The 143,336-nt window shown below is 40.4% G+C and overlaps 7 protein-coding genes and 2 long non-coding RNA genes across 12 annotated transcripts; 2 read left to right on the top strand and 7 right to left on the bottom strand.

Annotated features, from left to right (window-relative positions):
• Positions 1-1,245: 1,245 nt before the first annotated feature.
• LOC127535018 (uncharacterized) lies at positions 1,246-10,301 on the bottom strand. The gene is made up of 6 exons (XM_051951708.1): positions 10,038-10,301; positions 8,625-8,707; positions 8,344-8,508; positions 7,394-7,617; positions 6,942-7,118; positions 1,246-4,289 (listed from the first exon to the last, which is right to left on the bottom strand). The coding sequence occupies exons 1-6, from the start codon at positions 10,166-10,168 to the stop codon at positions 4,107-4,109; spliced, it is 963 nt and encodes a 320-aa protein (XP_051807668.1). The 5' UTR covers positions 10,169-10,301; the 3' UTR covers positions 1,246-4,106.
• A 6,638-nt stretch (positions 10,302-16,939) lies between these two features.
• Positions 16,940-21,687, top strand: LOC127535022 (uncharacterized). Of its 2 annotated transcripts, XR_007943658.1 has the most exons (3): positions 18,468-18,654; positions 19,976-20,093; positions 20,833-21,687. It is a non-coding gene; the product is annotated as an uncharacterized LOC127535022 (long non-coding RNA). The 2 variants fall into 2 exon arrangements; XR_007943657.1 differs by having other exon boundaries at positions 16,940-18,654; positions 19,976-21,687.
• Positions 21,688-32,638: 10,951 nt separating this feature from the next.
• On the bottom strand, positions 32,639-39,070 carry LOC127535008 (cytochrome P450 2F2-like). The gene is made up of 11 exons (XM_051951687.1): positions 38,884-39,070; positions 37,965-38,127; positions 37,349-37,501; positions 37,080-37,240; positions 35,896-35,964; positions 35,658-35,762; positions 35,098-35,233; positions 34,440-34,525; positions 34,094-34,195; positions 33,192-33,333; positions 32,639-33,106 (listed from the first exon to the last, which is right to left on the bottom strand). The coding sequence occupies exons 1-11, from the start codon at positions 39,043-39,045 to the stop codon at positions 32,919-32,921; spliced, it is 1,467 nt and encodes a 488-aa protein (XP_051807647.1). The 5' UTR covers positions 39,046-39,070; the 3' UTR covers positions 32,639-32,918.
• Positions 39,071-54,591: 15,521 nt separating this feature from the next.
• LOC127535014 (cytochrome P450 2F2-like) lies at positions 54,592-63,098 on the bottom strand. Its single transcript, XM_051951699.1, has 11 exons — positions 62,900-63,098; positions 60,854-61,016; positions 60,459-60,611; positions 58,396-58,556; positions 57,662-57,730; positions 57,389-57,493; positions 57,043-57,178; positions 56,602-56,687; positions 55,148-55,246; positions 54,918-55,059; positions 54,592-54,813 (listed from the first exon to the last, which is right to left on the bottom strand). The coding sequence occupies exons 1-11, from the start codon at positions 63,059-63,061 to the stop codon at positions 54,632-54,634; spliced, it is 1,458 nt and encodes a 485-aa protein (XP_051807659.1). The 5' UTR covers positions 63,062-63,098; the 3' UTR covers positions 54,592-54,631.
• A 5,441-nt stretch (positions 63,099-68,539) lies between these two features.
• On the bottom strand, positions 68,540-81,695 carry LOC127535114 (cytochrome P450 2F2-like). The gene is made up of 10 exons (XM_051952159.1): positions 81,678-81,695; positions 73,200-73,353; positions 72,487-72,647; positions 71,404-71,472; positions 71,136-71,240; positions 70,788-70,923; positions 70,355-70,440; positions 69,105-69,206; positions 68,878-69,019; positions 68,540-68,773 (listed from the first exon to the last, which is right to left on the bottom strand). Exons 1-10 carry the CDS (start codon positions 81,693-81,695, stop codon positions 68,592-68,594), a joined length of 1,155 nt encoding a protein of 384 aa, XP_051808119.1. The 3' UTR covers positions 68,540-68,591.
• Positions 81,696-84,717: 3,022 nt separating this feature from the next.
• On the bottom strand, positions 84,718-101,268 carry LOC127535016 (cytochrome P450 2F2-like). 2 transcript variants are annotated; one of them, XM_051951701.1, is made up of 11 exons: positions 101,065-101,268; positions 99,018-99,180; positions 98,622-98,774; positions 97,920-98,080; positions 97,190-97,258; positions 96,917-97,021; positions 96,570-96,705; positions 96,128-96,213; positions 85,473-85,574; positions 85,234-85,375; positions 84,718-85,132 (listed from the first exon to the last, which is right to left on the bottom strand). In XM_051951701.1, exons 1-11 carry the CDS (start codon positions 101,224-101,226, stop codon positions 84,945-84,947), a joined length of 1,467 nt encoding a protein of 488 aa, XP_051807661.1. In that variant the 5' UTR covers positions 101,227-101,268; the 3' UTR covers positions 84,718-84,944. The 2 variants fall into 2 exon arrangements, with proteins under 2 accessions (XP_051807661.1, XP_051807660.1); XM_051951700.1 differs by lacking the exons at positions 84,718-85,132; positions 85,234-85,375; positions 85,473-85,574 and adding exons at positions 94,506-94,727; positions 94,832-94,973; positions 95,062-95,160 and having other exon boundaries at positions 101,065-101,266.
• LOC127535020 (uncharacterized) lies at positions 84,879-137,090 on the top strand. The gene is made up of 2 exons (XR_007943655.1): positions 84,879-85,024; positions 136,984-137,090. It is a non-coding gene; the product is annotated as an uncharacterized LOC127535020 (long non-coding RNA).
• On the bottom strand, positions 106,953-141,859 carry LOC110972380 (cytochrome P450 2F2-like). 2 transcript variants are annotated; one of them, XM_051951691.1, is made up of 11 exons: positions 141,653-141,855; positions 140,582-140,744; positions 139,614-139,766; positions 139,345-139,505; positions 138,940-139,008; positions 138,734-138,838; positions 138,388-138,523; positions 137,832-137,917; positions 137,432-137,533; positions 137,193-137,334; positions 135,853-137,091 (listed from the first exon to the last, which is right to left on the bottom strand). In XM_051951691.1, the coding sequence occupies exons 1-11, from the start codon at positions 141,812-141,814 to the stop codon at positions 136,904-136,906; spliced, it is 1,467 nt and encodes a 488-aa protein (XP_051807651.1). In that variant the 5' UTR covers positions 141,815-141,855; the 3' UTR covers positions 135,853-136,903. The 2 variants fall into 2 exon arrangements, with proteins under 2 accessions (XP_051807652.1, XP_051807651.1); XM_051951692.1 differs by lacking the exons at positions 135,853-137,091; positions 137,193-137,334; positions 137,432-137,533; ... (2 more) ...; positions 138,734-138,838; positions 138,940-139,008 and adding exons at positions 106,953-107,186; positions 107,294-107,435; positions 107,521-107,622; positions 109,450-109,554; positions 109,718-109,786 and having other exon boundaries at positions 141,653-141,859.
• On the bottom strand, positions 126,078-133,770 carry LOC110972381 (cytochrome P450 2F2-like). The gene is made up of 11 exons (XM_051951689.1): positions 133,312-133,770; positions 130,484-130,646; positions 129,862-130,014; positions 129,594-129,754; positions 129,119-129,187; positions 128,868-128,972; positions 128,530-128,665; positions 127,879-127,964; positions 127,533-127,634; positions 126,633-126,774; positions 126,078-126,548 (listed from the first exon to the last, which is right to left on the bottom strand). Exons 1-11 carry the CDS (start codon positions 133,471-133,473, stop codon positions 126,361-126,363), a joined length of 1,467 nt encoding a protein of 488 aa, XP_051807649.1. The 5' UTR covers positions 133,474-133,770; the 3' UTR covers positions 126,078-126,360.
• Positions 141,860-143,336: the final 1,477 nt, after the last annotated feature.

The following is a 143,336-nucleotide window of genomic DNA, read 5'->3' as shown; positions in this document are numbered from 1 at the left end:
GCGGCTTGTGGCCCTCGCTTCCTTGTGGCGCGGCCTGGTCCCCCCTTCGGGGTGGGGCGCCGCATGTGGCTGACCTGTGTTGGGGCTACGGTGCCTGCCGGGGCGCTGCTCTGATCTGCAGCTCCCGGGGGGTTCTTGTGCCGGCTGGGCCAGTTGGTTCGTGTGGGCCCTCCCCGGTCCCTTGCCTCTTGGCTCTGGGGGCCCTCTGCGTCAGTACCGGTGGTCTTGCTACCTGCCTCCCCCACTGCTTTGTCCTCTTGGGCCAGATCCACACCAGAATGCCTCTGATTGTGCACCTCACATTTTTCACACCTCACTGTAAATAGCAACCTTTAGGCACATATAGGGACACAACATTTAGGGCCCCGAGGGCAGGTGGGGGTGGGAACGATGGGCACTGTGGTGGGGCGGGTGGCAGGGCTATACGGCCCTGTCTCCCCCTCATCACCCTCTTGCCTGCCTCCCCTGCTCTCCAATCTTTTTTTTTAATGCACCACACACACTCACCTTGGGGCTAGGTCTGGGTTGGCTAACGCCCCCCAGCCTTCCCACTTTTAATGCACCACATGACACCCAGGGTTACACTACCACGGTGCTGGGATAATGTTTCCCGTTAGGGATCGGGAGACATATTAATAGGAGAATAACGGGTGGGTTTCACCGTTATGGCCTCTCTGGTGGGATCTGGCCCCCATATGGCTTTACGGCTATGGGGCGGCGGGGTGCACCATCATCCGTGTCGCTGTGGCTGGGGGTCCCCGGGGCCGGGGGTCCGGGGCCTGTGGGGGTTCTCCTGCGTGTCCTGCTGGTCCCGGCTGGTGCGGTGACCCTTGTTGGGCTGCGGGATCTGGACTGGCTGTCCTGGTGGGTGCTGTGGCTTTGGCGCGGGCTGGTTGTGTGTGGTGCCTCTATCCTGGTGGGGGGGTTGGTTCGTGTCGCGGGATGTGGGGGCCTTGGGTGTGCTGTGCTCGCCCGGGGGCTGGTGCGGGTGGGTATGCGGGGTGCCCCCCCCATTGGCGTTGCCGGGCCCCACTGCTCTGTCCATTTTTGCCCTCTGGACTCGCATTGGGTCCCGGCTCCGGTTCCCTCCGGCCGGCCTCCGGTGGCGGCCTGCCCCGGTGTTGGGCTGGTTGCCGTCCCTTCGGCGGGGCGCTCTGCCCCTGTGTCTGGCTTCCCGGCTGCTTGGGGCCGTCGGCCCCCCTTGGGGGTGGGGGTGGGTGGGGTGTGGGTGGGTGGGGTGGTGGGGTGTGGGGGTTTGGTGGGGGCTGGGGCGGGCGGGGTTGGGGTTTGGGTGGCGGGTGGGTCCGCTTGCCCCGGGCTGCCTGGGCCGGTTCCGGCGTGCTGGGGGTGTTGGTAGCTTCGCCCTCTTGTCTTCGGGGTCCGTGTGGTACATGGTGGCCCCGGTTGCTCTCTGGGGGCGCTGCCCCGTGGCTCCTCGGCCTGTGGGGGGGTGCCCTGTCGGCTTAGCACTGCACTGCTGTGATGGCTGTTCTGGGCTTCGGGGTCTTTCACACTTGCATGTGCATGTTTGCTCAGGTCCCACCAGCTCCTGTCGAGTTCCGCTGTTGAGCAGTGATGGGACCCGCCGGAATGTGCTGAGACTCTCTCCAGAGTCTAATCTCAAACTAAACCCTCTCTCCTTTTCTCTAGTATCTTCCTCTAGTATCATCTGGCCTATTCCACTCTATACTAACATGACACCCACAACTATGGTGTTTAGTACTGTCTGGCTAATTATTCTTTCATTTATTTATTTATTTATTGTTTGTTTGGTTTTCTGTTCTCTTGTGTATGTGTTTGCTTTTTTGTCTTATTGATGGGTAATTATTAGTTGGGAATAGCACAACACCTGATATTCTTCAGATGTAATAGCATTGCTTGCTAGACCCTGTCCCTGTCCATCCCCTCTCGTCCTGTCCACCCCTTTGTTTCCCCTCACATCACCACTGAGGTGTAGCACTGCCCTCCCTGGCTCTTAAACAGGGTAATGTAATAAAAAGTGTCAGCTTAGCTTTCAGGGAGGGCTGGTGATGGTCACACGCATGCACCAAATAATAAGATATTTGGCTGCAAGACTAAAATATGCATTAATCTCATAAAGTGTTGACACCCCTTTCATGGAGTTAAACAATGAGAATAAATGCAGACAAAAAAAAAGAAAAAAAAAGAAAGAGAAGCAGTAAAAATAGTTGTAAATTTAACCACTTTTATACCATAGATAGCCTATTCTTTTTTCTCCTCCCTGACTCTCCTCTTTTGGGACCAAAAGACTTAAATACATGGAGAGCAATTGTGAACACATCTTCTGCCCAGAAATGAAAGAGGACTGGGTTTATTCCAAGAATAAACTAATTAGCAGTAATGTAACAGAGGCAACCACATTTAAATTATTAAATAGCTTAACATATTGATATATTGCCACGTTTTACCTTGTCATCATTTAGCTAACAAGTCTAACATTGTTTGCATCCAACAAGGTCACACAACTTACACGGTTTGTTTGGAAAGAATTGTGTAAAGTTTTTTGTTTCTTGCTGGCTCTGGCTGGTTTGCTAAACATTACTCCAGACGTACGTTCAGCACTGCTCAGCACAGCAGCACTTCTCCTGTGGAACACCTGCGTTAGCATGCGCTCATGGTGCATTCAAAGACGGCTCGGGAAAACACGTAACTGGATTCTAATAACGGGTTTAGCTGTTGTAACGGCTGAAAAAAGTGCGGGGGACATGTCCCACGCGTACCCCGCGTCCGTTATGCCCATGTATTGGTGTAATAAAGGATAACCTGCCGATGCGTCTATCAAAGCGCCATACAGGCCAATATTTCTTCTATTTGACCAATGTCCACTTGCACGTGGTGGCCTCGTTATATTGGCTAGCGTTAGCATGGTGTTGCCCACGTACTTAAAATTACGACTGGAGGAAATATGTTCAAGCGACTCAGAACGCTGACTCCTGTGAACGCACCTTTAGTATATTTGCCATAAACAAAACAACACTTACCGGAGACACAAAAAATGAAAACGGCTATGGTGAAACGTTTTTAAAACAAAGACACTGATATACTGCTGCTGCTTCTTCTTCTTCTTCTTCGCGGACTTTCACGTACACACCGGAACCATACAGCCAATTCCTGGATCTTGAGCATGAACGTGACACAAGGGTAAGTGGAAATCATTCTGACTTCCGTGGGCCTGTATCCCACAAGTTTACTCTGTTTACGGAATCTCTCTTAAACCTAGCAACAGTACTTTTAAAGGTGTTTACAGATTAACCGAGAGACATTGTCCTACATCCCGTTCCAAAGTGGACAAAGGATACACCCAGACAGCACGCAGTTATTGAAACTATATTGAATCAATGTTATTTTTTCAACTATAAGTCATTGAATCAACGTTGAAATCTGATGTTGATTCAACATCATGTTGCACCATTTTTTAATATTGAAACAACATTGAAATTCTGACCACAGACCAATGGTATTTCAATGGTATTTCAACCATCAGGAACATTGAAACAACGTTGCCAAGACAGCAAGCAGTTATTGAAACTATATTGAATCAATGTTATTTTTTCAACTATAAGTCATTGAATCAATGTTGAAATCTGATGTTGATTCAACATCATGTTGCACCATTTTTTAATATTGAAACAACATTGAAATTCTGACCACAGACCAATGGTATTTCAATGGTATTTCAACCATCAGGAACATTGAAACAACGTTGACATTTCTACTCAACTATAAATCAATGTGGTTTCAATTTAAATTTAAATGGTAAAAGCGCTGCCTTATCTATAGCCAGGATGTGGAAAAGGTGATGAAAACATTTTACGGTAGAGTAAAGTGATTACAGCAGATGACTTTAAAATACAAAAGAACTTTTATTACAATTTATGCTAATTACATTTTTTAACAAAACAAACAAACGAACGAAAAAGGAACAACTTCAGGAGTGTGTGTGTGTGTGTGTGTGTGTGTGTGTGTGTGTGTGTGTGTGCGCCTGCGTGCGTGCGTGCGTGTGTGCGTGCGTGCGTTGTCTTGTGTGATGTGTGTGATGTCCCACCTTCCCTCCACCAACTTATTCAAGAATTCCAGAAATATTTCTACAGCAACCAATGAGAAGAACAAGAAGAACAAAAGAGAAGAACAGTCTCAAGAGGTCGGTTGCATAGGCAATTTAGAGCGTCCAGTCCCCCCTGCCCTATCTGGTGCATAGCGCAGCCACTTCTGCACCACCTGTGCAAACTCAAACTGTGTGGCTGTTCCTCCCTCCAGAATAAGAGCATCTAAACAGAAAAGAGAAAGAAAATGCAAAGTTAGCCCCTGAAAAAGGAAAGGCGTATGCTATGGCCATTTTGCCATTTTATTTTGATCATTTATGTCTGTGTGTCCACCGGACACTGATTGAGTGAGCACCTATGCATGATGTGCCAGGTGGTTTGACAGGCTAGAGCACAAACGGTTTTTGACCGCAACGCCGGCAAAAAAATTGTTGAAGTTTTGTGTTTTGCTAGTGGATTTAAGGGGCATTTTCTGTGGACACGTGGTAAGCAAATAAAGAAATGGGTAACCATACAGCTACAGAGTTCCAGTAATCCAGTAATGCAAGTCACTGCGATCACGTCAGCCGTCTCTCGAATGTGCACATCAGAGATATGAACACACTGATGAACAATTAACATACCCACCTGTCTGCAGTTACCTGAGTGGATAAAGGCAAGCGCAAAGTGGTACAAAAAATACTGTAAGCTATTTATGTCTGCAGAGGGATACATGAGTTTGTGTTTTCTCCTTTTGCAGACTGTTTCCTTATACAAACACTTATCTGGCGATAGGTGAAAGTTGGTATGAAACATTTTCATTCGATCTATGTAGGCATAGGCCATAGGGATGTACAAAGGACATGCTTGAATTCATGCATGCTCACAGATTCATACATCTGAGATTCCTCTAGTGACCATGAAGATCAAGAGGATCAGGTGTTTCTTGATGATGATGCTCCACATCCTTTCACACAAATAGAGCTAAATGATCTAGTTCGTGATCTAAGCTTTTGGCTTCCCGACTGAAGGAAAAGAACCTTCTTGCAGACAGTACTCGCATAACATTTTACAGAAACAGACACCAGGAATACCTCTGTTTTTTCTCTGAGGAGAATGATTTGGTGCATTGTTCAGACATTGCGGGTCTCCTGCACAAGCTAGCATACAAAGTATGACCCCACAGATTGGAGACTGTTCATTGTACACATCACATAAGTGATCCCTCAAACGTCCGTCCATCCATCCTCTATGCACCGCTTTATCCTCATTAGGGTCACTGGAGTCTATCCCAGCTGACTTGAACGAAGGCAGGGGACACCCTGGACAGGTCGCCAGTCTGTCACAGGGCTACATATACAGACACACAATCACACTCACGGACAATTTAGAGTGATCAATTAACCTCAGCATATTTTTGGACTGTGGGAGGAAGCCGGAGTACCCGGAGAAAACCCACACATGCACAGAGAGAACATGCAAACTCCATGCAGAAAGATCCCAGGCCCACCCCGGGATTCGAACCAGGGATCTTCTCGCTGCAAGGCGAAAGTGCTAACCACTTACTCCGCTGTGCAGTCCTCCCTCAAATGTGTATTTTGTAATAATAAAGCATTCTTAGATAAGAAGTATTGGCATAACTCAGCCGTTAACTACACAGAGGTGTATTTGATTTGGGCAAAAAATTAGATTTTCAACCAATCTGTATAGCTTCAAAACCTGACCTGATAGAGTAAAACGAATGTCATTTTCGGATTAAGCGCTACTTAATCCTCCTAAATCAGTTAAAAAACTCTAGACAATTTTTCAAAAAATTTTTTTTGTTACCCAGTGTTATAAGTAATTTTCCCCGAGCAACCATAACCTGATTGGCTATTTAGCTGCAGGTCAGGGGAACTTTGCCGAGCGCCCCGTGGGAGAATGACATACTGTAGTTCGGCGGAAATTCGGTTGTCGGTTGGTGTTAATGTTGTTTAAATGATTTAAAATACATGTAGGCACACACATACTATTAAGTAAAACTGAAGCTGATTAAAAAAAATAATTTAAAAAAATCCCCTCCACAGCTGGTGGGGCGGAGCCCCAGCCCCCCCTATGGGCCAGCCGCCACTGAAGATGTTGGAGCGGCTGGCTTGACCACGCAAAAACGAGAGACGGCTGACGTGACCGCAGTTGCAAATCTGCACGGCGCATTTGTCACATAAGCCCGTCAGTAGCATATCATTGGGCTAAAGTGTAAGTTTTGTTTCTTGAGATTCATTTAATTAATATTCCTATTTTCAAATATGCTCGAGTTAACAGTAGGCCCCAGGCATTGCATATTTGCATATTTTTGTTTTTAAAAGTGGGGGGGATGGAGACCACAGCACTTTGAGAAAATGTCGAAGAACGGCGGCAAAATGCCACAAGTTGGGCTTGAACTCACAACCACCGCACCAAAGGCGGAGGCTCAAGCTGTAGAGCTATCGGTACATGCGGCTAGAGGGATCTGTGGGCCGCTATAGTACTAATTCTCCCGGGCCGAAATTTTGCCCCTGCACGCCTCTGGTCGGAGCTTCCACTTGGCACGGGCGCAAATTTAGCATCTGCGCGTTTTGTTTTTTTTTTTGTTTTGTTTTTTTTTAACCTCACGAAGGTGTGCTGCATGTCTGTGCAACTCTCGGCCGAGTGCGGATGGTGCGTTCAGGAGCATCGAAATTTTCTATACTACTGAAAATAACTGGGTTTACAACGGCTTACATGTGAAGAATTTGAATGTGTTGGAGACAAAATGACCCCTGACAAAAAGTGGGGGGGACACATCCCCACCGCCCCCCCCTAAACTGACGCCTATGCATATTTGTTAGAGAACTGTTGCTGCTGATAGGCTAAATCAATTGAATAATCTACAGTACTCACCAAACATGCACTTGGAGAGAGCCAGCTCTCTGAAAGGGCGCTTCTGTTTGGATGGATCTTTGTTTTTTTCCCAGCCCAATTAATTTCTGAAGCTAGCTCATTTGTGAGAGTCCATGCCAGCATCCTCCGGATTTTGAGCTCCACAGTGGTCCCTCCAATTTTGGCAAGGAGTGCAGTCTATCAGAACAAAAGGTATGTATTACACAAACAAGAAGTGTAAAAAACAAGTGTCATTTTAGTGAATGTGATTGTGTTGGCATTGCGAGCAATTACTTTTTTTCTTTAATGTGGAATCAATACGTTTGAGAGTAAATACAAATTCAGATAGGCCTAATTATCAATATAAAAATACTGTCATTATTGAACATATGTATATGTATTTTATTACTTTCATTGTTTTAGTTGTGGATCACTTGAGTTTTCCATTACATAAAATCTGTATATAAACCTACCATTGCTCCCTGGTTGTCCTCTGTTTGCAGAGCGGCCTCTGCTTGGTCTAGTGCCTCTAAATTGCACAATGGCAAGTCGAAGGACACCCCCGGCTGAGGTCCCACCGGTGCTACAGCCTGGCCACACCCGCAGGACTGGCAGAATTCTCTGAACTCCTGCCGCAGGTCCCTGACTTCTTTGGTCAACTCACTTACAGCAGTTAGGAGTCTCTGCATCGCCACATCTATTGAAAAACATATGCACTGTAAGTGTGCACCCCATTGAATTTAGACATTTCAGTAATATGTGGAAAGAATGAAATTATTTTTTAAACTTTTTTCGTCTGCCTGTATTACAATTTAGTGGTTTGGAATCCCATTCATTTTAACTTTCTTATAAACAATCTAACAACAATTTAACTATTTGAATGTGTAATGCAAGGTGAAAGAGAGAAATGCCAGTCATGTTTAGATGTAGAAAAAATGTAAAAGATCTGTGTCAGTATTCTCAGTTCTGCAAATCTGCCTTTTCTGCCAACATGACCACACGATACCCAGCTCACATAACAAATTTTGTTCCACAGTGGTAGTGTAGTTGAGAGGAAATGCCCTCCAAGGACAGTATTTCACATTAACAATTCTGTTATCTAAGTTCAGTGGTGACATGAGTTGTGGTCCCACATGTTTGATCCCAAGTATGTCCTTAAACTTTCCTATAAACTAAAATATTTAGTTTATGTGCAATTTGTCAATTGAACTATTGAAGGTTGGTGGCTTATTCTTAGTTAAAAGCACAGAGGAAAGATGAAATAACATTGTTGCACTTGCCTTTTAAGGCCTGCCGCGCATTGTCCCTTGAATCAGTAACTAATATGAAGATAGAAAGCAGACCATTTGACAGGGTTTTTAGCAGGTTTGAATTTTAAAGTTTCCAAAATTGCCATATTTAAATGTTTCTTTTTAAAATATACCTGCAGGAGATGACTCCTGTGGGAGTTGTATTCCAGTTGGCGGGGCCAGCAAACTTTGGCTTTGGAACTCTTCCATGAAGGTGCCAGAGACAGAACTCTTCTGAAAGAGGTCCTCAGAGAGACATCCAAATTGGAGGGTCTCGTATGTTTTTGGGGAAGATGAGGCTAGATTTGATTGGATGGTTGGAGGTGAGAAGATGATATGAGGTGATAATCAGATTCTTAATGCTCTGCCAAATCATGCATTATACACACGTGCACACACACACTCACACATTTACCTGGATACAGAATTCTGGGGGCTTGTGGGAGTCTTTCCTGGGTGTCACAGCTGTCAGAGTCTGAATTAAATCTGGGATTTGGCCTGTAAGTCCACAAATGAGAAATCATTTTGATTATGTACACATACACACACTCACACACATATGCACATATGTATGTGTACATATATATATATATATATATATATATACCGGGCTTTGCAAAAGTTCTGTTACACGGTTTCATGATCTTTAGAGACGTTTACATGTCGGAGTGAAAAATTCCATTAAATAAACTGAAAGTTCTACCTTATAGGCAGGTGTCCTTAATACAATTTTTTTCTCCGGTGAAGTTGTATCTAGATGGAAGTCAAAAGAATTTAAATATCTGCTCTCCTTCATGCTGGACACAACAAGTCTGACAGAGCCAAGCAGCTGAACATCAGCCGGATGACCGTCCACAGAGTCGAGGAGAGGCTCAAGAATGGTGAAGATCTTTCAGTGATCTTTCAAGAATGGTGAAGACCTGAAAGATCTTCACCATTCTTTAGCCTCTCCGCGACTCTGTGGACGGTCATCCGGCTGATGTTCAGCACAAAGGAGAGCAGATATCTCAACTCTTTTGACTTCCATCTTGATACAACTTCACCGGAGAAAAAAGTTTGTATTAAGGACACCTGCCTATAAGGTAGAACTTTCAGTTTATTTAATGGAATTTTTCACTCCGACATGTAAACGTCTCTAAAGATCATGAAACCGAGTGTAACAGAACTTTTGCAAAGCCCGTATATATGTGTGTGTGTGTGTGTGTGTGTGTGTGTGTGTGTGTGTGTGTGTGTGTGTGTGTGTGTGTGTGTAGAAAGAGAGAGGAAATTCCTGGACAAACAAAAAAACCTGACCCTTTAAATTTTTTTTTTTTTTAGGACTACAAGTACAAGTCAAGCTCCTCCTCGACCACTTCTACCAGGGTTTGGGCAACCATCAGGCATGCAGGTAAGTGGTTGTTAGTAAACCAATTGTTTTCCAAATGGGCTATATGTTGCCTCAAACACACTTCTAATCTGGCTACACCCATGACTGATATATGTACGTTTGTTTGGCATTTTCTTTGCGATTTTAGTTAAAATTAATCAGCATGTTCCACATTTAGCATGTTTTGTGGAATCATTCAGTTTAGAAAATCAAGGGGCTGTTTGTTTACAGAAGGGGTAATCAAGCTTAACCTGAACTGTACATTTACATTTATGCCACAGAGGTTGAGCATTTGCAAACCCCTCGACAAAAATGAGGAAATTATACATTTGATTGTTAGGCATGGGAACCGAAGGCTTTGGCCCAAACATCAACAAAAATTATTCAATTAACACCTTTCTGTGGACAAAAGTGTCTGCTAGTACATCAACAAACAATATTAACTTTAACAGACAGTATCACCTTCTTGCTCTTTTCAGCTGAGGAGTACACTCCTCTTCAGACTGAATGTCTGTCGTGTCACAGTCTCCGCTGAGATACCTGGACAGCCATTTGCTTGCCTCAGCATGGTCACCTACATTACAGTACAACATCCAGGCACAGTTAATGTCAAGAACAAAAAATTACATTCATATACTGTGTAGGCCCTGTAGTATTTTAATATTATTGACAATAATGTTTATAATGTAATATAATGTAATCAATATTTTTCATATCATTCATACATGGACCTGTGTGCAGACGTCTGAGGCAAACCCATCATGGCTGCTGAGGACCTTCAAAGGCTTATGGATCTGCCATCCAGGCCTTGGCTGCTCCCTGTTTCGGATGACTGAATACATCTTATTGGTGTCCTTGGGGTTCAGTGGGGGCCAGAAGACTTTATCCCCATCAATCCAAGTGCTTGGAACAATTTCAACAGCACCACTACTAAATTTAACTATGTACCATTCTTTGTTTTTGTTTGTCCTCTCACTCATCTTGAGGCACACTATTGAACACACAAGCAAAAAAAAGGGAACCGATTTCATGAATTATCAGACAGATCAAATGAAATTTTTGGAAACTTCATGTCTTTATTAATTGGTATGGACAATTGGGACAGCAATAAATTTTGTTTTGTCAGGGTAAAGTATGTACTTTTTGACAATATGCTGAAGCTTTGCCACACTTACTGCCATGTTCAGCCCCGATACTGTAAACACCCCAATCCTCTCAGAGGGAAACGGATACTGGCCGAAGGACTCTTTCTTGGAGAACTTTCGAAAGATGACAAAGGTCTCTTGAGTCTCTGGGATCCTGACAATGTTTTCAATAAGTACAATGTCCTCAAGAATGAGAAAACAGTTATCCCCAGACTTGGATGATAAAGTGAACTTTTCTGTTTGGAGCTTGCGGTATTGCTCTCCATGTCTAGTGCAAGATGTCAGTGGTCCGTCATGGTGAGGATGTAGGAATTTGTGTCCTGTCTTGACAGAGATTGTGGTCTGCACAGGTTTTTCTGAAAGCCTTTTAATCACTTGTTGTAGAGGCAAGTGAGGCTTGCGCAACAGGCGCTTCAGCTGACCCAAGTAATTCTCGTATGGAAAGGCTGATATGTTGTCCAATGGACCAAAGAGATGATATTCTGCTGCCAAGTGTGTCAGCTGATGTACATTATATGTTATTTCATTTCTGCCATACAACTGCCCATAGTGCCTCACAAATGAAATTAACAGTTCTTGAGCAAAATCAATTATCTGGTTAGATGACTGTGGAGACAACAGTAGATGCATGGCCACCGAAAACAACATAAAATTGTTGTACATTGCAAAGGGAATTATGTCTCTCAGTACTACTGGGCCAGCATAAAGCATGAAGTACCGCAGCTCTGTTGCCTTCCACCGATCTATTTCCGACAATTGCCTGGGTTTGCGAGAAAATTCAGCAGGTGTATAAGGTTTTAGTCTCATCAACTTTAGGGAAATATCTTCAATTGTTTTACTGAGCAGCCTAGTTGCTAGTGACCTGCCTTTAATCCAAATGTACAGCAACTTCCTAGTTACCCCCAGACAGCATAAATGCATGTAGTCTAATGGGAACATTGTCACCATCTTCACCAGACCAGCAAGTGGGGGCAGTGTTTGATTCAAGTGGTGGTCTTCATCAATCAGAGAATTAAAGTCTGTGTCCGTTCTCAATTTGACTTTTGTGTCTGGATAAGTCATTTTGTTGTGCCATTCACCAACTTGAAAACACTTGTCGCATCCAGAGTAACCATTGTGGCTTTTAGTATTTTTTATGAAAGCCCGAGCTGGGGCATCACACACAAATCAGCACACTTCAACCAGTATCTGCTTCCCATTGTGAACAATTCCATTTTTTAGAATGTCAGCAAGATCCTTAACAAATGGGCCCAGGAATTCAAAGACACTTTTTGACTTGCTAAAGCCACAGAAGAGGCCGACGAGGAATGGGGATCTACTCAAATATAGGTCAGTTGTTGCTAGGATAGGCCAGAACTGAGCTTTGCTGCTTTTGAATAGTGGCAGACCATCAATGTTAAACTGGAGCTTAATTTTGGACAAATTGTCAGGCAGCTTCACAGACTTCAGTCTTGACATCAATCCTGTGGCTAGGCCAACATGATAATATTCTCCCCCCTCTATTTTTATTGTTTGTATTTCACCTTGTGTCTTTAAAATTGTGCGAGCATCTTTTGGCAACTCGGGATGAAATGCACGCAAAATGCTCAAGAGAGCAGTCATTGCCACTAATGATACTGAAAATGTTGAGGCCCAGAATCTCAGGCTTGTGATTAAGACTTCTATTGTTGGGGATCATCATCCACACGATCCACATCTACATCATGTTGATGATGATCATGGTGATGAGTAAAATGATCAGTGTCATGATCATCATCACGGTCAAGATGATCATCATCACAATCCAGACGATCATCCTCATGATCAAGATGATCATCTTCTTGATAGTGATGATCATCATCACCATGATGATCATCTTGATCAAGATGATGCTTGGAATTTGATGTACACTCAGGCGCAGCATCCAATGATGCATGGCTCTCACCCACTGTTGATCTCACAGCTCCTATAGTTGGCTGGCCCTTTGCTACTGGTGAAATTTTCACCTCAATGTTGGCTTTTTCAAAGTCATTTAGTATCTTTGATTCACAAGCCTTTACCATAGACAAAACTCTATGTCTCTTTGTCCACCGTGATTCCATTTTGCTTTTCGTTACCTTTTTTTTGCTTTCTCTTTGTAAGGGAGCTGATGAAGCATCCTCCTCACTACTGTAAAGCTGCATGAACTGACAGACTGATACAGGAAGTTATTTTGGTTTTGTTATGTTTATTTGATATCCCTCTAACTTCTCCCTCTGAGTTCTGTTTCCAGGGGGCGTGTTCATGAAGTGCACACTTGGAGATGCACCCAGGGGTGGCGCACCTGGATTTGATCAGTGATTAGATCATACCAGGCAGTCGAGATAGAGAGGGGGGGAGTTGTTAGAGTGTTTGATTTTGTTTAGATTTTTGTTTAGTTAATTCTTTGGTTTATTATGGGTTTCATTTTCCTGTATAGTTCTGTGTATGTTGTGTGTAGTCTTGAGTGTATTAGCCAGGTAAATCTGGTGGGGGAGATGAGTTTGGTGTGAGGAGATGGTGATAATGGTATGATCTGGAATGATTAGGTGGCAGGTGTGAGGAGTGTGCGTGTGAGAGGGGTCAGGCTGTGTGCTCTGCTGAACAAGAATGCTGCCACATGTTCTTCCTGCACCGTTTGTTGCCTCTTCAGAATCTTTTATTGTAAGTTTTTGGATTAATTAAAAACCCAGAAAAAATATCAGAGCTCTGGAAAAAAAAACTCCTGTCTGCTGTGGCTCTTTTTACCGTCACACTCCACCCCTCCATACCACTTGGCATTTCCACCCGGCTTGTGAGGTACCCAACATCTGAAACCTTACACTCTTGAAGTGAAGTTTGTTTTCTATTTTGGTCTGTAAGAGAAAGGAAAAGCATACATTAGTGTTGCTAAACATTTATTGCCAGAATGTGTACCTGCCCCCACCCCAAAACAAACAAACAAACAAACAAAAAACAATTTATCAATTTATCTTGGTGGAGGGTTGGGGGGTGGGGGTTGTCTGCTTTTTCCAGATTTGCTCTCTTTTCACTCTTTCCACCTCCTTACCAACAGCCTTCAACATCATCTGCCATCTCTTATCTACCTGAGCTCACCCATGTCAATATGCTCTGTCTGTCTGAATGCTGGATAATTTATTTAATTTAAAAAAATCATAAATTCTTTCATGATTCTTTTGAAATTCCAGTCACGACATTCACACCCATATTCCAGAGGAATTGCAACTTTCTATGTTAATGTTGGGCTATATAAGCCTATTCATAAATAAATCAAATTCACACACACCATTGTTGTAGAATTTTTGTTTCATTCGTTAAGAAATGAAGATGTTAACAATAAATCAGGTCCTCCCTCGGTGGAGATCATTGAAATACACGATATCTCCCTTTGGCCGCTACCACAGGGAGCGTCGTTGTGTTGCCATGGTGACGTGTGCTTCTGTTGGGCGGAGTGAAAAGGGCATCTCATCTTATTTACACCCTCCCCTTAAATTAAAGTGCCCTCCACAGCTGCGAGTGTGACTTCATTTGGAGTGACTGCCAGGGCCCCCCTGCTCTCTGTCTGCCCCAACTGACAACCCAGTACCTGCTCTCCCTCTCTCTCTCTCTCCCTCTCTCTCTCTCTCTCTCTCTCCTCCGCTGTGACTGTGTGGAGGCAGCCTCGCGGTTGCCCGGATCCCTCCTTGCTCTGGATTCTTCTGTGTGTTCCTCCGGATTACCGACTCTGTTCCCTGCCTGCTCAATCGAACCCTCCTGCTGCTCTGCCCAGTCTGTGTCTGGCTTCTCCTTACCGGCAACCAAGCCGCCGCTCCGCTCGCCAAGTGTCCGCCCCCCTCCTGCCGTCACACCCCGCCTTCCCAAGGCGGCTGCATACCGTCGTTCCCCGGCTCCACTGCCTACCTCTCCGGCCAAGAACCGCCTGCCCCTCCTGGACCCAATCCCCGCTCCCTCATCTTCCCTCTGTTTTCCCCATTAAATCTGTTATATCCTGCCTCTGCCTTGCTGTGTGTTCTCTGCTTGGGTTCCACGAAACGATCCTTAAGTGACACCATTACATCGGGCAGTGACAGTGGCTACTCCACACACACAAACACACAGGCGCACACAAATAGCTAGCAAGATCAGGCGAAGATTTCGGACGGAGCCCAGATATGGTAGCGGACATGGAACAAGCTAAGATCATCGGAGCACCACAACTAATGTTGGATTTAAGGCAGCCATGCCAGCAGCCAGGTCCCGCTCCCATTCGGGACCGGCCCGCGGGACCCAGCAAGCCGCTTGCCCACTCCCAATGGGCGGAGGGAGTAACCGGCAGCTGCCGGCGGACTGTTATAGGCACAGAATCTCCGTACTCCTTACAGTTTGCCTCGCATTGCACAGTTTACAAATCAAATCGAAACTGGATCACAGATTTGTTACAATAACCTCGGCCTATGCATAGAAATTCCCAGATTTTTGACAATAGATGGAAGACTGTCTGCTTACCTGGTGCTTTGGCTTCAGTGTCCAGGCGATGATCTCCCGGTCAACAATACATCATCTATTTTTCGATCATATTTCCCGGGCAATCTTCTACACACGTGGACAAAATTGTTGGTACCCCTCAGTTAAAGAAGGAAAAACCCACAATTCTCACTGAAATCACTTGAAACTCACAAAAGTAACAATAAATAAAAATTTATTGAAAATTAAATAATCAAAAACAGCCATTACTTTTGAATTGTTGATTAACATAATTATTTAAAAAAACAAACTAATGAAACAGGCCTGGACAAAAATGATGGTACCTCTATAAAAGATTGAAAACTATTTGACCAGAGTGACATGATTAACTCAGGTGTGTCATTTAATTGACATCACAGGTGTTTCCAAACTCATAATCAGTCAGTCTGCCTATTTAAAGGGAGGCAAGTAGTCACCCTGCTGTTTGGTGAAAAGGTGTGTACCACACTGAACATGGACAACAGAAAGCGAAGGAGAGAATTGTCCCAGGACATCCGAAAAAAAATTATAGACAAACATCTTAAAGGTAAAGGCTATAAGACCATCTCTAAACAGCTTGAAGTTCCTGTGACAACAGTGGCTCATATTATTCAGAAGTTCAAGACCCACGGGACAGTAGCCAACCTCCCTGGACGTGGCCGCAAGAGGAAAATTGATGACAAATTGAAGAGACGGATCGTTGGAATTGTATCCAAAGAGCCCAGAGCAACCTCCAAAGAAATTAAAGGTGAACTCCAAGGCCAAGGTACATCAGTGTCAGATCACACCATTCGTCGGTGTTTGAGCCAAAGTGGACTTCATGGGAGACGACCAAGGAGGACACCACTGCTGAAAAAAACTCATAAAAAAGCGAGACTGGAATTTGCAAAAATGCATGTTGACAAGCCACAAAGCTTCTGGGAGAATGTCCTTTGGACAGATGAGACCAAACAGGAGCTTTTTGGTAAGGCACATCAACTCTATGTTCATAGACTCAAAAACCAAGCATACGAAGAAAAGAACACTGTCCCTACAGTGAAACATGGAGGAGGCTCAGTAATGTTTCGGGGCTGCTTTGCTGCATCTGGCACAGGGTGTCTTGAAAGTGTCCAAGGTACGATGAAATCTGAAGACTATCAAGGCATTCTGGAGAGAAATGTGCTGCCTAGTGTCAGAAAGCTTGGTCTCAGTCGCAGGTCATGGGTCTTCCAACAGGACAATGATCCAAAACACACAGCCAAAAACACCCAAGAACGGCTGAGAGAAAAGCGTTGGACTATTCTAAAGTGGCCTTCTATGAGCCCAGATCTGAATCCCATTGAACATATGTGGAAGGAGCTGAAACATGCCATTTGGAGAAGACACCCATCAAACCTGAGACAACTGGAGCTGTTTGCTCATGAGGAGTGGGCCAAAATACCTGTTGACAGCTGCAGAACGCTCATTGACAAATACAGAAATCGTTTAATTGCAGTGATTGCCTCAAAAGGTTGTGCAACAAAATATTAAGTTATGGGTACCATCATTTTTGTCCAGCCCTTTTTTATTAGTTTGTTTTTTAAAATAATTATGTTAATCAACAATTCAAAAGTGATGGCTGATTTTGATTATTTAATTTTCAATAAATTTTTATTTATTGTTACTTTTGTGAGTTTCAAATGATTTCAGTGAGAATTGTGGGTTTTTCCTTCTTTAACTGAGGGGTACCAACAATTTTGTCCACGTGTGTAGTTTCCCGGTCAGCCATAAATCGATGGTTTTTCAATCAATGTATTTTCGCGGTCAACCATTCTTCAACTGTTTATCAACATTGGTGTCATCACCAGATCAACCAGATATAGATGCTAAATCAACCACAGTAGGCGATCATAAATCAACGTTGTTTCCATGTCATAGTCATCAACATCAACTGTAATAATAATGATAATAATAATAATAATAATAATAATAATAATAAATACAGCCTACCCCAAGCTAAATATGATGGAATGCATTAGTATATTCCATACTATATAATACTACTATATAACTATACAATAAACTGAGCCACAGGAGTTGTCTGATGATGAGAATTTCTGTATCATCTGCATGGAGCACTTCAATAACTCAAAACCAAAAGAAACCAGGGCTAAGTACATGGCATGTCATCTGTGGGCCCATGAAGCAAAGAAGCATGAAGCCATTCAGTCAGTGTATGTTATCACATTTTGTTCGGTTTCATTATTACAAAATTTTAGTGTTAGACAGCACACACTCATGTTTGATTGTTAAAGGTAGTGCACAGCTGAACCTTTTGTACTGTTTTATTATCAATGCTCAGATGTTAGTGTAGTTTAAGTCCTATACTCCACAGAATCACAGCAGTTTAATTTAAATGTTTTGCATAAAAAGCTTTCAATATCTTGAGTCATTGTCATGGTCCTTATTTAATAATGTTACATTTCGCCCCAAGACTATGGGGTCAATTGTAACATTTCACTCCTTTTATTTGAGATCAAGCCATGCATTTTCTGTTCATATTGCACAGGCATTTTCTTGGCCATTTATTAGCAGGCACTTGAAGCTAGTTTGTATAGTAGTTTGAACACACCGGGTTAAAAGAGCACAAAGCTTGAGACAGAAATGCCAAAAATGTTACATCTGTCTCCGGTCTCCCCTACCATCTATATTGCAATGATGATTCAATATTTATTTATTGTTGAAAAAATGATATAAACCATTCTGACGATTCTGATGAAATATCAACATTTATTCAATGTTGTCTTGCATGCAGTCCCTTGTCAACCATAAATCAATGGTTTATCAATCAATGTATTTTCGAGGTCAACCATTCTTCAACTGTGTATCAACACTGGTGTCATCGCCAGATCAACCAGATATAGATGCTAAATCAACCACAGTAGGCGATCATAAATCAACGTTGTTTCCATGTCATAGTCATCAACATCAGGTACCATCTATATTGCAATGATGATTCAATGTTGAATTATGGTTGAAAAATTGATATCAACCATTCTGACGGTTCTGATGAAATATCAACATTTATTCAATGTCGTCTTGCTGTCTGGGCAGTTTATTTTTTAAGAAGTTCATCTTCAGCTATGAAGGTTATTAGCTAACTCGATTGAGATCTTCTACGATGTAAATGTGGCGCTCATAAAATAGTGTGACCACAGTTATGTGATAAAAATTTAAGATATTTACTAAGTTCATTATTTTGTTTAGTATGTACATGTATGTTGATAATAATTGGATCTAAATTAATTGCCGTTGTACTACTAAAGATGAAAGAATGGCACTTCTGTGTAGGCAGCAGTGAGGCGGAACCTTTGTTTGTTCTGGTTGCACCTGGGACCGGTGTGAGGAGACACACCCCGTGCTCTCTTCAGAAGCAATCTGGAGAGAAACGCGGTGCAGTGAGACTTCATTGTTCCTGCTTTATTCACCTGATACAGGTTGGTAACTGTGAAAAATCTGTAACTGTCTACCTCATAAGACCACACTTTATTAGGATGATTGTTTGTAAAGCGTTCAGTGGTGAAATGTTGTCAAAACAGTTACATATAAAGACAAAGAAAGTTAGTTAGTCTCGGCGGAGTTTTCTCCTGCTGATGTCATTGCGAGGGCCGCGAAAGTGGTCTGATATGTAGAAAAACAGTAGTAAAGTGTTCTGAAAGCTCCCGTACACTATGAATGTTTAGTATTTACATTGTTAATGAGATTACCATGATTTAAATGTATTTTGTACAACTTATTTAATGCTGTTTATAGTGAGCACTGATTGTTCATGATGTGAAAAGGGTTGTTCTGTTAAAACATTTTGTGAAATATGTTAACATAAGCATTTTCAAGTAAATACCTTTCAGTAGCCTATAATTATTACAGAGTAGAGTGTCCAGCTTCTCAAATTTGAAGTGACAGTATGTACTTATTTGAATGATGCTGAAAATAAGCAACATTATACTGTATACTCTAAAAATTAATGCACTTCAATGACTACAAGTGTTTACTGGACGAAGAAAGGTCACTGAGAGAGTGTTTGTGTCAGAATTGGTAACATGTTAGAGTGAAATTGCACTTTATGGAAAGTGTGAGAAAATGGAATGTAGTGATGGACTTTAGTGAACTGAGAACTCAGACAAATATAAAAAACTGAAATGTGAAGAACAGAAATGTGTTTATGAGCTTTGTTGATGATTCTGAGGTGTTAATAAAACACAGAAGCAATCTGGGGAGAAACGCGGTGCAGTGAGACTTAATTGTTCCTGCTTTATTCACCTGATGCAGGTTGCACACATATTTGTTGCTGTGGACTCACGCCTGAGACCCGTAACATAAACAATGCTAACATTATGGTTATAACGTGTGAAGTTGAGGGTCACGTTTAGCCTACTAAACATTACCCTAGATTGCACAGTTTATCCACCTTCTTTCAGTAGGGATGAGTATTTTAATGTATGTTGCATTCTGTAATAAACAACGTTAGCCAATGTTAGCAACAGTTAACACTATACAGGTAGTAGCTAGCCAAGACTCTCCCTTTTTGCCTGAATGAACAACCCATAGCACAAGTGTAGCTATAATACATGCACATCTCTGATTGTGTTTAATGCATTAATTATTGTTTTGTCTCTCAGTATCCAACATCATTGACAGTGAGCAGTTTCCCAGAATGACTCTTAACATCAGAATTGAAAACAAAAACAAGCTGCAAGAGATGTGTGGAAGGACAGTAAATTTAACACATATACTTCTTTTTTTCTCAATCTGTTTCAGGGCCCCTCCCTGAACCACCATTATTGTCTCTTGGTAAAGGACTGAAAAGGCTCAGACTGCAACCACTGATATCCTCAATGCTGCATGGCTTGTCTGAGCTCTCCATGGTTGACTTCAGGTTCAGACCTGTGCCAAGAGGTTCACCCCTATCATACCAGTGTCCTCCAGTTGTAGCCGTACCCACAAGTCATGTATAACACCCAGATACACCCGTATTCTCTGAACTGCCATTAGAAGGCTCAACATTCCCTGCTGTTTTTCCAAACTTTGAGCCAAATTTGCAACATGTCCTCCATCTAGAAGAACCGCTGCAAAATCTCACATTGATAAAGGTTAACTAACAGAGAGTGATAACAATAGAATACAATATGCATTTTCATAAATCAACCACTACACGTTCTGTAGTGTGTTGATAACTCATTGTCTTCATGAATGCATTTTCTGCATAGATGGAATTGTCCGGATCACCGAAAACCTACACTGATGTATCTATGCATTCTCTAAAATGAACCTCGGTGCCTTACTAAAATGAACAGGTCTACGTAGCAAAACAAACAGGGAATTTACAACGTGTTTTAGACTTGTAACAATCTCTCACTCCTGTGTTTTCTGTATTTTCGGAGTTGCAATAGCCTGACCTAAAAAGGAAAAACAACAAACAAAAGAGGTTATTGTGTAGGCAACAGCTTTTTTTTACTTGTTAAGTCATGACTGAGCAAACTGAAAGTTCAGTATGCCAAATCTCCATTAGGAAGCACACATACTTGTAAGCCTTAAACATGTGATGTGGTCATTGATCAAGCTGTAATACATTAATGACATTAATTAAAATGTATTGTTTTTTCTACCGACAACAGCAAAACCGAAAGACGTCTCAACTAGATCGTCGGCAATAAGTTCCTCATCAGAGGACGAAAGGAAGAAGAAGAAGAAGCCCAAGAAAAAGAAGAAGCAGAAAGCAAAAAAGAAAAGGTCTAAAAAGTAGATTATCTATGTGAATGAACAAATATTGTTTATAGTTCTAATTTTTAGTGGAGTTTGTGTGGCATTTTTGTTTTGGGGAATTGGGCACAATTACGTTTTTGTGAAATTTAGCAGTACTTTTGTATATAGTAGTTGAATATTATTTATATAGTGGTTTAGCTTATGTAGTACTTTCCAATAGTTAGTTTAAATAAATAGAATATTTTTTCTTATAAGTAAGAGTTATCAATAATGCATAATGTTTTTATTATTTTGCTCTGGTTTGTGAATTGGTTATTTTCAAAATAAATTTATTTAATAATGGAAACAATGTTACAGAACCCTTTGTACTTACAGACAGGTCATGGGTACTTAGAGTGTAAGTACTTGGTACCTGCATAGGTAGGGAAGGTAGTTACAGGCAAAGTACTCAATAGTTGCACAGTAAGTGAAGCCAACAAGTGTTCACTTTATGATACAGCCCGGTTCCCAGTTGTTGACCAGTAGTTACAGGTAAGTACTCAGTAGTTAGACAGTAAGTGAAGCCAACAAGTGTTCACTTTATAATACAGCCCGGTTCCCAGTTGTTGACCAGTAGTTGCAGGTAAAGTGCTGGGTTGTTGCAGTGGAAGTACTGGATAGTTACACAGTAAGGAAAGACAAGGGTGATCTTAAGGGCCGGTTAACTTTCAAAGGTGAATTGGTGTCTCTGAAAAATAAAGATATTAAATAAATATGTTTTGTACGTCTGCATGTCTTGTCATTATTATGTGAAACACATACTCATCAATACCTTACAGTATTTCAGTTTATCATTGGTCTACACACTCTGTGGGGGTCCATGGTGATTCTTAAGAGGAAGTGGCACATCAAGGTTTGTACAGTAAAGGCATATGTTCAGGAAAATGACACTGTTTTGATAAGTACATGGTAAAACACGGGAAACTACAGTATAAGACTCCAGGACTTACACTGTAAGACACCAGCGTTAGTACCCCATAAGAGTCCACACAATGTCATGGTACATTTATGAGAGTTACACCCACAGTTAAGGAAACTACGCATTAAAACACGTCAAACTACAGTATAAGACATCAGCGTTAGTACCCCATAAGAGTCCGCACAATGTCATGGTACATTTATGAGAGTTACCCCCACAGTTGAAGAAACTACACATTAAAACACGTCAAACTACCATATAAGACACGAACGTAATTGCCCCATAAGAGTCCGTGAAATGTCATGCTACATTTATGAGAGTTACCTCCACAGTTGAGGAAACTACACATTAAGACATGTCAAACTACACTGTAAGACAACAGCACTTACACTGTCAGACACAAGTGTAAGCACTCCTCAGGTTGCGCGAAATGACATGTACATGTCCGACAGTTACCTTCAAAGTTGAGGAAACTACACTGTAAAGAGACGGGAAACTACTCTGTAAAACACGGGCCGTGTTATAAAGTGCTACCAAAAATTGTATTAAGGACACCTGCCTATAAGGTAGAACTTTCAGTTTATTCAATGGAATTTTTCATTCCGACATGTAAACGTCTCTAAAGATCATGAAACCAAGTGTAACAGAACTTTTGCAAAGCCCGGTATAATGGTGAATATTCTTGTAATGACTGATGTTTTGATGGTATGGTATGTGTCCGTGGAGGACACATACACAGCTGGAAGATCATAAAGTAATATATGTATTTGTGGTGTGAAAACAAATCATATGCTTTTAAGAAAATGAAATCTGGAGTTCTCAAAACATAGTGGTGTATACCTAAGGCAATATGACTTTTTAAAATGTATTAGAAACTTAACAATACAAAATGGTGGGATATGAACAAAAACTGCCACAGAATTATAGGAATGAGTGTACAGGAGACCAGGGCAAAGTTTTACATGACCTAATGATTACCAAATACACATGTCCTCTGTAAAGTGTGACCCATTGGTGAGATATGGTAAGCTGATGTCACGATCTGATCAACTGATTCAGAAAAGTACAATGGTGTCAGAACTGTCTACTAGGCCTTAAACGAGTGGAAAAGTGACCAACTCTCACAGCATAAAAGACTGTGCACGGTTCAGTATCTTCAGTACTTCTTGTGGTGTTAATTAGTGCTAAGGACTGTTCCTGGATTTTCTGTCAACCATAAATCCTGCTGCCCTGGAATGGTGACTTCTCCTGGTGATTATTTCAAAGATCTTAGAAGTTTTTGGACATCCGAGCACGGTCAAGATTTAGACTCTGGCCCATGATTTCGGACTGAGTTCCCACATCAAGATAGTGAGATGAATGGTTTCACACACCTTATCCAGTTCATCCAGGTAACTGTCAATGAAGTCTCGAGGCTCTCCAGGGACTCTGGTCTTCTTGTGCTCATTCAACAAATGAAGTACAAGGTCAGAAGAACGCTAAAAAACACAAAAATTTGTATGACTTTAATTATTGCTTTCACTCACAAAGAAAATTTGAGTTTTTTCAGTCGTTTGTGATAAGTCTCATTTTTACCTAAGTATTCTGAACAGATGTACAATATGTAGGATATGTATGGCACATGATTTTTAATGTTACCTTAACTGCCTTAAAGGCCTTGTTGAATGGCAGTGGCAGCTTACGAATAAAGGGAAGAGAGCTGTACAGCTGAAACAACAACAAAAAAATCATTACTTTATTTGAATCCAAATATGCAGATTCTGATTACAACTATGAATTGTTTTGATAAGATGGTTTTTTGTCAGTTATTTTGTTTGAATGAGACAAGTGAAGACAAAAATTATAGCTTGAGATAAAGCTTAGCAGGTTAATGTCACCTCCAGCTCCTATTCATAGGTCATCTCTCTTTATTTCCTGTTTTTTGGTTTTGTTTTGTTTTGTTTTGTTTTTTTGGCATTTCCTGTTCTGCACTTGTGTTTACTGTTGTCTCATTGCAGGTGTCTTCAGACTCACTGGTTTTGCTGATGTGTTTTGTGACTCAGCCTGTATGACTACCAAACCTGCTATTGGGATTTGGAAACCTCTGCCTGGTTGTTGTGCCTTTGAACGATAAACCTAGACTCCAGACTCGTACATTTTAAGTCCATACCCTTTTGTAGTCCGCAATAGTACAAAATTTCCATCAGCAGAGACTCAGCTAAATCAAACCCTGTCCTTGTTGCCTTAAACGTCCAAGAATAAGACACATAGGAGACGTGACCGACCCCATGTGCTTTGACTCACCATCGCCCATGGTCCATTGCAGATCTTGGTAATCTCAGTGGTACTCTGAACAATCGTTGTGATGAACTCATCGTCATACTCATAGTGTGTACCAAAGACAACCTGGCACATGATGTTAGAGGCCACGTTATGAAACATAACTTGAGGAGTCAGAGTTTTGCCTGTAAAAGATATATTGGAAACTAATGTACAAAACAGTTGTACAAGAACACAACACATTACAGAGTCCATAACCTGTTTTCCACTGCAGGAACATTTGGCTGTATTCAGGGGAAAGGAAAAGTCCCTACTTCAGCATAGGTATTTCTGAGCAGTCCTGCAAAATGCTTTGTGGGGCTTGAATCTAAGTAGATAAACTTGGAGAAGACAATGCTGATGGGAGAACAAGTGTCATTTTTTCAGCCCTCTCATTATCCTCGTTGGACAGCAGCATTCTCCACTTAAATATTGTCAAGCAAAAAATAAAAAATGCCACAGGAGCAAAAATGGTTGTTAATCTTCAATGTCCTCTATGGTAATACAAGTAGAGTTGCACGAAGAAGCTGCTCTTTGCCATTGTTTTGGGGCAGTTAAACCTGTCAAATCCTACGCTGAAATGTAAGCAGAGTAAAAGAGTTGATCCATTGGCTGTTCCTGTCAACGTTTGTGTCAGTTGACTTCTGCCCTGATTTCCTGCACTAGAAAGTTGCCTGTTGCAACAATATTGTGTTGTGTGAACCCACCAATATTTTTATCCAGCATTTTCATGGTATATTGAATCTCGCCATGAATTCTCTCCTCCATTGATTTCTTCCCCAGACCAAAGTTCCTCATTGTCATCAGAGAAAAGCGACGGTGCTCCTTCCAGCTTGCGCCATAATCTACAGAAAACAATCCTATAACAGGTGGAGCAAAAAACAAAGTACTGATAAGTCAAGTAATGTAACTTTTTCGGAAAACATGTCTGTCAATGTGAACATTTACATTCTTGTCCAGTATCACAACATTTTTGGTTCTAGAGGTTCCTCAGGTCTTTCCCTGTCATGGTCTTTGTTTGTTTTTGTACTGTTTATTTTGAAATCACCTTTTATCATCTGTCCTATGACATAAAATGTCTATTTTACCTTTTCTCTGGGTGACATCATTAATAAGCATATCTTGAGGTCATCCAGCAAATTCAGCAGCCTTGCTCACCATAGCCTCCTTCATGGCCTTCACCCCATTGATGACTACAATCGGTTTACGGCCGAGGAACAGACTGTAGACATTTCCGTAAGACTTCCTCAGCTGTAAAGGAACATTACAGAGGGGTGTTTAAGATACATGTTTAATATTTTCTGATATTTTTAAGTGGTTTAGTGTTGTTGTTTTTTTGACCTGTTGGGGATTGTGACAAAAATAGACACAGCAGAGCAGATTTAATCATAAGGAATGAAGGAGGGGAAGAGATTTAAAAAAAAAAAAAAATTAAACTACTGTATCAAAATTAATAAATGGAAAGAGTAATGCCGAATTTTTTTATTTCATTTTATTTTGTCATATTTAATTTGTTATTTCAGTTGTGTGGAGGGAGCTCGCAAAATAAGAATTTCAATCCTCAGGACAACCTCTGTGGTTCTGCTGTGTGCATGACAATAATGTTCTTGAATCTTGAATCTTGAGTATGTGCTTCAACAGCATTTAACTCTATTGCATTTAAAGAATAAAACATGTTTTTGTTTGTTTGTTTGTTTGTTTGTTTGTTTGTTTCTTTTATAGTTATTCCCAACCCACCCATGTTCATTGAGAAGCATGTGGTTATTTTGCACCAGCCTGGTGTTACTGGTGTACAATTTAATGGAGTGGATGACCATCTGTTGTAACACTGCACTCTGAATTATATCCTGCATGTTTGTCCATGTGTCCTGCTGTTCTCAGATTGCTGCAGGAATTTAGTGGCCTTTTTATACAGTCTAAAGCAGCTGTAGATAAAAGTAAAAATTGGAATCAATCACATACAGTTGTGAACAAAAGTTTACATGCACTTGTAAAGACCATGTATATGATGACAATCTGGAGTTTCTAAAGACTGCCATGATTCCTGATTTTCTGTGATGAAATCATTGAAACACAAGTATTTTTTTTAATCACAAAAACTGCAATTTGGTTCTTTCATAGACAGTTTTAAAATGAAAGATTCCTTAAAGTATTTCACTTTATATTGAATGTGTCATATGAGCACATAGTTGTGAACAAGCTTCATATGACATAAAATTTAATAATATGAAGAGTTTATTTGCAAAAACAGATAACTCCTTTTTGATAAATTTTCAGAAAACTTTTTTTTTATTGTTTACTTGAGATAATATCAATCAAACTGAAGTTGAGTGGATTTGACTCGGTAGAAAAATACATGACAAAATAGAGAAAAATTATCATTATTATCTTAAGTAAACAATAAAAAAATGAGTTTTCTGAAAACAGAGTTACTGTTTTTGCAAATGAACTCTTCATATATAGATGCTGGATTTCAGATTTTCAGTCATTTTAAGCTGTAATCATTAAGTGTTGCGCTAGTCAGCTGCCTGTGTGCTGAGGCGGAACTTTTGTATGCTGCCGCGCACGCCAGTCGGATCCATTTAAAGGTCGGATTCATTCATTCTCGAAAATGAACTGTTTGACGAACGAGTAACCGGGAGGGTGAGCATACGGTAAACTTACTCTACCTAACTTTAAGCAACTGCGTGATGTGTTCAACCTGTGAAGAGGCAGCTGGTGAGTGACTGTTCTATTTTCAGATCTTGGGTTGCGCTGTGCCGCTGCTTTCGGACGTTGAGCGCTAGCATTTAGCCTTCAATTGCATTCTGTTTATGCTCTGTGCGGGCTGTGCGTAGTAGTTGTGTATTGATTCTGTGTCTACATGGTGTGGGGATAAAATGTGCAATGATTTGGGCTGTGCTCTGGTTGGTTACAAAACTCTCTTAGTTAATATTACTGTTGATTGGTAATTAGACATTTACTTCAGTTTAATACTTGCTGCTGTATTTATTGAGCAATGTGCAATATATTTATTGGACATCTGTGCAATTGATGATTTGTTCTGTTCAGTGGCTATGTATTATGAATTGGTTTGGTGAAGGCATTTTTTTCATATGCATTTCAGAGTAATTAGGTAAATCAATTAATACTATTTAAATGAGCAATTGAGTTTATTAGTTGCAATTAATTTGGAATTGAGATCTGCTAAAATCAATTAACTATTTATTTATTTATTCACTTACCTGCTGGTTATTTTATTCACTGTAAATTGTATATTCATACTGGTGTTCAATGTGTGTTTTTTCTAAAGGTTTTTACCTGACTGACTTGTGGCATTCAAACTAAACCAAAATAAACTGAAAAGTTGGAAAAGTTAAAGGATGTTGTCCGAGTAAAATCTGATGCTGATCACAGTGATTGAGCATACTCCTTCAAGCATGGCGCGCAGGAAAAGTTTAATGGATACGCTTGACATTAAGATCAAAACAAATGAAAGCCTTGAAATATTTTACTTTATGTGTAATAATTACAGAATACATGAACATTTACTTTTGCAAATAAAATACTCAAGAGAACCCAGAACTCCTCACAATATTCATATTTTTTGAGCTGCACCTGTAAATGCTTTATACATTTTTAAATTATCGTCCAGAATTCTCCTGTGTTTCTGTCAAGGGACATTGCTGTTTTCAAATGCATTTTTTTAATGCACTGAGCACCGCAAAGCTCAGCTCTTTCACCCACATAGTGTTGAACTCTTGCATCAAAAATGTCCTCACATTTGTTTTCTTTTCAAACACTGATTGTACATGATCAACTATGCCTGCCTATAATCCTCCTCTGGTGCTCGTGCCAGCCTTAATGAATTTCAGCCAGTATTGCTGTGTCATGCCTGTGATACAATCAGTTAAACATTAAAATTAAACATGATGCATAAATGAATTTGATCAGATTGAATTTGACTTATCTCCACAATCAAAATTACAAACTGGTCTTGACCTGTCATACTGCTTGGACACACTCCAAGTGTGCAAGAAGTCAACTCACTGCCAACAATCACATAAAAAGAACAGGATCTGTAGCGTTACTGAGCAACCCATGCTCATGTAAGTATCCACTGGTGAGATTCTTTAATAATTACAGCAGTTAAAGGAATTTTAAGAGCAACATCATTCATTGCAACATTTTTCTTACTTTCTCCAAGTCCTCCAAGGGGTTCTTTAGATTTAGTTGCAAAATGTTCCCCACTATGGGCAGGACAGGAGGTCCTGGTGGAAAATCTTTGGGCCTCCTGGGCCTCAACTGAAGGATGATGAAGCAAATGCATAGCCCCAGCAGGACAGCTGAAAGAAACATGGTAGCACGGATCGGACTGAATGAAAGAGAGAGAGTGATTACCCTGCTTTTAAAGAATACCTCTGACCTGAGCCCTGCCTCCTCTGGCTGTGCTTTTCTGTATTAAGTGAGTACATCAAGAACACAGAGGTGACCATTTGGATTAAGAGGAAAAAAGCTGTTGTCAGTGGCATATTGTCAGATAATCTGAAGTTGATGGGGCACCAGTCGACTTACAAGCTGTGTGTCTTGGGAACACTTCATTGAGATAATCTGAGTTGGACCTTAATGGGATTTGGTCTTGGGAGTCATCGGGATTCTAGAGATCACAGTGAAATCTGGTTCTCCTGCATCCTCAGAGCAGATGAATTTAAACTTTCTCAACAGAGTCACCATGAGGAAAAGCTTGATACATGCCAGACCCTCTCCGAGACACATCCGAGGACCTGTGGAATAAAAAGCACCTCGAAGTCATCCACAGCAGTTTGATTTGACTCATTCTATCTGTGCCTGCCACTCCAAGTGTGATACGGTTTTAAAACAAACTCTTCCTGGTCACTGAAGATGTTTTCAGGGTTGAATTCATGAGGATATTTCCACTGAGCCTCCTCATTCAGCACTGAGCTCAGGTTCTGGATAATCATCATCCCCTGAGGAGGAACAAAGGTCATGAAGCTGAAAGTGCACTTCACACTGCTGGTGTTGAGAATAATTGAGCACATATTTAAGAAATGCATCAGTTGGAATTTACTGTATAAGAAGGATTCTGGAAGTACAAAATGTTCCCCGGTTCAACAGGAAAATGGATCCTGGTAGAAAGTTCTTAGGCCTCCAAGATTTCAGTTGAAACATGGTAGGATGGATTGGAGTCTTGGATTAGCTATAAAAGGATATATAGTCTTAGCCCTGTCACTTTATTTCTCGGCATTAAGTTAAGACATATACCACAGATGAGATTGTTTGGAGCAAAGTCCAAGAAACACTGAAGAGAGAGTCAGTCTCCAGTGGAGGGTGACGCATGCCTTATCTGTGACTATATCAAACAACTTTCTGATTACTTACTGTAACTTCAACATTCTGTGAATAACTTTCAAGAATGTGTTTGCTATCTATGCAATTTACTTTGTGCTGTTCAGTTATGGTAAACTCAGATAACTTTATTTTTTCTTTTTTACTATCATACAAAGAAAACAGAAATAACAGACTGTACATTACATAGATGTCCTGCAGTCTGAATGTCAAATACCACTCTAACCCTGTGATACATGGTGTCCCCCACAACCGTAATTCCATCTGAAACCACATTGTTAATTACTCCAAACCGGCAGATATCACCCTCGAATGCCTTTTTTTCTATTTTGGAATGATATTGTCTTGACTAAATTTTCAATCAAAGGTTCAAAATAGATAATCATCACCTCTGAAACAGCTGCAAAAACCTTTCATTCAACAACAAGCAGAGAGGTACAAAAATATTCTCTGGTGATGCTGGAAACATTTTGATCATGTCAGGGATAATTGGTTGTTATAGTTGACAATGACTTTACTGTTTCACGATACATTAATGTGAACAACTCCTCCTCCTGCAGGTATTTAATAAATAATGGAAATAGTTCTAAACAGCTGGAAGCAACAAACTTAACCACCACCATTCTGTGTGTGACATCTCAGCTGTCTGATGTGAAGGCAAACAGACGTGCACAGTGTGATTTGCCATCAGAACCTGGCTCAGACTGATCTGCTGTTCATGCTCTTTCTGGAATCATTTATATGAGAATTTAATGAAGTTACCAGTGCTGTTGCTCTACCTGTGTAGATAATACTTCATTTGCATATTTAAGTGGAACATTTCAAAAAAATTGCATTACAGACCAACAATTATCTAAATGCAAGTAATGAACTGGGAGTTCTTTATGAGTTTGAGCATGACCCATTAGTGAAAGATTAAACCTTGTCGTGTATCTTAAACCATTGTTGACTGGTGTCCACTAAAATATAGTTTTGTATCTTGCTCTAAATAGTACATATTAAAAAATGTACACTTCAGTATGTTTTCTATCTTGTTTGGAAGAAGTAAAAGCTTTATTTTTATAAAGAAGACTTACACATTTTTTTAAGAATTCATGAATGAAACAGTGAGTGGTACATTCAGCTACAGGAAGCTTATTGGAAATACAGCAGGCATGTCATTGGGAAATGACCAAATAAGTGAATCCTTGGAAGTGAGGGAGCGGAGCGACCGAGCCGGGGGGAGGGTTTGGGAAGAAACCTTTGAAATTTAAAGGCTGAAATGGTGCATTCTGGTGAACTCTGACACCTAGAATTCTTTAGACATGAAGGCTTAAAAAAATGTCTGTATGGGACCTTCTAGGCACCCCCCAAAAACAGGCCAAAGTCATGTTAATGTGATGAAACCAAATATTTATACTGGATTCAAATTTGAATGAGCCACATGAAGTCATCACTGTGTGCTTTCCGATCGACCATGGGAGTGAGCCTCTTCTGTTGAGGAACTTGTGGGGCAATGCCACTGGGTTGTTGCAACCATAGACATAATAAAGAGTAGACGCCGCATCAACCGCTACTGCCTATTGGGGCTGACGAGCGGTGGGGCCGCCATCTTGGTCCGGTCAGCCGCTCCACTCAGCGCTGTTTGACAGCGCTTTTAATCCATCTTAACTCTGAATATTAAACTGATTTTCACGCGTTTTTTATTTTTTTGCTGCAAACGTCAGACATGTAGCTATGATACAGGACAAATGGTTGGGCGTATTTTAATATTCATAGCGGGAATAATAGATAATAATAATAATAATAATAGGTAAGAGAATATTCTGATATTAAGCTCGACTGTAGACAGGTATTTTGCAAACACTGTAAACACACACACACTAATATATGTTAGAGAAGCAGATAATGGTAGTGAAGTCAATTATTTTAATAATTTGAAGAGACAATATATGATTACGCTATATATACATATATAAACAAAATACTGACGAACACATTTCTATATAAAACTATATATATATCTATATTGTCATTTTCTGATATATCTTTTTTAATATATATGTGTGAATTATATTGATAGTCTACATATGATTTATATAATTTTCTCTGATATATTGATTATATTAATACTCCATCTATGATTTATATATATTCATTTTCTCTGATATATTTAACTTCTATCTATAGTTTTATATAGAAATGTGTTCATTAGTCAGTATTTTGTTTATATATGTATATATAGCGTAATCATATATTGTCTCTTCAAATTATTAAAATAGGCTAATTGACTTTACTGCCATTATCTGCTTCTCTAACATATATTAGTGTGTGTGTGTGTGTTTACAGTGTTTGCAAAATACCTGTCTACAGTCGAGCTTAATATCAGAATATTCTATGACTGTTAATCCCGCTATAAATATTAAAATACGCCGAACCATTTGTTCCTGTATTATAGCTACATGTATGACATTTGCAGCAAAAAATAAAAATAAAAATGCATGAAAATCAGTTTAATATTCAGAGTTAAGATGGATTAAATGCGCTGTCAAACAGCGCTGAGTGGAGCGGGTGACCGGACCAAGAGGGCGGCCGTATTTCTCGCTGCGCAGCAGCCCGAGCGGCGTCTAGTCTTTATTATGTCTATGGTTGCAAGTACACACTACTGATCCGGTATGTTTGGTCCTATTGTCGCGTTTCTTCCCTCCGCCGGGTGAAAAAAATGCTGGGCATTTGGTGGTTGGAGCGCTTTTCGTACAATTTCCTGGCATGATTTTTCGTTTTCATGTGGTTTATCAGCGCTTGGCATCCTCTGTCACTGTATTTTGTCTCATCGTCGCACACCATGCACCTCGCTTTCCCAGCTACATCTAACTTTCGATTATGCTCTCCAATCGTTGTTTCCAACTCGTGCTTTTGCCAGCGCACTGTTGACAACTACGTGCAATCCAACCCTATACCCCTTACACCCTATATTTTTTTTCTCATCGAATTTGGGCGATTCACGTTGGGTCTCAAAATTGATACCTCGATACGCGAATTTTCGCGGCTCCGCGACCAAATAACATGCCTGATACAGTAAATACATTCATTGGATGAACTTGAGCAAAAAAAAATGTTAACCAGAAACATTTGCGTTAAAGTAAAAAGGTTTATTTTGTTTTCTCAATTCATTCATGTAAACCAGCAAAGCTTGTATGGTTCACATTGACGGAAACAGTTGAACCACATATATGTTGAAAAATGGAACGTTTTCTTGTCATGATCATCTCATTTTGTGTCAATATGGTACAGTGTACTTAATGATTAATACTGAGACTGATAATAGGTCCAAATTAATTGAATGATTTGGGGATTCACAGCTATAAAGAGTCAGTTTTTCTGTCTGCACTATTTCTGCTGTGTCTTAAGGTCGCTTCATGCCGATGACCTGAGTTGGACCTTCATGCGATAAGGTCTGGGAGACAAAGTGATGCCATAGACTGGCGTGTAGTCTGGTTTTCCTGCATTGTCAGGCCAGATGAAGTTAAACTTCCTCAGCAGAGTCACCATGATGAGGAAGAGCTCCATACGAGCCAGGCCCTCTCCGAGGCACATCCGAGGACCTGAGGAACAAAAAAACAGTTTCATTTGATTCATCCCATCTGTGACTGTCACTCCAAGCGTGATAGAGTTTTTATGCTCTTGTACCTGCAGAGAAAGGCATGAAGGCCTCTGGTTTAACAAACTCTCCCTGGTCATTCAGGAAGTTTCCAGGGTTGAATTCATGAGGGTATTTCCACTGTCCCTCCTCATTGTGCAATGAGGTCAGGTTCTGAATGATCGTTGTACCCTGAGGAGGAAGTAAACCGGAAAAAAAGGTATATAAGATGCTCTAAAGTGGTTCACTAGAAGGCAACTGGAATTCACTTGTTGGTTTTTGAAGACATTTCACTGCTCATTCAGGAGGCTTTCTCAGACTGATGGGGAGTCAAAGACATATCATCACCTATAACTCATATGGCTTATGGCCGTTTAAAAACTGAAGATTCACATAAATCACAGTGTAAACTTCCAGGTGAGGAATGACTCAAGGTGTTCATGGTGGCCAAACTTTCTTGGGAGAGATGTCAAGACTGTATTAAAAGTACCTGAAAGGTGGTGTCATGGATGACCTCTTTCGATTTAATATAGATGGATTCCTTCATTCCTCTCTTGAAACACCATTTCTCTCCAGAATGTGAACATTGCTGTCCTCTAAGGAGTGGCCCTTGTCCTTGAGATGCAGATGGACTACTAACCTTCATCCTGAATAGCTGACTCTATTGTACCACAACTTTATTCACCTTTTTAGAGGCATAAGGTGTGAGAATGTTGTTCCATCTGTTCTGTTTTTTGGAATATGCATCTGGGACTCTCCTTCAGTCAGTTATAACTGAAGAAACCTCTTGGATAAAATTTGAAAAGTCTTCAAGAACCAAAAGTGCAGTTTCCTGCTCCTGAAGTTCTTATGGATTACCATGACCTGGATGACTAAGAACCTACCCAGGTAAAAGATGATCTTAACTTTGTTGTCTTTGTCACCAAAACCTATTTAACCAGTTGCGTCTTACCTTCGGAATGGAATATCCTGCAAGCTCTGTGTCTTTCGTTGTGCAGTGGAAGACACTGAGTGGAACAGTGTTGGACATCCTCTGCACTTCGTGGATCACAGCCTGTATGAAGAGAGGTTTCAACATTTGACAATGCAGGCCTTTAGAAGTTCAGCCCCAAGAGCTCAGGTCAATACAGCTGCAGTAAGGGGAATTACCTGCAATGTACAGTGATTACAATGGATTTCCAAATTCACCGATTTTCTGTATCTCCAACCTTAAGCTAACGTTGCATTATGATTTAACAGATGTGGCACTCAAGCCCAGGCGCACCTTAAATCTGTCTGAACAGGGTACAGTACAGTACCTGCACGTAAGGCATGTTATGTCTGTCGTCAAAACAGGCCCGATCCTTCCCTTCCAACACCTTGTCTATCTCTTGCTGACATCGCTCTGAAGTGGAAAAGAAAATATCTCATGTTTCTTTTCCATATTTCACAAAACAATGAGATTACAACAAAATGTCAAGGGGTCAAATGAATTGGTAAAAATCACTGCTTCCCATTCAGCGTCCTAGTATGTTGCATGGTAACATACTTGCATGGCTTTGTGAAATACCTGAATGGAATTCAGTCTCTGTTTCCCTTCAACCTATGTTTTTTATGTGGGTACTTCAAAAAGTTATGGACCTCAGTCGTTCAAATCATATTTTCAATTATAATGCCATATAGTATTCAGTTAAAGTAAACAAAGGTATTTAAAAATCAACGAGGAAGTGGAAGTAACACACAAGCTTATGTTTTTTGACAAAATGAATTTCAGAGGTTTTGATCAATGCCAGTCACGTAAGATCTGTTGCTTAAATTGGCCAGAGGATCAAATGGAGTTATTGAACCCTGTTTTGTAAGTATGGAAGTGGGTGTCTGTAATTCTTATGAACACATAAAAATTTAATAAAGACAATGGGTCAATTACAGAGTCAGTGAAATAAGGGGGGAAACCCATGATTGGGTGTGCAGTTATACCTTGTATGTGTGGGTAGTTCATGAGGTAAAGAAAACCAGTCAGCAGGGTGTTGGAGGTTGTGTCAGTGCCAGCAAAGTGAAGATCTGCTGCAAACCTGTTGAGCTGGTCCTCTGAAAATGAAGGGTCATCTGGTCTCTAAAACAAAAGAGTGTTCTTTGTAAGAGAGATGCAAGTGAGGTAAAATGTAATTATATTATACTGACAATCACACTTTTAAAAACATTTGATTCCATTTTTATTGTCAGACTTTTATTTATATGTAAAGGGTACAGGATGTAAAGTAGAAATCTGAACAGCCAATCAGAGCGTTCGACACAAGCAGAGTTGATTGATAGTTTTCTAGTTTTTTAAGAAAAGATAATTAAAGAGCAGATTTGTTATTTATTCTCATTATTCTCCAAAGATAGCTTTATGAAGAGTACAATCACATTGTGAACAGTCACCCAGGCCTCGTCTAACTGGTCGGGGTCGAGGCAGCTAAGTCCTCTCTGCCTTTCTGAGGCAAAAGGAGTCAACTCGTGACCACAATGAAAGGTGGTGTCATCTACAATAGGGATACCTTATCCATTTCATCCAGATAGCACTCAACTAAGTCTTGTGGCTCTCCAGGGACTCTGGTCTTCTTGTGCTCATTCAACAAGCCAAGTAGAAGGCTTGTCACAGTCTAAAAAACAAAAGTCATCATTCAAAGTTTATATAACCTTACCATTGTTTCTTTTCACTGAAAACATATTACACATATTAGAGTATATGTGTTGATTGTTATGATATACGCCTGTGGTTTGAGTGATTTTTACCTCGGCATTCTCAAAGCCCTTTCTGAAAGGCAGTGGCAGGTTACGGATAACAGGGAAAGTGTCATACAGCTGGAAACAAAGAGAAAGCATTAATATGTATGAATCAGAATGTTCACATTCTCTGTTCTGAGCAAATCATTTTATCCTCAGTTATTCCCTTTAAAGGACCAGAGTAACAATCTTGACACAGAAAGTACAACCAGAAATCATTCTAAAGAAGTTCAAAGAGAACCACAAGTCCACTGCAGGATTAATTTTGCAGATCATCCAATCTGCAGACTGTCAGAAACTGTAGAGCCAGTCAAAGAAGGTCTGAGTTTTGTAAGGGTGCTTTCACACCTGCTGGACCCAAAAGTTGTCACAATTTTGCTAATTTCATCTGGTTCGGTTCGCATTCACACCCGTGTTTTCGCAGTTGAACCAACTACGATGAATGTTATATCTCCCCCCAGTCGTTTGGCGGCGCTGTTCATAAAAATAAGGTGTTTTAGATGACGTAGGTGAACGCTGATTGGCGCAGCATGTGAAAAGGGAAAAATCCCGGCAGAAAACAACAGGCTGTGTTTTATTCCATGGATCGAGATTTATTTGTTAACAAAGAACTATGCTCTCCTGTTCGTTCTTGTTGCCATATATTCGTATCATTGCTTTATGCAGCAAGCACAAATACTGCTGTTGTTCCAGCATGACGCTCGCATTCGGTACGAGAACATGACACAGTCGTCTTTGGCACGGAGAAGATGCATTGCGAGACGTTATCGTTATCCCAAAATTCCCTGTGCAGGTTGCTACGGAAGCTTCCGTAGACCAAAAAGTCTGCTGCGCCATCAAGCTGGTCCGAATGGAGACAGGTTTGTGTTCTCACCAGGAGCGAACCGAACTGGAGTTCACATAGAAGCGGACCGAGACCACCTCTCGAAGGTGGTCTCGGTCCGGTTCTTTAGTCCGCACCAAAAACATCTGGTCTGCTTTCACACCAGCCCAAACGAACTTGCTGGTGTTGCGGACTCCAGTCCGCTTTAAGCGGACCAAAAGGCGTATGTGTGAAAGCACCCTAAGTTGCATTGCACAATCCACTCACACATTGAAATGATACACAGAAATTGCTTCACATGCTTTCAAACAGTACCTCCAAATATTATTTTCCCTCAGATTTATGACCTCAGAAACATGCTTCTACTCACTATCGCCCATGGTCCATTGGTTATTTTGGCAACCTCAGTGAAGCACCGAATAGTTTCTGTCATAAAGGTACCATCATATTCGAAGCGTGTACCATAAAGAACCTGGTTGATGATGTTGGAGGCGGCATGATGAAACATCACTTGAGGACTCAGAGTTTTGCCTGTAAAAGAGAAAAAGCAAGCAAACATTTGTACAGTAGCATAAAAGAGCATGAGAGAAACAACAGCGCAATACAAAAGTCAGTTGTGTGGACCCACAGATGACGTACCGATGCTCTTTTCCAGTGTTGTCATGGTGTATTGAATCTCATCATGAATTCTGTCCTCCATTGATCTCTTCCCCATGCCAAAGTTTCTCATTGTCATCAAAGCAAAGCGACGATGCTCCCTCCAGTGTGTTCCATAATCTACAAAAACTACTCCTGCAACAGGTGAAGCAGCATATAGATATATCCAATAGATCTGATTGATGTTCTCATCTGTTGCAGCCAATATATGTTGTATTTTCAGTTGGCTTCAATACCATTGTTAGGACATTCAGAATTCTTAAAAATTAGTCAGAAGCACTGATGTGTGATATGTTTTGAAAGTGTAGAAAGTTTTGAAATGTTAATGACTGGAAATCTGAGCGATTAAAGCTGTAGAGTTTGTAAATTAAGTAAAATAATTTCATGTATTTAATATCACTGATGTGATGACATGCTAATGCACATTTAGAGAGCTTACCTCCCCAAACAAAAAGAGGACTGAAGAGTAAATCATGCCAACATGTGTACTGATTGTATTGTAGAAAATAAAGTGCTTAAACATCTACACCTTGCTTAATAAGTTCCCTCCACTGTTTAAATAAAATGTGCACCAAAGGTGTGTCATATTTAACTTCACCTTTTCTCTTTGTGAGGTCATTAACAAACAGGTCTTGAGGTCGTCCTGCAAAATCAGTAGCTCTGGTCACCATAGCCTCCTTCATGGCCTTCACCCCGTGGATGAAGACAACCGGATTAGGACCGATGAACAGACTGTAGACATTTCCATATGATTTCTTCAGCTGGGAAGGAACAACATTAAGTCAGTGGTTGAAAAGCATGTATCATACCTTTAAAATGAGATTATTTTTAAAGGGGTTTATCAGTTTATTGTCCTCCAGGGGTTTATGGCAAATGATAGTAAATGGATGAAAACGGAATGTATTTAGAATGAGTATCACACAGTAATAATAAAAACACTGAGAAAATGAAGTCAAAACAATGCAGCATACCTCATTGACTTTCACACAATTATTGACAACTACAACGTGGTTTTATTATAGATACAATGTTCAGTGCTGATAAAGCTGTTTATATGACAACATCAATCTCAAAACATTATAATCTTAATTCTCTTGTATGTTAAGACTTAAACTGTCACATCATACCAAGATGTGGCACAGTAGCATTTTACTTTTACCTACACAGATGTCAATTAATGACGTGGACCATATATAGTGGTGCACTCACACATGGCAGTTTTAAAATCTCATCCTGCACATTTATCAATATATGTTGCCTCAGATCATTGCAGGCATTTAATGAGCTGACTCACTGTGACTTTTCTCAGTCAAAGTTATAAAAGCCGACTGTGCACGACCTGCCATGCTGCTCAAAGTTTGCAAGCAGTCAACTGTGTGTCAATGACATATTGCACAATCATATAAAAACAACAGGAGCCTGAGCTCATTTAAGAATGCAGTGCAAAGATTCTGTGGGCATTATAACACTTTGAGGCATTTACACAGCAACATCATTCACTGCAACATGTTTCTTACTCTCTCCAAGTCCTTCAAAGGGTTTTGAAGGCTCAGGTGCAGAATGTTCCCCAGTATAGGCAGAGGAGCAGGTCCTGGTGGAAAATTCTTGGGCCTCTTGGGCCTGAGAAGTAAGACGATGAAGAAAACGCACAGCAACAGCAGAATGACTGAGAGAGACATGGTGGGATAGATTAGAACAACCTGAAAAGAGTAAGTGGCTGCTTTTAAAGGGTGTCCCTGTCCACAGCCCTGCCTCTTCTGGATGTGTACTTTGCCTCTGTATCAAGTAAGTGACTATATCAAACACACAGACGACCTTTCGGACCAAGAGGAAGCGAATTGTTGGTGTCTGTGTTTACTGTCATGTGGACTGTAAGTGTTCCATTGAAGACGATTTCAGATTTATGTAATCACATCAGCACCATGACCATTCACACCTAAAGAAGCTTCATTTCCAATCCTTTCACCTGCCCCAGAAACACAGGCAATGCTGAAGCACAATACAGAGTGGCAGGTCATGGATTTCTCATCTGTGACCACATCAAACATATCAAACACACTGACTTGCTATAAAACCCTGCTTTAACCACACAGTAAAATGACTTTGTTCCGGCCATTTATGGTCAACCATGATAAGTTTAGTCTTCTTAATTTACTTCCTTTACCATCTTTTGAAGAAGGCACAAATAACAGATTGTACCTGCTGCAGATTCCAAAGATATTTTGAAGTTTCTGTTAGATCCAGATTTAACCCTTAGGGCCCGAGGGGGGTTTAGGTCCGTTTTTGACAAATTCTGATTTTACCTTTATATTTCACCTTAAAAGCTGTTGATCTTGCTTTGCTTGGTATCTTTTTTTTCAGCACAACCTCACCTGTGTGATTCTATAAATATTTAGACATTTTGATATAATGTATGGACACACTTGACCTAAAATAGCAGAAAAAATACAAAATCCGAGCAGAAAAAAGTTAGATTTTTTTGCTGTGGACACCATAAACATGTGTAATGAATCTTTTTCAGAACTTATAATGTAAATATAAATTGTTTGTCATAAAATAATGTACAAATTTAGCAGTTAACACAGTTATATACCACTATTTGCACTAAAATGGAGGAATTTTTTATGCGTTTTTGCACAACTATTTACAAAATCATGAGGAGTCACAATAAAATTTTACATAAATGAATTTGTACCATTCCAAAAAGCTTTTTCTGTCCACCACAATCTCTACAATGACAAAAACAATAGAAACAGTCTTTAGGACCACAGGGAGAATCCAGAGTCCTGGTGTTCTCCATTGCTAGAATATGTTTATTATGAATGTTATTATTGTTGTTGTTTTATTATTATTATTTTATTTTTATTATAATTATTGTTATATTATTTTATTATTAGTAGTAGTAGTAGTAGTAGCAGTAATATATTACATCTGAAACAAAATCTTCATTTTCTGTGCATCTTTGGTGTCTAGCAGAGAGAGTGATCTGTGGCCAAAGCCAGTGAAGGACGTGCTGCTCTCCCAAAGAGTTATAACTATCACCTGACTAAAAAAAAAATAAAAAATGATAGAAAGTTCCAAATCCGCACTTTGGCCATCTCTCCTCTGTGTATTTCTAGAACATTCCACTCTCTTACTATGAACACAGAGACTGGGGGCGTGTCTGTGTGGCCGCTCCCCGTCAGAGCGTCTCTGTCACTCAGCTTCAAGTTTCTCAGTCACCTTTGGGGAAATCCAGTTCGCGTTTTTACTCCAGAGAACGCCAGGTTTGTGAAAATCTGGTCCACATTTTCCTTCCTACACCAAGCATAACTCCAAAGGTCTGTGTTTCTCACCAGATGCTTTCAGCAGAGAGGACTCTCTGCTGAGTCCAAAGTTAAAAATTTCGCTGCGCATAAAAGACGCTGGAAATAGCTCCGGTGAAGTTCGGTAAAAAATGTAGCGTTTATTATTGATCATATCTCTGGTTTTACTTGGCCGATCAACATGATTCAAAAACTGGTAGAAAGTTCAAAATCTGTACTTTTAGCACACGTTTAAAGGGAGACTCGCCGACGCTTCATTTTCCTGCTTTGTTTTGATTACCGCGGCGCAACAAGAAAACGCTCCAGAGCGTCTTTCGGGTGGCAAGGGTTAAACAATGACAGATAAATTTTAGATGCTGGATGTGATTTTTAATTCCCTCAATTATGTTTGCTTGGCAAACTTGAGCAAATGATGCCATACAACACAACAGCTTCTATATAAATACATATATTTTTATTTTTTAAATCTTTTTTCTCTTTTTATCCATGCAAAATAACAGTTTTTTTGTTTTTTTTACTGAGACTGAAACAGCTGAGTCTTCTGTTACTTCAAAATGTTTGGTATTCCATAGAGTAAAATATCTATTGAATGTATGCTTCCATTGTTTACCCATTATTGATAACACTTGGGGGCGCTTCAAATAATATTGTGCATGTTCGTCCCATTTTTTTCAAGTTTTGTAAATTAATAAGCAAATTTCAGTATTTATTATTTTTATTTTATAATTTAGAACATTAAAACTTATTCTTAACAGAAGGCATTTTTGAGTTTTGTCTGCTTCAAGCTATGGTTGTGCTGCTTTGATAGACCTGTGGAACTTTATATTGCAACAAAAAATGCAGTGAGTAATAATGTGACAAAGCAACAAAGCCCTGAGAAACAGACTGAGCACACAAAGCTATGACTTTTCATCCACATATTGTTGAGCTCTATGCAAAAACTCTCTATCACACATTATAGCTTATCAATAATCAAAGTTTAAAAAATTCACAGTGCATGTATTGCAGTACTTCTTGGACACACTCCAAGTGTGCCAAAGGACAACTTGACACCAAAAACATATGAAGCAATCACATAAAAGGACCGGGAGCTACAATGTTGCTGAGTCACCATGATAATCAAAGCTCACAACAGTTCATGAAATTCCTCACTCACCTCATGGCCACCCCAGATTATAAAGTTCAGGTTCACCAGTCAGGTATCAGTGAAGGCAACAATGAATACATTTGCAGTCCCTGAGTGTGACTGAGAGCGCCATATCATTGCAAGGAAGTCCAAAGTAATAGAACACCACACAAGTCTTGATAACAACAAAATGGTTTTATTACAAATACAACGTCAAATGCTGATAAATTTGTTTATATGACTGCATTAATCTGATTTCAGTTCTGCCTTCACATTTCTGCATTTTACGAAGTAAATATCATTTTTTCTTTTTTGAGAACAAAGCTATATCAGCTCTACCGACTCTATGCAAAGTGACCACTGTGGAAGATTTTTGTATTTACATCGTATCCCGTCCCAACCGTCTAACCAACTATATAAAATGTTTTACTCTGAAAATGTTTGGATCTGGATACCTTCACAGACAGTTCTCTGTCTTGGTAAGGCCACCGTATACCGGAATACTAAAGATTTCTCATGAGGGCTTTGAGGAAATTTCTTCAACAGTGGGAATGTGAGTGTGCTTGTTTGTCTCTATGTGATAGACTGGCAGCCTGTCCAGCGTTTCCCATGCCTTCACCCTAAGTCAGCTGGGATAGACTCCAGCCCACCTGCGACCCTAATGAGGATCAAGTGATGGATGGACCTCATTAGGCCACCCTTATTGAAGTTTTTGCTGTGACAAAAGGTGCATCTATTACATGCTAACTTGAAGGGAGTGAATACTTATGTAACCACTTATCAGTTCCCCCCAATGCTTAAATAAAAGCTGCACCCATTTAATGACACAAAATGTCTATTCTACCTTTCCTGTGGGTGACATCATTAATAAACAGGTCTTGAGGTCGTCCAGCAAAATCAGTCGCCTTGGCCACTATAGCCTCCTTCATGGCCTTCACCCCATTGATGACGACAGCTAGATTAGGACCGATGAACAGACTGTAGACATTTCCATAAGACTTCCTCAGCTGGGAAGGAACAACAAAGTGGTTTTATTGCAAATACAAGGTTCACTGCAGATAAAGCTGTTTATAAGACTATATAAACCTGTGTAGTGTTTCTGTCTCAATTCTCCCGTTTTAAAGATGTAAATGGGACATCATATTAAAATATGATGCAAGAGCATTTCACTTTTGTCTGTTTCATCATCAAAACAAGAAAATGAGTTGCCATGACAAGTCCATCCGATGTTGAAACCTGATATCATTGGCATGAATTAATAAGGTGGATGACCGTCTGTTTTGGAGTTGCACTCTGATAAGGTGCTTTTCAAATTAGATATTTCAAAAGAACAATCACCACCTTTCTGCCATGGAGAGCTGTAGTGTGACCCTATGAGTCACGACTTGCCATACTACTTGGAAAAGCTCCAAGTGTGCAAGAAGTCAGCTTCCCACCGAACAATAGACGTCTAGATTTTTTTAGACCTAATTTCAACCATCGAGATGCCGTCTGTTTTTACACAGAATTTAGACGTTGTAGTTTAATTATTCTATAACTATTTATTTAAAAAAACAACTGTAAGGTGCATAGCTAATATCCAAATACTGAACTAAAATAATTATGATAGCCGTTGAGCGACATTCAGTATCGTATAAATATATCCGATATTTAGATGTTTAAATCTCTACCGCATTTCAACGTCTACATGTACACCGAATCTAGACAACTGAATTTAATCCATCATTCAAAGGTTGTTAATTTAAAACAATAGCTGCATGTTGCATAACTGTTGTCCAAATACAGAACTAATATAATTCTGATGGCCCTTGAGCGATATTCAGTATAGTATAAATTTAGCCGAGATTTATACATTTAAATATCTACCACATTTCAACGTCTAGATATACACCGAATCTAGACAACTGAATTAAATCCATCATTCAAAAGTAGTTAATTTAAAAAACAACTCTAAGGTACATAGCTAATCTCCAAATGCTGAACTAATATAATTCTGATAGCCGTTGAGCGATATTCAGTATAGTATAAATTTAGCCGAGATTTATACGTTTAAATATCTACCGCATTTCAACGTCTAGATACAGACAGAATCTAGACAACTGAATTAAATCCATCATTCGAAAGTTTTTTATTTAAAACAATAACTGTATGTTGCAGAACTGAACTTCAACTACTGAACTGATATAACTATGATAGCCGTTGAGCAATATACAGTCCAGTCTAAATATATCAGAGATTTAGACGTCTAAATCTCTACTGCGTTTCAACATTTAGACGTAGACCGAATATAGACAACAGAATTTTATCCATCATTTAATATTTTTTGATTTAAAACAATAAATGCATGTTGCACAACTGATCTCCAAACACTGAACTAAACCATTTATGATAGCCGTTAAGCGATATCGCTTATAGACCGAATTTCAACAAATTAATTTTATCCAAAGTTATTTATTTAAAACAATAACTGTTGCAGAACTGATCTCTTGATATTGGACTAAAATCATTTTATTAGACATAATCGCTATAAACTAAAGTCAATATGTAGACGTCTAATATTCCGCTTTTCAACGCCGACACCATTCAGAGGTATGTATTTTAAATCTTCGGAAAATAGAAGAAACAATAATCTAATGGAATATAGCCAGCTCTTTCCATGGACAGCGCCATCTTGGCTTCTATGTTGACAAAGATGCAGCCACCTTATTGGTGGAGCACGCTCACGTGACGCACCGTGCAACCACTTCCTGGCAAAATATTATTCCGCTCCGAGAAATAGTCCGTGATAAAACTTATCGCCATAGCCGCTTTGCCACGATATCAACGACAAAAATAATTGGTAGCTCTGTAAGGCTACGCTTGTATTCGTATGGAGATCACATGATCATAACATGAAAAAAGCTTCACTTTATGGACGGCACAACTTCCGACCATGCTTCCGACAGAAGAATCATGCGCACATGCAGTCGTTGGTAGTGATGGGAGATCGAGGCTTTGATGAAGCTTCAACACTTTATCCAATACCTGCTTCATTACTCGAGGCTTCACTGACACTCAGTGCTCGAGTAGGACATCTAGTGGTCAATAAAATGAAGTGCAATTGATTCATGTTTCTGATTGGTTCATGGATTGTTTTGGATTTGATTCGCCATGCACGTTCCTGTTCCACTACATTAGATGATTGTATCTGTTCTCGTGGCTACAATAATAATAATATTACCAGCAATAATAATGACAATAACTACTGAAGAGCCTGTTTCTTATCTGCCATGTCTGTCTGTAACCCTATATACTCTTCACTGATATTCTGTGTTATGAAACATTTAAACGGTGCTGCTACATTCATGAGATGTGCTCTATAAGTACAGACTGATGCAATTTTCACATGAGGCTGGTGCAAATACAGATTATATTATGGATTTTGGCAAAGTATGTCTTGGGTTAACTGGTAAAGAGGGTGTGCTTGTGTAACAGGATATGATTTTTTTAAACAATGTATTAACAGTTTTTGTATGCAGGTACATATATGCATTGCAGTATACCTTACAAGACTTACTCAGTTATGCAAATATTTTTAACCATAATGTGGTACTTGCACATTAAACAGATCCTCATAAAAAAAGGAAATGAAGAGAAAAAGATGGGGGGGGGGATGAAATAAACATGTTCTCATACATGCAAATACATAAATACAGTAGCTTATACAGAACAGCAGGTAATCCTGTCATTCCTCTCATTCTGGCAGTTCCACGAGGTTTACATCACAACTGTTCATTCCACCTCATCACTTTCATCTGTTAAATTCATGGATTTCAAAAAAGCAATAAAGGGTCCCCACGCTTTCTCAAACAAATCCTGTCTCCCTTTTCGTACATGTGTCACTCTTTCGAGAGGAAAGGTTATTAACATCTGCCTCACCCAGTCTACTAATCTTGGTATGCAAGTTTTTTCCAAAAAAATGTTGTAATGTAATGTTTTTTAATGCAGGAGGCTTGAATCTATTATTATACGCTCACTCTTGGTGTACTTATGTCACCTTGGATAAAGTCCCAAAATAAAGTGAGCAGGGTTCATTGTAATATTTTTAGAAATAATATTTTCTATTGTTTGTTAAATCTTCCCCCAGAATTTTTTTAACCTTTGGGCAATCCCACATACAATGGTATAAAGTTCCGTTTGCCTCATTACATTTAACACATAAATCTGGGATGTTGCTGTTAAATTCATTTAAATGGTGTAGTATATGTTCTCAACAACCATTTGTATTATAGCGATTTAAATCAGGTATTGATTGATTGAGTGTGGGCTTTGGTGCAAATCAGTTCCCAGTCCTCTGATGTTATGTCCATCTTTAGATCTTCTTTCCACTCTTTTCGTTTTTTTAACAGTCGTAGTTACCTTGATATCAGGCAGCAAATGGAAATTATGCCATACACAGGACCTTTTCCTGATTGGCTCCTGCTGCAGATCTATCTATCTATCTATCTATCTATCTATCTATCTATCTATCTATCTATCTAACTAGCCAGCTAGCTAGCTATCTAGCTATACACTACTAACTGTCAAAGCAACGAACGGCAGCAACAAAACCAACCTACTCTGCGGAAAATCAGTCAAATAAACGACACTCTGGGATCTCCTATCCCGGAACACACTCAATCCCGCCGAGTGATTCACAAAACAAACCGAACCAATCAGGTGATTCGAAGCAGTTGAGTGATTCGAAGCAGTTGAGTGCTTCAAACGTCACTGAAGTGATTCAAACGTCACGAGTCACATGACCAAATCAAGCATCGGCACAGTGGCTCGATACGATTGCTTCATGAGCTACCGCGCATGTGTTGAAGCCTTGGGTATCAGAGGACCATCACTAGTCGTTGGTTTGGAAAGTTTGAAGACACAGAGGAAAAAGTTTCGAAGACGTAAATTTGACCTCATTCGGCGGTTAAGAGGTGGGTGCTGAAGCAGATATTATAGAAAAATGTTTAATTTTGCAATGTTTGGTCCTTATACAATCATGCTTCAGTTTAGCATTTGCATGCATCGTGTGTCGGTTGATAGCATGAGGGCTGGCTAGCGAGTTGCTAGTTTAGCCAGTGTGGGCCATCGACTAGTGGGGAACTTCGTTTGTTTTCAACCTGGGGTCTGTTTTCATATGCCATTTCATACATGTGAGTGATGGAGAAATGATTTTTCGACATAGCTCCAGTATTTAGCCAGGCAGGCAGCTTCGCAGCTCAGCTAGCGAAAAGAATGGGGCAACTTGCCCCCCCACGTCAAAGTCCGCCCTAACGTGCTTTTTTTCGCCCACATTGACCGGCTCGGATAGTCTGAACGAGTGTCTCACAACACTGAGAGTGAACGAAAACCTGGAGTTGAGCTCAATTTTGTTGTATGTGTGAAGTTAAGCTGCTGTTTTTATGTAGACTGATGTCAGGGAATGTTTGACTTTGCATCCTATCATAAATGGAAGCCATTGTGTGTATAGCTTTGAGGTAAAGATTAATGAGCTGTTCATTCTTTTTCATGGTTTCTGCAGACTAGAGTCGTCTAGCTTTTTGTTTTTCCTTTTTCTTCAGCTTTTCTCTACAAATGTTCATTATTTATGTTAGCATGTGCTGTCCTTGCTTTGTACAAAGTCCTGATGATTAAGAGGATCACCGACAGGTCAGATTTGTAAAGCAATTTTATTTTTGTAGACCAAGAGCAACCCAACTCTCCAGATTTGTTTGAACAACCGGAAACATCTGTAGATCTTTCAAAATGTAAGGCTAAGGTATTTCTAAGGTTTTTTTTATTCAAAACATTGTTTTATCAAATTTGAACATTTCTTTTTTCCTGCTTTTATTAGCATGGCAGCCTTCACCCGACAGTTCATTGACTTAGATATCCTGTGAGTTTGTAATGTTGTCCTCTTTATTTGTATTCTTTTTTTGCCCAGTTAATACTTGTAATTTAAATTAATTAGAACAATGTACATCTGTGATAATTATGTCTTCCCCAGGCGATTCACCATCCAGTCCAAAAACAATTTTGACCTCCTCTGCATTCCTCTACACCGGGTATAATTTATATGTTTATTATATTCAAATTATTCCCCTGGTTATTAGATCATTTAAATTTAATGACTGTCTAATGGCCAAAAATAACATTGTTCTCCACTAAGTATTAAAACCTGTGTTGGTGAAACAATGATTAGCAGCAGGAGAGGACAAAATACATAAATGCAATGCTGAATATAATAATTTTTGTATGTGTCTCTCTCCTAGCAGAGCTCCGAACACCCCAGTAGTATCCTGGAGGGCCTGTGATAGACGGCGCAGTCCTGTGATGACCCGTGCCCGGACCCCACTGGGTAATCATTGATGTTTAGAGCAGCGATTACAATGTTGTTTGCAAATACGATCATCAATTGCATTTGCTGCCCCCACCCCTGAGTACATTGTAATTTAATAAATTGAAGTAGACATCATAAGTTGCAAATTTTAATATTCTGACCTTTTTAAAAGCCTCTACTGAATGTACTGCAAATGACAAATGGAGTGAGTGAAAAGATTTCATTTTAACACGCTAAACAATGATGACATTGCTGTTGATCTAATTGCTGAGGCAATTATGATGTGCAATTAACTATGTTGTGACCCCAAAAGGTGATTGAACTCGTAGGGGAGCATCACAGCAAAGTAAAAACGTATTGTATAGTCAGTTTCAGAGTGATATAACTGTTGTTTTTTTTAAAGTAAGGCGAGTATGTTCCATTTCTCCTTCTGCCAACAGAGACTCCTAGACCTCAGACTGGATCCCCTGCCCGTGCTTCCCAAGGTACAAATTGACCGTGGTATTGATATTAAATAGTGATGTTGCTGTGATGACTTATACTTCTCTTTTCTTTGACACACAGCTCATTCCTCTGTAGGTCAGCGGCCCAAAACGCCAAGGATTAAAGGTAAATTAAAGCTATTGTGTCAGGTTTAGCAGTGTTTTTTTGGTGCATGGTTTTTTTTAAAAGTTGTAAAACAGGCTAGGATTGTGTTTAACAGCCAAAGTAAAGCATGACACTCAACTGGTCTTTTGTATCGCATGAAGCAGTAAAGAATGAAGAATCCTTCTGGATAATACCATGCGATTTGAACTAATGTTACCAATGTCAAGTCTGTATTTTTTTGTTGTTCTTGTTTGCAGAGAGTGTTTGCAGTCGGTTTCCAAATACCACAGAAGAACAAGTCGGAGCTGCTCTCGGTGATCACCTAAAACAGACGCCAGCTCGATGTGGTGGGGGGGCTACAGGAAAGGCAGAACTTCCCCCTTCTGAATTTTTTTCTAAAAGCCCCACAAAGTTCCTTAAAAACAAGTGTTTTTTTTTTTAAAGCAAATGTTTTAAATCTATTTTTTTATTTTCCTTTTCACATTGTTGTCACAAGTGAGCGGGTTGGACCCGAGCAGAGAGCCACACTACCAGGGCTGGCTGGAATGAAAGTGCTTTATTGTAGGGGTGAATAGTGGCTCGGTGGGGGGAAAACCAGAGTGCAGGAGCGGGGAGCGGCTGGTGTAGTGGGGGGTTTGGCCAGGAACGGGGGGGTCACGGCAGGAACAGGGGGGTCCAGTGAGGAGGGAAAACCAGTATCCAGTGGTCTGGGGAGAGCCGGAGGGGAAGGAGGACGGCGGGGGATCCCGGACAGCTGAATCTGGGCAAGGAGCAGGAGAAAGCAAAGTAAGAAAATTGGCAAACTCAACAGATTAACAGGAGGCTAGAGAGCAAACTGACTGTGAGGTCTTTGTTCAACAATCTGGCAGGGAGTGGAAGGATGAGCCGGTTCTTATTGTTGAGGTGAGTAATCAGTGTGATGTCCCTCAGCTGTCCGGGAGCCGTAGAGGTGGTTGATTGCCTGAGTGGAGTCAGCTGGGAAGCTGAACTCCACTCAGGCGCCGAGCTGTAAAGGGAGAGACAGGGCAGAGGAGCGGATGGGAGACCGGAGCATGAGAGGGAGAGGAACAGGAGAGGGGGAGAGGAGTATGAGAGGGAGAGGAAACAGATGGGGGAAAAAGGGGTATTTGGGATGTCAGGTGGGAAGGATGGGGGTGAGGAGGGAGCCCTGACAATTGCGAGGCAAATTTCATAAAACCAGTTACAAGGTTGTTAAAAGTATTTATATTTATAGTTTTTTTTTTTGTTTTTTTTTAACATTTTTTCCACTGTTATAATGTGTAATATTTTGTTCAGTTTATTTTGAATTGTTTTAATTTTTCCAAGTTCAAAGTTTAAATGTATGTTCTATTTGTGTAACATTAAAGAAAAATTATGCCAAGTCCATGATTGTAATGGTTGTATTCTGAATGAATGTACTGTAATTGCAATTCCAGTCTACTGATGACAAATGTAGATTAGTGTTAAATTATGAAAAAGCATGACATTAGATTAAAAATGTATTGTGAAAGGCCCAGAAAGAGACACATTGGCGAAATAGTAGGGACATCCTGAGAGTACATCAAGGTAGGAATTGCAGGTAATTTCTCATGTAGGCTTTTTTTTGTGAGAGAGATTTTTGTCTACAGTACATTTTTTTACATTTTTATTGTGAATATTTTTTATAAATTGCCAAATTCTAATTAATTTATTCGAATTTGGGTAAAATATGCATTAATGCTTGTCAGTGTATTACAGTTATGATAGGAAACCACTGACTTATTTTTTTTAGGTCTAACAGACGTTTAACAGACGTCTGTTAGACCTCTAGTCTAAAATAGATATACCAGAGGTCAAAAACCGAAAGTTTTTCAAACGTCTAAATTTAGGATTTACACACGTGGACAAAATTGTTGGTACCCCTCAGTTAAAGAAGGAAAAACTCACAATTCTCACTGAAATCACTTGAAACTCACAAAAGTAACAATAAATAAAAATTTATTGAAAATTAAATAATCAAAATCAGCCATCACTTTTGAATTGTTGATTAACATAATTATTTAAAAAAACAAACTAATGAAATAGGGCTGGACAAAAATGATGGTACCCATAACTTAATATTTTGTTGCACAACCTTTTGAGGCAATCACTGCAATTAAACGATTTCTGTATTTGTCAATGAGCATTCTGCAGCTGTCAACAGGTATTTTGGCCCACTCCTCATGAGCAAACAGCTCCAGTTGTCTCAGGTTTGATGGGTGTCTTCTCCAAATGGCATGTTTCAGCTCCTTCCACATATGTTCAATGGGATTCAGATCTGGGCTCATAGAAGGCCACTTTAGAATAGTCCAACGCTTTTCTCTCAGCCATTCTTGGGTGTTTTTGGCTGTGTGTTTTGGATCGTTGTCCTGTTGGAAGACCCATGACCTGCGACTGAGACCAAGCTTTCTGACACTAGGCAGCACATTTCTCTCCAGAATGCCTTGATAGTCTTCAGATTTCATCGTACCTTGCACACTTTCAAGACACCCTGTGCCAGATGCAGCAAAGCAGCCCCAAAACATTACTGAGCCTCCTCCATGTTTCACCGTAGGGACAGTGTTCTTTTCTTCGTATGCTTGGTTTTTGAGTCTATGAACATAGAGTTGATGTGCCTTACCAAAAAGCTCCAGTTTGGTCTCATCTGTCCAAAGGACATTCTCCCAGAAGCTTTGTGGCTTGTCAACATGCATTTTTGCAAATTCCAGTCTGGCTTTTTTATGAGTTTTTTTCAGCAGTGGTGTCCTCCTTGGTCGTCTCCCATGAAGTCCACTTTGGCTCAAACAACGACGAATGGTGCGATCTGACACTGATGTACCTTGGCCTTGGAGTTCACCTTTAATTTCTTTGGAGGTTGCTCTGGGCTCTTTGGATACAATTCCAACGATCCGTCTCTTCAATTTGTCATCAATTTTCCTCTTGCGGCCACGTCCAGGGAGGTTGGCTACTGTCCCGTGGGTCTTGAACTTCTGAATAATATGAGCCACTGTTGTCACAGGAACTTCAAGCTGTTTAGAGATGGTCTTATAGCCTTTACCTTTAAGATGTTTGTCTATAATTTTTTTTTCCGATGTCCTGGGACAATTCTCTCCTTCGCTTTCTGTTGTCCATGTTCAGTGTGGTACACACCTTTTCACCAAACAGCAGGGTGACTACTTGTCTCCCTTTAAATAGGCAGACTGACTGATTATGAGTTTGGAAACACCTGTGATGTCAATTAAATGACACACCTGAGTTAATCATGTCACTCTGGTCAAATAGTTTTCAATCTTTTATAGAGGTACCATCATTTTTGTCCAGGCCTGTTTCATTAGTTTGTTTTTTTAAATAATTATGTTAATCAACAATTCAAAAGTAATGGCTGTTTTTGATTATTTAATTTTCAATAAATTTTTATTTATTGTTACTTTTGTGAGTTTCAAGTGATTTCAGTGAGAATTGTGGGTTTTTCCTTCTTTAACTGAGGGGTACCAACAATTTTGTCCACGTGTGTATGCCTAAAATTGGTCTACAATAGGTCTAAAAATGAAAGTTTTTTTATACGTCTAAATTTAGACTAGACCGCTAATAGACGCATAATAAACTTCTAAGTGTATACCTGGGTTTGTATTCGGTATAAGCATGAATGTCAGATAAACATCGAGAATTTAAACGTGTGAATTTAGCCGTCTGCTGTACGTGATTTCAACGTCTGAATGTCTATAAATACACATTTAGACGTCTAATAAACGTCTAAGTGTATACCTGGGTTTATATTCAGTATAAGCATGAATGTCAGATAAACGTCTAGAATTTAAACGTGTGAATTTAGCCGTCTGCTGTACGTGATTTCAACGTCTGAATGTCTATAAATACACATTTAGACGTCTAATAAATGTCTAAGTGTATACCTGGGTTTATATTCGGTATGAGCATGAACGTCGGATAAACGTCTAAATTTAGACGTCTAAAAAACTTTCCCTTTTAGACCTCTGATATACCAATTTTAGACAAGACGTCTAAGGAACATTTAGACGTCTTTTAGACCGAGAAATGCTCGGTGGGTTAAGTCAACTAAGTTTGTCACTGAGAAAAGACTACACTTGGAAATCAGCTCGATTATAGAACTGATTTGAACTAAGAAGATTCATCAAGTGCTGTGGTCCGAAACTTCTCAGATGTTTTTACTCCTCTGAGTACTATGATATGCATTATCATTTTTTTTAAGAAGAGAGGGAGATTGTTACTCTTTAATTGTATGCACGTTGCATGCCGTTCCGCTAGTGGGCACATGCTGGAGGCTGTGTTACCTGCTAGAGGCAGTGGTCCATGCTAGAGGCATAAAAAAATTAATTTTGTTATTGAACTGAATGTGGAGTTATCTTTTGAACTAACACTCAGTTTGCTTTCACCCACTGTATTAGTCCCCCATGTGTGAGTGCCTTCCCTTAGTTCAGGTGTTTTCCCAGTTGCTTGTTTTTTTGCTTGGCCACCACAGTCCTGTTTTCAATTTTGTTGTAGTTTGATCCTTATTTGATAAAACCCCTTTTTCTTTAAGTCCTGTTGCCTGCCTGTTGTGTCTGCGCTTGGGTTCTAAACGCCCCTTTTCCTAACAGGTTTAAGTCAGGACTTTGGTAAGGCCATTCTGAAACCTTAATTCTAGCCTGATTTAGCCATTCCATTACCACTTTTGATGTGTTTGGGGGTCATTGTCCTGTTGGAACACCCAACTGTGGCCAAGACCCAACCTTCGGGCTGATCATTTTAGGTTATCTTGAAGAATTTGAAGGTAATCCTCCTTCTTCATTATTCCATTTACTCTCTGTAAAGCACCAGTTCCATGGGCAGCAAAACAACTCCACAGCATAATACTACCACCACCGTGCTTGACGGTAGGCATGGTGTTCTTGGGGTCAAAGGCCTCACCTTTTCTCCTCCAAACATATTGATTGGCATTGTGACCAAACAGCTCGATTTTTGTTTTGTCTGACCACAGAACTTTCCTCCAGAAAATCTTATCTTTGTCCATGTGATCAGCAGCAAACTTCAGTTGAGCCTTAAGGTGTCGCTTTTGGAGCAAGGACTTCCTTCTTGCACGGCAGCCTCTCAGTCCATGGCAATGCAAAACACACTTGACCATGGACACTGACACCTGTGTTCCAGCAGCTTCTAACTCTTGGCAGATCTGCTTTTTGGTGGTTCTCGGTTGACTCTTAACCCTTCTGACCAATTTTCTCTCAGCAGCAGGTGATAGCTTGCATTTTCTTCCTGATCATGGCAGTGACAAAACAGTGCCATGCACTTTATACTTACAAACAATTGTTTGCACTGTTGCTCTTGGGACCTGCAGCTGCTTTGGAATGGCTCCAAGTGACTTTCCTGACTTGTTCAAGTCAATGATTCGCTTTTTCAGATCCGTGCTGAGCTTCTTTGACTCTCCCGTTGTAGCATTTGTATCCGCTGAGCCCTATTTAAATGACCTCAGAGAAGTAACCAGCTGTAGTCACTCATATTCACTCACAAGAAGTTAAGAGGCAGTGCTATGAAGCTCATTTCATTGATACAACTTTCCAAGTCACCAAAATTGCTAATTCATGTTGCTGTATGTATATTTTTGACCCAGCAGATTTGGTCACTTTTTCTGTTAACCCATAATAAAGTCATAAAAGAACCAAACTTCATGAATGTTTTTTGTGACAAAGTATCTGTTCCAATCACTCTATCAGAGAAAAAGCAGTTGTAGAAATAACTGGAAACTAAAGAGAGCCATGACATTATATTCTTTACAAGTGTATGTAAACTTTTGACCTCGACTGTATATATGATATTTTCAGTGTTCAGTTTGGTGTTTTTCCAACAAAATCAAGGTACATCAATTGGTCAGGCTTTATTTTTATTCAGTTTAGTGCAGTTTAAAGCCTGTCTTGGACCTTCATGGGATAAGGTTTTGGAGTAGTGGTGAGTCCAAAGACAGGAGTGTAGTCTGGTTCTCCTGCATCCTCAGGCCAGATGAACTTAAACTTCCTCAACAGAGTCACCATGATGAGGAAGAGCTCCATACGAGCCAGACCCTCTCCGAGACACATCCGAGGACCTGAGGAATAAAAAGCACCTCAATGTCATCTACAATAATTTGATTCCACTCATCTTATCTGTGTCTGCCACTCCAAATGTGTTACAGGTTTTATGCTCTTATACCTGCAGAGAAAGGCATGAAGGCGTCTGGTTTGACAAACTCTCCTTGGTCATTGAGGAAGTTCTCAGGATTGAATTCATGAGGGTATTTCCACTGTCCCTCCTCATTCAGCACTGAGCTCAAGTTCTGGAGGATCCTCGTACCCTGAGGAGGAAGTGAACCAAAAGAATGAGCGAGACTTTTCACTTTGTTTTCCCTGTTTCCAAAACCTTTTTAATCATTTGCACCATACCTTGGGAATGGAATATCCGGCAAGCTCTGTATCTTTAGTCGTACAATGGATGGTGAGTGGAACGGTGTTGGCAATTCTTTGCGACTCGTGGATCACAGCCTGGATGAAGAGCAAGTAAGTAAAATTTATTTATAAATCTTCTTACACAGACACAAAATGACAAGGTGCTTTACAACAATATAAAACAAGGACAAAAACAATGATAAAGGTCAGAATTTGTTACAACAGGGGGGCAGTTGCTAAAATACAGTAAATCAAAACAATAATTAAAATAAAGCAACTACAGGGAAACCAAAAGCCTGTCAGAATAAAAATGTTTTCAGCTGCCTCAAAACAGCATCACAGGAGTCGACTGATCTCAGCGACAGCAGCAGAGAAAGAGCGTTCCACAGTTTTGGTGCGAGAGCTTGGAAAGCACAGTCACCACAAATTTTATACTTGGAAGGAGGGACAAGTAATTTTTGTTGTTCTGACCTGAGAGCTCGATTTGGGGCGTACGAGTGAAGGAGGTTGGAAATATAACAGATTAACAGGGTACCATGATCCACAGTGTCAAAGCTGAGCTGAAGTCAAGAAGTACAAACAACGAGCATTTGGCATCATCTGCTGCCATCAGAATATCATTAGTGACTTTAAGGGCTGATTTTGAATGCAGTTTACCAAAGCCAAATTGGAACGGGTCGTACCTGCCGTATACGTCTAGAGCAGTAAGCTGCATGACAACAACCATCTCCAGCATTTTAGAGACAAGCAGCAATTTGGAGACATTGAAACGACTTTTTTTTTTTTTGTTGCTTAATCTGACTCGCAGCAGGAGGAAAACAATGCTGGCTCTCCGAAGCTCAACCACAACAATTCAGATCGATCCAGCTGCAGCAGACAGCAGTATGTTTACAACCAAGAAACAAGCCCATCATGAATTACATTTAAAGACAGTGATAATGTGATGGATTGAAATACCTATAATACGAGCAGTATTATTTTTCAATCCCTGATCATTGAATCCTGCTAATTGAGAGAAACCAGTTTATGAATCCTGATAATTGAGGGCATCCAGTTGATTCCATAGTTCATTCTGTTTCAGTGAATGTTTGATGTTGATTGCAGAGGTCTTAGGACAGTAATTGTCATGCAATTATGATTTATGTCTAAGATACAATTGTAACAGCAGTTACCGGAGGATGCTAGCAGGGGGAGTTTCAATTTGTTGAGCAAGTTCACGGTACACTCCACACTCCTCTCAGTCATTATACACACATGGCCAAGCAAAGATTGTGTCCGTGCATTCTTGACTCATTGCTCCCCTTTACAGGGCTTTTACAATAACAATAGATCTCCAAATTCACAGATTATCTAAAAGATTTTACAATCTCCTACCTTGTGTCACCCTTTCACATGCTAATCAGAAGTAAAATTATTATGAGAAATCTGTCACATGATGTACAGTCCAGTACCTGCACATAGGGCATCTGGTGTCTGTCGTCAAAACAGGCCTGATCCTTCCCTTCCAACACCCGGTCTATTTCCTGCTGACATCGTTCTGAGAAGGCAAGATGTTATCAGATGTTGTATTCCAGATTTATCATTTCACATTCCACTGAGATGGTAACAAAATAAGTCAAGGAAAAAAGAAACCTCTAAACATAGAGAAACCACTAAATAAGTGTCAGGTTTTAGTCATGAGAATAAACAATATGATAAAGCAAAGGTATAAAAAATAAAACCGAATACAAAAAATTTACTGCAAAAATGTCTACTTTCTATTTACATTCCTAATATGATGCATGGTAACATAAGTGCATGGCTTTTGCAGGTTTTCATTTTGAAAGACAGTTGTGGAACTACAATGTCAGAAACAGAGAAGTAATACCTCATTTGTACATGTGCAGGTATACCTTGTATGTGTGGGTGGTTCATGAGGTAAAGGAAAGCAGTAAGCAGGGTGTTGGAGGTCGTGTCAGTCCCAGCAAATTGAAGATCTATTGCAGTAAATATGAGTTGGTCCTCTGAAAATGTAGAATCCTCTGCTTTCTGAAAACAGGAGAGTCATCTTTGTAAGTCAAATGAAAGTAAGGTAAAACTATTAGTATACCATACTGATGAAAACTATGGGAGGTGAAAAGAGTCCGTTTATGACCACAACAATGTAAGATAGGAATGTGTTCTCCTTAATTTAAACACAACCAATGTCCATTACAACAATATATCATCTGAGATAGTGAGTTGACTGGTTTCACACACCTTATCCAGTTCATCCAGGTAGCAGTCAAGAAAGTCTCGAGGCTCTCCAGGGACTCTGGTCTTCTTGTGCTCACTCAACAAATGAAGTACAAGGTCAGAAGAACGCTAAAAGAGACACAATCATTTGTATAAATTTACTTTTTGTTTTTATTGACAAAGTAAATAAAAGACTTTTTTCTATTATTTATGGTAAGTCTCATTTTTACTGAAGTATTCTGAACAGATGTACAATATGTAGGATATGTATGCTTCGCAAATTATTTTTAATGTTACCTTCATTGCCTTAAAGGCCTTGTTGAATGGCAGTGGCAGCTTACGAATAAGGGGAAGAGAGTTGTACAGCTGAAACAACAACAACAACAACAAAAAACGTTGCTTTATTTGAATTCAAATATGAAGATTCTGTATGAATTTTTTTTTGAGAAGATGATTTTTTTGTCAGTTATTTTGTTTGAATGAGACAAGTGAAGACACAAAAATTATAGCTTGAGATAAAGCTTAGGAGGTTAATGTCACCTCCAGCTCCTATTCAGAGGTTATGTCTCTTTATTTCCTGTTTTTTTTTTCTTTTCTATTTCCTCTGATGCGCTTGTGTTTACTCTTGTGTCATAGCAGGTGCCTTCACACTCCCTGGTTTTACAAGTGTGTTTTGTTACTCAGTTTGGATGACTACCAAACCTGCCTTCGAGATTTGGAAACCTCTGCCTGGTTATTGTGTCTTTGAACGATAGACCCATTGGACTTTTGAAAGTCTCCAGACTCAATCAAACCAATCAATCAAACTTTATTTATAGAGCACTTTTCATACAAAGAAAGTAACGCAAAGTGCTGTACAACGTAAACATTAAACACTCGTGCATTTTAAGTCCATATTCTTATGTAGTCCGTGATAGTATAAAATGGCCATCAACAGAGACTCAGCTAAATCAGACCCTGTCCTTGTTGCCTTAAAAGTTTGAGAATTGCACATGTAGGTGATGTGACCGACCCCACATGCTTTGACTCACCATCGCCCATGGTCCACTGGCCATCTTGGTCATCTCAGTGACACTCTGAACAATTGTTGTGATGAACTCATTGTCATACTCGTAGCGTGTACCAAAGACAACCTGGCACATGATGTTGGAGGCCATATTATGAAACATAACTTGTGGAGTCAGAGTTTTGCCTGTAAAAGAAATATTGGAAACTATTGCACAAAACAGTTGTACAAGAACACAACACATCACAGTCAATAAGTTTTTTTCCACTGTGGGAACATTTGGCTGTATTCACGGGACTGGACAAGTACCTAGCATAGGCATTTCTGAGCAGTCCTGACAAAATGCTTTGTGGGGCTTGAATCTAACTAGCTAAACTTGGAGAAGACTATACTGATGGGAGAAGTGTCATTTTTTCAGCTCTCTCATTATCCTCGTTGGACAGCAGCCTTCTCCATTTAAACATTGTAAAACACAAAACACAACATGCCACAGGGGCAAAAATGGTTGTGGATGTTAATCTTCAATGTTAAAGTGGAGTTGCACCAAGAAGCTGCTGTTTATCATCGTTTGGGCACAGCACAGTTAAAACCCTATAAGCTTCCGTCAATGTTCACCTGAAATTTCTACTGAAGATGTACGGAAAGTAAATTGAATGCTGTTCTTGAACTGCTTGGAGTACAGGCATGGTTGGGGTCTCCTTTGAAAGCTGACAACTTGAATTTTCACCCAGTGCAGTCAGAATTACTCTAGGTGCTCCTGGCACAGAGTATTTTATGTTGGAACACAATGAATTAGGATGACTGTTATTCTCGCCCAAATTTTTTCCCTAATAAAACACCTGAAAATAAGTGTGGCAGCACTGTGACAGCTTGAAAACACAAAAAGGCAACAGCCTGGGGTCTTACATAGTTCAGGTCAAAATTTCAGAGCAATACTACAAGAAATGAGTGTTTCACACATGTATTTGTACTGCTATGGCCAGGTGCTGTCAATTTTGGACACCTTCTGTACCGTACATCCTCTGCACACCCTGGGCAAAAATGGTATATGTTCATTTTTCACCCGTTTTCACATTATTTTCACTCCAAAAACTCATAAAGAACTCAAAAAAGGCACTTCAGAGCAGCTCCACTGTGGATCAGACAGAGGGGGAGACAGAAAGGCTCCAGCTGCAGCCGGAGCTGAGGTGTGAAATGTCACACAACCCTGCTGGCAGAGGCTCTATTTATATCCTGCTATTCAGCAGGCTCATTGGCTATCAGCCCTGTCAGTCAAACGTTTCCTCCGACGTGATTTGCTCAGAATTTACTGACGAAATGGGGTAGGTCCAGATCGATCAGTCTCGGCTACGGTTGGCCGTTTAGGGCTCGGAGGCAGGCCAGAGTCACTTGATTGGTTGAAACGCGGTGTAAACATAAAGGAAAGACTTCAGTCGCCATTTTGAGTCCAAGACCGCATGGATCTCTGCACGCAGAATAAAATTATGGACATAAATACAGTGAATATGAAACGTGCAGCGCCGCCATGCGCCGCATGTGCGCGCACGGAGCCGAGCTATTTGTGGATTATTTACTTATTTCAAGATATGTTTTGGACAAAATTTTATACTTGCTAGTATTGTCTGGATGCCGAAGCTTGGATTCTGGCTGGTTTTGTGGATTATTTTCATCTTTGACCAGTAAAAGAAGCGTCTAAGGAGAGTCCAAAGGTGAGTTGTGCCCTTTAAATTTTTGTTGTTTGTTGGAGAAATGTGTTTATATTACCCGCTGTGGTCATCACATCTGAAAGTGGTTTATACCGGCGGATTCATGAGAATCTAAGCTTTACATGGGTGTATAGTGTTTGTATAATCGCATTTGCAGCTTTAGACATTTAAGGAAATGCTTATGCAGATCTCAAAGTGTCCCGCGTGCGGAACACTGAAGCGCAATGGTTTAAACCTGTCAGATCCTGCACTGCAATGTAAGCAGAGTAAAAGAGTTGATCCATTGGCTGTTCCTGTCAATGTTTGTGCCACTTGACATCTCCCCTGAGTTCCTGCATTGGAAAGTTGCTTGTTGCAACAAAGCTTAGTTGTGTGGACCCACCAATGTTTTTATCCAGTGTTTTCATGGTGTATTGAATCTCATCATGAATTCTCTCCTCCATTGATTTTTTCCCCAGACCAAAGTTCCTCATTGTCATGAGAGAAAAGCGACGGTGCTCCCTCCATCTGGAGTCATAATCTGTAAAAATCACTCCTGCAACAGGTGTAGAAAAACAAAGAGCTGATGAGTCAAGCAATGCAATGTCTTCTGAAAACATAACTGTTGATGTGAACATTTCTGACATTTCTATTCTTGTTCAGTATCAGAAACTGTTTGTTTTTGATTGGCCAAGAGGTTCCCTCAGGTCTTTCCTCTCTCATGGTGCTTTTTTTATGTATTGTTTATTTTGAAATCATCTTTTATCATCCGTCCAATGACATAAATGTTTATTTTACCTTTCCTCTGGGTGACATCATTAGCAAGCCTGTCTTGCGGTCGTCCAGCAAATTCAACAGCCTTGGTCACCATAGCCTCCTTCATGGCCTTCACCCCATTGATGACTACAGTTGGTGTAGGACCGAAGAACAGACAGTAGACATTTCCGTAAGACTTCCTCAGCTGTAAAGGAACAACATAACAGAGTATGTTTAATACTGTTACATGTTTAATATCTTTAGATATTTTGATGTGGGTTAGTAGTATTTATTGACCTGTCGGGGGAATATGACAAACAAAGACACAGGGACAGAGGCAGGAAGACCAACACACTGCACTTCACACTCATAGTAATGACAACATAATAGTTAACTAAGCTAATTAGACCTGCTAAACCATAAAAACACAATCAAGCACAAACACCAATGACACTGTAAAATTTATGTGAACCACAATAATAACACTTATAACCCCAACAACCCAAACTCCCATGGTGCCTTGAAGCACAACAGTTCAGTCCTAGCAACCGGCTCTGCGATCACTACATAGCCCCAACCTGAGGAGTCAGATGTCCCTGATGACCCCGTCATTCAACACAACCTGCCTCCAGGCTGCCGCCGCTGGTAAGTCAACCTTCAAAGGCTGTCAGTAGCCACATCAGATGGAGAGTCAATTTGGTCAGGGCATGGGGTGCTGTCATCACCCCCTCACTGACGGCAGTTGAGGGGGTGATTTATGAGGGGCTCGTAAATCCCTCACCTGAATTCTCTGACTGTTCTCCATCGTCTGCCTGGACCAACCCAGATCACCACCACATTCAGCACCTGAATCTGAATCTACCATCTGCCATGCCACACATCATCGCTGCCTGTCTGGTCCTTCCCCATTTCCACTCTCATCAATAGTCAACTGAGTTCCCCGCTCACGCTCTGAGTCCAGCCGTAATTGCTTGTGTAGATGGCAATTGTATTCTCGTGTTTATTCTACAGTTCTGTTCTGCCGTTTTGGCACTTACTTATATTGCAGTAATGAATATTTGTTTGTAACTTTCCTAGCTCTGTAAGATCTAGTCCTGGCTAGTTTATTTCTTGACTGGAGTTTTGGTGTTCAGCTTTTTCCACCTGTCCCACAGGGGTCTCTGTTAGTTTTCGGTTGCAGCAACTGCTTGCAGTTCCGTGGTTTTTTAGTAATACTTTCTGTTGTCGTTTTTCTGGAGGTTTGTAAATAAATACTGATTTACTCCAAATGCCTGTCTGCTGTGTCTTTGTCTTGTGCTTCAGTCTCTGAATTTGGCATCATAACATCCAGAACTTTTCACAATATTACATTTTTTTAGGCTGCACCTGTAAACACTTTAAGCACACTTACTTGTTGGAGTGTGTTTAGAGATTTTGCACATTTTATTCTGCAAAGAAACTTTTCAGATGAAAGTTAATTTTGCATTTCCTTTAGAAATCAAGAGGAAATCTAAAGACAGAAATCCAAGGTGTTTGGAGTCCAGTGTGATGCAAAGGCTCTATTAGGATTAAGTGACATTTAAATGATGTTATAGAATTCTCCTGTGTTTCTGTAAAGGGATGTTGCTGCTTTTAAACACATTTATTCATGTGCTGAGAACAGCAGAGCTCAGCCCTTTCATCCATATAACATTAAGTTTTTGCCAAAAAAAAAAAATGTCCTCACGTGTTTTATTATCAAACACTGTCTACAATCAGCTATGCCTGTGATTTCTGAACCTCCCTCTGGTACCAGTTTTCTCATCCAGCCCTAATGACTTTCAGCCAGTATCATTGTGCCATACCTATGACACAATTAAACATTAAAATTTAACGTGCTGCATATATAAATTTGATCTGACTTTTCTCAATAATCCAAGTTAGGAAAATCCACTGTTCCTGACCTGTCATATTGCTTGGGTACACTCCAAATTGGCAAAAAGTCAACTTATGCCAACAATCACATAAAAAGAATCAGAGCTGTAGTGTTGCCGAGTAACACATGCTCATGTCAGTATCCACTGCAGAGATTTAATAATTAAGGTAATTTAAGAGCAACATTTTTCTTACTTTCTCCAAGTCCTCCATAAGATTTTGTAAGTTTAGGTGCAAAATGTTCCCCACTATGGGCAGGGCAGGTGGTCCTGGTGGAAAGTTCTTGGGCCTCCTGGGCCTCAGATGAAAGATGATGAAGCAGATGCATAGCCCCAGCAGGACAGCTGAAAGGAACATGGTAGCACACACTGAACTCAACTCAAGAGTGTGAGTGATCAACCTGCTTTTAAAATAGTACCTTTGCTCTAAGCCCTGCCTTTTCTGGCTGTGTTTCTCTGTATAAAGGTCAATGATGACATCAAGCACGGGTGACCAGACCAAGAGGAAATGAGTTGTAGCTGGTGAGATATTAACAGATAATCTGAAGGTGAAAGGTCACCAATCTGTCGCAAGGCCACACAGAGACAAACAAGCACACTCACACCTTTGGACAATTTCGAGTCACCAGTTCATCTCAGCATGTTTTTGGACTTTGGGAGGTAGCTGGAGTACCTGGTGAAAATCCATACATACAGAGGCAGAACATGCAAACACTGTGCAGAAACATCCAAGCCCAGTCTGGGACACAAACTGGGGATCTTCTCGCTGAGAGAGCTAACCACTGATCCACTGTACAGCCCCCCAGAGTAAAACACCCTTTTGTATTCATACCAGTCAGGCATACCCTTATTAAAGCCTTAAATCTTGACCATCTTGTGACACTGATGACGTTCCTTTGTTGAATTAACTATCTAGAACCTGAAGAAAAACTGGGATATGGTGCATCCTGAATATCAGAGCCTCCCCCTTTCCAAGGAAACCCTGTCTCAGAAAGCCTACAAGATCCAGATTAAAGAGGAAATGATACAGCTAGGACATTAGTCTCAACAGCTTCAAAACCCATCTACATATCCAAAGATTAGATTTTTTTTGTCTATAAAGTGATCAAATATGCTCCACTGAATGTCTGCACATTTTGATTTTGATTTATTTTGCATGACTATAACATACACAAAAATAAACAATAACAAATTATATGAAGTGCAGGGGGAGGCAAAAGCCCAAATGGCTTATTTGAAGTCTCCACCTATAGAATAGTAAAGTTACATAATAATATATGAACATTTAAATTTAAATCCCCCTCAAGTGTGAACATCAGATAAAATACCTATCACTTTAGCATATAATATTGTGAGGCAATTTAATTTTGAACAAGTCAACATTTTATTGATGTTACTCAGGGTTATACCCATATTTGTTTAATGCTAAATGGTAACCAGATTGTGATAATATTGCAGCATTACAAAAATCTGTCACAATTGCCTTTTGGATCATGAAATTCCATCCATTATCTATACCGCTTAATCCTCATTTGGGTCGTGGAGGGGCTGGAGCCTATCCCAGCTGACTTGGGACCAAGGCAGGGGACACTTTGGACAGGTTACCAGTCTGTGTCAGGGCTACAGACAAACAATCACACTCGCATTTACATCTACGGACAATTTAGAATCAAGTAACCTCTACCTATTTTTGGACTTCATTTTATCGACCACTAGATGTCCTACTCAAACACTGTGTGTCACTGAAGCCTCCAGTAATGAATCATGTTTTGAATAAAGTGTCAAACCTTCAACGAAGCCAACCATCACCAAGATCAACCATCACGAGCTCTGCTTTCTCAGAGTGCTTTCTACAGTGAAAAAACAGTGAAAAAAAATACTGGCAACTGAACTTTTGGAAAAGTTATAGGCTTTAAACAATCTAATGAAAAGAAATATTGCTCTAGTTTCTCACACAAAAAACATAAAAGAAAGAAATCTGCAGCACTACTGTGCATTCTGCGGGCCAAACAGGAAATCTTCAGAGAGTTAACTCTATAAATGCTGGCAGTTACTGTGAAGTGCAATTTATGAGTGTTACATCCCCACAGGCATTACCAATACAGAAAAAGTGTTGACTGTACATCCATCCTCTATACACCGCTTTATCCTCATTAGGGTCGCGGGGGGGGGGGGGGGGGGGGGGGGGTGCTGGAGCCTATCCCAGCTGACTCGGGCGAAGGCAGGAGACACCCTGGACAGGTCGCCAGTCTGTCGCAGGGCTACATATACAGACGAACACTCACACTCACACCTACGGGCAATTTAGAGTACTCAATGAACCTCAGCATATTTTTGGACTGTGGGAGGAAGCTGGAGTGCCCGGAGAAAACCCACACATGCTCAGGGAGAACATGCAAACTCCATGCAGAAAGATCCCAGGCCCACCCCAGGATTTGAACCAGTGATCTTCTTGCTGCAAGGCAAAAGTGCTAACCACTACTCCACTGAGCAGCCCTTGACTGTTCATACAAGGCATATTTTATGACTTGCATTTATAATTTGTATATCAAAGACAACCTTCAGGTTGCACTTTTTGATGAGTTGTTGATGAGACATGTATAATAAAGTCATTTTGATGATATAGGAGTTTAATCTTTAAGATCTGAGTTCATTTTCTCAATGGAATGGGAGGTCACTGTGAATTAGGGTGGTCCTTAAAAATGAAAGTTGGAAATTCTAAGCTCCAACCCATGAAATTTGTTGGATTAGCTGAGAAAACTCTCCTCCTGAATTTTTGTCTCAATTGGACAATGTTTACCCCTCCCTCAGTGACCTTGACGTTTTTCCCCTCCGGCCCCTTGGGGTGCTCATCGTCTGGGAATAACTACAAGATATAACAATAAAAAAGGGAATGAAAATGAAAGTTTTAACATCAGAACTAATATTAAGCAATTTAATCTACATTCTACATGTATGAAAAAGGAATATATATCAATGGTGATAAAAAATTGTAAATATTCAAAACATCCATTATATATGAGTATGCTTGTATTCTTGTTTGTTCGAAATGTGAAAACAAAATCCTTAAATAAAAAGCAATATTTATATTCCATATCCAATTCTGTCTTAAATATCTGTTAGTGTTCCCTTTAAGGCTGCTAAGGCTGTCTATTGGCACCCAGCTTAGTTCTCCTCGGTCTTCTGCTGACGCACCATACCAGCAGCTACTGTCTTCTTTTTGGAGTCTGGAAATTCTGTGCAATGATGAGAAACAAATTGGAGGAGAAACTGCAGTTGCTCCTCATTTTGAGTCAGGAATCCTGGCCTTTGACCAGAGATCAGTCACAATTTTCAACACATCGTTCGCTGCCTCCCGTACAGACTTCTTATTCAGCTCAATTCGGTAGATCAGCATGATGGATTAGATTTATATAGCACTTTTCTATTCAGGTATACACAAAGCGCGTACAATGAATACCACACATTCTCACTCTGGTGGTGGTAAGCTACATTTGTAGCCACAGCTGCCCTGGGGCAGACTGATGGAAGCGTGGCTGCTAATCTGCGCCTACGGCCCCTCCGACCACCACCAACATTTACACGCATTCATACACCAGTGTGAGAGCAACACTGGAAGCAAGGCGGGTAAAGTGTCTTGGACACAACAGCACATGACGAGGCAAGAGCAATCGAACCGCTGACCCTTCGTTCATTGGACCACCCGCTCTACCACCTGAGCCACAGCCGCCCAACAATCTCAGTACTTCTTCTTCAGAGGGAAGTTGAGAGCCAGGAACATTTTCAATTGGAGCAATCAAATACCGGAGCTTAGCTCCTGCAGCCATGACTTAGAAATTACAACTCAGCCAGTCAGCCTGAAAAAAGCAAAAGTACACTAGTGCCGCAAGTCTTTGCTCCTGAGAGAGCAGTCTGTAAAGGGTGAATTGATGGGTTGAGAGCTAATACCAAGAATCCCCAAAGGGAAGTCTCTCAGCCCTTCAAGTTGAGCTGACAGAAGTATTTTAAACTTCAGCACAGTTTGATATGTTATTGCCCTGTTGTCAGCGATCGTGACGAGATTAGGCTAAACTTCAGTCTCATTGAGGAGACTGAGAGTAAATGTTGTTGGAATTGGAAAAAAAAATTACCAGGAGAGTTTTTTTCAGCTATTCCAACACATTTAGGGGCTTGGAGCTGAAAAAATATTAATTTGAAAATTTACCCCTCTGGAAGGACCACACTACTGTGAATAGCTCATGGATCAAAATCCGACATGTCTTGTTCATAGCACTAACCAACCAGATGTCCACCCGAGTCCTGCAATAACATCAGGTTAGGTCAACGATGAAGAAAATCAATATCACCAAGGCATCAGGACCAGACGGGGTTCCAGGTTGAGCCCTGAAGGCATGTTCAGACCAGCTAGCAGGAGGAGTGTTTACGGAAATTTTCCATCAGTCCTTACAGCAGGCTGTAGTCCCCCCATGCCTTAAGTCCACCACCATAGTGCCTGTGCCTAAGAAACAGTGAAATGCCGGAATGACTCCTGCCCAGTTGCCTTGAGACCAACAATAATGAAGTGCTTTGAGAGGCTGGTCCTGCATTACATCAAGGGGACCATTCCTGCTGATCTGGACAGCCACCAGTTTGCTTATAGAGTAAATAGATCAACAGAAGATGCCATCTCAACTGCACTGCACATGGTACTGTCCGACTTGGAGGCTTCCAACCCCGACGTTAGAATGCTTTTTGTTGATTTTATATCAGCATTCAACACCATCTCCCCTCATAAACTGATAACCAAGCTTGGCCATCTGGGACTAGACACCACACTCTGTTCCTGGATCCACAGCTTTCTTACCGGTAGACCACAGAGTGTCAGAGTAGGAGAGGTGACATCATCCACACTCACACTGAGTACAGGTGCACCTCAGGGCTGCGTCCTGAGACTGGCCTTCTGCACCCTTTTCACACATGATTGTACCCCATCCACCCCTCCAACATGATTGTAAAGTTTGCTGATGACACCACCATGGAGGGATTAATTTCTAATGAGTACATACAGGGAGGAGGTCCAGCGCCTGGTCAGCTGGTGCTCTGAAAATGACCTGCTGATGAATACCACCAAAACAAAAGAGATCATTGTGGACTTCAGGAGAGTCAGGAAAATAACCCCTCCTACCTGTCTGCATAAATGGAGAGGAGGTGGAGAGGGTCAGCAACATCAAGTTCCTGGGTCTCCACATCACCAGTGATCTCATAACGACCACTAACACTTCCCACTTGGTGAAGAAGGCTCAGCAGACACTTTTTTTTTTTCTGTGGAGGCTGAGAAAGACCAAGCTCCCCTCACAGCTTCTCATGAACTTCTACAGGAGTGCGACTGAGAGCATTCTGTGCTACTGCAGCATGGTGTGGTTTTCCGGCTGCACCGCTGGAAACAGAAGGGACTTGACCGGCGTCATAAAAACTGCACAGTGGATTGTGGGTGCACAGCCTCCTAGCCTGGACTCTGTCTATGCTAGCTCACTGAGGAAAAAGGCCAGCAGCATCGCCAGAGATCCCATCCAGGACACAAACTGCCCCCCTTCCATCAGGAAAAAGATTCCAGACATTAAAAATAAGAAAATGCAGACTGTGAAACACCTTCTTCCCCAGAGCTGTTGCTGTGAACCAAAGTATCTACAAAGTTGCTCCACTTTTTTCAGGTTTCATTTCTTTTCACCCATGCTATGCTACACAATTTGTATTGTTTTCACTGACAATGTAGCAAATGAGCACTTTGGCACTGTGTATTCGATATGTGATATATTTAGTGTTCAGTTTGGTGTTTTTCCAACAAAAACAAGGTACATCAATTGGACAGACTTTATTTTTATTATGCCTTTCAGTCAGTTTAGTGCAGTTCAAAGCCTGTGTTGAACCTTCATGGGATAAGGTTTTGGAGTAGTGGTGAGTCCAAAGACAGGAGTGTAGTCTGGTTCTCCTGCATCCTCAGGCCAGATGAACTTAAACTTCCTCAACAGAGTCGCCATGATAAGGAAGAGCTTCATACGAGCCAGACCCTCTCCGAGACACAACCGAGGACCTGAGGAATAAAAAACACGTCAAAGTCATCTACAGTAGTTTGATTTGATTCATCTGATCTGTGCCTGCCACTCCAAGTGTTATACAGTTTCTATGCTCTTGTACCTGCAGAGAAAGGCATGAAGGCATCTGGTTTGACAAACTCTCCTTGGTCATTGAGGAAGTTTTCAGGATTGAATTCATGAGGGTATTTCCACTGTCCCTCCTCTTTCAGCACTGAGATCATGTTCTGGATGATCCTCGTACCCTGAGGAGGTGAACCAAAAGAATGAGGGACATTCTTCACTTTGTTGTCTATGTTTCCAAAAGCTATTTAATCATTTGCACCATACCTTGGGAATGGAATATCCGGCAAGCTCTGTATCTTTAGTCGTACAATGGAAGACGCTTAGTGGAACGGTGTTGGAAATTCTTTGCGACTTGTGGATCACAGCCTGGATGAAGAGCAAGTAAGAAAGTAAAATTTATTTCTAAATCACCTTTCAGAGATACAAAATCATAAGGTGCTTTATATCTAAAATAAAACAAGGACAAAATAAAAACAATAATAATAAAGGTAATACATTTTTGAAGCAGGGGAGCAGCAGCTAAAATACCGTGAATCAAAAACAATAATTAAAATAAAGCCATTACAGGTCAACCACAAGCCTGTCAGAATAAAATCGTTTTCAGCTGCCTCACGAAAGCATCACAGGAGTCGACCAATCTCAGCTGTAGATGAAGAGCATTCCACCATTTTGGTGCTAGAGCTTGGAAAGTACAGTCATCACAGGTTTTATACTTGGAACAAGAGACAACAAGTAACTTTAGTTGACCTGACCTGAGCACTTGATTTGGGGCATACGAGTGAAGGAGGTTGGAGATATACCATGGTGATTGGACACGTAAAGCCTTAAAAGTGAGTATCAGTATTTTAAAATGTATATGAAAATTGATGGGAAGCCATTGAAGAGAGGACAGGACTGGGGTGATGTGGGATCTCCGGATAGTTTCTAGAAAAAAAAAAGATGAGCAGCTGCATTTTGGATTGCTTGAAGATGGTAAAAAGAGGATTGATTTAAACAGACAACCTCCGAAACAGACAACCTCCTCTGAGAAAGGTAGGATGAGAAGCAGTCCACGGCAGATCCTGAAATACCCACTAACTGCTTTTGCCAATTGAACAGGATACCATGATCCAGTGTCAAAAGTTGAGCTGAGGTCAAGAATTACTAACGAGAGTTTACCATCATCTGCTGCCATCAGAAGATCATTAGTGACCTTAGTAAGGGCTGATTCTGTTGAATGCAGTTTACCAAAGCCAGATTAGAATGGGTCGCACCTGCCATACGCATCTAGAGCTGTATGCTGCATGGCAACCACCCTCTCCAGCATTTCAGAGACAAACAGCAATTTGGAGACATTTAAACAACTTTTTTTTTTTTTGCCTTATCTGACTGGCAGCAGAAGGAAAACAATTGATCTCCAAATCCACAGATTATCTAAAAGATTTTACAATCTCCTGCCTTGTGTCACATTTTCACATGTTGATCAGAAGTAAAATTATGAGAAGAAATCTGTCACATGATGTACAGTCCAGTACCTGCACATCGGGCATCTGGTGTCTGTCGTCAAAACAGGCCTGATCCTTCCCTTCCAACACCCGGTCTATTTCCTGCTGACAACGCTCTGAGAAGGCAAGATAATAGCAGACGTTGTATTCCAGATTTAACATTTCACATTCCACTGAGATGGTAACAAAACATGTCAAGGAAAAAAGAAACCTTTAAGCATAGAGAAAGCACTAAATAAGTGTCAGGTTTTAGTCATGAGAATAAACAATATGATAAAGCAACAGTATAAAAAAATAGAAAAAAAAAATTGGCTACTTCTTTCTACTCTCCATTTAAGTTCCTGGTTTGATGCATGGTAACATGAGTGCATGACTTTTCCAGGTTTCATATTGAAAGACAGTTGTGGAACTACAATGTCAGAAACAAAGTAGTAATTCCTCATATGTGCATGTGCAGGTATACCTTGTATGTGTGGGTGGTTCATAAGGTAAAGAAAAGCAGTAAGCAGGGTGTTGGAGGTCGTATCAGTCCCAGCAATCATAAGATCTATTGCGGTAAATATGAGTTTGTCCTCTGAAAATGTAGAATCCTCTGCTTTCTGAAAACAGGAGAGTTATCTTTGTAAGTCAAATGAAAGTAAGGTAAAAATGACAGTATACCATACTGATGCACACTGTGGCAGGTGAAAAGAGTCAGCTTGTGACCACACAAAAAAATAAGATTGGAATGTGTTCTCCTTAATTTCAACACAACCAATGTCCATTACAACAATATTTCATCTGAGATAGTGAGTTGACTGGTTTCACACACCTTATCCATTTCATCCAGGTAGCAGTCAAGAAAGTCTCGAGGCTCTCCAGGAACTCTGGTCTTCTTGTGCTCGTTCAACAAACGAAGCACAAGGTCAGAAGAATGCTAAAAAAACACAATCATTTGTATAAATGTACTTTTTGTTTCCACTGACAAAGTAAATAAAAGATTTCTGTTTTTTTATGGTAAGTCTCATTTTTACCTAAATATTCTGAACAGATACACAGTATGTAGGATATATGTGCATGGATAATTGCTTTAAAGTTACCTTCATTGCATTAAAGGCCCTGTTGAAGGGCAGTGGCAGCTTACGAATCCATGGAAAAGAGCTGTACAGCTGAAACAAAACAATAACAAGGATAATAACAATCATTATATGTTAAATATTCTGATTTCTGCCATAAATAACTTTGAAGAGATGGTTTTATTGTCAGTTATTTTGTTTGTCTGAGAAGAGTTAAGACATAAAACGCACAGCTTAAGCTAGTTCTTATGAAGGTAATGTCATATCCAGCTCACATTCAGAAGTCTTGTTTCTTTATTTCCTGTTTTATTTTGGTACTTCCTGTTGTGCTTGTATTTGCTTTTGTCTCATGGCAGGTGTATTCACAGCACCTGGTTTTGCCTGTGTGTTTAGTGACTCAGCCTGTTTTTGACTTGGAAGCATGCTTTTCTGATTTTCACACCTCTACTTCCCAGCCTGTGTGACTGCCAAAACTGCTTTTGGGATTTGGCAATGAGATACTCAAATGATACTCGAAGTTTACTCAAAGATGCCTTATAATTTCAATACATTTCAAGTATGCCTTCTCTGTATGGATAGAAAACTGCTGTATTCCAAAATGCTATCTATAACCAAAGACACAAATTCGGACAGACTTTTCAGGTTACTCAACATGTTTTGTTATGACACGTTTCAAAAATAATGAAGGAAATAGTGATAGAAATCATGTCTCTTCTGTACTGAAAAAATATATATATATATATCTCTGCTATATTAACAATGCAACTTGAACAAAAATAGCTCACATGCAGCACTGCAGGTACAGAGTACGTCCTAGTGCCGGTCAGTTTAGTGGCCCAATGAAAAGAAATGAAAATTAGGATATTTTCCTCATTTCATAAAATGCAACCAGGATGGTCAGGACAGGATGTGAAAACAAGACATGTTCTGGTAAAACAGGATGTTTGGTCACCCTATTTTAAGTCCATACCCTTTTGTAGTCTGTGATTGTACAAAATGGCCATCAACATAGACTTAAACAACTTGGATCCTGTCTTTGTTGCCTTAAAAACCTAAAAAAAATAACACACAGGGGCGACGTGACTGACCCCACATGCTTTGACTCACCATCGCCCATGGTCCATTTGCGGCCTTGGTAAGATCAGTGGCAGTCTGAATAATCGTTGCGATGAACTCATCGTCATACTCGTAGCGTGTATCAAAGACAACCTGGCACATGATGTTGGAAGCCGCATTATGAAACATAACTTGAGGAGTCAGAGTTTTGCCTGTAAAAGATATATTGCAAACTATAGCTCAAAACAGCATTGTACAAGAACACAACACATCACAGAGTCAGTAAGCTGTTTTCCATTACAGAAGCATTTCATTTACAGGAAAAGTCCCTACTTCAGCATAGGTACTTCTGAGCAGTCCTGCAAAATTGCTTTGTGGGGCTTGAATCTTGCTAAACTTGGAGAAGACAATGCTGATGGCAGAACAAGTGTCATTGTTTCAGGATACTAATCATCCTCACTGGACAGCAGCCTTCTCCATTTGAACATTGTAAAGCAAAAAGTAAAAAAAACACCACGGGCAAAAATGGTTGTGGATGTTAATCTTCAGTGTTAATTAAAGTGGAGTTGCACCAAGAAGCTGCTGTTTATCATCGTTTGGGCACATCACAGTTAAACCTGTCAGATCCTGCACTGCAATGTAAACAGAGTAAAGAAGTTGATCTGTTTGCTGTTCCTGTCAACGTTTGCGCCACTCGACATCTTCCATGAATTCCTGCAGTGGAAAGTTGCCTGTTGCAACAAAACTGAGTTGTGTGGACCCACCAATGTTGTTATCCAGTGTTTTAATGATGTATTGAGTCTCGTCATGAATTCTCTCCTCCTTTGATTTCTTCCCCAGACCAAAGTTCCTCATTGTCATGAGAGAAAAGCGATGATGCTCCTTCCAGCTGGGGCCATAATCTGAAAAAAATAAATCCTACAATAGGTGTAAGCAAAACAAAGAGCTGATTAGTCAATCAAGGAACTTTTTCTGACAACATGACTGTCAATGTGAACGTTTCCATTCTTGTCCAGTATCACAACATTTTTGGTTTTAATGAACCTAGAGGTTCCTCAGGTCTTTCCTCTGTCATGGACTTTGGTTTGTTTATGTACTGTTTATTTTGAAATCACCTTTCATCATTTGTCCTATGACATAAAATGTCTATTTTACCGTTCCTCTGGGTGACATCATGAGCAACCAGGTCTTGAGGTCGTCCAGCAAATTCAGCAGCCTTGATCACCATAGCCTCCTTCATGACCTTCACCCCATTGATGACTACACTTGGTCTCGGGCCGAGGAACAGACTGTAAACATTTCCATAAGACTTCCTCAGCTGTAAAGGTACATTGCAGAGGGGTGTTTAAGATACATGTGTAACATCTCCAGATATTTTTAAGTGGTTCAGTAGTATTTATTAACCTGTCAGGGATTATGACAAAAATGGACGCAGCAGAGCAATTTTTTTTTTAAGCAACAATTTTATTGAAATTTTAGAACAATGTAACAGTTAAAGACATATACATGGACACAACCAAAAAGAGACAGAGAAAAAAATACAATTAAAGCAAAAGAAAGATTTACAATAAAATAAAATAGGACATTAAGTACCCCATTTCCATATCATGTTCATTTCAACTTATTATTCTATGTCCACCTGCCAAAGTCCATTAAATTTAAATCCAGTCTCAATCTGGATGAGTATGTCCAGTGGTTGTATTTGGTCCAGAGGGCTTCCAATTAAAATAAGAAAATCCTTTGGACAATAAATTATGACTCTCCGCAGGAAAGTAGTCCATGAGTGGTTGCCAAGTGATCAAGAATAACTGTTCATTGCCTTTCAGCACTGCAGTCATCACTGCTCTCATGTGGGAGCACAGAAAAAATCTCTTTGTACCACATAGTAACAGTAGGAGGTTTGTCCCCAATCCACCTTAACAGTATACATTTTCTTGCCAAAAGTAACAATTTATCTAGCAATTTAAAATTAAGAGGGGGGAGTGTCACAGTCTTGGATGGTAGGCCAAGTAAGAAGAGACCAGGATCTTTGGTTACTTTAGTTTTGAAAATGCCGCTAAGCTCTCTTACTATACAAGACCAAAACCATAGTATGTATTTACACTTCCAAAAAAGATGAATATAGTCCCCTCTCTCACTGAGACATTTTAGACATTGCGGTGACAGGTCTGGGTCCATCTTATTCCGGATGAAAGGTGTTATGTGTAATCTATGAAGAATTTTATATTGAGTTTCCCTCAATCGATTACAAGAAAACAAATTTTTGATACAGTTAAGAGTTTCTTGCCAGTCATCTTCTATGTACTCATTATCTAAATCCCTTTCCCATTTATGTTTGACATCAAACAGGCTTGTTGGACCTATGTCATGTAACAGGTTGTAAAAGGAGGAAATAAAACGGGAAGATTTTTTGCAGTTAATAAGAAAGGATTCTGGGGCACTCAATTTAGGAGTATTGAGGGAGGGGAGACTCAGGCCCTTTATAAAGTGACGAATCTGTAAGTACCCAAAAAAAAAAAATGCTTATTGGGAAGACCATACTGAGATTGAAGTTGCTGAAAAGACATAAAAATACCATCTTTAAATAAGTCTCCAATAACCTTAATGCCTTTGGACTTCCAAAACTCAAAAATTAAACTGCTATGAGCTGGGATGAAATCCCCATTCCCACAAATAGGTGTCAGCATAGAGACCAAATCCTTTCTCCCAGTGAAATTAACTATATCCCTCCAGACCCTTACAGAACTGTAAACTATCAGGTTAGCTTTAACTTCTTTCATGATGCTTTGTCTTTTGCAGTTAGTTAGGCTCCACAGAGATAAAGGTGAGCAAACCCAGGAATCAATACAGAGGGTTGAGTCAAGATATGAGCAAAGCCAATCCCAGATTATCCTTGCATGACAGGCCCAGTTATAAAAAAAGTATACTGGGGAGTCCAAGACCACCAGCTCTGGTTGGCATTTGTAAGATCTTAATTTTTTCCCTCGGCTTCTTACCACGTCAGACAAATTCAGAAAACAATTTTTCAATACTGGAGGCCACTTTCCTGGGCATCCATAAGGGCAGCATCTGTAGATGATAGAGAATCCTTGGGAGTACATTCATTTTGATCAAACTGATCCTGCCCATAAAGGACAAAGGGAGATTCGACCAACGTTGTAAGTCTCTTTTAACAGCACATATAATTGGGGAAATATTTAGTTTCCAGAGATCAGACAGATTAGGGGATACTTTAATTCCTAGATAAGTAAAACCTGAGTTAGAGCACCTGAAAGGGAAGTCCTCTGTCAAGTCACTAAGATCTAACCCACCAATAGGCATTGCCTCAGACTTATCAAAATTAACCTTGTAGCCAGATATACTACTAAATTCTTCCAGCAATGACATAGTAGCAGGGATCGACCCTTCAGGAGAAGACAAGAAGAGCAAGATATCGTCAGCATAAAGAGCTATTTTATGTATAGTGCCCCTCACTGAGACACCCTTTATGTTTGCATTAAGTCTAATAGCTACCGCAAGGGGTTCCAAAGCTAATGCGAATAGTAGTGGGCAGCCTTGTCTGGTGCCCCTAGCCAGTGGAAAGGGTTCAGAGCGGAGGCCATTTGTCATAACACTAGCTGTTGGTGAGTTATAAATGGTTTGTATCCACCTAAGAAAGTTACCCCCCAGACCAAATCTCTTTAAGACATCAAACAAATAGCACCACTCCACCCTATCAAAAGCTTTTTCAGCATCAAGGGACAAAGTGAGAGCTCTGTCACCATATTGATTTGTGTACTGAATCACATTCAAAAGCCTACGGACATTAAAAGATGACAAACGGTTCTGTATGAATCCAGTTTGATCAGAATTTACAAGAGTTGATAAAAGACCCTCTCGTCTCCTTGCCATAACTTTTGAGAGTATTTTGTTATCAACCCCAATCAGGCTAATAGGACGGTACGAGCCACACTCCTCTGGAGGTTTACATTTTTTTAAAATCAGGGATATATTGGCCAAATTAAGAGATTGTGGCAATGTTTGATTTTCAAAACAATATAGATACATATCTGTCAGAGGCTTGACTAGAATCTTGCTGAATGTTTTATAAAATTCTGGACCGAATCCATCAGGGCCAGGGGCTTTCCCCCCTTTTAGTGTCTTGATGGCCTCCAAGACTTCATCTTCTGTTATAGGTCTGTTTATCTGTCTCTTCTGTTCATCATTAAGACTAGGCAGCTCAAGCTTATCTAAAAAGGCCTCCCGTGCCGTTACAGAAGAATGATATTCGGAAGAGTATAAATTCCGGTAGAAAAGCCTCATTGTTTTGTTGATGTCCAGTGAGGTGTATACGTTTTCCCCGTTAACATCCTTGAGTGATGATATATTGGTAGTTTCCTCTCTACCTCTAGCTAATCAAGCAAGGAGGCAACCTGATTTATTGCCGGACTCATATAGTCTGTGTCTGGCAAAAAAAATTGAAGTTTCGGCCTTTTTTGTGAGCACCTGATCCAATGCTGCTCGAGCTGCATCTAAAACTTTTCCAAGTGATTTAGTGGGGTTGGATTTAAATTCTTCTTCCAAGTGTTTTACCTTCTCCTCAAGTTCTAGTTGAGTTTTTAGTAACCTTTTTTTTTCTGCAGAGGTGTATGATATAATGGATCCCCTTAAATAGCACTTAGCTGTTTCCCATAAAATTGAAGGGTTAACATCTGGTGTTTTATTTACTGCCAGAAAGAAATCTAGTTCTTTAGTAATAAAATCTCTAAACTGGGGGTTACTCATGAGATGGGGATTTAGACGCCAATGTCTAGAAGAGGGATTGTTGTATGGAGGACAAAAGGTGATACTAATGGGGCAGTGATCTGAGAGGACTTGAATTCCAATTGAGCATTCAGTAATTCTTTCCAAAATTTGCCTTGAAACTAAAAAGTAATCCATCCATCCATCCATCCATTTTCCTCCGCTTATCCGGGGCCGGGTCGCGGGGGCAGCAGGCGAAGCAGGTCGTTCCAGACATCCCTCCCCCCAGCGATGCTTTCCAGCTCTTCCTGGGGGATCCCGAGGCGTTCCCAGGCCAGACGAGATATATAATCTCTCCAGCGAGTTCTGGGTCTGCCCCGGGATCTCCTCCCAGACGGACGTGCTTGGAAAACCTCCAGAGGAAGTCTCCCTGAAGGCATCCGAATCAGGTGGCCAAACCACCTCAACTGGCTCTTTTCGATGCGAAGGAGCAGTGGCTCTACTCCGAGCTCCCTCCGGATGTCTGAGCCCCTCACCCTATCTCTAAGGCTGAGCCCAACCACCCTACGGAGGAAGCTCATTTCGGCCGCTTATATCCGCGATCTTGTTCTTTCGGTCACTACCCAAAGCTCATGACCATAGGTGAGGGTTGGAACGTAGATGGACTGGTAAATCGAGAGCTTCGCCTTACGGCTCAGGTCCCTCTTCACCACGACGGTCCGGTACAACGCCCGCATTACTGCTGACGCCGCACCAATCCGCCTGTCCATCTCTCGCTCCATTTTCCCATCACTCGTGAACAAGATCCCGAGATACTTAAACTCCTTCGCTTGGGGAAGCAACTCCCCCCCAACCCAGAGGAAGCACTCCACCGGTTTCCGGCAGAGAACCATGGCCTCGGACTTGGAGGTGCTGATCCGCATCCCTGCCGCTTCACACTCGGCTGCAAACCGCTCCAGTGTGTGCCAGAGGTCACGGTCTGAGGATGCCAACAAAACCACATCACCCGCAAAAAGCAGAGAAGTGTCCGGCAGGGACAAGGTACGTTTTATCCGTTTGATTCCTGGCTATAAAAGACACAAGCAGAAACAAAAAATCAAGCCATTTTTTCGTTTTTTCGTTTTGAGCAAAAAACAATAAAACAGGAAACGGTTCGTTTTTTCGTTTTTTCGTTTTGAACAAAAAAACAAACAAAACAGGAAACGGTTCGTTTTTTTCGTTTTTACCCCCAAAATGAAAATACGACTCCATATTCTGTTTCATTGGTGGGCGGGGCTTCGGAGCCTGCCGGTGCACAATAAAGCTCCTGCCCATCACAATAAAGCTCTTGCGCTGGCATTCATAGACAGACTGACTTTCATTGTATTGCCTGCCCCACTGCACTTCCCCTAACTCTAAATCAAAGCAAGTCGTGTACACAGTAATGACAGTCATAACCAGTGGTGTAGTCTAGTTTTTTCTACTGGGTATACTCCAACCTCATAAACCAAAGCCAGGTCAGGTTCTCATATATGTGCGCGTGCACTCACATGTCCACACGCGCGCGCGCGCACACACACACACACACACACACACACACACACACACACACACACACACACACACACAAGCAGCAACAGCAGCAGCAGCTCCTTTATTTCAAACTACCAGTTAGATACTTATAGACATTATAGCGTCAGCAGCTCCTCCTCCTGCCATCAGGTAGACCTGATGTTTCCTCTTCATCAGGCTCCCTTTCCTAAACTTTAACCTTATCTCCAGCTGTAGTGTTCCCTAAAGCGGCAGTATTCACAGGACAAGCAACAGGCTTATTAAAACACTGAAATGGTTTCATTTAGCTTTGCTTTCTTTTTCTTATTTTTTCTCCACTGACTGATGTTGGGTCATTAGAAGTTCTAGACTCATGTCCCTCTTCTTCTAAGCCAGGGGTATTCAGCTAAAATTCAGAGAGATCCAGTCAGCAAAGGTCCAGAACATCATAATGTCTAACTTGAGTTACTGTGATATATGCTGATGTAACCTGGTAGTTTTATTAGAGTCTGCCTGTAATCAAAAACTGACCGTCAAATAAATTCAGTACGGTTCAAAAGCATTTAGACATTTATTAATAAATAACTTATATGTAACTGTATATCTTAGAATAAAGTGCAGAACTTAAAAAAGCATGACTGAACAACCTGAATCAACTTCTATACATCTTTTACAATACCTAAATCTCATAAATGTAAACATGTGAACACTTTTACATTTTTGTCTGTCTCATATCACTCCCCTAATATCTCTGCAGCTTAATGGGAGAACTGAGCTGCTGCTTGTTTGAGCCGTTCTCAAAACATATTTTGATTATGTTCATAGTTGAGAAAGCTGCCTTACAGCTGTTTGCTGAGCCAAACATGGTCAGCATGTGACCACAGTCTGTCCTCTAGAGATGTATAAGGCACAAAAGATACGACTCTCAGAGCCGATGCTTTGTAGTGAATCTGAAGAGCTGACTCCTAACGTATTTAATGGAGTATGGAGTTTAACACTGTCCTAGCAGAAAACATGTTACTGGATCCTAGATTAAAGAAGCTTGCCTTCAGTGACAACAGAGCTGTTGATGAGACAATTCAGAGAATATGAGCAGCAGCCTGACACCTCCACCATTAGAGGATCAAGTGGAGGAGGAACCTCAAACTTCTGCTGTGTGGAGGCTCTTTGATGGAAGAGCTACAGGAGATGCTGCAAGGAGAAATCCTACAGCTGATGTGGGAATGGAGGATCATATCTAGAGGAAGCCCTCATCCAACCAGCAGACGACCCACTGAGCTGGAGCAGGACAAGGCCTCAGTCTGCCCCACCTGGTGAAGGTGATGGAGGAGAGACAACTTCTTCCATCTGAGAGAATCTTCTCAGAAACACGGCAGATATTCACTGAAAGAAGAAATGTATCAGCCCATCCAAGCTCAGCCATCTGATTTTTCTAAATGTCAGCCTGCTCTGAGGACATTTATACTGTTTGAATACTGAGTCTGGTTCTGGTTCTGTTCTGGTTCTGTGGGTTCATGTGCAGAGTTTTGTTCATTTGTTTTTTGTGCAAAAAAGTTTGGCTGAAATAATAAACAAAAGCAAGAATACCTGTTTTTGTAACAGAGCAAATGTACAAAATGAGTCAATTATAAGGCTTCTCATAAAAACACTGAATGAAAAGAGTTTGTCAAAACACAAACGATTCATATTTGCCAGGTTAGGCAAAAACATGAGGCTACAAAGAATAATAAATTAGGAGCCGTTTGGGAGCTGAAAGAACCGGCTTTTCTTTGGAAGCCGTGCCAAAAGCTCTCTGAAAAGAGCTGAACTTCCATCACTACTGTCCTCTCTGTCCCTCATCTCTCAGCTGCTTTTTGAAGGCAGAGCTGCGATGCGATTCAGCGACGTCATTGGCTGAGTAGCGTCACGTGGAATGCCTGAACTCGTACATAACTGGTCTGTACGTTTCTGAGCCGATAGACCAATGATAAACACTGGAAAGCTGCACCCTGCACCGGTAAAATAGAAGCGACCTGTCAAATTTACACCCGTATAGACGGCGTCTGGGTCCGGATCCGGACCGCGGTCGGCCTTTAGTGAGCCCTGTTCTCAGCCAGACACCTTCCCCCGTCCCATACAGCTTCACCGCTTCCTGACACAGAGAAAAGTGAACGTTATGTCAAAAAAACATACTAATACATGTGTTTGCGCATTTTTAAGTGGTTATATGGAAATTCGGGACCTTTTCTAGTGGGTATAAGGCGTATACCTGCGTGTTCACACCCCTGGGTATACGTATCTTTGCGCATTTTTAAGTGGGTATACAGAAATTTGGAAAATTTTCGAGTGGTGGGGTGTATACCTGCGTATCACGTAGACTACATCACTGATCATAGCTACATGGATGACGTTTGTAGCAAAAAATAAAAAAAAACGCGTGAAAATAATTTTAATATTCAGAGTTAAGATGGATTAAATGCGCTGTCAAACAGCGCTGAGTGGAGCGGCTGACCGAACCAAGACAGCGGCCGTATTTCTCGCTGCACAGTACCCCAAGCAGCGTTGACCTGACCTGGCTTTGGTTTATGAGGTTGGAGTATACCCAGTAGAAAAAACTAGACTACACCACTGGTTATGACTGTCATTACTGTGTACACGACTTACTTTGATTTAGAATTAGGGGAAGTGCAGTGGGGGCAGGCGATACAATGAAAGTCAGTCTGTCTGTGAATGCCAGCGCAAGAGCTTTATTGTGATGGGCAGGAGCTTTATTGTGCACCGGCAGGCTCCGAAGCCCCGCCCACCAATGAAACGAAATATGGAGTCGTATTTTCATTTTAGGGGTGAAAACGAAAAAACGAACCGTTTCCTGTTTTTTTGGTTTTTTGGTTCAAAACGAAAAAACGAACCGTTTCTTGTTTTTTTGTTTTTTGCTCAAAACGAAAAAACGGCTTGATTTTTTGTTTCTGCTTGTGTCTTTTATAGCCAGGAATTAAACGGATGAAACGTACCTTGTCCCGGCAGGTCATGGATTTCTCATCTGTGACCACATCAAACATATCAAACACTCTGACTTGCTTTAAAACCCTGCTTTAACCACACAGTAAAATGACTTTGTTTCAGCCATTTATGGTCAACCATGATAACTTTAGTCTTCTTAATTTACTTCCTTTACCATCTTTTGAAGAAGGCACAAATAACAGATTGTACCTGCTGCAGATTCCAAAGATATTTTGAAGTTTCTGTTAGATCCAGATTTAAACAATGACTGTTAAATTTTAGATGCTGGATGTGATTTTTAATTCCCTCAATTATGTTTGCTTGGCAAACTTGAGCAAATGATGCCATACAACACAACAGCTTCAATATAAATACATATATTTTTATTTTTTTTAAATCTTTTTTCTCTTTTTATCCATGCAAAATAACAGTGTTCTGATGGGTTTTTTTTTTTTACTGAGACTGAAACAGCTGAGTCTTCTGTTACTTCAAAATGTTTGGTATTCCATAGAGTAAAATATCTATTGAATGTATGCTTCCATTGTTTACCCATTATTGATAACACTTGGGGGCGCTTCAAATAATATTATGCATGTTCATCCCATTTTTTTCAAGTTTTGTAAATTAATAAGCAAATTTCAATATTTATTATTTTTATTTTATAATTTGGAACGTTAAAACTTATTCTTAACAGAAGAAATTTTTGAGCTTTGTCTGCTTCAAGCTATGGTTGTGCTGCTTTGATAGACCTGTGGAACTTTATATTGCAACAAAAAATGCAGTGAGCAATAATGTGACAAAGCAACAAAGCCCTGAGAAACAGACTGAGCACACAAAGCTATGACCTTTCACCCACATATTGTTGAGCTCTATGCAAAAACTCTCTATCACACATTATAGCTTATCAATAATCAAAGTTTAAAAAATTCACAGTGCATGTATTGCAGTACTTCTTGGACACACTCCAAGTGTGCAAAAGGAGAAACTTAATACCAAAAACATATGAAGCAATCACATAAAAGGACCGGGAGCTACAATGTTGCTGAGTCACCATGATAATCAAAGCTCACAACAGTTCATGAATTCCTCACTCACCTCATGGCCACCCCAGATTATAAAGGTCAGGTTCTCCAGTCAGGTATCAGTGAAGGCAACGATGAATACATTTGCAGTCCCTGAGTGTGACTGAGAGCGCCATATCATTGCAAGGAAGTCCAAAGTAATAGAACACCACACAAGATAATTGATAACAACAAAATGGTTTTATTACAAATACAACGTCAAATGCTGATAAATTTGTTTATATGACTGCATTAATCTGATTTCAGTTCTGCCTTCACATTTCTGCATTTTACGAAGTAAATATCATTTTTTCTTTTTTGAGAACAAAGCTATATCAGCTCTAGCGACTCTATGCAAAGTGACCACTGTGGGAGATTTTTGTATTTACATCGTATCCCGTCCCAACCGTCTGACCAACTATATAAAATGTTTTACTCTGAAAATGTTTGGATCTGCGTACCTTCACAGACAGTTCTCTGTCTTGGTAAGGCCACCGTATACCGGAATACTAAAGATTTCTCATGAGGGCTTTGAGGAAATTTCTTCAACAGTGTGAATGTGAGTGTGCTTGTTTGTTTCTATGTGATAGACTGGCAGCCTGTCCAGGGTTTCCCATGCCTTCACCCTAAGTCAGCTGGGATAGACTCCAGCCCACCTGTGACCCTAATGAGGATCAAGTGATGGATGGACCTCATTAGGCCACCCTTATTGAAATTTTTGCTGTGACAAAAGGTGCATCTATTACATGCCAACTTGAAGGGAGTGAATACTTATGTAACCACTTATCAGTTCCCTCCAATGCTTAAATAAAAGCTGCACCCATTTAATGACACAAAATGTCTATTCTACCTTTCCTGTGGGTGACATCATTAATAAACGGGTCTTGAGGTCGTCCAGCAAAATCAGTCGCCTTGGTCACTACAGCCTCCTTCATGGCCTTCACCCCATTGATGACGACAGCTAGATTAGGACCGATGAACAGACTGTAGACATTTCCATAAGACTTCCTCAGCTGGGAAGGAACAACAAAGTGGTTTTATTGCAAATACAAGGTTCACTGCAGATAAAGCTGTTTATAAGACTATATAAACCTGTGTAATGTTTCTGTCTCAATTCTCCGGTTTTAAAGATGTAAATGGGACATCATATTAAAATATGATGCAAGAGCATTTCACTTTTGTCTGTTTCATCATCAAAAACAAGAAAATGAGTTGCCATGACAAGTCCATCCGATGTTGAAACCTGATATCATTGGCATGAATTAATAAGGTGGATGACCGTCTGTTTTGGAGCTGCACTCTGATAAGGTGCTTTTCAAATTAGATATTGCAAAAGAACAATCACCACCTTTCTGTCATGGAGAGCTGTAGTGTGACCCTATGAGTCACGACTTGCCATACTACTTGGAAAAGCTCCAAGTGTGCAAGAAGTCAGCTTTATACCTACCAACACATATCAAGAAATCACATCGAAAGCATTGCAGAAGCATTGTTGCTGCTGAGTTTCTGTCAAACCAAAATCAGACATTGCAAATTGTAAAATGAACTGTGCTTCTGGAAAGAGATGTTGCTCATTTTTAAAGCAATTTTGGAAAATGCATTGAACACAAGATAGGTACAACCTTTCACCCACATATTGTTGCATTCTCAGCAATAATCTCCAGACACATTTTGGTTTATCAATAATCACAGTCAGGCAGGTAGACCGTGCATGACCCTGTCATGGTTAGTCAAGATAACTTGTTTTTTCTCATTGTGGAGAGAGCAAAAATAGCAGATTGTACATCCTGCAATTACCATAAATATATAATAAAATCTTTAAGTCCTTCTATCAAATGCAGCTTGAAACAATGAGAGATACACTCAGTTTTTGTTAGGCATCTACAAACTTCTGAGAAACTTTTGGTTCTATCTTTGACAACTCCCTTTGACAACACACATATCTTTTAAGAAGTTTGTTCACAACTATATCTTGTTTCACGAAAATATATAAATTGTAGGATTCCTTTCCTTTATTTGATATAATATGCAGTATGGTACAATATAGTGTGTACATTAATAGCTTAATGGAGTAATTGTTTAAGCGAAAAAGGTCACCACATGCCCATAAGTGGACAATGTCCTTCTAGCTAACTATCCTCAATCTACTGGTTTCCTTTAAATTTTTGTACATCTGAGTCAGTCTGCACTGTTTCTGCTGAGTGTCTTGAGACAACTTCACTGGGATAATCTGAGTTGGACCTTCATGCGATAAGGTCTGGGAGACAAAGTGATCCCATAAAGTGGAGTGAAGTCTGGTTTTCCTGCATCGTCAGGCCAGATGAACTTAAACTTCCTCAACAGAGTCACCATGATGAGGAAGAGCTCCATACGAGCCAGACCTTCTCCAAGACACATCCGAGGACCTGAGGAATAAAAAACACATCAAAGTCATCAATAATTTTATTTGATTCACCTTATCTGTGCTTGCCACTCCAAGCGCGATAGACTTTTTATGCTCTTATACCTGCAGAGAAAGGCATGAAGGCCTCTGGTTTAACAAACTCTCCCTGGTCATTGAGGAAGTTATCAGGATTAAATTCATGAGGATATTTCCACTGACCCTCCTCCCCCAGAACTGAGCTCATGTTCTGGATGATTATTGTACCCTGGGAATAAAATGAACCAAAAGAACAAAGGTCATACAGGACTTTCTTCACTTTGTTTTCTTTAGTGACAAAACCTGTGCAACCAGTTCTGTCTGACCTTTGGAAGAGAATATCCCATGAGCTCTGTGTCTTTAGTTGTACGGTGGAAGACGCTGAGTGGAACAGTGTTGGCAATCCTCTGCACCTCATGGATCACAGCCTGGATGAAGAGAGATTTAGACAACAGAATTTTATCCATCATTTAATATTTTTTTATTTAAAACAATAAATGCATGTTGCACAACTGATCTCCAAATACTGAACTAAACCATTTATGATAGCCGTTAAGCGATATCGCTTACAGACTGAATTTCAACAAATTAATTTTATCCAAAGTTATTTATTTAAAACAATAACTGTTGCAGAACTGATCTCTTGATATTGGACTAAAATCATTTTATGAGACATAATCGCTATAAACTAAAGTCTATATGTAGACGTCTAATATTCCGCTTTTCAACGCCGACACCATTCAGAGGTATGTATTTCAAATCTTCGGAAAATAAAAGAAACAGTAATCTAATGGAATATAGCCAGCTCTTTCCATGTACAGAGCCATCTTGGCTTCTATGTTGACAAAGATGCAGCCACCTTATTGGTGGAGCACGCTCACGTGACGCACCGTGCAACCACTTCCTGGCAAAATATTATTCCGCTCAGAGAAGTAGTCCGTGATAAAACTTATCGCCATAGCCGCTTTGCCACGATATCAACGACAAAAATAATTGGTAGCTCTGTAAGGCTACGCTTGTATTCGTATGGAGATCACATGATCATAATGTAGGATTTCTGGATATATGTTTTGATATATGTTTGTAAGGGTTTTCTCCACCAATTATAATCATAAGATTATAATAATGTTTCTGTAACTGGGGTTAAGATTACTTTGTGCAGAATTATTAAGTAGTCTAACCAGTTTTCGGCCAGCGAAATATTTGAGTTAGCCTAAAAATAATAATGCAGCATCTGAAACATCTCTTGCTGCAGACAAGAAAAACCTCATAAAGTAATCAAGGGAATTATTTTAGCTCAATAATGAATGTGAGTAGAATTTCGGTAGCTGAAATCAAATACAAGTTAGGGACCAAGATGTGAACAATAAACAAATGAGTCAACTGGATTTAGTTACTAAACATTTATTTACTAACAACAACAACAAGACAACAACAACTAACTATGATTAAATGATGTCTATCAACTAAGAGCACAGCAAACGCAACAAGCACAAAACACTAACACAAAACAAACAATAAGCAGAATGTTAATGACAGGGAAGGAAAGGAATAGAGTACAATGTTACGACGCAATATTGGGAGAATATTACGTTATAATATGGCGCTCTGGGAGGAAGGAATTAGAAGACCACACCTGAAAGCAGCCGTAACTTTTAGGAAATGCCAATGTGAAAATTTGCCAAATGAATGGATTTAGGGAATCTAAGAATTTAGAGGAATGCACCAAGTATTCAGTGATTGAAAGGTACTTGCGTGCCCATGATGATGATGATGATGAAGGTGACGATGATGCGTGCGGTCCGGTCGGCCTGTGGAAGCGGGTCGGAACAACGGTGGACAGAGTGGAGCCTCAGAGTATTGAATAGCAAGTCGACTTCAAAATTCAGGAGAACTCAGGGTGTTGCTTTCAGGAGAACTCAAAATGGTGGTTTCAGATGTGGTCTTTTAAAGGGGTGCCTTTGCATATCATTAACTCAGCAGGGGTCTGGTGCATCCCCTGTCAGGGAAGGCTGAGGTCCAGATGTCCCACAGAGTTACATTTTCAGGTAATTTCTGTAACTTTCCAAAATATTGAAATTTGGTGAACATAGTTTATCTAGGAGCGTTACTGATAGATAGCTGATTAAAATGGTACCAAACATGCTCATATGTGATCAGCAGACAAGTTAAAATTATGACATTGATACTACTCAGGAGGAATAAAATATTAAAAGTAAGGCAAGAGGTAGATCTATCACACAGTCATTGAAAAGTTCACTTGTTTGGTGAAGTGGATGTACATAAAAGAAGTTTTGTCCAGAATTGGGAGATGATTGTCTTTGTTAGTTTTGGTGTGAGTTCAGAGTTCCTTTGTCTGTGAATGGAATGTCTTTGAAGTGATCCTCCAGGTTTCTGAGCTTCCTCTCTTCTGTGGTTCAGGAATCAGTCAGAATTTTATTGCCCTCAATTTGGTTCCTTTGAGGCTTGATGGTGCTTGGGGTTTTTGAGATATGTCCCTTGCTAAGACAGGTTCAATACACATCCTGGAGGTCTGTATTGGGGGGAATCCTTTAAAGTCAGCTCTCTGCATCACCTCCTGCTGACTTAGTTCGTCGCACATCCATGCCAGTCATGTCCCACATCTGGCATGGTATCTTGGTGTCACTCTTGCTTCGCTGATCAAAAGGAGAGCCCGTCTCCATCCTGTGGCTGCAGAGGAGCTAGGACTCCAGAGCTTAGGTGGAGGAATAAACAAAACCCTGTCCTGGTTCTGTTTCATTGTTGATGATGGCTGGTGGATCTTACATCTCCCCCCTTTCGTATGATGGCATTGTTGATGTCATCAGGCGCTGGAAAAAGGTCACAAGCATCAACCAGACACAAAACATGGCAATGTAACACTTCCGATCACTGATGTAAACTTGGTGCAAGCGAGAGTGGAAAGGAGAGAGAAGAGATTGGGAATTCTCAATGAATGTCAGAGAGTTGTGAGAGTGTTTACTGTTAAATTGCAAGCTAGAGTGGTTATTGGCCATGTCTTGGCTCATTTAACTTAGTCATGGGTTCACACCCCCCTTTTGGCAGTTTAGGAGAATGTGTGTTTACCATCTATAGAGTGACAACTTTGGTTCAGGAGGTAACTACCTAATGTGGAGAAAGAGTCCAAAAAATAATATAAAATTTATGAAAAATAAGATAAGAACCTACAAAAAAAAAAAAAAATTTCTTTACAGTTAAATTTTGAGAAGAGAAAACTAATCGAGGAAGGTAAGAGAAATTATGCATATAACAAACGAGAGGAAAAAAATGGGAATAGCCGTGATAAAAATTAGTAATCATAAAAATGAAATAAGAAAAATAGAAATAATAATTACAAACTTAATGGAGCCAAACGCGATCCAGAGCAGACTAACTAACCAACATTATCCCTTAGCCTTCCTTTGGGGTAGTTCTGGGCTGGAAGCGTCGGCTGTCTGGGTCATGTCTGTTTCTCTTTCCTACCCTGGCTGGGTTTGTGCGTAGTCAGGGTGGCCCTTGTGAGACTTTGTTATTGAGCCGTTTGGATCACTCAGCTGTGGACCTGATCCTGCCTTGGCTTCGGTGTCTTTTGATTTGGTTGCGATGAACCCACTTGAGAGAGGTTTCTTGGGTTCCTTTGTTGAGGTTGATCCTGTAAGCTACAGGGGACAGTTTGTCAACGATCTCATAGGGTCCTGACCAGTGGGGTAGGAACTTCTTGGAGAGTCGGTGGGATGTTGTCTTCCTGTTCTCACGGGGTTGGATGAAGTTGTAATACCAGATTTTGTCCCCCACTTGGAGCTCTTCTTGTGAGGTTTTCTGGTCGTAGTAGGCTTTCCTGCCCTCCACAGTTTTCTGTCCATCACTCACATGTATTTCATACATGTGAGTGATGGAGAAATTATTTTTCGACATAGCTCCAGTATTTAGCCAGGCAGGCAGCTTCGCAGCTCAGCTAGCGAAAAATATGGGGCAACTTGCCCCCCCCACGTCAAAGTCCGCCCTAACGTGTTTTTTTTCCCCCACACTGACCGGCTCGGATAGTCTGAACGAGTGTCCCACAACACTGAGAGTGAACGAAAACCTGGAGTTGAGCTCAATTTTGTTGTATGTGTGAAGTTAAGCTGCTGTTTTTATGTAGACTGATGTCAGGGAATGTTTGACTTTGCATCCTATCATAAATGGAAGCCATTGTGTGTATAGCTTTGAGGTAAAGATTAATGAGCTGTTCATTCTTTGTTCATGGTTTCTGCAGACTAGAGTCGTCTAGCTTTTTGTTTGTTTTTTTTCCGTTTTCTTCAACTTTTCTCTACAAATGTTCATTATTTATGTTAGCATGTGCTGTCCTTGCTTTGTACAAAGTCCTGATGATTAAGAGGATCACCTACAGGCCAGATTTGTAAAGCAATTTTATTTTTGTAGACCAAGAGCAACCCAACTCTCCAGATTTGTTTGAACAACCAGAAACATCAGTAGATCTTTCAAAATGTAAGGCTAAGGTATTTCTAAGTTTTTTTATTTCAAAACATTGTTTTATCAAATTTGAACATTTCTTTTTTCCTGCTTTTATTAGCATGGCAGCCTTCACCCGACAGTTCATTGACTTAGTTATCCTGTGAGTCTGTAATGTTGTCCTCTTTATTTGTATTCTTTTTTGCCCAGTTAATACTTATAATTTAAATTAATTAGAACAATGTACATCTGTGATAATTATGTCTTCCCCAGGCGATTCACCATCCAGTCCAAAAACAATTTTGACCCCCTCTGCATTCCTCTACACCGGGTATAATTTATATGTTTATTATATTCAAATTATTCCCCTGGTTATTAGATCATTTAAATTTAATGACTGTCTAATGGCCAAAAATAACATTGTTCTCCACTAAGTATTAAAACCTGTGTTGGTGAAACAATGATTAGCAGCAGGAGAGGACAAAATACATAAATGCAATGCTGAATATAATAATTTTTGTATGTGTCTCTCTCCTAGCAGAGCTCCGAACACCCCAGTAGTATCCTGGAGGGCCTGTGATAGACGGCGCAGTCCTGTGATGACCCGTGCCCGGACCCCACAGGGTAATCATTGATGTTTAGAGCAGCGATTACAATGTTGTTTGCAAATACGATCATTAATTGCATTTGCTGCCCCCACCCCTGAGTACACTGTAATTTAATAAATTGAAGTAGACATCATAAGTTGCAAATTTTAATATTCGGACCTTTTTAAAAGCCTCTACTGAATGTACTGCAAATGACAAATGGAGTGAGTGAAAAGATTTCATTTTAACACGCTAAACAATGATGACATTGCTGTTGATCTAATTGCTGAGGCAATTATGATGTGCAATTAACTATGTTGTGACCCCAAAAGGTGATTGAACTCGTAGGGGAGCATCACAGCAAAGTAAAAACGTATTGTATAGTCAGTTTCAGAGTGATATAACTGTTGTTTTTTTAAAGTAAGGTGAGTATGTTCCATTTCTCCCTCTGCCAACAGAGACTCCTAGACCTCAGACTGGATCCCCTGCCCGTTCTTCCCAAGGTACAAATTGACCGTGGTATTGATATTAAATAGTGATGTTGCTATGATGACTTATACTTCTCTTTTCTTTGGCACACAGCTCATTCCTCTGTAGGTCAGCGGCCCAAAACTCCAAGGATTAAAGGTAAATTAAAGCTATTGTGTCAGGTTTAGCAGTGTTTTTTTGGTGCATGGTTTTTTTTAAAAGTTGTAAAACAGGCTAGGATTGTGTTTAACAGCCAAAGTAAAGCATGACACTCAACTGGTCTTTTGTATCGCATGAAGCAGTAAAGAATGAAGAATCCTTCTGGATAATACTATGCGATTTGAACTAATGTTACCAATGTCAAGTCTGTATTTTTTTGTTGTTCTTGTTTGCAGTCGGTTTCCAAATACCACAGAAGAACAAGTCAGAGCAGCTCTCGGTGATCACCTAAAACAGACGCCAGCTCGATGTGGTGGGGGGGCTACAGGAAAGACAGAACTTCCCCCTTCTGAATTTTTTTCTAAAAGCCCCACAAAGTTCTTTAAAAACAAGTGTTTTTTTAAAGCAAATGTTTTAAATCTATTTTTTTATTTTCCTTTTCGCATTGCGAGGCAAATTTCATAAAACCAGTTAAAAGGTTGTTAAAAGTATTTATATTTACAGTTTTTTTTAACATTTTTTCCACTGTTATAATGTGTAATATTTTGTTCAGTTTATTTTGAATTGTTTTAATTTTTCCAAGTTCAAGGTTTAAATTTATGTTCTATTTGTGTAACATTAAAGAAAAATTATGCCAAGTCCATGATTGTAATGGTTGTATTCTGAATGAATTTACTGTAATTGCAATTCCAGTCTACTGATGACAAATGTAGATAAGTGTTAAATTATGAAAAAGCATGACATTAGATTAAAAATGTATTGTGAAAGGCCCAGAAAGAGACACATGGGCGAAATAGTAGGGACATCCTGAGAGTACATCAAGGTAAGAATTGCAGGTAATTTCTCATTTAGGCTTTTTTTTGTGAGAGATTTTTGTCTACAGTACATTTTTTTTGCATTTTTATTGTGAATATTTTTTATGAATTGCCAAATTCTAATTAATTTATTCGAATTTGGGTAAAATATGCATTAATGCTTGACAGTGTATTACAGTTATGATAGGAAACCACTGACTTTTTTTTTTTTAGGTCTAACAGACGTTTAACAGACGTCTGTTAGACCTCTAGTCTAAAATAGATATACCAGAGATCAAAAACCGAAAGTTTTTCTAAATTTAGGATTTATGCCTAAAATTGGTCTACAACAGGTCTAAAAATGAAAGTTTTTTATACGTCTAAATTTAGACTAGACCGCTAATAGACGTATAATAAACTTCTAAGTGTATACCTGGGTTTATATTCGGTATAAGCATGAACGTCGGATAAACGTCTAAAATTTAGACGTCTAAAAAACTTTCCCTTTTAGACCTCTGAAAAACCAATTTTAGACTAGACGTCTAAGGAACATTTAGACGTCTTTTAGACCGAAAAATGCTCGGTGGGTTAAGTCAACTAAGTTTGTCACTGAGAAAAGACTACACTTGGAAATCAGCTCGATTAAAGAACTGATTTGAACTAAGAAGATTCATCAAGTGCTGTGGTCCGAAACACAACACCAACTTGCAGACTAACAAAACGGGAACATCCTCAACCTCAGTGCTCAAGACTTAATGAAGGACATTGGATTGACAGTTGGATTTTTTTTTTTATTTAAATTTTATGGGTTATTCCTTGCTCACTAGTGCCCATGATGTTGTGCTGTTCCAATCAAATGCTTGCTGGCATTTGATTAGTACAAATGTCAGGCTTACAGTTCAGATTCATCTCAGTAGAACCCTATGAGGATGATTTGATTTATTACAGCTGGAATTTTATTACATTTTTTTATCAGTAAGAACAAGTCGGCTTTGGAGGGTTTGGCTCATTTGTTAGTAGGGAGCTATACTGGATCCCATTTTTCCTTTGTAAGATGGGATCAATTGCTGTATTTCTCACATTTGTTGTTTAGTTTACTGTGTTTCAGCTGAAAATGTATTGGATCTGAAGGGTTTCATTCTGTATTATTGCATATTGGGACTGTTTCTGTTGTGTTTCTTTAGAGGTCTCATGATTCTTCTCAGATGTTTTTACTTCTCTGAGTACCATGATATGCATTATCATTTTTCTTTTAAGAAGAGAGGGAGATTGTTACTCTTTAATTGTATGCACGTTGCATGCCGTTCCGCTAGTGGGCACATGCTGGAGGCTGTGTTACCTGCTAGAGGCAGTGGTCCATGCTAGAGGCATAAAAAAATAAATTTCTTATTGAACTGAATGTGGAGTTATCTTTTGAACTAACACTCAGTTTGCTTTCACCCACTGTATTAGTCCCCCATGTGTGAGTGCCTTCCCTTAGTTCAGTTGTTTTCCCAGTTGCTTGTTTTTTTGCTTGGCCACCACAGTCCAGTTTTCAGTTTTGTTGTAGTTTGATCCTTATTTAATAAAACCCCTTTTTCTTTAAGTCCTGTTGCCTGCCTGTTGTGTCTGCGCTTGGGTTCTAAACGCCCCTTTTCCAAACAAGTTTAAGTCAGGACTTTGGTAAGGCCATTCTGAAACCTTAATTCTAGCCTGATTTAGCCATTCCATTACCACTTTTGATGTGTTTGGGGTCATTGTCCTGTTGGAACACCCAACTGTGGCCAAGACCCAACCTTCGGGCTGATCATTTTAGGTTATCTTGAAGAATTTGAAGGTAATCCTCCTTCTTCATTATTCCATTTACTCTCTGTAAAGCACCAGTTCCATGGGCAGCAAAACAACTCCACAGCATAATACTACCACCACCGTGCTTGACGCTAGGCATGGTGTTCTTGAGGTCAAAGGCTTCACCTTTTCTCCTCCAAACATATTGATTGGCATTGTGGCCAAACAGCTCGATTTATGTTTCGTCTGACCACAGAACTTTCCTTCAGAAGTTCTTATCTTTGTCCATGTGATCAGAAGCAAACTTCAGTTGAGCCTTAAGGTGTCGCTTTTGGAGCAAGGACTTCCTTCTTGCACGGCAGCCTCTCAGTCCATGGCAATGCAAAACACACTTGACCATGGACACTGACACTTGTGTTCCAGCAGCTTCTAACTCTTGGCAGATCTGCTTTTTGGTGGTTATCGGTTGACTCTTAACTCTTCTGACCAATTTTCTCTCAGCAGCAGGTGATAGCTTGCATTTTCTTCCTGATCGTGGCAGTGACAAAACAGTGCCATGCACTTTATACTTACAAACAATTGTTTGCACTGTTGCTCTTGGGACCTGCAGCTGCTTTGGAATGGCTCCAAGTGACTTTCCTGACTTGTTCAAGTCAATGATTCGCTTTTTCAGATCCGTGCTGAGCTCCTTTGACTTTCCCGTTGTAGCATTTGTATCCGCTGAGCCCTATTTAAATGACCTCAGAGAAGTAACCAGCTGTAGTCACTCATATTCACTCACAAGAAGTTAAGAGGCAGTGCTATGAAGCTCATTTCATTGACACAACTTTCAAAGTCACCAAAATTGCTAATTCATGTTGCTGTATGTATATTTTTGACGCAGCAGATTTGGTCACTTTTTCTGTTAACCCATAATAAAGTCATAAAAGAACCAAACTTCATGAATGTTTTTTGTGACAAAGTATCTGTTCCAATCACTCTATCAGAGAAAAAGCAGTTGTAGAAATAACTGGAAACTAAAGAGAGCCATGACATTATATTCTTTACAAGTGTATGTAAACTTTTGACCTCGACTGTATATATGATATTTTCAGTGTTCAGTTTGGTGTTTTTCCAACAAAATCAAGGTACATCAATTGGTCAGACTTTATTTTTATTCAGTTTAGTGCAGTTTAAAGCCTGTCTTGGACCTTCATGGGATAAGGTTTTGGAGTAGTGGTGAGTCCAAAGACAGGAGTGTAGTCTGGTTCTCCTGCATCCTCAGGCCAGATGAACTTAAACTTCCTCAACAGAGTCACCGTGATGAGGAAGAGCTCCATACGAGCCAGACCCTCTCCGAGACACATCCGAGGACCTGAGGAATAAAAAGCACCTCAATGTCATCTACAATAATTTGATTCCACTCATCTCATCTGTGTCTGCCACTCCAAATGTGTTACAGGTTTTATGCTCTTATACCTGCAGAGAAAGGCATGAAGGCGTCTGGTTTGACAAACTCTCCTTGGTCATTGAGGAAGTTCTCAGGATTGAATTCATGAGGGTATTTCCACTGTCCCTCCTCATTCAGCACTGAGCTCAAGTTCTGGAGGATCCCCGTACCCTGAGGAGGAAGTGAACCAAAAGAATGAGTGACACTTTTCACTTAGTTTTCCCTGTTTCCAAAACCTTTTCAATCATTTGCACCATACCTTGGGAATGGAATATCCGGCAAGCTCTGTATCTTTAGTCGTACAATGGATGCTGAGTGGAACGGTGTTGGCAATTCTTTGCAACTCGTGGATCACAGCCTGGATGAAGAGCAAGTAAGTAAAATTTATTTATAAATCATCTTACACAGACACAAAATGACAAGGTGCTTTACAAAAATATAAAACAAGGACAAAAACAATGATGAAGGTCAGAATTTGTTACAACAGGGGGGCAGTGGCTAAAATACAGTAAATCAAAACAATAATTAAAATAAAGCAACTACAGGGAAATCAAAAGCCTGTCAGAATAAAAATGTTTTCAGCTGTCTCAAACAGCATCACAGGAGTCGACTGATCTCAGTGACAGCAGCAGAGGAAGAGCGTTCCACAGTTTTGGTGCGAGAGCTTGGAAAGCACAGTCACCATGGGTTTTATATACTTGGAATGACAAGTAATTTTTGTTGTTCTGACCTGAGAGCTCGATTTGGGGCGTACGAGTGAAGGAGGTTGGAGATATAACAGATTAACAGGGTACCATGATCCACAGTGTCAAAGCTGAGCTGAAGTCAAGAAGTACAAACAACGAGCATTTGCCATCATCTGCTGCCATCAGAATATCATTAGTGACTTTAAGGGCTGATTTTGAATGCAGTTTACCAAAGCCAAATTGGAACGGGTCGTACCTGCCGTATACGTCTAGAGCAGTAAGCTGCATGACAACAACCATCTCCAGCATTTTAGAGACAAGCAGCAATTTGGAGACATTGAAACGACTTTTTTTTTTTTGTTGCTTAATCTGACTCGCAGCAGGAGGAAAACAATGCTGGCTCTCCGACGCTCAACCACAACAATTCAGATCGATCCAGCTGCAGCAGACAGCAGTATGTTTACAACCAAGAAACAAGCCCATCATGAATTACATTTAAAGACAGTGATAACAATTGATCTCCAAATCCACAGATTATCTAAAAGATTTTACAATCTCCTACCTTGTGTCACCCTTTCACATGCTAATCAGAAGTAAAATTATTATGAGAAATCTGTCACATGATGTACAGTCCAGTACCTGCACATAGGGCATCTGGTGTCTGTCGTCAAAACAGGCCTGATCCTTCCCTTCCAACACCCGGTCTATTTCCTGCTGACATCGTTCTGAGAAGGCAAGATGTTATCAGACATTGTATTCCAGATTTAACATTTCACATTCCACTGAGATGGTAACAAAATAAGTCAAGGAAAAAAGAAACCTTTAAGCATAGAGAAACCACTAAATAAGTGCCAGGTTTTAGTCATGAGAATAAACAATATGATAAAGCAAAGGTATAAAAAAATAAAATAGAATACAAAAGTTTTACTGCAAAAATGTCTACTTTCTATTTACATTCCTAATATGATGCATGGTAACATAAGTGCATGGCTTTTGCAGGTTTTCATTTTGAAAGACAGTTGTGGAACTACAATGTCAGAAACAAAGTAGTAATTCCTCATTTGTACATGTGCAGGTATACCTTGTATGTGTGGGTGGTTCATAAGGTAAAGAAAAGCAGTAAGCAGAGTGTTGGAGGTCGTGTCAGTCCCAGCAATCATAAGATCTATTGCTGTAAATATGAGTTTGTCCTCTGAAAATGTAGAATCCTCTGCTTTCTGAAAACAGGAGAGTGATCTTTGTAAGTCAAATGAAAGTAAGGTAAAACTATTAGGATACCATACTGATGAAAACTATGGGAGGTGAAAAGAGTCAGTTTATGACCACAACAATGTAAGATAGGAATGTGTTCTCCCCTAATTTAAACACAAGCAATGTCCATTACAACAATATATCATCTGAGATAGTGAGTTGACTGGTTTCACACACCTTATCCAGTTCATCCAGGTAGCAGTCAAGAAAGTCTCGAGGCTCTCCAGGGACTCTGGTCTTCTTGTGCTCACTCAACAAACGAAGTACAAGGTCAGAAGAACGCTAAAAGACACACAATCATTTGTATAAATTTACTTTTTGTTTTTATTGACAAAGTAAATGAAAGACTTTTTTCTATTATTTATGGTAAGTCTCATTTTTACTGAAGTATTCGGAACAGATGTACAATATGTTGGATATGTATGCATCGCAAATTATTTTTAATGTTACCTTCATTGCCTTAAAGGCCTTGTTGAATGGCAGTGGCAGCTTACGAATAAAGGGAAGAGAGTTGTACAGCTGAAACAACAACAACAACAACAACAAACGTTGCTTTATTTGAATTTAAATATGAAGATTCTGTATGAATTTTTTTTAGATGATTTTTTTGTCAGTTATTTTGTTTGAATGAGACAAGTGAAGACACAAAAATTATAGCTTGAGATAAAGCTTAGGAGGTTAATGTCACCTCCAGCTCCTATTCAGAGGTTATGTCTCTTTATTTCCTGTTTTTTTTTTTTCTATTTCCTCTGATGCGCTTGTGTTTACTCTTGTGTCATAGCAGGTGCCTTCACACTCCCTGGTTTTACAAGTGTGTTTTGTTACTCAGTTTGGATGACTACCAAACCTGCCTTCGAGATTTTGAAACCTCTGCCTGGTTATTGTGTCTTTGAACGATAGACCCATTGGACTTTTGCAAGTCTCCAGACTCAATCAAACCAATCAATCAAACTTTATTTATAGAGCACTTTTCATCGAAAGAAAGTAACGCAAAGTGCTGTACAACGTTTAAAAACATGAAACACTCGTGCATTTTAAGTCCATATTCTTTTGTAGTCCATGATAGTATAAAATGGCCATCAACAGAGACTCAGCTAAATCAGACCCTGTCCTTGTTGCCTTAAAAGTTTGAGAATTGCACATGTAGGTGATGTGACCGACCCCACATGCTTTGACTCACCATCGCCCATGGTCCACTGACGATCTTGGTCATCTCAGTGACACTCTGAACAATTGTTGTGATGAACTCATTGTCATACTCGTAGCGTGTACCAAAGACAACCTGGCACATGATGTTGGAGGCCATATTATGAAACATAACCTGAGGAGTCAGAGTTTTGCCTGTAAAAGAAATATTGCAAACTAATGTACAAAACAGTTGTACAAGAACACAACACATAAGTTTTTTTTCCACTGTGGGAACATTTGGCTGTATTCACGGGACTGGACAAGCACCTAGCATAGGTATTTCTGAGCAGTCCTGACAAAATGCTTTGTGGGGCTTGAATCAAACTAGATAAACTTGGAGAAGACTATACTGATGGGAGAAGTGTCATTTTTTCAGCTCTCTCATTATCCTCGTTGGACAGCAGCCTTCTCCATTTAAACATTGTAAAGCAAAAAACACAACATGCCACAGGGGCAAAAATGGTTGTGGATGTTAATCTTCAATGTTAAAGTGGAGTTGCACCAAGAAGCTGCTGTTTATCATCGTTTGGGCACAGTGCAGTTAAACCTGTCAGATCCTGCACTGCAATGTAAGCAGAGTCAAAGTGTTGATCCATTGGCTGTTCCTGTCAATGTTTGTGCCACTGGACATCTCCCCTGAGTTCCTGCATTGGAAAGTTGCTTGTTGCAACAAAGCTTAGTTGTGTGGACCCACCAATGTTTTTATCCAGTGTTGTCATGGTGCATTGAATCTCATTATGAATTCTCTCCTCCATTGATTTTTTCCCCAGACCAAAGTTCCTCATTGTCATGAGAGAAAAGCGACGGTGCTCCCTCCATCTGGAGTCATAATCTGCAAAAAGCACTCCTGCAACAGGTGTAGAAAAACAAAGAGCTGATGAGTCAAGCAATGTAATGTCTTCTGAAAACATAACTGTTTATGTGAACATTTCTGACATTTCTATTCTTGTTCAGTATCAGAAACTGTTTGTTTTTGATTGGCCTAGAGGTTCCCTCAGGTCTTTCCTCTCTCATGGTGCTTTTTCTTATGTACTGTTTATTTTGAAATCATCTTTTATCATCCGTCCAATGACATAAATGTTTATTTTACCTTTCCTCTGGGTGACATCATTAGCAAGCCTGTCTTGCGGTCGTCCAGCAAATTCAACAGCCTTGGTCACCATAGCCTCCTTCATGGCCTTCACCCCATTGATGACTACAGTTGGTGTAGGGCCGAAGAACAGACAGTAGACATTTCCGTAAGACTTCCTCAGCTGTAAAGGAACAACATAACAGAGTATGTTTAATACTGTTACATGTTTAATATCTTTAGATATTTTGATGTGGGTCAGTAGTATTTATTGACCTGTCGGGGAATATGACAAACAAAGACACAGGAACAGAGGCAGGAAGACCAACACACTGTACTTCACACTCATAGTAATGACAACATAATAGTTAACTAAGCTAATTAGACCTGCTAAACCATAAAAACACAATCAAGCACAAACACCAATAACACTGTAAAATTTATGTGAACCACAATAATAACATTTATAACCCCAACAACCCAAACTCCCATGGTGCCTTGAAGCACAACAGTTCAGTCCTAGCAACCGGCTCTGCGATCACTACATAGCCCCAACCTGAGGAGTCAGATGTCCCTGATGACCCCGTCATTCAACACAACCTGCCTCCAGACCACCGCCACTGGTAAGTCAATCTTCAAGGGCTGTCAGTAGCCACATCAGATGGAGAGTCAATTTGGTCAGGGCATGGGGTGCTGCCATCACCCCCTCACCGACGGCAGGTGAGGGGGTGATTTACGAGGGGCTCGTAAATCCCTCACCTGAATTATCTGACTGTTCTCCATCGTCTGCCTGGACCAACCCAGATCACCACCACATTCAGCACCTGAATCTGAATCCACCATCTGCCATGCCACACACCATCTCTGCCTGTTTGGTCCTTCCCCATTTCCACTCTCATCAATAGTCAACTAAGTTCCCCGCTCACGCTCTGAGTCCAGCCGTAATTGCTTGTGTAGATGGCAATTGTATTCTCGTGTTTATTCTACAGTTCTGTTCTGCCGTTTTGGCACTTAGTTATATTGTAGTAATGAATATTTGTTTGTAACTTTCCTAGCTCTGTAAGATCTAGTCCTGGCTAGTTTATTTCTTGACTGGAGTTTTGGTGTTCAGCTTTTTTCCACCTGTCCCACAGGGGTCTCTGTTAGTTTTCGGTTGCAGCAACTGCTTGCAGTTCCGTGGTTTTTTAGTAATACTTTCTGTTGTAGTTTTTCTGGAGGTTTGTAAATAAATACTGATTTACTCCAAATGCCTGTCTGCTGTGTCTTTGTCTTGTGCTTCAGTCTCTGAATTTGGCATCATAACATCCAGAACTTTTCACAATATTATATTTTTTAGGCTGCACCTGTAAACACTTTAAGCACACTTACTTGTTGGAGTGTGTTTAGAGATTTTGCACATTTTATTCCGCAAAGAAACTTTTCAGATGAAAGATAATTTTGCATTTCCTTTAGAAATCAAGAGGAAATCTAAAGACAGAAATCCAAGGTGTTTGGAGTCCAGTGTGATGCAAAGGCTCTATTAGGATTAAGTGACATTTAAATGATGTTATAGAATTCTCCTGTGTTTCTGTAAAGGGATGTTGCTGCTTTTAAACACATTTATTCATGTGCTGAGAACAGCAGAGCTCAGCCCTTTCACCCATATAACATTAAGTTTTTGCCAAAAAAAAAAAAAATGTCCTCACGTGTTTTATTATCAAACACTGTCTACAATCAGCTATGCCTGTGATTTCTGAATCTCCCTCTGGTACCAGTTTTCTCATCCAGCCCTAATGACTTTCAGCCAGTATCATTGTGCCATACCTATGACACAATTAAACATTAAAATTTAACGTGCTGCATATATAAATTTGATCTGACTTTTCTCAATAATCCAAGTTAGGAAAATCCACTGTTCCTGACCTGTCATATTGCTTGGGTACACTCCAAATTGGCAAAAAGTCAACTTATGCCAACAATCACATAAAAAGAATCAGAGCTGTAGTGTTGCCGAGTAACACATGCTCATGTCAGTATCCACTGCAGAGATTTAATAATTAAGGTAATTTAAGAGCAACATTTTTCTTACTTTCTCCAAGTCCTCCATAAGATTTTGTAAGTTTAGGTGCAAAATGTTCCCCACTATGGGCAGGGCAGGTGGTCCTGGTGGAAAGTTCTTGGGCCTCCTGGGCCTCAGATGAAAGATGATGAAGCAGATGCATAGCCCCAGCAGGACAGCTGAAAGGAACATGGTAGCACACACTGAACTCAACTCAAGAGTGTGAGTGATCAACCTGCTTTTAAAATAGTACCTTTGCTCTAAGCCCTGCCTTTTCTGGCTGTGTTTCTCTGTATAAAGGTCAATGATGACATCAAGCACGGGTGACCAGACCAAGAGGAAATGAGTTGTAGCTGGTGAGGTATTGACAGATAATCTGAAGGTGAAAGGTCACCAATCTGTCGCAAGGCCACACAGAGACAAACAAGCACACTCACACCTTTGGACAATTTCGAGTCACCAGTTCATCTCAGCATGTTTTTGGACTTTGGGAGGTAGCTGGAGTACCTGGTGAAAATCCATACATGCAGAGGCAGAACATGCAAACACTATGCAGAAACATCCAAGCCCAGTCTGGGACACAAACTGGGGATCTTCTAGCTGAGAGAGCTAACCACTGATCCACTGTACAGCCCCCCAGAGTAAAACACCCTTTTGTATTCATACCTATCCCAGCTGACTTGGGACCAAGGCAGGAGACACTTTGGACAGGTTACCAGTCTGTGTCAGGGCTACAGACAAACAATCACACTCGCATTCACATCTACGGGCAATTTAGAATCAATTAACCTCTCCCTATTTTTGGACTTCATTTTATCGACCACTGGATGTCCAACTCGAGCACTGTGTGTCACTGAAGCATCCAGTAATTAATCATGTTTTGAATAAAGTGTCAAACCTTCAACGAAGCCAACCATTACCAAGATCAACCATCACGAGCTCTGCTTTCTCAGAGTGCTTTCTACAGTGAAAAAACTGTGAAAAAAATACTGGCAACTGAACTTTTGGAAAAGTTATAGGCTTTAAACAATCTAATGAAAAGAAATATTGCTCTAGTTTCTCACACAAAAAACATAAAAGAAAGAAATCTGCAGCATTACTGCGCATTCTGCGGGCACAACAGGAAATCTTCAGAGAGTTAACTCTATAAATGCTGGCAGTTACTGTGAAGTGCAATTTATGAGTGTTACATCCTCACAGGCATTACCAATACAGAAAAAGTGTTGACTGTACGTACTAGGCACATTTTATGACTTGCATTTATGATTTGTATATCAAAGACAGCCTTCAGGTTGCACTTTTTGATGAGTTGTTGATGAGACATGTATAATAAAGTCATTTTAATGATATATGAGTTTAATCTTTAAGATCTGAGTTCATTTTCCCAATGGAATGGGAGGTCACTGTGAATTAGGGTGGTCCTTAAAACCCTTTAAGGTTTGGGCAATTTCCGCCCGAAATTTCTACTGAGATTTACAGAAAGTAAATTGAATGCTGTTCTTGAACTGTTTGGAGTACATGCATGGTTGGGGTCTCATTTGAAAGCTGACAACCTGAATTTTCACCCAGTGCAGTCAGAATTACTCTAGGTGCTACTGGCACAGAGTATTTCATGTTGGCACACACTGAATTAGGATGAATTTTTTTCTCGCCTACATTTTTTCCCTAATAAAACACCTGAAAATCAGTGTGGCAGCACTGTAAGAGCTTGAAAACACAATATTGCAAAAGCCTGGGGTCTTACATAGTTCAGGTCAAAATTTCAGAGCAATACTACAAGAAATGAGTGTTTCACACATGTATTTGTACTGATATGCTCCGCCCCTGTCAATGTTGGATACAATCTTTATACACTGTGCACACTCTCTACAGAATGGTATAAATTCATTTTCACTTCATTTTCACTTCATTTTCAGTCCAAAAACTCATAAAGAACTCAAAAAATCACTTCAGATAGGCTTCAGTGTCGATCACACACACAGATTGAGAGGAATACAGAGAAACAGCAGGTGGAGCCCGGAGCTCACGAATGAAATATCATATAAAGCCGCTGGCAGAGGCGGGATTTATATTCAAGCCATTCAGCAAGCTCATTGGCTACCAGGCCTGTCAATCTAACGGTTCCTCCGGTGTGATTTGCTGAGAAACAAGTCAATCAAGTGATGTAATCGATATCTGTCAGACTCGGCCATGGTTGGCTATATCGCCGAAGTAGGCGGAAACGAGTCACCTGATTGGTTGAAGTTCGGTTTGAAACGGAGGAGAAGTCTCCAGTATCCATTTTGAATCGCGAACAAAGGGAATTCGACCGTGTATGATAAAGTTATAATAGAAAGATGCAGTGAATATGAAACGCACAGCGCCACCACGCGCCACGTGCACGCGCACGGAGCCGATCGTTTTCTGAATTTTTTACCTATTTCGAGACATGTTTTGGCCAAAGTATTATACTGGATTGTTTCCTCTGGATGGCTAAGCTAGGGTTCTGGCCGGTTTTTGTGGATTATCTTCTTTTATGACCAGAAACGAGCGTCCAAACTGCGTCGACAGGTGAGCTGTGCACGTTTACATGACTTGTTGTTTGTTGGATAAATGTGTTTATATTACCCGCTGTGGTAATCACATCTGAAAGTGGTTTATACCGGCGGATTCATGAGAATCTCAGCTTTCTATGTGTGTATAGTGTTTGTATAATCGTGTTTGCAGTGTCCTTCTATTTTAAAAAAAGCGTAAACCGATAAAAAAATGGCCCGCCCGCGGGCCGGCGTACTTTGACGGGAATGAAAGTTGGAAATTCTAAGCTCCAACCCATGAAATTTGTTGGATTAGCTGAGAAAACTCTCCTCCTGAATTTTTGTCTCAATTGGACAATGTTTACCCCTCCCTCAGTGACCTTGACGTTTTTCCACTCCCCTTGGGGTGCTCATCGTCTGGGAATAACTACAAGATATAACAATAAAAAAGGGAATGAAAATGAAAGTTTTAACATCAGAACTAATATTAAGCAATTTAATCTACATTCTACATGTGTGAAAAAGGAATATATATCAATGGTGATAAAAATTGTAAATATTCAAAACATCCATTATATGACTGAGTATGCTTGTATTCTTGTTTGTTCTAAATGTGAAAACAAAATCCTTAAATAAAAAGCAATATTTATATTCCATATCCAATTCTGTCTTAAATATCTGTTAGTGTTCCCTTTAAGGCTGCTAAGGCTGTCTATTGGCACCCAGCTTAGTTCTCCTCGGTCTTCTGCTGACGCACCATACCAGCAGCTACTGTCTTCTTTTTGGAGTCTGGAAATTCTGTGTGATGATGAGAAACAACTTGGAGGAGAAACTGCAGTTGCTCCTCATTTTGAGTAAGGAATCCTGGCCTTTGACCAGAGATCAGTCACAATTTTCAACACATCGTTCGCTGCCTCCCGCACAGACTTCTTGTTCAGCTCAATTCGGTAGATCAGCATGATGGATTAGATTTATATAGCGCTTTTCTATTCAGGTATACACAAAGCGCGTACAATGAATACCACACATTCTCACTCTGGTGGTGGTAAGCTACATTTGTAGCCACAGCTGCCCTGGGGCAGACTGATGGAAGCGTGGCTGCCAATCTGCGCCTACGGCCCCTCCGACCACCACCAACATTCACATGCATTCATACACCAGTGTGAGAGCAACACTGGAGGCAAGGCGGGTAAAGTGTCTTGGACACAACAGGACACAACAGCACATGACTAGGCAAGAGCAATCGAACCGCTGACCCTTCGTTCATTGGACGACCCGCTCTACCACCTGAGCCACAGCCGCCCAACAATCTCAGTACTTCTTCTTCAGAGGGAAGTTGAGAGCCAGGAACATTTTCAATTGGAGAAATCAAATACCGGAGCTTAGCTCCTGCAGCCATGACTTAGAAATTACAACTCAGCCAGTCAGCCTGAAAAAAGCAAAAGTACACTAGTGCCGCAAGTCTTTGCTCCTGAGAGAGCAGTCTGTAAAGGGTGAATTGATGGGTTGAGAGCTAATACCAAGAATCCCCAAAGGGAAGTCTCTCAGCCCTTCAATTTGAGCTGACAGAAGTATTTTAAACTTCAGCACAGTTTGATATGTTATTGCCCTGTTGTCAGCGATCGTGACGAGATTAGGCTAAACTTCAGTCTCATTGAGGAGACTGAGAGTAAATGTTGTTGGAATTGGAAAAAATTTTTACCGAAAGAGTTTTTTTTCAGCTATTCCAACACATTTAGGGGCTTGGAGCTGAAAAAATATTAATTTGAAAATTTACCCCTCTGGAAGGACCACACTACTGTGAATAGCTCATGGATCAAAATCCGACATGTCTTGTTCATAGCACTAACCAACCAGATGTCCACCCGAGTCCTGCAATAACATCAGGTTAGGTCAACGATGAAGAAAATCAATATCACCAAGGCATCAGGACCAGACGGGGTGCCAGGTTGAGCCCTGAAGGCATGTTCAGACCAGCTAGCAGGAGGAGTGTTTACGGAAATTTTCCATCAGTCCTTACAGCAGGCTGTAGTCCCCCCATGCCTTAAGTCCACCACCATAGTGCCTGTGCCTAAGAAACAGTGAAATGCCGGAATGACTCCTGCCCAGTTGCCTTGAGACCAACAATAATGAAGTGCTTTGAGAGGCTGGTCCTGCATTACATCAAGGGGACCATTCCTGCTGATCTGGACAGCCACCAGTTTGCTTATAGAGCAAATAGATCAACAGAAGATGCCATCTCAACTGCACTGCACATGGTACTGTCCGACCTGGAGGGTTCCAACCCCTACGTTAGAATGCTTTTTTTCGATTTTATATCAGCATTCAACACCATCTCCCCTCATAAACTGATAACCAAGCTTGGCCATCTGGGACTAGACACCACACTCTGTTCCTGGATCCACAGCTTTCTTACCTGTAGACCACAGAGTGTCAGAGTAGGAGAGGTGACATCATCCACACTCACACTGAGTACAGGTGCACCTCAGGGCTGCGTCCTCAGACCGGGCTTCTTCACCCTTTTCACACATGATTGTACCCCATCCACCCCTCCAACACGATTGTAAAGTTTGCTGATGACACCGCCATGGAGGGATTAATTTCTAACGAGTACATACAGGGAGGAGGTCCAGTGCCTGGTCAGCTGGTGCGCTGAAAATGACCTGCTGATGAATACCACCAAAACAAAAGATATCATTGTGGACTTCAGGAGAGTCAGGAAAATAACCCCTCCTACCTGTCTGCATAAATGGAGAGGAGGTGGAGAGGGTCAGCAACATCAAGTTCCTGGGTCTCCACATCACCAGTGATCTCATAAGGACCATTAACACTTCCCACTTGGTGAAGAAGGCTCAGCAGACACTTTTCTTTCTGTGGAGGCTGAGAAAGACCAAGCTCCCCTCACAGCTTCTCATGAACTTCTACAGGAGTGCGACTGAGAGCATTCTGCACTACTGCAGCATGGTCTGGTTTTCTGGCTACACCGCTGGAAACAGAAGGGACTTGACCGGCATCATAAAAACTGCACAGTGGATTGTAGGTGCACAGCCTCCGAGCCTGGACTCTGTCTATGCTAGCTCACTGAGGAAAAAGGCCAGCAGCATCGCCAGAGATGCCATCCAGGACACAAACTGCCCCCCTTCCATCAGGAAAAAGATTCCAGACATTAAAAACAAGAAAATGCAGACTGTGAAACACCTTCTTCCCCAGAGCTGTTGCTGCGAACCAAAGTATCTACAAAGTTGCTCCACTTTTTTCAGGTTTCATTTCTTTTCACCCATGCTATGCTACACAGTTTGTATTGTTTTCACTGACACTGTAGCAAATGAGCACTTTGGCGCTGTGTATTCGATATGTGATATATTTAGTGTTCAGTTTGGTGTTTTTCCAAAAAAACAAGGTACATCAATTGGACAGATTTTATTTTTATTATGCCTTTCAGTCAGTTTAGTGCAGTTCAAAGCCTGTGTTGAACCTTCATGGGATAAGGTTTTGGAGTAGTGGTGAGTCCAAAGACAGGAGTGTAGTCTGGTTCTCCTGCATCATCAGGCCAGATGAACTTAAACTTCCTCAACAGAGTCACCATGATGAGGAAGAGCTCCATACGAGCCAGACCCTCTCCGAGACACAACCGAGGACCTGAGGAATAAAAAACACGTCAAAGTCATCCACAAAAATTTGATTTGATTCACCTGATCTGTGCCTGCTGCCACTCCAAGTGTTATACAGTTTCTATGCTCTTGTACCTGCAGAGAAAGGCATGAAGGCATCTGGTTTGACAAACTCTCCTTGGTCATTGAGGAAGTTTTCAGGATTGAATTCATGAGGGTATTTCCACTGTCCCTCCTCTTTCAGCACTGAGATCATGTTCTGGATGATCCTCGTACCCTGAGCAGGTGACCCAAAAGAATGAGGGACATTCTTCACTTTGTTGTCTATGTTTCCAAAAGCTATTTAATCATTTGCACCATACCTTGGGAATGGAATATCCGGCAAGCTCTGTACCTTTAGTCGTACAATGGAAGATGCTGAGTGGAACGGTGTTGGAAATTCTTTGCGACTCGTGGATCACAGCCTGGATGAAGAGCAAGTGAGAAAGTAAAATTTATTTCTAAATCACCTTTCAGAGATACAAAATCATAAGGTGCTTTATATCTAAAATAAAACAAGGACAAAATAAAAACAATAATAATAAAGGTAATACATTTTTGAAGCAGGGGAGCAGCAGCTAAAATACCGTGAATCAAAAACAATAATTAAAATAAAGCCATTACAGGTCAACCACAAGCCTGTCAGAATAAAATCGTTTTCAGCTGCCTCACGAAAGCATCACAGGAGTCGACCAATCTCAGCTGTAGACGAAGAGCATTCCACCATTTTGGTGCTAGAGCTTGGAAAGTACAGTCATCACAGGTTTTATACTTGGAGCAAGAGACAACAAGTAACTTTAGTTGACCTGACCTGAGCACTTGATTTGGGGCATACGAGTGAAGGAGATTGGAGCTATACCATGGTGATTGGACACGTAAAGCCTTAAAAGTGAGTATCAGTATTTTAAAATGTATATGAAAATTGATGGGAAGCCATTGAAGAGAGGACAGGACTGGGGTGATGTGGGATCTCCGGATAGTTCCTAGAAGAAAGAAAAACATGAGCAGCTGCATTTTGGATTGCTTGAAGATGGTAAAAAGAGGATTGATTTAAACAGACAACCTCCGAAACAGACAACCTCCTGTGAGAAAGGTAGGATGAGAAGCAGTCCACGGCAGATCCTGAAATACCCACTAACTGCTTTTGCCAATTGAACAGGATACCATGATCCAGTGTCAAAAGTTGAACTGAGGTCAAGAATTACTAACGAGAGTTTACCATCATCTGCTGCCATCAGAAGATCATTCGTGACCTTAGTAAGGGCTGATTCTGTTGAATGCAGTTTACCAAAGCCAGATTAGAATGGGTCGCACCTGCCATACGAATCTAGAGCTGTATGCTGCATGGCAACCACCCTCTCCAGCATTTCAGAGACAAACAGCAATTTGGAGACATTTCAACAACTTTTTTTTTTGCCTTATCTGACTGGCAGCAGAAGGAAAACAATGCCAGCTCTCCGAAACTCAACACAACACACAGACCACAACAATACAGATGAATCCAGCTGCAGAAGACAGCAGTATGTTTGCAACCAAGAAACAAGCCCATAATAAATACATTTAAAGCTCGTAATAACAATTGATCTCCAAATCCACAGATTATCTAAAAGATTTTAGAATCTCCTGCCTTGTGTCACATTTTCACATGTTGATCAGAAGTAAAATTATGAGGAGAAATCTGTCACATGATGTACAGTCTAGTACCTGCACGTAGGGCATCTGGTGTCTGTCGTCAAAACAGGCCTGATCCTTCCCATCCAACACCCGGTCTATTTCCTGCTGACAACGCTCTGAGAAGGCAAGATTATATCAGACGTTGTATTCCAGATTTAACATTTCACATTCCACTAAGATGGTAACAAAACATGTCAAGGAAAAAAGAAACCTTTAAGCATAGAGAAACCACTAAATAAGTGTCAGGTTTTAGTCATGAGAAGAAACAATATGATAAAGCAAAGGTACAAAAAAATAGAATAAAAAAAATTGGTTATTTCTTTCTACTCTCCATTTAAGTTCCTGGTTTGATGCATGGTAACATGAGTGCATGACTTTCACAGGTTTCATATTGAAAGGTAATTAAAAGGTAAAAATGACAGTATACCATACTGATGCACACTGTGGGAGGTGAAAAGAGTCAGCTTGTGTCCACACAAAAAAATAAGATTGGAATGTGTTCTCCTTAATTTCAACACAACCAATGTCCATTACAACAATATTTCATCTGAGATAGTGAGTTGACTGGTTTCACACACCTTATCCAGTTCATCCAGGTAGCAGTCAAGAAAGTCTCGAGGCTCTCCAGGAACTCTGGTCTTCTTGTGCTCGTTCAACGAACGAAGCACAAGGTCAGAAGAATGCTAAAAAAACACAATCATTTGTATAAATGTACTTTTTGTTTCCACTGACAAAGTAAATAAAAGATTTCTGTTTTTTTATGGTAAGTCTCATTTTTACCTAAATATTCTGAATGGATACACAGTATGTAGGATATGTGTGCATGGGTAATCGCTTTAAAGTTACCTTCATTGCATTAAAGGCCCTGTTGAAGGGCAGTGGCAGCTTACGAATCCATGGAAAAGAGCTGTACAGCTGAAACAAAACAATAACAAGGATAATAACAATCATTATATGTTAAATATTCTGATTTCTGCCATAAATAACTTTGAAGAGATGGTTTTATTGTCAGTTATTTTGTTTGACTGAGAAGAGTTAAGACATAAAACGCACAGCTTAAGCTAGTTCTTATGAAGGTAATGTCATATCCATCTCACATTCAGAGGTCTTGTTTCTTTATTTCCTGTTTTATTTTGGTACTTCCTGTTGTGCTTGTATTTGCTTTTGTCTCATGGCAGGTGTATTCACACTGCCTGGTTTTGCCTGTGTGTTTAGTGACTCAGCCTTCTTTTGACTTGGAAGCATGCTTTTCTGATTTTCACACCTCGACTTCACAGCCTGTGTGACTGCCAAAACTGCTTTTGGGATTTGGCAATGAGATACTCAAATGATACTCGAAGTTTACTCAAAGATGCCTTATAATTTCAATACATTTCAAGTATGCCTTCTCTGTATGGATAGAAAACTGCTGTATTCCAAAATGCTATCTATAACCAAAGACACAAATTCGGACAGACTTTTCAGGTTACTCAACATGTTTTGTTATGACACGTTTCAAAAATAATGAAGGAAATAGTGATAGAAATCATGTCTCTTCTGTACTGAAAAAAAAAATATATATATATCTCTGCTATATTAACAATGCAACTTGAACAAAAATAGCTCACATGCAGCACTGCAGGTACAGAGTACGTCCCAGTGCCGGTCAGTTTAGTGGCCCAATGAAAAGAAATGAAAATTAGGATATTTTCCTCATTTCATAAAATGCAACCAGGATGGTCAGGACAGGATGTGAAAACAAGACATGTTCTGGTAAAACAGGATGTTTGGTCACTCTATTTTAAGTCCATACCCTTTTGTAGTCTGTGATTGTACAAAATGGCCATCAACATAGACTTAAACAACTTGGATCCTGTCTTTGTTGCCTTAAAAACCTAAAAAAAATAACACACAGGGGCGACGTGACTGACCCCACATGCTTTGACTCACCATCGCCCATGGTCCATTTGCGGCCTTGGTAAGATCAGTGGCAGTCTGAATAATCGTTGCGATGAACTCATCGTCATACTCGTAGCGTGTACCAAAGACAACCTGGCACATGATGTTGGAAGCCGCATTATGAAACATAACTTGAGGAGTCAGAGTTTTGCCTGTAAAAGATATATTGCAAACTATAGCTCAAAACAGCATTGTACAAGAACACAACACATCACAGAGTCAGTAAGCTGTTTTCCATTACAGAAGCATTTCATTTACAGGAAAAGTCCCTACTTCAGCATAGGTACTTCTGAGCAGTCCTGCAAAATTGCTTTGTGGGGCTTGAATCTTGCTAAACTTGGAGAAGACAATGCTGATGGCAGAACAAGTGTCATTGTTTCAGGATACTAATTATCCTCACTGGACAGCAGCCTTCTCCATTTGAACACTGTAAAGCAAAAAGTAAAAAAAACAAAAAACCCACGGGCAAAAATGGTTGTGAATGTTAATCTTCAGTGTTAATTAAAGCGGAGTTGCCCCAAGAAGCTGCTGTTTATCATCGTTTGGGCACATCACAGTTAAACCTGTCAGATCCTGCACTGCAATGTAAACAGAGTAAAGAAGTTGATCTGTTTGCTGTTCCTGTCAACGTTTGCGCCACTTGACATCTTCCCTGAATTCTTGCCGTGGAAAGTTGCCTGTTGCAACAAAACTGAGTTGTGTGGACCCACCAATGTTGTTATCCAGCGTTTTAATGATGTATTGAGTCTCGTCATGAATTCTCTCCTCCATTGATTTCTTCCCCAGACCAAAGTTCCTCATTGTCATGAGAGAAAAGCGACGATGCTCCTTCCAGCTGGGGCCATAATCTGAAAAAATAAATCCTACAATAGGTGTAGCAAAACAAAGAGCTGATTAGTCAGTCAAGGAACTTTTTCTGAAAACATGACTGTCAATGTGAACGTTTCCATTCTTGTCCAGTATCACAACATTTTTGGTTTTAATGAACCTAGAGGTTCCTCAGGTCTTTCCTCTGTCATGGACTTTGGTTTGTTTATGTACTGTTTATTTTGAAATCACCTTTCATCATCTGTCCTATGACATAAATGTCTATTTTACCGTTCCTCTGGGTGACATCATGAGGAAGCAGGTCTTGCGGTCGTCCAGCAAATTCAGCAGCCTTGATCACCATAGCCTCCTTCATGGCCTTCACCCCATTGATGACTACACTTGGTCTAGGGCCGAGGAACAGACTGTAGACATTTCCATAAGACTTCCTCAGCTGTAAAGGTACATTGCAGAGGGGTGTTTAAGATACATGTGTAACATCTTCAAATATTTTTAAGTGGTTCAGTAGTATTTATTGACCTGTCAGGGATTATGACAAAAATAGATGCAGCAGAGCAAATTTAATCATAAGGAAGAGTAGGAGGAATGATTTAAAAAAAAAAAAAAACTACAGTATCAAAATAAAAAAATAAACTGGAAAGAGTAACACACAATAACAGTAGACGCACTCAGAAAAGTAAGTAATAACATTATTACAGGCACGTTAGAAATGATAAGGCAGACGGCCAATTACTGGAAAGTACAAAGGGGTTTTACTGCAAACGATTTACATGATGCTGTATCAGTCTTAAATCTTCTGTATTTCAAGACAAAAATGATCACATCACATTTGAAATTGTGCTTCAATAGCATTGAACTCTATTGCATTTAAAGAATAAAACTTTTTTTTTGTATCTATTCCCACCCGTCCAATGTTTGATGTGAGGCATGTGGTCATTTTGCACCACCCTGGTGTTACTGGTGTACAATTTATTGATGTGGATGACCGCTTGTAGTAGCACTGCATGCTGAATTATATCCTACATGTTTGTCTATATGTATGTGTCCTGCTGTTCTCAGATCGCTGTAGGAATTTAGTGGCCTTTTTTCAATCACATACAGTTTTGAACAAAAGTTTTCATACACTTGTAAAGACCATGTATATGATGGCAGTCTGGAGTTTCTAAAGACTGCCATGATTCCTGATTTTCTGTGATGAAATCATTGAAACACAAGTATTTTTGTCACAAAAACAGTCATGCAATTTTGTTCTTTCATAGACAGTTTTAAAATAAGAGATTCCTTAAAATATTTCACTTTGCATTGAATGTGTCATATGAGCATGTAGTTGTGAACACGCTTTATATGACATATAATCTAATAATATATAGATGCTGGATTTCAGATTTTCAGTCATTTTAATCTGTAATCATTAAGATCAAAACAAATGAAAGGCTTCAAATATTTTATGTTATGTGTAATAATTATAGAATATATGAATGTTTACTTTTATGACATACAGTGCCTTGTGAAAGTATTCGGCCCCCTTGAACTTTTCAACCTTTCGCCACATTTCAGACTTCAAACATAAAGATATAAAATTTTAATTTTTTGTCAAGAATCAACAACAATTGGGACACAATCGTGAAGCAGAACGAAATTTATTGGATATTTTATACCTTTTTAACAAATAAAAAACTGAAAAGTGGGGTGTGCAATATTATTCGGCCCCTTTACTTTCAGTGCAGCAAACTCACTCCAGAAGTTCAGTGAGGATCTGTGAATGATCCAATGTTGTCCTAAATGACTGATGATGATAAATAGAATCCACCTGTGTGTAATCAAGTCTCCGTATAAATGCACCTGCTGTGTGATAGTCTCAGGGTTCTGTTTAAAGTGCAGAGAGCATCATGAAGACCAAGGAACACACCAGGCAGGTCCGAGATGCTGTTGTGGAGAAGTTTAAAGCCGGATTTGGATACAAAAAGATTTCCCAAGCTTTAAACATCTCAAAGAGCACTGTGCATGCAATCATATTGAAATGGAAGGAGTATCAGACCACTGCAAATCTACCAAGACCCGGCCGTCCCTCTAAACTTTCACCTCGAACAAGGAGAAGACTGATCAGAGATGCAGCCAAGAGGCCCATGATCACTCTGGATGAACTGCAGAGATCTACAGCTGAGGTGGGAGAGTCCGTCCATAGGACAACAATCAGTCGTACACTGCACAAATCTGGCCTTTATGGAAGAGTGGCAAGAAGAAAGCCATTTCTCAAAGATATCCATAAAAAGTCTCGTTTGAAGTTTGCCACAAGCCACCCGGGAGACACACCAAACATGTGGAAGAAGGTGCTCTGGTCAGATGAAACCAAAATCGAACTTTTTGGCCACAATGCAAAACGATATGTTTGGCGTAAAAGCAACACAGCTCATCACCTGAACACACCATCCCCACTGTCAAACATGGTGGTGGCAGCCTCATGGTTTGGGCCTGCTTTTCTTCAGCAGGGACAGGGAAGATGGTTCAAATTGATGGGAAGATGAATGGAGCTAAATACAGGAGCATTCTGGAAGAAAACCTGTTGGAGTCTGCAAAAGACCTGAGACTGGGACGGAGATGTATCTTCCAACAGGACAATGATCCAAAACATAAAGCCAAATCTACAATGGAATGGTTCACAAATAAACGTATCCAGGTGTTAGAATGGCCAAGTCAAAGTCCAGACCTGAATCCAATCGAGAATCTGTGGGCAGAGCTGAAGACTGCTGTTCACAAACGCTCTCCATCCAACCTCACTGAGCTCGAGCTGTTTTGCAAGGAAGAATGGGCAAGAATTTCAGTCTCTCAATGTGCAAAACTGATGGAGACATACCCCAAGTGACTTGCAGCTGTAATTGCAGCAAAAGGTGGCGCTACAAAGTATTAATGCAAGGGGGCCGAATAATATTGCATGCCCCACTTTTCAGGTTTTTATTTATTAAAAAAGTTTAAAATATCCAATAAATTTCTTTCTACTGCACAATTGTGTCCCACTTGTTGTTGATTCTTGACAAAACATTTGAATTTCATATCTTTATGTTTGAAGCCTGAAATGTGGCAAAAGGCTGAAAAGTTCAAGGGGGCCGAATACTTTCACAAGCCACTGTAAGTACCAAAGAAAACCCAGAATTTTTCACAATATTAAATTTTTTGAGCTGCATCTGTAAATGCTTTTAATACCTACTTGTTGGAGAGTGTTTACATATCACTGTTTTTATTAACATTTCAAACTTTTTTTTTCTGCTGTGACACTTTTCAGTTTAAAGTTTATTTGGCATTTCATTTCGAAGTCTGGAGGAAATCTGCAGAGTTTGAAGTCCAGTGTGATGCAAACTCTCTATTAGAATACAGTGACATTCATAAATTATTCTCCAGAATTCTCCCACGTTTCTGTAAAGGAACGTTGCTGCTTTCAGATACATTTTTTAATGCACTGAGCACCACAAAGCTCAGCCCTTTCACTTAAATTATGTTGAACTCTTGCATAAAAAATATCCTCACATATGTTTTATTGTCACAAACTGATTTTCTACAATAAGCCATGCCTGTCTACAATGACCCTCTGGTGCCATTTTTCTAGGTCAGGACTTGTGACTTTCAGCTAGTATTGCTGTGTCATGCCTGTGATGCAATCAGTTACACATTACACAACAAAAATGCTGCATGAAGAAATTTGATCAGATTTAATTTGACTTATCTCAACAATCAAAATTACAAACTGGTCTTGACCTGTCATACTGCTTGGATACACTCCAAGTGTGCAAGAAGTCAACTCAATGCCAACAATCACATAAAAAGAACAGGATCTGTAGCGTTACTGAGTAACCCATGCTGATGTAAGCATCAAGATTCTTTCATAGTTACAGCAGTTAAAGGAATTTTAAGAGCAACATCATTCATTGCAACATTTTTCTTGCTTTCTCCAAGTCCTCCAAGGGATTCTTTAGATTTAGGTGCAAAAGGTTCCCCAGGGGGTCCTGGTGGAAAGTTCTTGGGCCTCCTGGGCCTCAACTGAAGGATGATGAAGCAGATGCATAGCCCCAGCAGGACAAGTGAAAGGAACATGATAGCACGGATTGGACTGAACTGAAGAGAGTGAGTGATAAACCTGCTTTTATCAAAGTACCTTTGCCCTGAGCCCAGCCTCGTCTGACTGGTTCTCTGGATTAAGGTATGTGATGACATATCAAGCACACAGAGGTGAGGTGACAAGAGGAAGTGAGTTGTTGCTGGTGAAAGTAAACTGTCCTCAATTGCACTCTTGAAGATTTTTTGGTGATTTTTAATGTCGATTGCCCAAAAGTATAAAGTGGAACTTCTAGAGCATAAAATACTCTAGGATTTATTACTGCTTTGGAGAAGATAGATCCAGGTTTCTAGGTTGAGATATTATAAGATAAACTGATGCACCAGATGTTACAGTCAAAACTGTTAAAATACACAAGGCGAAATTATCCTTGAAACCTGTTTGGAAATTGCAACAGCCTGACGACCGTCAAAAGCAAAAACCAGTCCAAAGACTCGCAATTTGAAATTGTCATCTTGACCTCAGCGCTACTATAAAGGCAGGATAAGACTCAGGGGGGAAAGTAAGCCGGAACGGTCCGGTACTGTGTACTGGCAAAAGATCTGGTGGGGTTACGCCGCTCTTCCACCAGTATCTATGGGTACACCGCCTGGCTGCCTGCTATCGACCGTTCACTCAGCAGTATGTGAGTGCGCATGCGTGTCTACTTTCCGTGGCACAGTGACCATAGACATATTAAAGAGTAGACGCCGCATCGACCGCTACTGCCTATTGGGGCTGACGAGCGGTGGGGCCGCCATCTTGGTCCGGTCAGCCGCATTTAATCCATCTTAACTCTGAATATAAAACTGATTTTCACGCGTTTTTTATTTTTATTTTTTTGCTGCAAACGTCATACAAGTAGCTATGATACAGGACAAATGGTTGGGCGTATTTTAATATCCATAGCGGGAATAATAATAATAATAATAATAATAATGGGTAATAGAATATTCTGATATTAAGCTCGACTGTCGACAGGTATTTTGCAAACACTGTAAACACACACACACTAATATATGTTAGAGAAGCAGATAATGGCAGCGAAGTCAATTATTTTAATAATTTGAAGAGACAATATATGATTACACTATATATACATAAACAAAATACTGACTAATGAACACATATTTCTATATAAAACAATACATAGAAGTTATATATTAGAGAAAATGAATATATATAAATCATAGATGGAGTATCAACATCATTCACATATATATAGGCTATAATAGATAAAAGTTATATATCAGAGAAAATCATACTACATATATAAATCATGTTTGGAGTATCAATATAATCAATATATCAGAAAACTGACTAATGTGTTAATCAGTATTTTGTTTATAAATGTGTATATAGTGTAATCATATATTGTCTTTTCAAATTATTAAAATAATTGACTTTACTGCCATTATCTACTTCTCTAACATGTATTAGTGTGTGTGTGTGTTTACAGTGTTTGCAAAATACCTGTCTACAGTCGAACAAAACAAATGGCGAAACAATTGTTTCGCCATTTGTTTTGTTTATTATATGTCACCCTTGGTTTGTCCTAAAAACTATGTGCAATTACCCTTGAATTCCTTGTACTTGCCCTGTGTTACCATTGTATCTTTGTACTTGCCCTGTGCTGCTGCAATACCCGAATTTCCCCTCTGTGGATCAATAAAGGATTCTCTTCTCTTCTCTTCTCTTCTCTTCTCTTCTCTTCTCTTCTCTTCTCTTCTCTTCTCTTCTCTTCTCTTCTCTTCTCTTCACTACTATAACTATTTAGGCCTCTGTGGAAAATCTTTTAGGTGATGTTTTTTGATGTTTAGTTCCATTCTGAGTGTTTGCTCGTGACCTCATGTCTGTTCTTAGAGCCTTGTATTCTGGATGTTTATCAGTGTTTCAATTAAAGCAAAAAGTTTACCGTATTTTCAAGTGTTATTAATTCCTTTTTTTTTTTTTTTTTGTCTGCAAGTCCGTTTAGAAATGACACCAACCAACCATGGTGTCATTACTTAAGCTTCATGCAATTTTTTTTTCTTCTTTGTGACTGTGACCATTACCTGTCCTCATGGCAAATTAACCTATCATGTTTATTTCAAGCTGTTTCCTACATTATGCCATTGAGGGCTGTGTACACCCAAGTGAAACATAAAACAAACACAGGACAGACAGAAAGGTGAGGCATAGACAGTGTTCTAAGAGAAAAGGTGCATTTTATTTGTTTGTGCTCTTTAGTTCACACCTTAAAACCAGTTACAAATCTAAGACCCTTCACAAACACCAAATACGACAAAATCCCAACTGGATCAATCATGAAGATGTCAGGAGACCACAAGAAGGATAGATAAAGCAGAGTGAGATCCACAGACACTAACCCAGCAACCTCCACTGACTCAGCGACTGGGGGAACAAACTCTATTGAGTTTTGGTAGGTGCCGGTGTGGTGGGTCTGGCATGCATGACAAACCTCCACCAAAAGGAGGGAACTGTCTCCTCCAGCCCAAGGAGGTCCACACAGCCCCCCCGCAGGAGCCACCGAGCGGAGAGCCAGCCCAGGAACCCGGAACGACCCCCGCCGACACAGCCAGAGCCCCAAGGCCTGCGCAGCAGAACGGGCCATAGCAGACCCACACGGCGCCCCACCGGCCCACAGCCCCACTCCCCCCACAGCCCCCCCCCCCCCCCCCAAGTCCAGCGACTGGAACCAGTTGGACGTTGGTTTGAATGGAATCATTGAAAAGAAGTAATTTATTTTTGGTAGGATTTTCATTTTAATAGTAGCTATTCGTCCCATAAGAGATATAGGGAGATTGTTCCAGTGCTGTAGGTCATTGGTGATGTTATCCAGTAGTGGGGCAAAATTTAAGTGAGTTAATTCAGATAATTTAGGTGAAATTTTTATGCCTAAGTATTTTAAGTTGCCTGTAGGGAAAGAGTAGTGAGGGTCCTGATCTGCAGGATTCCATGGATTTTCTGTGATCGGAAGTAATGTTGATTTTGTCCAATTTATGGAATAATCTGATAACTGTGAAAATTTAGTTATTAAGTTAAATACTTCCCTTAATGAAGTAGCCAGTTCTTCTAAATAAAGTAATATATCATATGCGTATAAATTAATTTTGTGTTCTGTTGCCCCAGAGCGGATTCCTTGGATCCTGACATCCTGGCGCACAGCTGTTGCCAACGGCTCAATGAATATCGCAAATAATAGAGGAGAGAGTGGGCAGCCCTGTCTGGTGCCTCTCTGTAAGGTGAAGGTCTTTGACGCGATTCCATTAGTGGTGACAGTAGCTTTGGGAGAATCATATAGTGCTGACACCCAGTGAACTAATGACTCTCCAAAGCCAAGCTTATTCAGAACAGCAAAGAGGAAAGACCAGTTAACTTTGTCAAAGGCTTTTTCTGCATCCAACGATATGATAACTGCCTTTTTGCCCTGCCGCTGTGACATGTTAATCAAATTTAAGAGCCTTCTTACGTTGTTGGTAGAGTGTCGACCTTTAATAAAGCCAGTTTGATCATTATGGATAATTGTCGAAATTACTGTCTCTAGTCTAGATGCCAAGGCCTTTGCAATAATTTTAATGTCGGTGTTAATTAGTGATATCGGGCAGTAGCTTGACAGAAGGGTGGGGTCTTTATCTGACTTTAATAAAAGTTTAATTGCTGCTGTGTTCATGTGCGGCCGTATGTGACCGTTGGTTTTAATTTCTGTTACTAATCTAAAAAACAGTGGCGCAAGCATCGACCAGAAATGCTTCAGAAATTCGGCCAGGAAACCGTCCGGGCCTGGTGCCTTACCATTAGGCATACTGTCTAGAGCACTGGACAGCTCATTTATGGACAGTGGAGCATCTAGGGTATTTCTATGTTCAGTAGATAACTGAGGCATATTTAAACTACTGAGAAATGCCTCAATATGCTCAGGGTTGGGTTTGTTATTTTCTGAATACAGATTCCCATAATAAGTGTAAAAAATATGATTAATTTCTCCTGGTGATTGCATATACTCACCAGTTGTCCCTTTTATCGCTGTTATGAGAGACTTTTCCCGATTGCGTTGGAGTTGGTTTGCAAGAAATTTACCTGATTTGTTATTATGCTCAAAGTTGTTGTATCGCAATTGTATTATGAACTCGGTCCTTTTGGATAACATCTCATCCAGCTGTATTTTTGTATTTTGTAATTCAGTCCATATCTGATTATTTGGGTTTGTTGTATATTCATCAGTTAGTTGTTTAATTTTACCTTCTAGATCTCTTTCTAATTTTTGATCCGAGAGCCATCTTTAATGTTTGAAGAGTTTTGGCTGCCATGTGAGCAGAAGTTGTGTGTGGTTCACAAACAATATGTACTATATTCAAAAGCTTTTTCTTTCTGGGTCTTGACATAGCCACCTTTCTTTTTCTGTTGCCTACTAGGACAGAAATACTGGTTACCTGATTCCCATAAGGCCCCGGCTTTTCCTGGTTGATACATTAATATCAGCTTTGAAGCCTGGACCTGGCACATATCAGACATCAGAAACAGCTGAATTTTCAAAGACAAGACTAGTTGGCAAGCACATGGGATTTCAGCGCGGTGTCAGTTTTGTTCTAGCATTAACAGGCCTTTTCATGTCATCTGTGAAATCCAGATGAGTAGGGGAAGGAGAGAGACTGGCTGGGGAGGGCAAAGAGTTAGGGGGGGTTTCTACAGGTTGAGGTTGAAAAAAACCTCCTGTTGGGAGTGGAAGCCACTCCTCTTGCTGTGAGAGTGAAGATGGACAGTGGTCTGTTGGATGAGTGGCAGGAGGCGATGATGTAGTTGAGGCCTCTCTCTGGGTCCCTTGTTGTCCTTGATCTGTTGGATGAGGGGCAGGAGGCGATGATGTAGTTGAGGCCTCTCTCTGGGTCCCCTGTTGTCCTTGATCTGTTGGATGAGGGGCAAGAGGCGGTGATGTAGTTGAGGCCTCTCTCTGGGTCCCTTGTTGTCCTTGATCTGTTGGATGAGGGGCAGGAAGCGATGATGTAGTTGAGGCCTCTCTCTGGGTCCCCTGTTGTCCTTGATCTGTTGGATGAGGGGCAAGAGGCGGTGATGTAGTTGAGGCCTCTCTCTGGGTCCCTTGTTGTCCTTGATCTGTTGGATGAGGGGCAGGAGGTGGTGATGTAGTTGAGGCCTCTCTACCCACTTTTCGACCGAGGCAGTTCCGGTTCGAGATTGGAGTCGGCACCCGATTCGGCCCCGGGTTTTTGTTTGTCGACAGGCGGTGGGCCGCCTCCGGGCTCCAAAAACTGGGACTCGCACCGGCCCCAAGTCGTTGCTGGGCCGGAGGTGGACCGAGGTGAGAGCCCAGTATGTCAGGGGCTGGGGGTGTTACAGTGACCGACCGTCAACAGCGGAAACACAGAAGCCCATTTTTAAACAGCCGAGCGAGCAGCAGTAATGTTCAGTGTTTGTGTTTTAAAAACCGGTAAATATAGAAGCAAAATCCAAGCAGCAACGGTCTGAGGAGGAGACCCAAAGCTTCCTGTAACTGTGGTCTTCATATGAAATTCAGTGGAAGTTAGAGGGAGCCTCTTGGACCACACTGGTGTTCGAAACAATCCAGTGGGAGATGGCTACAGCTGTACGAACGGAGCCTGACTAACTCCTCAACAACTAAAAAGCTCAGAAATGACTACAAGGACCAGAAAAGGCAGCCGGGATGCAGCAGTTTTTGGCCAAAAAGAGCCCCCATTTTGACCGGCTGCATTCCGTGATTCCAACCGGGTCCAACCGGCCACAGCTGAGCAGGAGTTGATGCAGGCCGCTGTACCACTGATCCTGATCCTGGTAAGTTTTATTTCTCAAACACCCTGCTTTTAGCCGACTATGAATACGCTAGCTACAACCCTCCCACGTCAATATTATGAACGTTACGCCAGCTAACGTGGTCCGGACACAGGATCAGTGATCAGAGGTCGACTATTGTTTGCTAACCAGTTAGCCACTGCTGAGCTAACAAGCTACGAAAAACGTCTTATAAAACCTGAGGAAAGCAGCAGCAATATTTCATTGCCAGACCTGTATTCAGAACCTCCCACGTTGTTACACAATGACCCATTAATCATATTTCTGAACTATATGATAATCATATAAATTTCCCTTGAAGAACCAATAAACTGTTTAACATTATTAATCCGAGTCTAAAACTTATTCAAAAGATCAAATTAACACAATGAAGTGAGGAGTACTGGTAATGTGCAGCTATTTTTATAATTTCAAGGTAAAATGCTGATTGTTCTGTGATTTTCCAGCTTTGCAGATGTGGAAATTCAATGCATGCATTTCTTATACACAGCTTTCTTTGATGGTTTTTAGTTGTTGCTCAAATATAACAAGGCATTTAGCACTGCTGGAAATTATTACAGGCATTTTTTGTAACATTTTCTGACATCGTACGGACAAATTAATAATTAATTGAGAAAATGGTTTTAAATTACAGATGCTATCAACAGCATGTCTTGTTCATTTTATTTAGTTGTCGGCCTTGGATGATGAGGTTACCAGGATCACTACTCTGCAGCTTACCAGTTCCGTCCTGCAGCTCCTCCACGCCGTCCTCCTCTCAACAGACTTAATCTAGTAAGATCTTTTTAGACTATGCAGACATCAACATGATCAATATGTTATCTTTTGGCCCATCCTAAAATCACAAAGTTCAACATTTATTTTAAGTTAACTGTGTTCATGAAAATAGAAAATAATTACTGACAACTAATGCTGCTTGGGTGCTTTATGCAGGATAAAGGAAGCAGGAAGCTGCTGTGGATCTGCTGCAGTATCTGGAGACGTCAGAGGAACGGTTCTTGGAACAGATCTGAAGACACCGAGACCCGACCACTGCCCTGCTCCAGAACATCCAGAGGACGGATGAAAATTCAAACACCTTGGCTGGACTGATGGGGCGCATGGTGTCGGTGCTGGAGCGACTGTCACAGAAATAAACTGCATTGTCCACTATTCCTGCCTTTTTTTTTAGAAAAAATAATCATTTTTTGTAAATTCTTTTCCTTCTTAGCTATTTAAGTACACTGGTATTTTACTCTTGCACTTTAGGTGAATACAAATATATTTGTGATGAAAGATGCGTGTTTTGTCTATAATCTACAGAGATTTTATTCAGTGTTAAGTGCACACTTCTACGTACACACATTTTGACAGATAATCAGTTGTAGTTTTGAAGCAGATTTCTATCTGAAACATATCAGCAACGTATATTGTTTCTTACAACATATGTCACACCAAGCTTGATAAACTGCACTACTGCAGCAGATGTATTATTTAAGTGTGCTTACATTATATGTCTACTACACTACTCACAAGAAGTTACTCAACTTTCGGTGAAATTTATGGCAATTGCAAAAATTAATTCTATGGTGATATTAAATCATGAAAGTAGGGCATTTAAGTAGAAACATGCAATAGTGATATCCTCATCTCAAACTATTTATTGAAACAAAAGCTAACATCAGTGAAGGGTATATCACAATAAAAATGTCTCATGACAGTTTGCACAGAACAGCAGCCTTCAGCTGAAATCCAGTACAGTTGTGTCCCACCAGTAGCGTGATCACGGATGTTCCCAGACAACAGCTGACCTCTGTCTCTTAATTAAGAACATCTATAAAGGTAAATATAGATACTATCATCAATTTATTGCGTTTGTTTAACCGCTATGTAATGGATGCAAAAGTATTTGAGGCTAAGTAGCTAAGCTAACGCTAACACGTTCACTGTTAAGAATCAAAACATCTCTGACAGTTACCTGTCTTCTCAAATGTAATCGCCGTTACCCGTGACTACGACAAAGATAAGTAGCTACGAACAGCCAGATTATTTGTGTCTGGATCGCATTGTAGGCTGGAAAACTCAGGAACAGCACCTCCATGTTTACGGTGGGCCACCATCGCGGAACGGCTACGCATCAGTGACGTACTGACATCTTGCGGTGACACAACGACGCTGCCGCAACTCGGCTCATAGCCGGTGGAAAAGCAAACGGGGATTTCGGCGGCAAGAGACCTGAGCCAGACCCGCACCGGTCATTACCTTGAACCAATGGTTCTCATCCGGTTCCCTTGGTGGACATGAAGTCTCTTTGGGTCCCTTGTTGTCCTTGATCTGTTGGATGAGGGGCAGGAGGTGGTGACGTAGTTGAGGCCTCTTCCTGGGTTCCTTGTTGTCCTTGGTCAGTCCTTATCTCCAGCAGTAACAGTTCTTCTCCAGCGTCCTGTGCAATCTGTTGTTGTTTTGAATGTCCTTGGCTTTTATCTCTGACTGTGGCTGACGTACGGAGTAGAAAATGTATGAGCACAGTAGCAGCAGTCCTGATCTGTTAAGGAAGATTCCATTTGCCTGAGAGACGTGCCTGCGTTCCCAAAAGATGTTGAAATTGTCAATAAAGTTTATTGATTGAGCAGTACATGTAGCTTTGAGTCATCTGTTTAGCAGCATCAGCCTGCTAAATTTCGCATCTCCTCTCCGGACTGTAAGTAGTGGACTGCTCACATAAACAACAGGTTTCAGACCTCTGACCCTGTTCAGCAGATCCATGAAGTCCTGTTTCAGCACTTCTGACTGCTGCTTCTCTACGTCGAGGACTCCCGTATGTATGACAAGGGATTTAGCTGTGGGATGCTCAGCAGTAATCCTCATAATTTTCTTAGAAATGTCAGACACCGTATCATTGTTAAAATACAACACTTTGGTGCTTTTTTTGCTACAAAAGTGCTTTAAATCATTCATAGCTCTGGCATTTACTATCAGAGTTTGAGGCCCAGTAGTAAGCTCTTTCCTCAACCTTTTTGGCTCAGCAGTTAGCTCATTCTGCAGCTAATTACTCCAAACCAGCAGACATCACCCTCGAATGCCTGTTTTCTATTTTGGAAGGATATTGTCTTGACTAAATTTTCAATCAAAGTTTCAAAATAGATAATCATCACCTCTGAAACAGCTGCAAAAACTTTTCATTCAACAACAAACAGACAGGTACAAAAATATTCTCTGGTGATTTTGGAAACATTTTGATCATGTTAGGGATAATTGGTAGCCTAGCCACGCTAGAGCCAGCTCTTAAGGCACAAGGGTCTAGGAACACTCGACAGGGAGGGAGGCGGGCTAAAAGGTTGTCTTTCAAATCACTCTGCAGCAATTGGGTAGGTATACAACCAATCAGCGCAACGAATAGGCTGACGTAGTTCCGAGAGTGCCGGATTGTGGCTAAGTCCCATTAGCTTCCCAACCAGCGGAGCCAAATGGTATATTAAGGATTTGCCATATCCCATCGGCATAAGTCCAAATACGTCTTTCTTCTCAATGAAACACTTCAGTGCCATCCTTTGTTTATCTTTCAAGTTGAATTTTAGCTTCAAATCTTTAAGGTCTGTGGCCAAAGGTGAGTCGAAAGATAACTGTTTATTGTACGCCGGTTGTTTCTGTCAGAATCGTCGCGCCTCTGTTGTCACTTAGTTACGCCCGCCTTCTGACTCTACACTTCATGGTGATTCGTCCGGCCAGTTTTAGGAACATCCAACCTCGAGCCTGATGGAGGGTAACTAGACCCACCCTGGCAGAGAATTAAATTCGTTGCCGTGGGTTGTCTAGGCTAGATAATTGGTTGTTATAGTTGACTAATGACTTTACTATTTCTCTGTACATTAATGTGAACAACTCCTCCTCCTGGAGGTATTTAATAAATAAAGGAAAGAGTTCTAAACAGCTGGAAGCAACAAACTTAACCACCATTCTGTGTGAGACATCTCAGCTGTCCAATGTTAAGACAGACCTACACAGTGTGATTCGCCTTTAGAACCTGGCCCAGACTGATCTGCTCTCCATGCTCTTTCTGGAATCATTTATATGAGAATTTAATGAAGTTACAAGTGCTGTTGTTCTACCTGTGTAGATAATACTTCATTTGCATATTTAAGTGGAACATTTCAGAAAAAATGCATTACAGACCAACAATTGTCTAAATGCAAGTAATGAACTGGGAGTTCTTTATGAGTTTGATCATGACCCATGAGTTAATAAAAGATTAAACCTTGTAGTGTATCTTAAACCATTGTTGACCGGTTGACTGGTGTCCACTAAAATATAGTTTTGTATCTTGCGCTAAATAGTACATATTAAAAAATGTACACTTCAGTATGTTTTCTATCTTGTTTGGAAGAAGTCAAAGCTTTATTTTTATAAAGAAGACTGTCACATTTTTTTTAAGAATTCCTGAATGAAACAGTGAGTGGTACATTCAGCTACAGGAAGCTTATTGAAAATACAGTAAATACATTTATTAGATGAACTTGAGCAAAATATTGTTAACCAGAAACATCTGTGTTAAAGTAAAAAGGTTTATTTGGTTTTCTCAATTCATTCATGTAAACCAGCAAAGCTTGTATGGTTCACATTGACAGAAACAGTTGAACCACATATATGTTGAAAAATGGAACGTTTTCTTGTCATGATCATCTCATTTTGTGTCAGTATGGCACAGTGTACTTAATGATTAATAATGAGACTGATAATAGGTCCAAATCTAATTGAATGATTTGGGGATTCACGGCTATTAAGAGTCAGTTTTTCAGTCTGCACTATTTCTGCTGTGTGTCTTAAGGTCGCTTCATGCCGATGACCTGAGTTGGACCTTCATCCGATAAGGTCTGGGAGACAAAGTGACGCCATAGACTGGAGTGAAGTCTGGTTTTCCTGCATTGTCAGGCCAGATGAACTTAAACTTCCTCAGCAGAGTCACCATGATGAGGAAGAGCTCCATACGAGCCAGGCCCTCTCCGAGGCACATCCGAGGACCTGAGGAACAAAAAACAGTTTCATTTGATTCATCCCATCTGTGACTGTCACTCCAAGCGTAATAGAGTTTTTATGCTCTTGTACCTGCAGAGAAAGGCATGAAGGCCTCTGGTTTAACAAACTCTCCCTGGTCATTGAGGAAATTTCCAGGGTTGAATTCATGAGGGTATTTCCACTGTCCCTCCTCATTGTGCAATGAGGTCAGGTTCTGAATGATCGTTGTACCCTGAGGAGGAAGTAAACCGGAAATAAAGGTATATAAGATGCTCTAAAGTGGTTCACTAGAAGGCAACTGGAATTCACTTGTTGGTTTTTGAAGACATTTCACTGCTCATTCAGGAGGCTTTCTCAGACTGATGGGGAGTCAAAGACATATCATCACCTATAACTCATATGGCTTATGGCCGTTTAAAAAGAAGATTCACATGAATCACAGTGTAAACTGCCAGGTGAGGAATGACTCAAGGTGTTCATGGTGGCCAAACTTTCTTGGGAGAGATGTCAAGACTGCATTAAAAGTACCTGAAAGGTGGTGTCATGGATGACGTCTTTTGATTTAATATAGATGGATTCCTTCATTCCTCTCTTGAAACACCATTTCTCTCCAGAATGTGAACATTGCTGTCCTCTAAGGAGTGGCCCTTGTCCTTGAGATGCATATGGGCTGCTAAACTTCATCCTGAATAGCTGACTCTGTTGTACCACAACTTTATTCACCTTTATAGAGGCATAAGGTGTGAGAATGTTGTTCCATCTGTTCTGTTTTTTGTAATATGCATCTGGTACTCTCCTTCAGTCAGTTACAACTGAAGAAACCTCTTGGATAAAATTTGAAAAGTCTTCAAGAACCAAAAGTGCAGTTTCCTGCTCCTGAAGTTCTTATGGATTACCATGACCTGGATGACTAAGAACCTACCCAGGTAAAAGATGATCTTAACTTTGTTGTCTTTGTCAGCAAAACCTATTTAACCAGTTGCGTCTTACCTTCGGAATGGAATATCCCGCAAGCTCTGTGTCTTTCGTTGTGCAGTGCAAGACGCTGAGTGGAACAGTGTTGGACATCCTCTGCACTTCGTGGATCACAGCCTGTATGAAGAGAGATTTAAACATTTGACAATGCAGGCCTTTAGAAGTTCAGCCCCAAGAGCTCAGGTCAATACAGCTGCAGTAAGGGGAATTACCTGCAATGTACAGTGATTACAATGGATTTCCAAATTCACCGATTTTCTGTATCTCCAACCTTAAGCTAACGTTTCATCATGATCTAAAAGATGTGGCACTCAAGCCCAGGCACACCTTAAATCTGTCTGAACAGGGTACAGTACAGTACCTGCACGTAAGGCATGTTATGTCTGTCGTCAAAACAGGCCCGATCCTTCCCTTCCAACACCTTGTCGATCTCTTGCTGACATCGCTCTGAAGTGGAAAAGAAAATATGTTTCTTTTCCATATTTCACAAAACAATGAGATTACAACAAAATGTCAAGAGGTCAAATGAATTGGTAATAATCACTGCTTCCCATTCAGCGTCCTAGTATGTTGCATGGTAACATACTTGCATGGCTTTGTGAAATACCTGAATGGAATTCAGTCTCTGTTTCCTTTCAACCTGTGTTTTCTATGTGGGTACAAAAAGTTATGGGCCTCAGTTGTTCAAATCGTATCTCCAATTATAATGCCATATGGTATTCAGTTAAAGTAAACAAAGGTATTTAAAAATCAACGAGCAAGTGGAAATAACACAAGCTTATCATGTTTTGTACCAAAACGAATTTCAGAGGTTTTGATCAATGCCAGTCAAGCAAGATCTGTTGCATAAATTGGTCAGAGGATCAAATGGAGTTATTGACCCCTGTTTTGTAAGTATAGAAGTGGGTGTCTGTAATTCTTATGAGCGCACAAAAATTTGATAGAAACAATGGGTCAGTTACAGAGCCAGTGAAATCAGAGGGAAAACCCATGATTGGGTGTGCAGTTATACCTTGTATGTGTGGGTAGTTCATGAGGTAAAGAAAACCAGTCAGCAGGGTGTTGGAAGTTGTGTCAGTGCCAGCAAAGTGAAGATCTGCTGCAAACCTGTTGAGCTGGTCCTCTGAAAATGAAGGGTCATCTGGTCTCTAAAAAAAGAGTGTTCTTTGTAAGAGAGATGCAAGTGAGGTACAATGTAATTATATTATACTGATACACACTATGGGAGGTGAAAGGAGTCAACTTGTGACCACAATGAATTGGATTTCAGTGTGCAAAATAGGAATTTCTTGTAATTTATTTAAACACAAACCAGATCAACAAACAGCATATCATCTACAATAGTGATACCTTATCCATTTCATCCAGATAACTCTCAATTAAGTCTTGTGGCTCTCCAGGGACTCTGGTCTTCTTGTGCTCATTCAACAAGCCAAATAGAAGGCTTGTCAAAGTCTAAAAAACAAAAGTCATCATTCAACGTTTATATAACTTTACATTGTTTGTTTTCACTGACACATATTAGAGTATATGTGTCAGTGATAAAATGGCAATGTGTGTTGATTGTTATGCTATACGCCTGTGGTTAAAGTGATTTTTACCTCGACATTCTCAAAGGCCTTTCTGAAGGGCAGTGGCAGGTTACGGATGAATGGGAAAGTGTCATACAGCTGTAAACAAAGCGAAAGCATTAATATGTCTGAATCTGAATGTTCTCATTCCACTCCCTGGTATGAATTGTTCTGAACAGATTATTATATCCTCAGTTATTCTTTTTAAAGGACCAGAGTCAGAATATTGACAGAAAATACAGCAAGAAATCACCCTTACAAAGTTCAGAGAGAACCACAAGTCCACTCTAGGATTACTTTTGCATATCATCCAATCTGCAGACTGTCAGAAACTGTAGAGCCAGTCAAAGAAGGTCTCAGTTTTGTAAGTTATGTTATGCAATCCACTCACACATTGAAATGAAAAATTGCTTCACATACTTTCACATAGTACCTCCAAACATTGTTTTCCCTGCCAGATATTTCTGACTCAGATTTATGACCTCAGAAACGTGCTTCTACTCACCATCGCCCATGGTCCGTTGGTTATTTTGGCAATCTCAGTGAAGCACCGAATAGTTTCTGTCATAAAAGTATCATCATATTCGAAGCGTGTACCATAAAGAACCTGGTTGATGATGTTGGAGGCGGCATGATGAAACATCACTTGAGGACTCAGAGTTTTGCCTGTAAAAGACAAAAAGCAAGCAAACATTTGTACGGTAGCATAAAAGAGCATGAGAGAAACAACAGCGCAATACAAAGACAGTTGTGTGGGCCCACAGATGACGTACCGATGCTCTTTTCCAGTGTTGTCATGGTGTATTGAATCTCATCATGAATTCTGTCCTCCATTGATCTCTTCCCCATGCCAAAGTTTCTCATTGTCATCAAAGCAAAGCGACGATGCTCCCTCCAGTGTGGGCCATAATCTATCAAAATTACTCCTGCAAAGGTGAAGCAGCATATAGATATATCCAATAGATCTGATTGATGTTCTCATCTGTTAAAGTCAATATATGTTGTATTTTCAGTTGGCTTCAAAACCATTGTTAGGACGTTCAGAATTCCTAAAAATCAGTCAGAAGCACTGATGTGTGATATGTTTTGAATGTGTAGAAAGTTTTGAACTATTAACTATTGGAAATCTGAGCGATTAAAGCTGTAGAGTTTGGAAATTAAGTAAAATAATTTCATGTATTTAATATCACTGATGTGATTACATGCTAATGCACATTTAGAGAGCTTACCTCCCCAAACAAAAAGAGGACTGAAGAGTAAATCATGCCGACATGTGTACTGATGGAAAAGATTGTAGAAAATGAAGTGTTTAAACATCTAAACCTTGCTTAATAAGTTCCCGCCACTGTTTAAATAGAAGGTACACCCAAGGTGTGATGTGTCATATCCAACTACCTTTTCTCTTTGAGAGGTCAATCAGAAACAGGTCTTGAGGTCGTCCAGCAAAATCAGTAGCTCTGGTCACCATAGCCTCCTTCATGGCCTTCACCCCGTGGATGAAGACAACCGGATTAGGACCGAGGAACAGACTGTAGACATTTCCATATGATTTCTTCAGCTGGGAAGGAACAACATAACAAGTCAGTGGTTGAAAAGCATGTATCATACCTTTAGAATGAGATTATCTTTAAAGGGGTTTATCAATTCATTGTCCTCAAGGACATGGCCTATAATAGAAAAAGGATGAAAACAGAACTCCTTATGAAAGAGTAGCACACAATAATAAAAACACTGAGAAAATGAAGTCAAAACAATGCAGCATACCTCATTGACTTTCACACAATTATTGACAACTACAACATGGTTTTAATATAGATACAAGGTTCAGTGCTGATAGGACATCAATCTCAAAACATCTTAATTCTCTTGTATGTTTGTCAGGGCTCCCTCCTCACCCCCGTCCTTCCCACCTGACATCCCCAAATACCCCTTTTCCCATCTGCTTCTCTCCCCCTCTCCTGTTTTCTCTGCCCTGCCTGTCTCTCATCCACTCCTCTGCCCTGCCTGTCTCATCTGTTCCTCTGCCCTGCCTGGCCTGCCTATCTTCCATCTGTTCCTCTGTCCTGTCTTTCCCCTACAGCTCGGTGCCTGAGTGGAGTCTAGCTTCTCCAGCTGACTCCACTCAGGCAATCAACTATCTCCACGTCTCCCGGGCAGCTGACAATCATCTTGCTAACGACTCACCCCTACAATAAGTACCGGCTCAGCCTTCCACTCCCTGCCAGAGTATTAAACAAGAACCATGCAGTTCGGTTTGCGCTCTAGCCTTCAACATTTTCTGTTTTGAGTTTCTGCCGTGTTCTGACGTTGTTTTCTCCTGCTTGTTCAGTTCAGCTGCCCGGGATCCCCCGCCATCCTTCTTCCCCTCCGGCTCTCCCGACAAAGTCCTCACCGGTTTTTCCTGCCTGGATCCCCACTCCTGCCTGGAACCCCCACTCCTGCCTGGAACCCCCACTCCTGCCTGGAACCCCCACTCCTGCCTGGAACCCCCACTCCTGCCTGGAACCCCCACTCCTGCCTGGACCCCCACTCCTGCCCGGAACCCCCCGCTCCTACACCCTGGTTTTCCCCCACCTAGCCACCATTTTCACCCCAAACAATAAACCACTTGCATTCAGCCAGCCCTGGTAGTGTGGCTTTCTGCTCGGGTCCACCAACTCAGTCCGTGACAATGTTAAGACTTAAACAGTCACATCATACCAAGATGTGGCACAGTAGCATTTTACTTTTACCTACACAGATGTCAATTAATGACGTGGACCATATATAGTGGTGCACTCACACATGGCAGTTTTAAAATCTCATCCTGCACATTTATCAATATATGTGGCCTCAGACAGCCCGATCTCACGAGGATTCGTGAAACTGTCACGTAAGTTTTAGTTTCGGTTTCGTGCGCACCAACACGATTTCGTCATGTTTTTCGTGCCGCTCACCACGAAATGCGCACCAATGTATTTTAAACGGCGGACTTTTCGTGCCACCCAGAACGTATTTCAAACGAATGTGTGTATTATATTTTTAATGTAAAACCATGGCGAATCCAACGCTATATTTTGCATGACATCGTCCCTAACCATAACCCTAACCATAACCATAACCCGGTGGTACACTTACCTTTTTTTTTTTTTTTTTTTTTTTTTTTTTTTTTCCCAATTTGCATAGGAATTTCAAGAATGTCCGGCGGCCGGCGGCCGCAAACGCGATCACACAAGCAGTATACGCCGATGGACAGCTTAGATCGTCATGAATCCGCTGGTATAAACCACTTTCAGCTGTGATTACCACAGCGGGTTTCGTTGTGAGCAACACGAAAAACATTTCGTGGTGAGCGGCACGAAAAACATGACGAAATCGTGTTGGTGCGCACGAAAAAGAAACAAAAAATTTACGTAACAGTTTCACGAATCCCCGTGAGACCGTGTTGCCTCAGATCATTGCAGGCATTTAAAGGCATTAGAGGAGATTTAATTTCCTACGACTTTGAACGTAGCATGCGCATGCGCACATACAACCTCTCCCTCATCCCCCTCTAACCTCCCCCCTCTTAACATTTACGAAGAAACGCCCCCCTCCAGAAACTTGCGTAGCACTCGTGAAGTTGTCTTTTACGGCTGGGTCCCCCTGGATCTTTATCTGCCATTATGTAAAAAAAGATGAGCAAAACAAGTCACCAGCTAACTACGAAGCTATACCAAAGCAACACATACAGAAAACACGTAAGTCCAAGGCGTACGTAATGTACGTAACTCGGTCTGAGCCGGAAGATTTTTGATTGACAGGAAAGGGAGCAAACCAAACACCTCGGTCCGAGCGCATTGATTGGCTGATGATTTTCAGGTCCTGCCATGTCCACAGTTATTTTTTAAATTTTTTTATTCTTTTAGAGACCATACATACAAGTCCACTAAAGGTCAGTATATTCATTTTATGTGAATCAGACAAATTAAACAAACAAAAAAAAAAACATCCTCCATAATGCCTTTAATGAGCTGACTCACTGTGACTTTTCTCAGTCAAAGTTGTCAAAAGACGACTGCACAACCTGCCATGCTGCTCAAAGTTTGCAAGCAGTCAACTGTGTGTCAATGACATAATGTGCAATCACATAAAAACAACAGGAGCCTGTGCTTATTTAAGAATGTAGTGCAAAGATTCTTTGGGCATTCTAACACTTTGAGGCATTTACACAGCAACATCATTCATTGCAACATATTTCTTACTCTCTCCAAGTCCTTCAAAGGGTTTTGAAGGCTCAGGTGCAAAATGTTCCCCAGTATAGGCAGAGGAGCAGGTCCTGGTGGAAAATTCTTGGGCCTCTTGGGCCTGAGAAGTAAGACGATGAAGAAAACGCACAGCAACAGCAGAATGACCGAGAAAGACATGCTGGGATAGATTGAACAACCTGAAAAGAGTAAGTGGCTGCTTTTAAAGGGTGTCCCTGTCCAGAGCCCTGCCTCTTCTGGATGTGTACTTTGCCTCTTTGTATTAAGTAAGTGACTATATCAAACACACACAGACGACCTTTCGCACCAAGAGGAAGCGAATTGTTGGTGTCTGTGTTTATTGTCACGTAGACCATATTTGATTCATTAGAGACGGTCCATGTGTGAGCCGTGGGGTCTGTGATTGAATGATGAAGGTAAATGGTATTGCAAGTTTTTGCAGATTCTTAATGTATCTGGTGGAGCACAGTGACGGTTAAAACAGAGAGCGGAAATGAGATGTCCATGCATAAAATTAATTTTTGGCAGGGAGCGGTTTTCTTAAAAAATTAAATTAAAAAAAAATCACAAAACTGGTTAAAACCTATTAAAATGGTGTCAACCAGGTTAAAACCGGCGGGGTCAATGTCCTTTAAAACGAGAAGTCTCTGTTTAAAATGAGTACTTAAGATTCAGAGAGACCGGGGTAAGGAGCATGAGGTTCGGTGGCTACAGTGTCCAGTAGCTTTCTTCCGGGCCTGGACTCTCCTGCAGAAGGCAACCTGAAAGACACAAAACCACTGCCAGTATGGACGTCCAACACCATCAACCCTCCCACGGGGATGTACACACACCAGAACATTACTAAAAGCCTAAAGGGGTACTCACACACCAGACAGAGCTACTAGCCCTGTCGCTGTGAGTGTGACGCGTCGTAACGTCCTGGGTCTTCTCCTGCTTCGCCTCGGCGTTTCTCTCTGCCTCGGTTCCCAGCCTCGTGCTGTCTCCTCTTGTCGTTTTTCCTCTTGCCGTCTTCCTCCTGTCATCCTCCCCAGGCTCTTTTGCAACCCCTCTCCTTCCAGTCCGGAGCCTCTTTCTCCACCGTCGATTGGCTCCTGTTAGGGAGAAGGGAGAACCTCGCAGGTCCAGTGTATTTGCTCATCAGGTGCGTTCATTGGCAGTGGGACATCTAAAAACATGCAATAAAACCATATAATCAGTCCCAACTGCCATATGAGACGTGGAGCAAATGTAATTTAGGAGACTAATTGACATCAACACCATCGACACTCACACCTAAAGAAGCTTCATGTCCAATCCTTTCACCTGCCCCAGAAACACAATACAGAGTGGCAGGTCATGGATTTCTCATCTGTGACCACATCAAACATATCAAACACTCTGTGACTTGCTTTAAACCCTGCTTTAACCACACAGTAAAATGACTTTGTTCCAGCCATTTATGGTCAACCATGATAACTTTAGTCTTCTTAATTTACTTCCTTTACCATCTTTTGAAGAAGGCACAAATAACAGATTGTACCTGCTGCAGATTCCAAAGATATTTTGAAGTTTCTGTTAGATCCAGATTTAAACAATGACAGATAAATTTTAGATGCTGGATGTGATTTTTAATTCCCTCAATTATGTTTGCTTGGCAAACTTGAGCAAATGATGCCATACAACACAACAGCTTCAATATAAATACATATATTTTTATTTTTTAAATCTTTTTTCTCTTTTTATCCATGCAAAATAACAATTGTGGTTTTTTTTTTTTTACTGAGACTGAAACAGCTGAGTCTTCTGTTACTTCAAAATGTTTGGTATTCCATAGAGTAAAATATCTATTGAATGTATGCTTCCATTGTTTACCCATTATTGATAACACTTGGGGGTGCTTCAAATAATATTATGCATGTTCATCCCATTTTTTCAAGTTTTGTAAATTAATAAGCAAATTTCAATATTTATTATTTTATAATTTGGAATGTTAAAACTTATTCTTAACAGAAGGGATTTTTGAGCTTTGTCTGCTTCAAGCTATGGTTGTGCTGCTTTGATAGACCTGTGGAACTTTATATTGCAACAAAAAAATGCAGTGAGCAATAATGTGACAAAGCAACAAAGCCCTGAGAAACAGACTGAGCACACAAAGCTATGACTTTTCACCCACATATAGTTGAGCTCTATGCAAAAATCTCTATCACACATTATAGCTTATCAATAATCAAAGTTTAAAAAATTCACAGTGCATGTATTGCAGTACTTCTTGGACACACTCCAAGTGTGCAAAAGGAGAAACTTAATACCAAAAACATATGAAGCAATCACATAAAAGGACCGGGAGCTACAATGCTGCTGAGTCACCATGATAATCAAAGCTCACAACAGTTCATGAAATTCCTCACTCACCTCATGGCCACCCCAGATTATAAAGGTCAGGTTCACCAGTCAGGTATCAGTGAAGGCAACAATGAATACATTTGCAGTCCCTGAGTGTGACTGAGAGCGCCATATCATTGCAAGGAAGTCCAAAGTAATAGAACACCACACAAGTCTTGATAACAACAAAATGTATTTTTTTGCAAATACAACGTCAAATGCTGATAAATTTGTTTATATGACTGCATTAATCTGATTTCAGTTCTGCCTTCACATTTCTGCATTTTACGAAGTAAATATCATTTCTTCTTTTTTGAGAACAAAGCTATATCAGCTCTAGCGACTCTATGCAAAGTGACCACTGTGGGAGATTTTTGTATTTACATCGTATCCCGTCCCAACCGTCTGACCAACTATATAAAATATTTTACTCTGAAAATGTTTGGATCTGCGTACCTTCACAGACAGTTCTCTGTCTTGGTAAGGCCACCGTATAGCGGAATACTAAAGATTTCCCATGAGGGCTTTGAGGAAATTTCTTCAACAGTGTGAATGTGAGTGTGCTTGTTTGTCTCTATGTGATAGACTGGCAACCTGTCCAGCGTTTCCCGTGCCTTCACCCTAAGTCAGCTGGGACAGACTCCAGCCCACCTGCGACCCTAATGAGGATCAAGTGATGGATGGACCTCATTAGGCCACCCTTATTGAAGATTAATGCTGAATGGACTTTAATGGTTAGTCAAGGTAACTTGTTTTTTCTCATTGTGAAGAGAGCAGAAATAGCAGATTGTACATCCTGCAATTACCATAAATATATAATAAAATCTTTAAGTCCTTCTATCAAATGCAGCTTGAAACAATGAGAGATACACTCAGTTTTTGTTAGGCATCTACAAACTTCTGAGAAACTTTTGGTTGTATCTTTGACGACTCCCCTTGACAACACACATATCTTTTAAGAAGTTTGTTCCAACTGTATCTTGTTTCACGAAAATATATAAATTGTAGGATTCCTTTCCTTTATTTGATATAATATGCAGTATGGTACAATATAGTATGTACATTAATAGCTTAATGGAGTAATTGTTTAAGCGAAAAATGTCACCACATGCCCATAAGTGGACAATGTCCTTCTAGCTAACTATCCTCAATCTACTGATTTCCTTTAAAATTTTGTACATCTGAGTCAGTCTGCACTGTTTCTGCTGAGTGTCTTGAGACAACTTCACTGGGATAATCTGAGTTGGACCTTCATGCGATAAGGTCTGGGAGACAAAGTGATCCCATAAAGTGGAGTGAAGTCAGGTTCTCCTGCATCTTCAGGCCAGAAGAACTTAAACTTCCTCAACAGAGTCACCATGATGAGGAAGAGCTCCATACGAGCCAGACCTTCTCCAAGACACATCCGAGGACCTGAGGAATAAAAAACACGTCAAAGTCATCAATAATTTTATTTGATTCACCTTATCTGTGCTTGCCACTCCCAGCGTGATAGACTTTTTATGCTCTTATACCTGCAGAGAAAGGCATGAAGGCCTCTGGTTTAACAAACTCTCCCTGGTCATTGAGGAAGTTATCAGGATTAAATTCATGAGGGTATTTCCACTGACCCTCCTCCCCCAGAACTGAGCTCATGTTCTGGATGATTATTGTACCCTGGGAATAAAATGAACCAAAAGAGCAAAGGTCATAAAGGACTTTCTTCACTTTGTTTTCTTTAGTGACAAAACCTGTGCGACCAGTTCTGTCTGACCTTTGGAAGAGAATATCCCATGAGCTCTGTGTCTTTAGTTGTACGGTGGAAGACGCTGAGTGGAACAGTGTTGGCAATCCTCTGCACCTCATGGATCACAGCCTGGATGAAGAGAGATTTAGACAACATTTTTATGGTTCATCTAGATTTGGAGCACAAGGAAGACAATGCAGGCTCTCAAAAGCTCATCAATCAGCTGTAACATGCAGAAATATGTTTAAAACATTGACAAGAACGCCATGATGAATGTTATTTAAAGACCGTCATTGCAATCTATCCCTAAATCCACAGATTTGCTGCATGATTTTCTCCAACGTTAAACTAAATATGCTCTAACTGACATGATGCTCAAGCCGAGATGGACACATTAGATCTGTCTGATCAGTATACAGTACAGTACCTGCATGTAGGGCATGTTGTGTCTGTCCTCAAAACAGGCCCGATTCTTTCCCTCCAATACCTTGTCAATCTCTTGCTGACATCGCTCTGAGAGAACAGATAGTATCAAATTTTTCCTTTCCCTATTGGCTCAACAATGATCTGACAGTAGGACAATTTTGAATGTATGAATAATAACATAAATAACACACAAGCTTCTCTTTTTTGCCTCCATGGATTTAATAGGTTTCTATTTTTTTCCAGTTCCAAGCAATTTTGATGCGCTCCAGTCAACTAGGATGTTTTGTAAGAATTGGCCAAAGCATCAAATAGAACTCTTCAATCCTGATTTCTTCGTTTGACCATCTGTAGCTCTTATGAAAATTCTCTAGCTGGATGAACATTTTTACAGTGTGGATGCATTCTGTGAAAAACACCTGTTCTGTTTTTTAATTTGCAAAGAATTCCTTTGTACAAAACCTAATGGTTGAATGGATGCAAATCTTATAAAGACAATGAGAGAATTATAGAGGCAATGAAAAAAGAGGAAAATCTCTTGATTATGTGTGCAGCTTTACCTTGAATGTGTGGGTGGTTCATAAGGTAAAGAAAACCAGTTAACAGGGTGTTGGAGGTCGTGTCAGTCCCAGCAAAGTGAAGATCTAGAGCATACATAATGAGTTGATCTTCTGAAAATGAAGGATCATCGGATCTCTAAAAAAGAAGAATGATCTTTGTAATGCAGAGGCAAGTAATGTAAACATGTAATTATACTGTATTGACACACTCTGTGGGAGGTGAAAGGATTTAGCTCATGGCCACAATAAATTGAAAAAAATACAAATATGAATTTGGAATAATTTGTTTAACCACAGTCCATATTTATTCTGGAGTCTACAATAGCAACCTGCCACACTCACACACCTTTTCCAGTTCATCCAGATAGCAGTCCACAAAGTGCCGTGGCTCTCCTGGGACTCTGCTCTTCTTGTGCTCATTCACCAAACAAATTAAAAGGTTTTTCATAGTCTTAAAAAGACATAGAAGCCATCATTGTAAGTCTGTATGTGTATGTGTGAGTGTACGTGTTGACCATTACGGTACACGTTAGTGGTTCGAGTGATTTTTACCTCAACATTCCTGAAGGCCTTGTTGAAGGGTAGTGGCAGGTTACGAATAAAGGAAAAGGAATCATAGAGCTGAAAAAAAAAAATGTTATATCTGAATCCAGATATTCAAATTCTGCTTTCTATTGTTGTGCAGTTCTTCCCTTCAAATGACAAAAGTAAAAGAGTATGGATGTGATTCCTGTGACTTTTCAGCCTCCTCTGTCTTTGTTTTCTTTGCATTACCTTCTTCTTTTATGAACTTATTCATTGCTGGATCACCTGCGCTTTTTGTCTGTTCACCTGTTTTCACTGAAGCAGTACTTGCAAATTGCTTCATATTTTTACACATAATACTTGTAACCATGGTTTATCCTTGGTGATATTTCTAAAACAGGTTTATAACCTTGAAAACATACTTTCACTCACCATCGCCCATGGTCCATTGGTTATTTTAGAAATCTCAGTGAAGCACCGAACAGTCACTCTGATAAAGTCATCGTCATACTCGAAGCGTGTACCAAAAAGAACTTGGCAGATGACGTTGGAGGCGGCATTATGAAACATCACTTGTGGACTCAGAGCTTTGCCTGCAAAGGATATGATGCAAACTATCATATGTACAACACCACAAAAGAACATTACAAAAGCAATAGCATTTTGGAAAAATTAGTTGTGTGAACCCACAGATGACATACCAATGCTCTTATCCAGTGTTTTAATGATGTATTGAATCTCATCATGAATTCTCTCCTCCATTGATTTCTTCCCCAGACCAAAGTTTCTTAAAGTCATCAGAGCAAAGCGACGATGCTCCCTCCAACTTGTTCCATAATCGACCAGAATCACTCCTTCAAACATTGTAGAAACGCAAACTGTTTAAGAATGATTTAATGTAGCGTTTCTCAAAATATCACTGCCTTGACTATTCCAGAAAATATCTGCTTTTTGTCCTACTTTACAGTGTCTTTAAAAAGATTTCACCCTCCTTGGAAGGTTCCCCTTTTCAACACTGAATCATGATCAAATAACTTGGTCATTTAATTTGGTTTGAAAACACTGATGTCAAAATGAAAACAGATTTCCATGATGTAATTTAAATTAATAATAATATGGAACATAAAGGGCTGCACAGTGGTATAGCGGTTAGCACTTTCGCCTTGCAGCAAGAAGATCCCCGGTTCAAATCCCGGGGTTGGCCTGGGATCTTTCTGCATGGAGTTTGCATGTTCTCCCTGTGCATGTGTGGGTTTTCTCCAGGTACTCCGGCTTCCTCCCACAGTCCAAAAATATGCTGAGGTTAATTGATTACTCTAAATTGCCCGTAGTTGTGAGTGTGATTGTTTGTCTGTGTATTCTGGAGTGTGCAAGTCAGAGTCGATGCAGAGGTCAGTCCAACCGAAACATTTTGGCTAGACTTGAAAAGGGCTGTTCACTCATGATCCCCATGCAACCTGACAGAGATTGAACAAGTTTGTAAAGACAAATGATGTAAAACTGCAATGGCTGATAGAAAACTATCAGCAGAGGTTCAGTGCTGTGACAAAAGGTGCATCTATTACATGCCAACTTGAACGGAGTGAATACTTATGTAATCACTTCTCAGTTCCCTCCAATGCTTAAATAAAAGCTGCACCCATTTAATGACACAAAATGTCTATTCTACCTTTCCTGTGGGTGACATCATTGATAAACAGGTCTTGAGGTCGTCCAGCAAAATCAGTCGCCTTGGTCACTATAGCCTCCTTCATGGCCTTCACCCCATTGATGACGACAGCTAGATTAGGACCGATGAACAGACTGTAGACATTTCCATAAGACTTCCTCAGCTGGGAAGGAACAACAAAGTGGTTTTATTGCAAATACAAGGTTCACGGCAGATAAAGCTGTTTATAAGACTATATAAACCTGTGTAATGTTTCTGTCTCAATTCTCCGGTTTTAAAGATGTAAATGGGACATCATATTAAAATATGATGCAAGAGCATTTCACTTTTGTCTGTTTCATCATCAAAACAAGAAAATGAGTTGCCATGACAAGTCCATCCGATGTTGAAACCTGATATCATTGGCATGAATTAATAAGGTGGATGACCGTCTGTTTTGGAGTTGCACTCTGATAAGGTGCTTTTCAAATTAGATATTTCAAAAGAACAATCACCACCTTTCTGCCATGGAGAGCTGTAGTGTGACCCTATGAGTCACGACTTGCCATACTACTTGGAAAAGCTCCAAGTGTGCAAGAAGTCAGCTTTATACCTACCAACACATATCAAGAAATCACATCGAAAGCATTGCAGAAGCATTGTTGCTGCTGAGTTTCTGTCAAACCAAAATCAGACATTGCAAATTGTAAAATGAACTGTGCTTCTGGAAAGAGATGTTGCTAATTTTTAAAGCAATTTTGGAAAATGCATTGAACACAAGAAAGGTACAACCTTTCACCCACATAGTGTTGCATTCTCAGCAATAATCTCCAGACACATTTTGGTTTATCAATAATCACAGTCAGGCAGGTAGACCGTGCATGACCCTGTCACACTACTTGGACACACTCCAAGTGTGCCGTTGACTTTATAACGACAATATGTTTTGTTATCTCTGAAAAACAGGATCAAAGCGGCACTATTGCTGAGTAGCCCATGTTCTTTAAAGTATGCAATGCAAGTATTCTTAAAAAGTTCTAATAATTTAAGGCATTTAAGGAGCAGCATTTTTTAGTGCAACATTTTTCTTACCCTCTCAAAGTCTTCCAGGGGATTTTGGATTCTCAGGTGCAAAATGTTCCCCAGTATGGGCAGAGCAGGCGGTCCTGGTGGAAAGTTCTTTGGCCTCTTGGGCCTGAGTTGAAGAATCATGAAGAAAAGGCAGAGCCATAGCAGAACAAGTGAAACAAACATCGTAGTATCGAAGGGACTGAACTGCAAAGGCTAAGTGGTTAACTTGCCATACAAGGGTATCTCTGCCCTTTAGTCCTGCCTTTTCTGGATGTTTGCTTTGTGTCCCTGTACTTAGGTAACAGAGAACAGTGAACACAGACAGAATCTGAATTTTACTGCAGTGTTTTCTTTATTGATAAACTTAAATAATGTGTAAAACAGCACGTGAACCAAAATTTTTAATTCAAAATTGCAATGAGTCATAGTGCAAAAACAGTTATTTATAATCAGTACTGTTATTGGCATCTTATACACATAAGGTAGGTGGATGACAGTGCAATGGAACAGAGAACAGAATTTCTGGGCTGAAATACAAACAAACACGTGACATATAGTGTGTATAGTATGTACAGTGTTGTAGTGACTCAGGGCTGGGATTCAGAATGAGCTGTTCCTGAATAATTATAATATCCATCATCATGATGGCCTGAAGGAGGAAACTGTTTTTGTGTCTATTTGTTTTGATGTTCATTGCTCTGTAGCACCCTCAAGGGGGGAGGAGTTGGAACAGTTTGTGTCCACGGTCTGATGGATGCACAGTGATGTTGCCTTCCCCTTTTTCTGACTCTGGACATGGATAGATCCTGGATGGAAGGCAGGTCGACACCCTGTAATTTTCTCTGCAGTCCAGACCATCCTTTGCAGTCCATCTCTGTCCTTTTCTGGCGAATCTAAATCAGACACTAACCCCTTGACGCCTGATTTTATTTACAATTTTATGAAAAAAAAAACATTTTTTGTGTGTTTTTGCTGAGTGGAGATTGTTAATTCATCTATTACACATACAACATAGACACGTAGATATATATAATAGTAATAATAATAACAGATCTATAATAATTAGGTTCCACTCCAACCAGTCCTACAAGAAACCATTGCTTGCAAAAGGTTCCGAGGTATTGAATATGCAAAAACCGGCATTGGGGGAATGGATACGCTATCTCGGCTGCAGTCTGAATCAAAGTGGTATGTTGCGAATTAATGACAATAGGTGTCAAGGGGCTACTTGTAGCGCCTAAAAAAGACATAACATCACAATGTAGAATAGGATCAGGAGCTCCTGGGGCAAGTTGTATTTCTTGAGCGGGGGCAGGAAGTACCTCCTCTGCTGTGCCTTTTTCTTGATCGTGTCTATGTCGAGTGCCCACTTCAGAAACTTCCATTCCAGAATCCTGAAGTTTCCACAGTAGCAAGCATGTTCCTTAGTACACCATGACATCAGAAGACCTGCCGTCTGTATACATGTAGACTGCTGTGCCATCTGTATCTTCAGGAGCTTCGCCTGCTGCTGCCTCCCTGTCAGAACGTTTACGATCCACAAACAGGTGGGAACTGGTTGTGTAGGATTTTAAGCACAATGACACCAAATTGCAGCTCATAAGCAGGACTCTTACATGTAAGAGCATTTCCCCTCATATCGAACACAGAAAAACGTATGAAGAAATGGCAGCTGGTGACAGATTATGCTGCAGTACCAAGGCAG

Source organism: Acanthochromis polyacanthus, chromosome 8 (assembly GCF_021347895.1).
Source record: "Acanthochromis polyacanthus isolate Apoly-LR-REF ecotype Palm Island chromosome 8, KAUST_Apoly_ChrSc, whole genome shotgun sequence".
NCBI classification, from domain to species: domain Eukaryota; kingdom Metazoa; phylum Chordata; class Actinopteri; family Pomacentridae; genus Acanthochromis; species Acanthochromis polyacanthus.
This window is presented reverse-complemented; position numbering and strand designations above follow the sequence as displayed.

Bases quoted from the DNA above. Each gene is read 5' to 3' on its own strand.
- LOC127535018 (XM_051951708.1), bottom strand. From the start codon at position 10,168: ATGTTGTACTGTAATGTAGGTGACCATGCTGAGGCAAGCAAATGGCTG. The intron at 8,708-10,037 runs GTGATACTGTCT...GTGGACTTACAG, and splicing joins CAGCTGAAAAGAGCAAGAAG to GCCAAATCCCAGATTTAATT. The intron at 4,290-6,941 runs GTGAGTACTGTA...TTTTCTGTTTAG, and splicing joins TCTCTCCAAGTGCATGTTTG to ATGCTCTTATTCTGGAGGGA.
- LOC127535008 (XM_051951687.1), bottom strand. From the start codon at position 39,045: ATGTCTCTCTCAGTCATTCTGCTGTTGCTGTGCGTTTTCTTCATCGTC. The intron at 35,763-35,895 runs GTAAAAATCACT...TTTGTTTTTTAG, and splicing joins AGGGCTTTGAGAATGCCGAG to ACTGTGACAAGCCTTCTACT. The intron at 34,196-34,439 runs GTACTGTACTGT...CTCTTCATACAG, and splicing joins ATAACATGCCTTACGTGCAG to GCTGTGATCCACGAAGTGCA.
- LOC127535014 (XM_051951699.1), bottom strand. From the start codon at position 63,061: ATGTTCCTTTCAGCTGTCCTGCTGGGGCTATGCATCTGCTTCATCATC. The intron at 58,557-60,458 runs GTGGGTCCACAC...TTTCTTTTACAG, and splicing joins AACACTGGATAAAAACATTG to GCAAAACTCTGACTCCACAA. The intron at 54,814-54,917 runs GTATAAGAGCAT...TTTATTCCTCAG, and splicing joins CTTCATGCCTTTCTCTGCAG to GTCCTCGGATGTGTCTCGGA.
- LOC127535114 (XM_051952159.1), bottom strand. The intron at 69,020-69,104 runs GTATGGTGCAAA...TCACCTCCTCAG, and splicing joins CCGGATATTCCATTCCCAAG to GGTACGAGGATCATCCAGAA. The intron at 68,774-68,877 runs GTACAAGAGCAT...TTTATTCCTCAG, and splicing joins CTTCATGCCTTTCTCTGCAG to GTCCTCGGTTGTGTCTCGGA.
- LOC127535016 (XM_051951701.1), bottom strand. From the start codon at position 101,226: ATGTTCCTTTCAGCTGTCCTGCTGGGGCTATGCATCTGCTTCATCATC. The intron at 96,706-96,916 runs GTGTGTGAAACC...TCCTGTTTTCAG, and splicing joins ACCTGGATGAACTGGATAAG to AAAGCAGAGGATTCTACATT. The intron at 85,575-96,127 runs GTACTGGACTGT...CTCTTCATCCAG, and splicing joins ACCAGATGCCCTATGTGCAG to GCTGTGATCCATGAGGTGCA.
- LOC110972381 (XM_051951689.1), bottom strand. From the start codon at position 133,473: ATGTCTTTCTCGGTCATTCTGCTGTTGCTGTGCGTTTTCTTCATCGTC. The intron at 129,755-129,861 runs GTACGTCATCTG...TGTCTTTTACAG, and splicing joins AACACTGGAAAAGAGCATCG to GCAAAACTCTGAGTCCTCAA. The intron at 127,635-127,878 runs GTACTGTACTGT...CTCTTCATACAG, and splicing joins ATAACATGCCTTACGTGCAG to GCTGTGATCCACGAAGTGCA.
- LOC110972380 (XM_051951691.1), bottom strand. From the start codon at position 141,814: ATGTTTGTTTCACTTGTTCTGCTATGGCTCTGCCTTTTCTTCATGATT. The intron at 140,745-141,652 runs GTAAGAAAAATG...GTTCCTTCCCAG, and splicing joins CCCTGGAAGACTTTGAGAGG to CTGAGGAAGTCTTATGGAAA. The intron at 138,839-138,939 runs GTAAAAATCACT...TGTCTTTTTAAG, and splicing joins AGGCCTTCAGGAATGTTGAG to ACTATGAAAAACCTTTTAAT.